The sequence below is a fragment of the Onychostruthus taczanowskii genome, unplaced genomic scaffold, assembly GCF_017590055.1.
Source record: "Onychostruthus taczanowskii isolate IOZ18803 unplaced genomic scaffold, ASM1759005v1 scaffold15, whole genome shotgun sequence".
Taxonomy (NCBI): Eukaryota; Metazoa; Chordata; class Aves; order Passeriformes; family Passeridae; genus Onychostruthus; species Onychostruthus taczanowskii.
This window is the reverse complement of record NW_024498685.1, coordinates 5,885,236-6,029,414: the sequence shown is the minus strand read 5'-3', so window position 1 is coordinate 6,029,414 and position 144,179 is coordinate 5,885,236. Positions and strand designations below refer to the sequence as shown.

At 37.3% G+C, this 144,179-nt stretch overlaps 1 protein-coding gene across 2 annotated transcripts; it reads left to right on the top strand.

Moving 5' to 3' along the window:
- Positions 1 to 25,215: 25,215 nt before the first annotated feature.
- On the top strand, positions 25,216 to 143,012 carry CCDC91 (coiled-coil domain containing 91). 2 transcript variants are annotated; one of them, XR_005952206.1, is made up of 14 exons: positions 25,224 to 25,306; positions 48,729 to 48,771; positions 48,877 to 48,955; positions 53,923 to 54,077; positions 57,020 to 57,187; positions 59,253 to 59,357; positions 78,745 to 78,822; positions 88,506 to 88,613; positions 101,635 to 101,727; positions 101,905 to 101,973; positions 103,728 to 103,904; positions 115,835 to 115,948; positions 130,316 to 130,488; positions 140,542 to 140,644. XR_005952206.1 is itself a non-coding variant. In XM_041398709.1 (13 exons), exons 2-13 carry the CDS (start codon positions 48,742 to 48,744, stop codon positions 140,659 to 140,661), a joined length of 1,296 nt encoding a protein of 431 aa, XP_041254643.1. In that variant the 5' UTR covers positions 25,216 to 25,306; positions 48,729 to 48,741; the 3' UTR covers positions 140,662 to 143,012. The 2 variants fall into 2 exon arrangements, 1 of the variants encoding a protein (XP_041254643.1); XM_041398709.1 differs by lacking the exon at positions 130,316 to 130,488 and having other exon boundaries at positions 25,216 to 25,306; positions 140,542 to 143,012.
- The last annotated feature ends 1,167 nt before the right edge of the window (positions 143,013 to 144,179 follow it).

Below are 144,179 nucleotides of genomic sequence, written 5' to 3'. Positions count from 1 at the left end.
AAGATTTTTTAATAACCTAAAATAAAACTAATTAAAATACATTACACATTTTAATGGTTTTCTTGGTGTTATTTTTATTATTACCTTGAAGAGAAGAATGGATGTAGCAGATTTAAATAAATAAATAAATAGTCCACCTCCACCAAAAAAAAAACCCCACCAAACCCAAAATGAAAATGCCCCAAAAAAACCCCAACAAAAAACCCAACCAGCAAATCAAAAAAACCCACCCCAAATCTCACTTGTGGAGATACATGCATTTGTATCATGGATACATGGATACACAGCTATGCAATGAAACACTTAAAACATTCACTGACCCCTTATTAATATCCTTGTCAAAACCCTACATTTTGTAATGTACCTATCTGGAATCAACTCTTCACTTTTTTGTTGTAGGCAGAGTATTAAAAAAACCCCTCACAAATTAGATATTTGATCCTGGAGACAAAAAAGCAGAGAAAGTAGTGTGTGTGCACATTACAATTATATTATCAAGGCTTTCTGTAATGTTATTATAGGCTGTTCCAAGTTACCATGTATGAAAACAAACCACACTGAGTCCAAGCCCCAAAATGAGAGAAGTTAGAGAAATATAATCAGTGCAGCTGTGGCAACAATACTATTGTTAAAGTACAGGGAGATTTTATAAACAGTGAGTAAGAAGTCAAGAAGGAAATAGTTGTAGACAAAATCATTGCTAGAAAACATGAAAGCAACTCTTTCTTTCCCATCCCATCCCATCCCCTCTCCACCCTGTGAAAAGATTATCCATGGAAGGGGAAAAAAGGGTGAGGTTGAGGGTGGTGTCCCACAGAAGGCCATAACACACAAAAAATATGTGTACTTTTTTTCTCTTGGAAGAAGATGAGGGGAAAAAAAAGAGCCTGGAATTTCTTTTGGAACACATACTGTACTTTCAGGTGCCATCTGTGGACTACGAAAAAAACTCTATGTTAAAACAAGAATAAAAGAGGTAAAGGACAATCCATCACAGCCATTGCCTGCAGCATGACAGGGATGTTCCCAAGCAGGTTTGGAAAAGCTCTGCTGGGAACACCAGTGGCACTTCAGCTTCTCTGCCAGTAATGTGTAAGACAGGGCAGCAAATATTTCAACAAACACTAATTTATCTTGCCCCTTATTGACAAAACTGCAGATGCCTTAGCAAAGAAAAACAAATGCCACTGAGTCAACAGCTGTGCTTTGCAGTGGTTTCCATCCACTTTGCTTTGGCACTGTGTGGGGAACCTCAGTGGCATTGCTCCTGCTTTACATCACTGCACAAGAACCACTCATAGCCTGATCCTTTGATAAATCACATTTCAAAAGAAATTGATGGTGCAACTCCCCTCAGCATGAGAGGCCAGGCTTCAACCCCCACATTTTAAACTGCTTCTATGAGGCTTCAGTGGTGTGATAGAAGAAACCAAAGAGATGAAACTCGAGTAGTGTATCATCTATATGCACATTACAAAAAAAGATAACCTTCTCTCTGTAGGAAATAGGAACTGAAAATATATGAAATGTTAGAGCAGTGTTAGCTGATATCACCAAAACTAAAGGTATAGAGAAGGACAGTCTAGACAATTTTCACCTTCCAGTTTTTAACAGTGTTTGGATCATATACTCAGTTTAAAGCAGTTCTAGATTGAAGCTGGGGAGTATGGCAGAGCTGCCTTTCTTCTCTGCCAAGATAAAATATTTTCATCATTTCTTTTGAAGTTTAGAGTCTATTAAGCAGCAATATAACATTCACATTTTAGAAAAATAGGGTTCTTGTGAACTGGCAGGAAGCATAACATGACTTCCTGGTAATTATTTCCATGATATTAAGCTATTCCCTTTTGAGGTTTGCTTTGAATATATGTATTTGGTGGAGCTAGGGAAGTTTATTGAGCAAATGTGCATACTGACGAGTGACAATGAAATTTTAAGAGAGCTGTGACTGTTTCTTCAGACCACTTTGATATGATGCAGACATTCCATGCCAGATCTTTGAGGGGAGATGTACAATGTCAATTCAACTCTGGAAATTGAAAGGCTCAGTAGAACTCAGTCCCACAGACAGTAGGAATTCTCCCTAAAGATTACTGTATCTCTTAGCAATAAAGATGATACCTATCTCACATCTTATCTTTTGCAGAGCCAGGTTACTTTTCCTTAGCCCCACCACCAGTTTAACAACTACTCAAAAATAATTTCAGCCCTTTTTGATTGCACTTTCTCTGTAGTACCTTCAGCATGTTCTCTGTCTTCTCCCTGCCAAAAACACTTCCTGTCCCTCAGACACAGAGCTGGCAGTGAGGAGTTGGGTCAGCTGTGAAAGGTTTCCATGGAAGCAATTCAGGCTTCCTGGCAGTGGGAAGGCAGACACTGTGGGATGTGATGGGACTCACTTCACACAGAGTTTTGACCTCATCCAGTCTCTGAAAGTGCTCCTTGACCTCCAGCCCAGCATCTCCACTGCTGCTACTGCCCAGAACACAGAGTTCCCAGACAGACCAGGTGTGCAGTGAGTTCTGTGCCTCCCTCTGGTACCGGAAATTGTTTGGGATTCAGCAGAATCCCAGAGCAACAATTAATGCTACTAATTTTTCTGACAGGAATCTAAATGGCTTAGAGCCAGTCATAGCATCAATAGAGTTGCTGCCAACTACTAAAAACAAGCAAGTCAACCATAATTTACTGGCATTCCTGATTCTTTTTCTGAATTAGATTAGTGCATTTTGAGAGTTTTCAGAGAACATTTGAAAGAATTCAGCTGGACGAGGCACAAGAATTGTTTCACTGACATAATTTATTGGGATTTGTAAAGCACTTTTGACAATATACCTCACAAGAGGCTAGTAAGGAAACTGAGAGGTTGTGAAGTGGGAATTGCAGTTGTGTGTTGATCACAAGCTAGCTGGAAGAGAACAGCATGGAATAAAAAGCTCAGTTTTCAATATGGCAGTGGTTAGCAGCAGAGCACTGACAGAACTTCACTGTATTCATGGCTGTCCTGGAAAAGGCCTTAATCAGCCTGGTGGCATGGTTTGCCATGGAACTGTATTTTAACAAGGAACAATTATTTAACTGAGCAGTTGTTTAAGTTAGTCAAGACAAACCTAGGCAATTAGGCAGCACAATGGCAGAGGAAGTTCATGATGGAAAATTCAAAATAAGGTGTGTTGGAAGGATATTACTAACACACATTGTTGAATTTTGAATTAACAGTAACCACCCAATAAAATGACCTGTGTGTCACCTTGGAGAGCTTAATAAAAACATCTGCTTCGTGTGGAAAGGCAATCAAGAGCAAATGAAATGTTACCACAAATAGAGAAAGGGGTGGGGTCCCAGTGAACCTGCTCTGGCCAAGCCTGCCCAGGATGTGGGGACATGTTCTCACTCTGCTGAGCAATTCCAGGATGAGCTGGCCGCTCCCCCAGAGGAGAGGAAAACCTTGAGTACCTTTGACATTCCTTCCCCTCCTCTGCCCCCAGCTCTCTCCAAAAGGCCTTCCTGTGGCTGCAGAGCAGCTGTTCCCAGGCTTTTTGCTGTTGGAAAGAAGATGAGTTCATAAAGCAAGCCCACCAAAATGCAGTAATTTAACAACATACAGGATTTCAAAACAGATGAATAACACCCCATCCACTTCAAAATAATAACAGAAAAATCAAGTAAGCAGAGTTTTCAATGCAGTTTTTTTGAAAATTGGTCCAAATGCAAGGGCTAATATTCCCAAATATAGAGACCAAAATTTCTTTTTTTTTTTTTTAATTCCATAACTCAGTAGTCTGTAGGCTCAAAAGCTGTGAATACTTACTATGTTGTCATGAAGAAAGATGGCCAATACAGGGCAGCAGGGCTCATGAACTCCTGAAAGCCTAAATTAAAAACATCAAGCACCCACAATACCCAATTAATCACCAGGTTTTGTCTGTGGGAGTTCTTTGCACCTCCTATAAGCATAATCCCATAATGTCAAGATACTCCATTGCCTCAAACTTACACACTATTATTCTGCCTGTAAAATCTCATTCTCTTTGCAGGGAAGGTGGGGACTAGAAGGACTGATAGAACCAGTCCTGCTCAAACTTACAGCATGAGGCAGAGATCAAACTTTGATTATAACTAGTTGAGAATGCATTTTTACTCCACTTCACAGCACACTAAGTGTCCTGTACATGTCTGAAAACAGATAAGCCAAAATAATGCTGAGTGGAGGTAAAACAAGAAAGCAGCTGATCAAAATGCACAGAGGTGAGGAAAAAAAACCCCAAGCAATACAAACCCCAAAATTATTTATTTACAGAAACAATGGGGAACAGGGGTGTACTGGAAGGAGAACCAGTGGCAACATTCATTTGCCAGGATTGCATTGTGCTTGCCATACAGGTCAGGTTTAGGTTTAGGAGGCACATTTCAAAATATTTTGTCCCTTTAGTAAGGAAAGGCAGGGAGAGGGAAGGAGGATGCTTGAATAGACGGTGAGGAGAAGAAGAGGATTTAAGTCATGGAAGACTGGAGGAGGGAATAATACTGAACTGGACTTTGACAGGAAGAAAGGTCATATCATGGGAGATATTGGTAAGGTCTGGGCACAGCAGAGGAAGGGATTGATAAGCAGTCATTCCCATCAGTCTGGAACTGAAACTGCCTGAAATTCCAACTAAAGGAAAGCTGGGCCTAGACATTCCCAGTGGGCTGGATGTACACAAGCATGAGTGAGAGGAGAAAGAGCTGTCCAGTGAATATCTGCTGGCCCTCTTGGTAGCTGTACAAAGAAAGTCAATCTGAATCAAAAAAAAGAATCCCGGGGGGAGCAAAGAGACTGGTCCTGGATGGAACCAGGATTTATCAGGGATCATGTTCTTACTTTGGTAGAAAAAAAAAGTATTATTTCTGTTTATGCTGGTTCACCTAGACAATGGTTAGTCATCCTGCAATCAATCACTTTGTCAGTTCATGTAGGGCAAAGCAGTACAGTGGATTTGGGTTCCAATCCTGCTGACATTTCCATGCTGCCAGAATACAGTACTTTTTTCCAATTCATTTCTTAAAAATTTAAGAAGAAATAAAACATTACATGGCAATTATGCACTACGGTCATAATGTCAACTGTTAACATTTATGAAAAGCCCAAACTAGAATTATTTATGCAACCTTCATTTGGCCACCATATGCAGGATTGCAATATCATATTTAATTACATAGTTGAAGAGTTATTATACAAAAGATCTGAAGTTTTTTTTCAGTATAATGAAGGAAACTTTAGCTACAGCAGAAGTCCAAGGCAAAGGGAGTCATAAGGCAGAGAACACAGTTTAAGAGAATGTCCTAATGACTATTAAACACCAGCTTAGAGAATTCTCTTCCAGACTGGTACTTCCCATGGAATATCAGACAGCTGACTTAAATTTGTCTTTCCCAGGTGATCTGCAAGTATGTTCTCCATTTTTTAGGTGTCTGCTTGGTTTATAGAAATGCCTGCAGCTCAGGATCCCATTGGGTATGTATGGGACTTGTGCCTTGAGCACATGAAGTGGTAGATAATTCTGAAAAGATCAATTTCTAGGCATGCAAGATCCAACTCAGAATCAGTGAAAACTTCTGACCTCGAGACCTTTGTGCTTCTCTACCCATAATACTGTGTTCCATGAGACTGTCTTGTGAAAATTATACCAGAAATATTTGTGAACCATTCATAAAGTGTAAGCATGAATATTAAGCAAAATAGGCCAGGGAGAAAGGAACAATTCCAGATTTACATCAGGGATCCAAGGGCTTGCAATAAACAGGGCACTAAATCATATGCTGAAGAAAACTCTGTATTAAAGATGCCAGTTCATTAACTGAAGTCTCTTTACCCTCTGTCCTCAACGAGACAGAGATTCCCTGGAGAAAATTAAAAATCAATATGGTCTTTAATCTCACAATCTCAATGGACATGCAAAAGGTGACAGAAAATTCTGACAGTCTAAGCACTTTATGATTTCATCATACTATAAAAAAGTTTAAGGCTTTTAACTCAATTTGACCTATGTGTGACGATATGCAAACTGCTCTTTTGTAACAAAGAAAGATGGACACAATGTTGAGTGACTTGATTAACTACCAACAATTATTTGCATCCTATTTTACATTAAAATCACATCAAAACCCATGGCAAAGAAAATTCCCAAGATCTCTCTATGTCAGAGCCCCATGATCCTCCTCAGTCCCTTTATTTGTGCAGCAATGGGACAGAAATTGCATTGGTTCCATCAGTCTGAGACTGAATTATGACTTCATGGCTATGGTAACACTGCAAGGCTTCTCTTCCACGTTTCACTAGATTTCATATTACACAACAGTGGTGAACATTGCTTTTGAATTGCTTATTTCTCCCCTAATTTGTTCTTCCCAGAGCATCTCATGCAAAATTAATTTCCTTCACTTGAAGGCTCTCTGAGTAGGGACTACACTGGAGATCTGCATTGTCATCTTTCCTGTCCAATGTGTATTTGAGAGTGTTGGCTGAGAGGGAAGTACCTAGGATCCAGGTATTGTTTCTAGGGTGTTATCACAATTTTATCACTCCTCCAACCACCAGAGCAGTAGTGCCTTGCCAAAAGTCTGGGCAAACTGCAGAAAGGTGAAATCTGCTGATGCACCCAGTGCAACAGGGATTAAATTGATGGCATGGTTGGGCATTGCAGCTGAATTTGTAAAACCCCTAAATCTTTCATTGTTTCACTATTTCTTACTTTTGCAAACCTGTGGTTTTGATGGATAGCAGCTGCTCTCTGATCATAGAGCAGAAGCTACCAAAATGCTGTATTGCCTATGCTTGAAACATTAACTCTGGAATTTCCTGTTAGGATCCTTGCTTTCATACTTCAGAACTGGACTACCTCAAAGTAAACTACACTGGGTGCAATCCAAAATCCCACAAAACACAGCACCAGAGGAAATCTGTGGCTGTTAGCAGATCAATATATGCCCCCAGTGCTCCCTGCTGTGGAATGATTCCTAGCTGGAATATAAGAACTTTTGGCTGCAAGGTGTTGGTTGTGAGTCCCGAGGACCTGGGTTCTCACGGCCTGAGTAGACACACTGTGTGTTTTTGGCCTAAGTCACCAAAGGCTGTCTCAGTGGAAATACCCTTGGAAAATCTCTCTTGACTTGAGGGACAGCAGGTTACCCATGGAGTGTCCTCTGCTGACACGCCTCAGCTTGGGAAGGACCCACTCTCCTCCTCTTCCTCACCCCACTGCATGACAGAAGTACTCAGCTGACTGCCACAGGAGTGTGATTTTGAGGGAGACTTGGGATGATATTCCTATGATATATGGCAGGGATAGCCAGAGGATTTACAGCCTTCCTCTTGTGCTTTCCCGTAAGTCTCATTAAACATAAATGTTGAAGATACCTGGGACGCAGAAGGTGCCTGGCATGCGTCAGGTGTCCTCGGGCAATGGGAGAAGCAAAACCAGTTTCAGATTGCAACCCCATGAATAAAAAAAAAAAAAAAAAAAAAAAAAAAAAAGTGAAAGAAATCCTTCTGTAGGCAGAGAACACCATCACAGAGATGTTTTTTATTTCTGTCATTCCTTTCTTTGGACCAATAAAACCCTGCGAACTTATGAGAATCTGCACTTGTTATTTCATCACTTATGAGCAATGTAGCAATTCCAAACTCATGTTTATAAAACTGTTACATCCTTTCAACATCTGTTTCCAATATATGTGAGAGCTGGGCTTATCTTTGTTGTCTGCTTCAGTCTGGCGGTTTTACTTGGGATTTAAAGCCCCTTTGAATGCACTGTTCTGTTGATCTGGAATTTTGGACCAATCCAAAAAAGCTCAAGTGGAAATGATAGATCCTTATGTTACATAAATGTCTTTCTGAACTTTTTAAAGTTCCTTACACTGATGGACCAGAATATTCAATTATTGTTCTTCCTATCACTTTTTTCTTCTAATGTTTTCCTCTATTATGATTATAGAGTCAGAATCCATGATATGATGGCTGAGTACGTTGTCTTGGCTATATTTCACACAACCCTATGAACCATCTAGATTAACCTTAAGTCTGTCACTTCCTAAGGAATTATTTCAAAATACATAATAATATGTGGTAAAAATTAATGCAGGGTAGATGATTTGAGGTAAATTGAACAGATTTGGTCATGTGAAATTTTATACTACTGGAAGTTAAAAGATAAAAGGCAATTTTTTCTGACCATTTTCATCATACTGATAGTTATTTTTTCCAAAAATGTTCAAAAATTGCATTAATTTTGGAACTAGTTTTCCCTACCTCAAGTAGATTTTTTATATAACATATTCATAAGGGTATATTCTCCTTTCCTATTCCCATCCTTTCTGTTTTTCCTTACTAGCCACACTGTTACTGTGTCTGCCAGATTGGCTGTGCTTATCACCTTTATGGGACAAATAAGGAGAAAGGAAATAGAGTTTGCTTCAACATGACTTGTGCCTGCCAGCACAAATATAGGCCTGAGATTGGAAAGACAATTTATTTCATTTTTTTAAATCAAAGACTGCCAACATATGAACTGATGGAAGTTGCATGAGAAGCTCCAAAAAGGGGATGATCAGAGACAAAAGAAATAAGATTGAATTTGATTTAAATTACTGTAATACACTGACACAACTACTTTTGTAACAACCTGGGATGAGTTCTGACAACTTTTCCTAGTTTTTATTCACTCATTATTCAGGCAAAACTCCCACTAACTTCTCTCCCACGGTCTGACTAATATTTATGTACATTATCTCTATGTCACCTTGTTATGGATCACACAGATCTTACTCATTTAGCTTCAGGAGACAAGTATTTCACACTCTGAGACAGGCAGAACTGTTACAGCCTAAACATGAAAAAGGATTAGAAACATCATAACACTCATTACTGCTTCTCTGTGCAGCTTTATGCTCCCTTATGTAAAAACCCTTCTTTCCAGATGCAGAACTGATTTCATTATACCATTCTGACAAATAAGTATGTAGCCATATGATGGCAGCAATATGCTTAAATATGTGGATTCCAACATTTAATATGTTTTACTTGTCCAAGAAAGGAAGATACAACTCAAACCAGTGTTCTGGAGAGCAAGACACAGCAGTCAAACATCACATTCAGGCTGAAGCTGTCTCAGTTTTTGACTACAAAATAAAGATTGGCTACAATTTTTGTTGCTGAGTACAATTCTAACAAATCCAGTCATTTGTTCCAAGGCCATTTTAACCTCTTTAAATGCAGAAGAAGCATTTGACAAAACAATTTGCCTTAGCACGGTACATTCAATGTACCTGGAATTACCGGTGCACTCATCACTCCACAGTAACCAAAGGAAGATTAAAAAGTGCCACAGTATCAAAACGAGGTCTAGAGGGAAGATCCTGGAAATTTAAACTTTCACTGGTTGATCTAAATTTCTCTGAAATAGATCTTTTAGCAGGTGATGAAATTGAATGAACACTAAATACAAGCCCAAATGGCTTCATAAAAATGTCATGCTTTTTTTAATTATTCAAATTATTTCCCAGAGAATTCTTAAATTCTCAAAAAGACGGTGTAAAAAGAGAGGTATGTAAAACCTGCATGGACATACAGTCATGCCTATAAGGCTTGGATAAATAATTACAGCATTGTCAAAGAACACCTTTCTTTGTCATTTCCTGGATTTTCTCATTTTGTGATCACCGGTTTCCTTAGGAGAGCATGCCATCTAGGCTGTACAAGAGAGCTCTTCTAAGACTAGAAGTACAAAAAAAAAGGAGGTAAGATCTGGAAGGATAAGGGGACACTGGAAATATATTCCCTTAACCCTCTGGTAGTAATTTACACTAATATTTTTCCCAGGACAGCTCCACTGAAAATTTATTGAACACATATTTCTAGCCAGTGAATTTGAACTCCTCTGATTCCAGGGGGAGAAATGCTTCATGGAAAGGAAGTGGCATGCCTACAGCCTGGCCAGTAAGAGACTCTTTAGATAAATACAGACAGATTCAAACAAAACTTGAGGTCCCTCTAGACTTCAGTTCAGAATAAAGGTCAGAGCAAATCAGAAACTGAGGGGTCAGTTCCCCTCTAGTACCTGCTCTGTAATTCCAAATGGACCTTAAGGGGCACAACAGTGTTTGAACAACTTGAAGGAAATTGGGTAACACAACTCTACACCTCTTCCTTCTTTATTTTAATTGCTCTCTCAGCCTTTTTACCCTAATCCTTTACTAGTTTGTGCTGCTATTAAACAAGGAAGATTATTCAGAAAAAAAAACAAAACAAAAGAAAACATATTTTCACTGATTTGATTTCTTGTTAGTGGAAAGAGGCATTTTTTAATGCAACAGATTAAGCATATTACAATAGCTTTTAATATTTTAAGAATGATAAAGCACAATCTCTCATCAAGGGATCCAAATAATTTCTGGAAACAACTTTGTGGTAGGAGATGATATATGGAGAAGATTAGGGTGTTTTAAAAAACAATAAATATCCATTTGGATTGTGTGTGTCTGTGAATTAAGAACACAGAAGACAATTCTTTCTTTTTAACAAATGGTTTCTTACAGATCATTTTGAGGGTCCTCTTGTATTGTCTACTTTCATGGCCATGAAAAGAAATGCAATTCATAATGAAATGGAGAACAGGAAGGTTTTGTACCTTAATAGAAATAATTAAAATCCAAAAAAATCCTGAAAACCACACGGTGCCTTGTTCTTGACAAATATACTTTTATGTATTTATCAGCAACTGAGCTCTGATATCTACTGAATGCTAAAGATTTCATGTCATTAATGGACAGGTTCCACCAAATGAAAAATACTAAAGTAATATGATTTTATTTTTTAAAAAGTAGCAACTTTTAGAGAATATAAATTATTTTCAATGAACCTTTCAAAATTTAAGTATTTGTACAGGTTTTAGAAATTAATGTTTACAGCCAACAGGAGTTCACACAAACAGAAAATCAGTTAAGTCCAGTAAAAAGTTCTTGTTCCATTAACCTCTCCCATATTAATATTATTTTACATAAGAAAGGGAGGTATGTCATGTTTTTTATCTCCCATTCTTGCACTATTTTCTGGTTTGATCCTGCAAGCTGCAGCTCCAAAGCTCAGATCTTTCTCAATGAGCTACACTTGTATAGAAAAAGTGTCTTGAAAGAAATGTGGCCTCATAGATTCATTCCCTAGTTATCCTTCAACCTCACCTATCACCATCCTCACCATGTTTTCAGGTTAAAAAAACAAACCAAAAAAAACCTGTAAACTGCATTTAGGGAATTTCTTGTAATTGTTACAATCCTGTTTCATTCATAATTCAGGCACGAGAAGTGTCTGATCAACAAGTGCTTTATCAGAGAAGACCTTGAACCAAAGCTGAAGAAGGCAAGGCTGGAGAACCAGCAGGGAACCCAGGTGTCTGTAGTCTATCCTGACAGCCAGTCATCCTTGGTCTACAAACAACACTCTCAGCTTCTCCAAATCTTCACCTTTGGCCATCAGAAATCACAGAAATGACCCGTGGACACTGCTGGCCTTTGGATCACATCTCAAATGTAAGGGAAATCTGTTTAAACAGGTGGCAGTAGTACCATGTGAACTGAAAAACACCTATATAACAAGGTGTAGCAATTTCACAGACACTTTACCAAATGTATACTTTCACATTTAACTATGACTTAATGGGTGCTTCCACTATATTCAAATTTTCCCTGTGTGTTTTGACCTTTTCTCCTCAGGATATTGCTTCTAATTTTCGGTCATTTGCCATATGAGATGAAGTCCGCACACAGTTCATAGAAGACTCAAACAGAGTTTCTGCTGCTTCTGTTTTCATTTTATTTAGGTTTATTTTTCTAAACCACATGTTACCTTATACCTTGCCAATGTAACTGGTTTGGAAATAACATATTAATTCAAACAATGTTTGTTTGGAGGAACTCTCTGATAGCTTTCAGCTGGCTAAACACACTTAGATAGCATCCTGTTGGTTTCTGAGACAGAAGTGAAAGGCTGATCTGCTTACCAAGCGACAGCTTTGATGCAATATCCTTACAATATATGAGTACTTACACTTCTGTGTTCCTGGTGGTAGCTTTTTCTCAGGAGTCCTTCAAGTGCCAAAGTTCATGCAGTTCATGTTTATATTCAATTAAAACCCCAACTAAAATATTTGCAGACAAATGCTGCATTCTCAAGCTCTACGGAAGCCATTCAGACACATCTTCTACACAGATAACAGCATGGGCTAAGTAGATAATTCCATGACAAATCACCTCTACTGCTGTTTATTTTGGTAGAAAGTAGTTGCTAAATTTGTTTTCATGCATCCAAAATGAAATGTAACTTGATAACACTTCTACTGAAAATACAAAATGGGTTCAGAAAAGGAAACTGCAATTCAGATTTTTTTTAAAACATTTCACAAACTGACTGATTATTTTGTTTTCCAGGGGAAACAAAAATCTAAATGTGCCATGTGCAAAACTGTATGAAATTCAATGTGTTTCTAGAGTGAACTTGAAATACTAGTACTTAAATATAATGATTCATAACCATGTTTTGATAGTGCTTTTCTCTTTTACTGCTCTCTGAAAGCCTTGTAGGAGCAATTAAGGAAAACAATTATAAACAAATAATGTTAAATGCAGTATGAATAACAGTATACCTCTTTTTAGCATAAGAATATTTCCGTTCCAACTGAAAAGAATTAAGCTATTTCCTTAGTGTTGTGGCAACATATTTTATTATCTACTGTAATTAAGCTCAAACCCCCTGAAATTTACTTAGAGAATGGTCCAACAATATAAAATACCTTTATTACGGCACACCCATAGCCACACATTAAATATTTCCTTTTCTAGTTGTCTATGAGAATGGCATTGACTTAAAAGTAATTTGTAAGAGAAAGACACAGTAAATAAATGTGTTGAACTTTAGGTAGATATAATCATTGTTATTACAGCACCATGTTATTTACTGCTAAACCACTAATGGTTCAGGTTGATCAGGGCAGCATAATCAGGTGATCAGTAATTAATCATAATTAATAATATCCAAGTTCAATGATGGTAAGACAAAGCAAGTACAGAAAAACAGCATCCACCACTTGCCTGTCTCACAAATGCCCTGCTCTATTTATTGTCTTTACATAGAAGAAGAGCATCTTTTGTGGGATTGTGGGCAGGATATTTGATTTTCTGTGAAGGAAAAGGTCTCTTTCAACTACCCAGCTTTAAAAAAACAAAAACAAAAATGAGAAAAAAAGAATTAAAGTGAAATATAAGTAAAAATACAGAATATTAATAACTCCAAGATTCTCCAGTTTACCCATTTCTGGAAGCCATAAGCACTTTCCCACTCAAACCCCTGCCTTTGAATCTTATTTGGAGAGGTCCATGGTATGATTATTGATAGTACCCTTCCTTTCAAATCCCTGATAAGAAGCCATGACTGCCACTGCCAGTCTGTCACAACCAGACATTGTCTACACATCATTCATGGGGGTTTTCTTCTCTCATTTCATATTTGCTGCACAAAAGAATCATAACTGGCACTGTTGATGTAAGTCTTAATATTTGTTTCAAAAGAATGTACTTAATGCGTGCTTTTTTAAAAAAAAAAAAAAAAAAAGTAAATTTTGACTTCAGTCAAACCTCAGGATATTTGCTGGAGTAAAGCCAAAACCAACCCACTCTAAACAAAATGGAATCCCTGAGAATGAATCCCTTCCCAAAACTAAGAACAGGTTTGGTCCTGCGTTCCCGAAGCTGGATAGATTCTATCAGTACCACATAATTACTCTCATAGCTTCTTACAATGCCTGCTAGAACAGAGCAGTAGACCTGAAATGTGTCAGTGGACATCAGAATGACAGCCGTCTCCTGAATAAAGGATGTTTTCTGTCAGCAGGCCCTGTACCAGCGCATAAAATTTCCTGGATTCCTTGGGATAGACCTACACTGCCGCTTGCGCACAATCTCAGGCTTAAAATGTAGTTTCTGCATCAGCTTTATTGTCTGTGTGTAAATGCACGTTCAGACTCAGCTTCAGCATATACCATGCTCACTGGCAGGAAACTGTGTGCTGGAGAAGGAACACGATCAGAGGATTGGGATCTGATTTATGATTCAGCTCTATTGTTACAGAAAGCAATGGGCATGGCTGAATTAATTTGTCCTGGCTCAAGTCCTCCAAAAACCATATCAGCTTGCCATGTCCTTCCACCATGACTCAATAGCCACATAATCTCAGAATTCTATTAAAAAATCTGTTAGGCATGAAACACACTTGTGCCTCCTGAGGGAGTCTTTATGGGATTACGTAGCTCTTACATGAAGCAGTTTAGTGAATTACAATATAGAAGAGAATTATGTGAGCCTAGGAGAAAAATAAAATTTTTGAAAATATTTAAAGGAAGAAAAACGTTTTCCTCTAACCGCCAAACAAAGGAGGCCACAGAGGGAATATGATTCTGATCTGGATGCAACAGGAGAATACAAGAGAAGATTAAAAACTGAAGAATTTAATATTTGCTCATACAGATCCTCAATATCAACCAGCCCTGCAGGGACACAGATGCCTGTTCCATGGAAAGCAGGGTGCATATAACCTACATGATTTAATTTTTGAGCCCTTGTAATTCAGTGGCAGGACCACAAGTGAAATAGGTAAGTTAGGCATATCCCCCATGATGTACTCGAAGTGTGAGACCACAGGGCATCAGGCCCTAACAGGGGGGATTTCGGAAATCCCTCTGCCACAGCTGTGGATCCTACACACGCCTCAATTGCAGACCATCACTGCAGGTCCTGTAGAGCAAACTCCACTGACTGCACAGGCATAATGCAGATGTTTGCAGTGGTGAGAGCAGGTGTGAGGTCTGTCATGAAAGGTGCAGCACATACGGAAAAACTGGGAAATTTAAAATTCTATTGTGAAAATTTTCTAAGTGTTTGATCCCAGGATGAGTAAACATAAGCTGTGGGGACAGTCTGTGCACAACTCCGGGGGCTGCACCTTTCAGATCTTTCATATCTCTGTAAAACACAAAAATATGGACATACTAGAAGGTCAAAGTACAAGAGAATAGGTATCATACTCTAGAAAACAGGTATTTGAACAATTATCTGGTGAAAATTCCTATCCTACATACATCTCCTACTTTCCTTGGCATGACTGAAAATGAATTCTCTACAAACCTAGTTAGAATAGTGTGATGAATTGAAAAACCATCACAAAGTAAACCTGAGCAAATAGAAAATGTACATTGCCTGGGATAGCACACCTTGCTTCACAAATAGGTATACAACCCATGTAGAAGAACATTACTAATGATGAACTTCAAAAAGTACAGTCACTTTTATGAGTGTGAGCTGGGTTTATCCCTGCAGTGTCTGTGAAATGTGAAGGGTTAGGTGGAGGCAAGCCCTACAGCCTGTGGGGTCAATCTCACATGAGACACACATGCAAGTGTCATTTATGTGCTACAGAGCTCGCCAACACTTGCTGACTTCAGAAAGTATGTGCACAAAACCGTGGGCAAGACTGAACAGCCACTTTTCAAACTGAAGTTTGTTCACAGAAATGCAAACACTTTTTGCAATCTGATTCTAATTAACAATAGAGTCATTCATTCATTCTCTAACAAATGAGCAGAAATCCCCTTCCTTTAGCAATACACAGACATTTGATAGTAACTGTGTATTTGAGGTGATTATGTGTTACAAGATCTGATTCTCTTGTATTTAAGACTCAAGTCTTGTTTCCATCTCAGCTATAGGCCACAAAATCCACTGTGCTGCATTATTTGCTTTGGGGCATTGGAAGAAGGAATCTTCTATACACAGCTGCAAAGAAAGCAGTGTTTTGACACAATGAAGAGAACTTGAGTTGTCCTAATACTTAGCTCACAATCCTCAGAACAGAATAGAAAAGTACCTGCTGAGTGTCAGCAGGAGCAGCTAGCACAGTTCTTTTTTATGGTCTGAGATCTCTCCCACATGAAGCATCCCAGCGATTCCATTGATCCCAACGAATAAAACTAGATCTGTGAGGAAGCATCCCTCAAGCTGCTGGCAAAGCCCAGTTGCTAGTAAGCACTTGATGGAGCTATCAAGCTATTGCCACTTAAAAAAAAAAAAAACAAAACAAAAAAACAACCAAACCAAAACCAAAGAAAAAACCCTGCTGACCAATAAGCAAGTGTTTTAATTACAAAAGAAGAGGCAAAATGTTTGCTACACTAGAAATTAAGATTCCTGCCACAAGAGCCTACTGTTGGCTTATGTTCAATTTGCTGTCCAACAGAACTCCCAGGTCTTTTCTAGCACAACTGCTTCTCCAAGAATCTTGTTTAAACCATAAAATCTTCAAGTTTGGAAGTACATTTTTGCTTTCTTCACTCATGCAAACAATATACTGGCGTGATATTCCATTATAATATGCTAATAAATAATGTTATTTCCAATGTACATAGTGTACTAAAATGTGGATCAATGGATTAAGGTCAAAATTCTCCTGAGTAATTTTGCAAGCATTCATCTAAATTTTTTTACCATGTGGACACATTTCTTAACACATATTTTCAAAAAGACATATGTTTCCATTACTTTTAAGGTTTAATAATCTTTTGTACAACTGAAAAATGCAAATTTTATTTTATATGCATAAGTTATCTTACAAACATCTTGCAAGTAAACTGAGAGATTGTAACATTTCAGGCCATGCCAGGTGTTCAATACTTTCTCAAAAATTGTTGATTGCCCAAAGTAATTCTATGCAATTAATACGGCCCATCCCATATTTGGAAATAAATGATTTTTAAGGTCCCTTCCAACCCAAACCATTCAATGATTCTGTGATATTAAAGGATACAAAACCACAAAACACTGGGACCCAACTTTCAGGGGCCATGAATTTATCTGCAGTGTTCCCAACAGGAATATTCCTTTGCTCATTGTGAAATGAAAATTTTGGTTCATGAAAACCACCAACAATAGTGGCCAGCACAATTTGCCCACTGAAATGTCTCACCAGAAAGCCAAGAATCCATTTTTTTAAATTGCTTTTTTTGGTAAAAATAATTGCCAAGCATTTCAAGTACCACTGGCAGATCATGAGTAGAAGTTAATTTCTAATGTTATAACGGCATCTTTTGAGGATTAGATGTAAGAATCTTAGTTTATAGCATAGCAAATATTTTACTTTTGCTTTTGTAATTAAAATACTTGCTAAACAGTCAACAGGGTTTTATGTTGGATGGTTTTTTTTTTTTTTTTTTTTTTTTTAAGTGGCAATATCTTGATAGCTGCATCAACAGAAGATTTTCCTTATAAAAACAGTACGAGTTGCTAGCACTTAGAACCTGCTTAGCAATTTCTGGGTTTTCCCAAATAACCATTTTTTAAAAATAATCATTAGGAGCACCTTTTTCACTCATTTTTCCTGTGTAACAATGTAATTTATGAGTATCAAAAGTCTACAGTGCTACTTGTAATTCTTTCCTTGACAGGAGTTTTCTCTGACACACTTGCACATTAGCAAACATTTACCTATTTTCAATAAAAATACCCAGTCAAACTATCTTTTTATGGTCTTAAACTTTCGCATAGAAGCTTAACTACTTGGAAGTGTTTCAAATAGAAAAGAAACTCTAGTACATGAATGAATAATCAGGATCAGAATACCAATCACCTATTTGCTTGGCAGTTATTACTATAATGTTATTCCCCCAAAAAGGACCACGTGGTTAATCATTCTCCCTAAAATTTACTGTGAAGAGGTGGCAAAACACGTCTTCATTCAGGAAAGAGAAGTGGAACAGGAGAATGTGTTCCTTTCAGCTCTGTAATTTCAAGCTCAGTCTTTGCCTATATGTAGACATGGGTATGACATTCCTGGCAGTGCAATGGCCCGGCACTGTTGGATTACTGCTGGAGAAAGGAATGGTCAGTCCCCTCTGACTGCCAGTGGAAGGAATGCCATTCCCTGGCTAAGAGCTGTCCAACAGTGATGGCTGCAGCCACCGCTGCTGACAAAGTCCAGGTCTCACAAAAAGGTGCACACTTTTCACGAGAACTAATTGAGGGCTTTTTTCTTCCAGAACCTTTCTGGCTGTTTGCCTGAGTCTGTCTCAAACATAACAAATTCATAGATGGCTATAAATAACTCCAGGATTGCGTTCAGACGCTCAGTCTGAAAATTTTTAGGTATTACCACAAACTATTTTTAACAGTGGATATTAAGACACTCATAAGGAACTACATGCTAATATGCTGAACAATCTGAGGCAGTACCTGGTTCCAGCAAGTTTGGTCAGAGAGGATTCCAGGACTGAATAATGTGGCACTGCATCTGGTTCAACAACTGCACTGGAGTCATGCTTTGCACAGTAGGACAGACAATTCCAAGCAGCTGTTCCAAAACAATAGTATTTGTCCTTCTTTGGGGCTCCAGCTTGTCCCCTGAGTAACTGGAATAGTTGCTCATGCAAATTCTCTGTAATATTTTACATCCACCTTTTTAGCTGTTGGATCATTTACCTGACATTTCTGAGACTCTAGAAATTCTGAGATTCAGCTCTGAGTTTCAATAGCTTGGAGGGAACTGTGCCAGTTCCTGCTTAAGGGAAGTTCAGGATGGACTGCATGACTTCCTAGATTACCTAATGTCTATTTCAAGTCCTTACTACTAACAGCAAACTCATTATAAATTTTCCCAGTAATCTTAGCAAAATAATAATAAACAGCCAAAATTCCTATGATAAAGCTCTATCCTTCAAATATATGTACAAATATATGTACAAATATATGTACTAAATGTAAAGAAGTGGCATGATTTAACACTTTTCTTGAGTTTGCCTCCACAAAACTGTGTCAATAGCATAAATACAGTAGTGCTGCAAAGCCTGTCATTTTCTTTTCAAGTATTTATTAAAAATTAAAATAAATGCAGAAGAACAACAAAGCAGCAAAAACTTAAAAAGAGGACCAAAAGCTTTAGGAAAACTTTTGGTCTGTTGAAATTCTCTGCTACTGGACATTAACTCACAACATCTGCTTAACTTCATGCATTTTGGCAACATTGTGGAGAAGATACTGATGATGTTATAAATAAAGTTGTGTTTCAACCCAATCCATAGAAGTCTTGAATACTGAAGCTCTAAAAAAACCAAGTGTGAAAATAGAATTGTTTTCAAGTGGCAATACTTTTGTCCTCTGAAAGGATTTCTTCTGGGAGTTCTTACCCTAGGTGTTGAGAGAATTTATGGACCTTGCTTGTCCACTCTTTCAAACACCCACAAAATATGTGTACATTAGCTGCCAGCTGAAGAATCCAGTCCTACTTGTTGGTGAGGTCTGGCTGATTCTAAGTGCCCCAAGTATGTTCATAATGGCTTTAAAAAGAGCTACTTGGACATTTCCCTCACAGCTAAACCATTCTCCCAGCACTTGTGCAGTTCTCTGTGGTTAACTAGGTGACCTCTTTGTGCCCTATTGTTTACTCTGGAATTTCTGTAAACTCAAATATTTATTTATTTTGACATTAAATAAGGGAAGCTAAAATACTGTAGGAAATTACTACCTGAACTAAGACCACTGTTCATAATTGCTCTTCCAGATGTAAGCAAAAGCTGATTTAAAAAGAACTGTGCTTGTGAACCAAAAATCTGTCTTAAACCTTTTAACTTTATTTCAAAAAGATGTCTCCAGTGTAGCATTGCTGCTTATACAAATGCACTTAACATATAAATCAATTAAACCAGGAAAAAAAGGTAGCTGAAAAATAGATCACTGATTGCAAATTCAAAAGTATTTCCATGGGATTTAAAAAACAGCAGGATCCAATATTTAAGACAAAAACACCCAACCCAGAAAAAGACCAAAAGACCAAGCCACCTAGTACCATGTTTATTTAGATGCACAAAAGCTGTGATAATTAAAGAAGGATAGTTAGGCAGATACTATTAACTGACTGCAAGGACAGGACTGCATGACTCGAGATGGCAGATACAGTACAACATGTTACCAGAATGATTCTTGGTGAAGCTGCAGAAACCTTGGCATTTCTGCTAATAAACAGATTGTATAAATGGTGAAAAAAAAAAAAAAAAACAACCAAAAAAACCCAAAACCCAACACTTTAGAATGCGGCATCTGGGTTCTGCTACTGTCATCTAAGAGAATAGATGGATTTTAATAGGTCGAGGAGAAACGTTACTCTATAGTGGTTTTTGTTTTACAGCAAGAGTTTTAACTGTCTACTTTTAGTAAATTTTCTTGAAAGGAAATGACTATGATTTCTATACTATGTTTTTTCCTATAAAACCCTAAAAGGCAAACAAGTACAGTATGCCTTGACTGTGGGTTTTTTAGTGGGTAGAAAAAGGTGGCAGAATTTTGCTAAGCTGGATTGTGGTCTAGCAACAAATACACTTTTGCTCTATTGCCAATTGTGAGGTCTGAAGTATGTGAGTGCCTCAGTAGGGTAAAAATCAGAGATTCAAGTTGAAACAAATTAAATTATCCTACACATGATGGCCACTTTCACAGTTAATACAGCATTTTCTTCTCCTGCCCTTTCAAACTGACTCGACATTGCTCCTAATAGTGACCACAAGAATGAGAGAGGATGTTGGTTCTTGTGGAAAGGGTAGTGTGGCAACAAGATGAACTTGGTCCATTCTTCCCTGCTGATCACCAGGGGATCATAAAGACTTTAGATTCCCTAAGGTTTGACTGTGTTTGAAAGAAAAAAAATAGTGGTTACCTTTCATATAAAGAATCTCACTGCCCCACGCCCCATTGTCTCTGTCTGCTTCAGGGTAAGAAAAGTAAATACTTCATTTTTTTGTGTCCTATCACCAACTTCCCTCAGTATGGAAGTCAGCCCTGTAGGTTAATGATGGCATTTAGTAGTGGTAAATCAATCCATATCTACTTTAAAAATCATGCTTGTTTAGCAGTTTTGCTTATTTCTCTACTAGGATTTTAAAAAAAAAGCCTCTGGTCCAACAGCATTACAAACATTGTTTCCTTTGGAAGACCCACAAATATGACTGGCTTCATACCACACAAAAATGCTCAAATGAAGGAGGGTAACATCCACCTATTTATAGCCAGCCAGTGTTACCATGTAAGGCTGAATGAATTTAAAAAAAAAAAGTTCCAGAACTGACAGGAATCTCTATAAACTTTGCTCTCTAGGAGACAAAACAATATCATTCAGCCCAAATAAAGATGTTTTTTGGTCTTAGATTGGTTCAAACTATTTTGGGTACAATTATACTGGACCTTCTGCTTTTCAGTATTATGAAAGGTCTTTTTCATATTTCATAAAGCTTTAGAGACAAACATAGTTTAAAGCTGAGTACAGCTAAAAAATATAAACAATCAACCTTTTGCTATTTACCACATGCAACCTTAAGCCAAAATACAAGCCTCCCATACAGCTTCTTCTTCCTGATTCCTTCTAAAAGCTGTAATCAGTGTATAATTTGCAATGTGTTTCCTCCTCTTGCTTTTTTCTCTACTTGCTCAATTTGCATTTAATAAATTGTCCACTTCATGGAATGAGTCTGAGGCTGAGGCAAATTTTCTGTTTTGCTTCTTTGCTCTTCAGTTTCCCAAAATACAGTGGCTGTCGAAAATCAATACTGCTATGGAAAAAAATGCCAACAATTTATACTGACAGTCTGTCGCCTTGATTTTGTAAGACTTTGTTAAGCCTTCTGATGTTTGCATTCTTTCAACAAACTTTCTCACACACAGTTCTGTAAATAACCTATGTTTTGCATTCTTTCATGGAGGTGGAGAGAATTGATGGACCCTTGGTCTGTCCAGTGGCATTGGAGAGGTGGCACTGTCCCCCTCCAATCCACTGTCACCTTTGGAAAACTATAAATGTTGGAGTCAGAAAATAAAGTTCTTCTTTCTTCTTCTTTTTGTTCCCCTCGAGAGCAGCAGTGTCTGTATCATCATTTCGTGTCTTATCACAACAACAGTCTGCCCAAACTGGGGTATTCAATGAAATGCAGTGCAGGACAGTAATAAAATTTTGGCTCTATTTCCTCAGGGTGTGCTACAAAAAGAAATACTGCTAAATTTTAAGGGGCATTATCCAGGGAGATTTTCAGAGTGAGCTTATGGATGCCTTGAGACAGGTCAGATGAAGTAAGGATTGAATTAGATTCCCCAAAAACAGCTTATTTCAATGACTACAGTGTGGCAAATCAGTAGGGAAGATAGGAAGACGATTATCAAAACAAAACCACATCAGACCACAAGGAAACCCCAATATTTCCAAAATGATAGCCTTAAAAAACCCAATAAACAAGTAAACAAAAAATCCCAACCAGAGATAGAGGCCTGTGTTACAAAGATCTAAATTGTGTGGAAGAGATGTTGAAATGGATTTTTGGACAAGCTAAATATAATCATACACAAAAAACCTTAATATTTGAATTCTTTTTTGGAACAGTTCTAGTATACTAGGCACACTTTCCTCTTGTGCTCCTGGTATATAAATTAAGAATAGAAGACACAAAATTAATGCAGCTGCTTCAGTGCAAAATCAAAACAAAAGTGCTTTCATTTTTCTCATCTACCAAATTCTGACATGAAAAAAAAAGTAAGAGAAATCTGATATTGGTCATAGAAAGATTAACTAAACTCAGGAATAATAATATTGAAATAATAATAATAATAATAATAATAATGATAGTAACAAAGAATACATTTACATCTACTAAATTTCAAAATTAAGAAAATAAGCTTATTAGAGGAGGCTTCATTTTGAGGGGACATTTTTCTTTAGATAAGAAGAAAAGTGTAAACTTATATGTACTAAATATTAATTTTCACAACCCAAAAGGCACAGCTGTGCTTTAAAGACAGAGTGAAATTGTAATTATCTAATTTAGCTTGGTAAGAGCTACTTTTTCTTGGCTTTTTGCCCAGAATACACTTATTCCTCCTGCAAAAAAAAACAATATACCAAATTCAAAACAGAAAAGAAACACACTACAGAGATGCAATACAAGAACACATTGATGATAAACATAACATACTTGTGGATTACTGCCTTCAGTAATCCAAATTTACATTAATCTGTACAAAGAAAATAATATCTTGAAAGCAAAAATTAGCAAAATCTTCAATTTATTGACAAAACAGGAGCAGGCACTCCCAGCCTCAGAGCAGGTTTGAACATCACCCTGGAAAGAACCTCCTGAAGTCCTGAGAATCTAAACATTCACTTTTAGCATTATAGAAATCAACCAAATAACTACTGACTAAGACTTTATAAAACCTATTGAATGTACCAACATTAATATAGAATATTGAGAAGCTGTTTTTAGGGAGATGTTTTTCCCCTCTACATCCAAGAAGAAATTCTACCATCTGACTGACTGATACAATGGTCTTTAGCTGGGATAACGCTGTGGTAGAAGATTAACTAATGCAGAAAACAAGCCCTTAATTGTTGTTTTTGCCTGCTGAGTATGAATGTTTCAGAAACTACAATCAAACTGTCGAATTTTATAGTGTCCAGCACACAGGCACAAGCTTTTTTTTTTTCATGGTGTATCTTAGAAGACTGATAAAGTAGCATGCTATTTACCCTTCCAAAAACTCATGCCCTATAACTACCTTCAGGAACACTGCGGTCAGGTATAACGGGACACAAAACCTACACCATAATGTCTCTTTATTTTTAATAATATTTTGGTGAGGCCCTGGCACAGGCTGCCCAGAGAAGCTGCGGCTGCCTCATCCCTGGAAATGTTCAAGGCCAGGTTGGACACGGCTTGGAGCAGTCTGGGGTAGTGGAAAGGTGCCCCTGCCCATGGAAGGGGTGGAAGATGATGAGCTTTAAGGTCCTTGCAAGCCAAACCAATCTGTAATTCTGTGATCTTATGTTTCTTCATGTAGTATGGAACAGCAAACTGCTGCAAGGTACTGCTGCAGTGGCACAATGTTATATCTTTTTCATTCTATGACTTTTAATGTACTGTTCATTAAGTATCTTTCTACTAGAAACTGACACAGTTCTGTTCACAAAAGAGGTTCAGTAGTGAAATTAACTGGCTTTTTCCTCCAGTTCATCACAATGTGTCGTTCACAGCTCAGCTGCTTGCCCTTCCTTTGGCCTCATTATGCCATGTCCTCTCACAGAACAGCACAAAGGCTTATCTCCTCCTGCCCAGCCCAGGGCTGGCACAATCCTCACTGTCCTGCCAGTTCCTGATTCATTTCCATGCTTCTCAGTACAAGAAAGACAAGGAGAAGGGTCACAAAGGTGATGAGCGTGGAGCAGGTCTCTGATGAGGAGAGACTGCAGGAGCTGGGGCTGTTTATTCTGGAGAAGAGAGGACTGAGAGGGGACCTCGTTAAAGCAGATAAATATCTCAAAGGAGTGCCAAGAGCAAGGACCAAACTCTTTCCAGTGGTACCCACTGAAAGTATGAGGAGCAAAGGCCATAAACTCAAACACGAGAAGTTTCATTTTAACATGAGGAAGAACTTCTTCCCATTGAGGGTGGCAGAGCACTGGAACAGCTGCCCAGCGAGGGTGTGGATACTCCCACTCTGGAGACATTCCAAACCCACCTGTGTCACCTGCTCTGCGTGACCCTGTCCTGGCAGAGAGGTTGGACTGGATGAACTCCAGAGGTCCCTTCCAACCCTCAGGATCCTGTGATTTTGGGACGACACTGAAGAGACACCGCTGCTGCTCTGCCACGCACCGAGCCTACGGCCGGGCTGGGTGAGCAAATACGGACCGGGAACCAAAGGGCAAGGGGCAGAGGCTCCATCGAGGGCCGGGGGTGATGCCAGCCGTGATCCCAGCCAGCATGCTTCCAGCCGTGATTCCAGCCGTGATTCCAGCCGTGCTTGCAGCAGCTGCTCGGCAGGATCATGAGCGGCGGGGGCGGCCCCGAGCCCGGCCAGGATGAGCAGCAGTGCCCGGCGCTGCGGGGGCTATTCCCGGCTTTAGGAGCTCCCTAAACACAAACAGAGCAGTCTAGAAAGTTTACAGAATAAATTCTGTTTATTCTCTAAAGGGCGCACAGTGAGGCTTTCCACAAACCACGCTCAGGTGGTAATGACTCGCAATCTTTTGTAAAGCAAAACTCACATGGACCCGCCTATCTAATCCACGCTCTCCGCCTACCTAATGCATATTTATCCGATGATGCAATCTTACGCAATGCTACAAACACAAGGTTGTTTCCTTCATTAAGCAACTCGTATTGTAGAAGTTATCTGACGCCATCAGTTGCGTTTACACAAGGTGAGACAACCCAGCCTGGGGACAGACAATTCAGCTCGGAGGCATCAAGGTGACCTCGGCCGCGGGGAGCGGGGGGGCGGCGGATCCACATCCGGGTGAGGCCGCGCCGGCGGCAGCGGGGACGGGCCGGGGCAGGCCGGCAGGAGCGGCGCTGATCCCGGCTGGGTCAGAGCCCTGCCAGTCCTGGATCACAGCCCTGCCAGTCCTGGATCACAGCCCTACCCGCCTAGGTCACAGCCAGGAGTCGCGCTGGCCGAGCGGGCGGCAGGGACGGGCCCTTCGAGGTCCGGCTCCACCTGCTGCCATTCTCCTGCCTCCAGCTGCTTGCAGCTTCACCTGCTTCCTCCTGCCTCCACCTGCTTCCACCTGCCTTCACTTGCCCTCACCTGTCTCCTCCTGCCAACACCTGCCCTCTACTGCCTTTTCCTGCCTTTTCCTACTTGCCCTTGCCTTCTCTTTCCTTCATGTGCCCCCTCAGCTGCCTGCCCTGTCCGAGCCGGCTGTGCCGCAGCACTGACCGCCGTGTGTGGCGCTGGTGATGCCCTTAATGATGGGGCATAAGGGTCACTACAAAAGGATATTCTAGAATTAGTTCAGAGGAGCAGCAGGGGCCTGCCTTCCTTCCCTGCGCTTTCCTTCTCTGCACCAGAAAATTGGTGTCCCTGTCAACGGGAGAACTCTTGGAGTAGTTCTCTAGCCCAGAGGTTTGGAAATCTTGGCTATGAGTTCTTTGCTCTTCTGCTTCCAAGGCCAAAGTGTACATGGCCAAGCTTTCAAACATTGTCCAGAATCTTTTAGTTGGAAATATCCTGCGTGATTTTTCAGAGGTGTGTGGGGACCTATATCTGTTACTGTAAATGGAGTTAGGTGTTGAAGTATTCCTGAAAATCTGTCCGAATCTTCAGGCATCTAAACCACTTTCTGTAAATCTGGTCTTTAAATATTTTAGGAGTTTTGAGGCTTCTGATCTGTGTAACAGGGTTGATTGTATCCTCTTGATACCTCAGTGCCCGAGCCCACCCTTCTGCTCTGGGGTATTGTCATGATGAGCTCTGCCTGCAGCTTTGGTTCTTCTCAGTAGACTCTAGTTTATTTCATCAGCAGTTTTTCTTTCCTGTCTTAGCAATTCTTTTTGCCTATCAGTTGCACACTGTGAGCGCATCTTTTGCCACCTTACTGCAGCATTTTAGTGGAACTTTGGGTAGTGTTTATCACAGTGCTTGAACACCTGTTTCAGTAGACCTGCTTAATAGTTTTGTTCTCAGCACTTCCTGGCTCTTTGCCTTTCTGTTCTTCAGATTTTGCTCTTCCACATATATTTTTTGAATATATGACCATGATCTGAGCGCCTCCACATCCATGGCTTGACTGTCTAAGGTAAATGTTGATGCAAGTGTTGTAATTACTTCCTTGTTTTTCCTTCAGGGGCTATCAGTTTCTCACTCCCTAATACTGGAAGCAGACTGCTGACCATCCTCAAACACAGACTGCAGGGCAGACATTGTCTGTTGAGTGCAGTAGTCCTCATGCTGGTAGGATCTGAAAGAAGAAAATCACAGTAGCGTTCAAACAGGTGATGCTTGGAAGCTCAATGAAGGGTAGATAATCCCAGAGCCCTTTTTCAGAGCCTCTTAAAGAGATTCTTAAGCATATTTTGAAAGGAAGATGATTAAATACAGGAGATAAGTTTATGTGCTCTGTGCCTCAATGTGTCTGTGTGACTTGTTCCACCAGTAACACCTTCTGCTCTTAGTCTGGGACACTGAAGCTGAGATGGTGTTTTACTGAGGGGGTGGATGGGTCATGTGCGCACCAGATCGAGACAATTGGCATTAAAATAGGGTCTGTTGCCTTTGGATTTGTTCTCATCCAGATCTTTCTCTGACCGTTGTTATAATTAAGTTTAAGACTTCCTACCAGCTTGATTCTACCTGGAATGGTTGAAAACTGAGCATACCAGATGAGACATTTGCTTCTGTTGTGTTCACACAGAAACCTCCAGGAGGATTTGGAGACACAGTGATCAGACCATGCCTCACTAGAACTCCCAGTGCAGTTTTAGTTCTTTTGCAAGTGATTAGGAACTTCTTGACTGTTTTCTGCATGTCTTTGGAAACAACCATGGGCTGTTGGGCCAGCTCCTTCACATTTCTTTCCAAGTGACACAGCTACTGCCAGAGGTTGGTGAAGCATATCTGCTGTCTAGGTACTGTTAGCTGCTTCTATGGTGTCAGGCTGATGACAACCACACAGATTTAGAGATGCCAAATGCCAAAATATGCTATGAAGCATATTTCTGCTCCAGAGGAACAATTGGATTGCAATCTTAAGGGCAATAACTCCCCAAATCTTTAAGGTACTGCTGAGACAGATACGTAAGCGTGGTGTCTCTCTGAGGGCTTGGCTGGATGGCATTGAAAACCCAGCTTCCAGGAAAGCTTGCAACACCAGGTGGGAAAAGGTTTGTGGTATGATGGAAACACTTTCTGTGAGTCCTTAAATGTAAAGTTCACAGTGTCTTCCTGCCCATGTTCAGGTGCTCAAGATGTGGTTTGTGTGTGCAGGGCACGATATCCTCATGTGTGCTGTAATCTGCTGCTGTCCATCTGTGCAGTGCTTCATGCTGAAGTGCCCTTACAGGGAAGTTCTTTCTGCTCAAAGAAAACTAATTTGGTTATAATAATGAAAGAGAAAAATTCTTGTTAAACCAGTCTTGATACTCAGAACTTTTACAGCTGGGTTTTTTTGTTTGTATGTTTGTTTGCTTGCTTTTTGTGTGGGGCTTTCCCCTCAGTACACTCCAAGTCTCAGGCTACAGACTAAATTTTAAGTCATGTGGATTAAATCTACCTTTAAGTGCAGTATAAGTGGCAGATCATCTTAAAAAGTTTTTCAAGGTGACTTTCAGGCGCTGTATTTTAACATTTGTTACGTTTCACTACTTTGTTACTTTGATATTTATGAATGTAAGAATACATCAGAAATTCAAAGTGCAGGACTTGTTTTTCTTTTTTCTACCTCATACTTCTAAAGACTTAAGATTTATGTGGAAATAACCCCTGCTGGTGTTAGTAAAAATAAATACCTTAAATTTGAAGGTTGGATTTATCTTTTCTGGTAAGGCCTCTTGCAACCCTAGTCTTCCCTCATCACTTTTCATCCTTGAAGCAAAGGTATCTGCTCTCCAGACCTTAGTCTTCAGAAGCAGTACTGTTTTTACATATGAAATTTAAGTGGCTTGTAAATTTCTTAATTTAGGAGTATATTATCTAAACTTTCTTGTAGGATTTGTATTACTTTGTCCTGAAAAGTTGGGATTGACCAATGTGAAGAATTTTGCTTTTCTGACATAGCAGGCTTTTTTTCCTTTTCATTGTTCAGTTGGCAGATTTATTTTAGGTGTGACTGAAATTAATTCTGGGGGTGCTGTCCACTCTTTCAATTAAACCATTAAAAATGTAAATTCCATTCTGGGGAGTGGTTGGAGAAACAGAATTATGTACCCATAAATTTCTTTCTAAGTAATCACAGAGGACTTTCTGAATTAAGAAAAAAGTGAATTAAGTTTTTTTACTTACACGTACAAGTAGCAGTGGATGTTCCTCAAGTGGTTTTCAGGGATGTAATTTTTATAGAGTTTTTCTGCAGTTTTCCATCAGATTTATGTGACATCTGTGTCTGCCTTAAGTTTGTTGGCATTCATGAGGCTAAAATTTCCTGTGATCACCTTGTTACAGACACTGTGTAGTAAACATTCCCATCCTTTGAATCACAGCTAGAGGAATGGATATAATATATATAAAATTATTTTGGATCCTCAGAAAGAGAAATAGTTATCATACCTATATTATGCCCATAAGAGAAAAGCAGGTTTTTGTATTTGTCATTGGAATGATAAAAATTCATTCATTTGAATGTCTTTCAGAGAAGAATTTGGAAATGGATTTAGCTTAAAAATATGTCTTGTGTTATAATCGCAAAAGTTCTAAGTTTCAGTTTTAAGAAAATCAAGTATGTCTAAACTATAGTGCTAGTTTAGTAAGGAAAAAAAAAAAAAAAAAAACCAAAACAAAACAAAAAAACCCCAAAACCACACCTAAAATCTCAGGCAGTTTGTAGAACTCTGAGGTCTTTAAAAACCTTCCACTCAGTGAAAATGACATAGGGCTAAATCCTGATTTTTAAGGCTCCCATGAACATCTGGGGTAAGTTTTAGAATGTAGAGTTTTCACCTATTCAGCATTTTCTTTGATTAAAGAACCAAATTTGAACTTTTTTTCTGATAACATATGGCATCATAATACTCAAATATTAAATAGCCAGGCAAGTCTTCACTTGTAGTGAAACATAAGTCAGGTTCAGACCCATTCAGACCCATTCTTCCATACACTCCAGGAATATTCCTCTCATTTTAGTGCAGTCCTGGAAAAGATGGCAAATTTTTGTGCGCATACATAAATTGATTTTAGGTGCCTGTGCAACAGTAATGGTTGGGGTTGTTTGTTTCCTTTCAGAAAAAGTAATTAAAATGCTGATAGCAGAGGTGGTTCCAAATGGAGACTTTTGCTTCTCTTCATCTTTCCTCTGGATGATAAGGCTGTAGCAGATCAATCAAAGCAATCTCTGCTGGGGGGTAGGTTGCTTACAGGAATACAGTTGGAATCTGGCACTAAGGGCTGACAGTATTTAAAACTTGGTATCTTTGGAAATGAAGGGTTTAGGGTGTGCAAGCACATTTTGAAGTGTAAATGATCCAAACTCAAATTATTCCAGTGTGAAAACTAGTAATTTCAAGGTTGTAGCCTTGGATCTGTTACTAGAGCTGTTGCTTTTCCTTCAACAAAGGACTTAAAAAGGGATTTAACGTGCTGTGTTATTTCTAGAAAAGCAGTTCACAGGGACATTGCTATCAGTGTTTGAGCGTGCTGGCTGTTTGGGTTTCGTTTTTGTACATACTGGAGAATTGCACTCTGGCTAGGAGCCATGGCATGGCATTCATGAGAGCTCTCAGCACAGCCACACCAAAGCACTGCATCTTTTGGTCTGAGTAGAAGATGAAAAATTCACAAATGGCAATCATCTCTTTCAAGTGACAACAAGCGTGTATGAAAATGGAGTGGAAATTCCATACTTCAGTACGGATATGATAGAAGAAGGCACGTGTGAGGAGCAGCCAAGGACTTTGGGTTTGTCCAATTTGGAGAGGGAGGCTGAGGGGCGCCCTCCATGAGGGTGGCTAGGCAGGGCAGAGGCGTCCAGGTCGGTGCCCCGGGCGTGTCCATGTCTTGGAGGCACTTGGACAATGCCCTTCCTAATGTGCTCTGACTTCTGGTGAGGGCTCAGGCTGTTGGACCAGATAATTGTTGTAGGTCTGTTGTAGCTGGAAGTAGTCTGTTCTGTGAACACTCTGGGGAGGGGATGCAGCTGTGGGAGAGGATATTGAATAAATACGAGCTGAAAGGGATGACAGATGCTTGCCCTAAGCTGTGGACATTTCAAGAAAATCACTGCTGTAGACATCCTTGCTGTTGCCCATGTGCTTTTGGACACATCAGCTGGAGGCAGAAGAAATCTGGAAGAAGGTGAACAGTTTTAGAGGTGCTTCATCAGTTAATAACCGTGCTCACAAAAAGAGAATATAATCTGCAGCAAAACAGGAGCTAACGTGTAACTCCTGGAAGTAGTTTAACATTGAAAACCCAGCTGAACAAACCCCCTTCGTCTGGGAAGCAGAAACTAACAATCCATTACATCAATTCATAAGCAATTTGATCTCAATATACAAGATTATGAAAGGATTCTTTGTAACAACCTTACTAGCCTTAATATTAGAAGGTCATAAGTAATTTTTTTGTCTCCTTCCCAGGTGTTTATATTCAAGTGAAATGATTCCACATAAAATTTAAATACTTGAAATACAAAACTTCCAAAGGTTTAGAAATTATTTTCTTATCTAAACTTCTGTTAGATTGTAAATAAATAAATGTCCTAAATATTATGAGTTCATTCTGTGTTTCCTTAATGTTTATTCTGTGTCTCCTTAAGGTTTCTGAATAAAGTGAATGCAGGTAAAGGCTATCCAATATTCTGTGTATTGTTGCAAAAACTTAGTATTGTTGTTCTTTATTTGTAAATTCCACTTTGGCAGAACCCACTGCTAGAATTTTTTTATCTCGAGGTGAGTTTACAGAAAGATGGAATTGCTTTACTTTGAATTTGTTTTAGTATCCATTTATATGAAATACCTATGTTTTCATATAAGTATCTTCTGTTTATTGCGGAACACAGTGATGTTTGGGATTTTTTAAACATTTCTGAGGAAGAGAGACCTACAGTCAAGTTCTTTGTGCTAGGCTTACTTTTTTCAAAATTTTAACAACACATTACTGTGTTACCGTTCTTGAGCTTAGTGTGTGTGTATAGAGAGAAATAAAGTGGAAATCCTGTCTCTGAGGATTGGAATTTAGTGTAGATTTAGATGGAAACCAAAATATTTTAGCATGCATTTGCCAGTTAAGCTTTTAAAAGGACTTTCCATGGGGTGCAGCTTCTGAAATAGTGCAGTAGTGAGTTTCTGAAGAGGTTTCCACATGATGCACATGCCATAGTCAGCTTGCTTTTAGTTCATAAGCTGCCACAGTGAAAAATCAGTATCTTGGCCTGATCAACATACACTGAAGAAAAGTTGTACTTAGTTTGAAATCATGGAATTGTTAAGGTTGGAAAAGACCTTCAAGATGGTCGGGTCGAACCATTAACCTCACACTGCCAAGTTCACCACTAACCCATGTCCCCAGGTGCCACATCCACATGTCTTTTAAATGCCTCCAGGGATGGCGGCTCCACCACTGCCCTGGGCAGCCTTTTCCAGTGCTTGACCGCCCTTTTGTGGAAGACTTTTTTTTTCTCCAATATTCCATCTAAGCATCTCCTGGCACAGCTCTTTCCCCTTTTCCCGTCTCTTGCTCCCTGGCAGCAGAGCCTGACCCCCATCTGGCTGCACTCTCCTGAGTTGTGGAGAGCCAGAAGGTCCCCCCTAAGCATCCTTTTCTCCAGACCAAACATTCACAGCTCCCTCAGCCACTCTATTCACTCTGTGCCTGTTCACCCAGCCACTTATTTTACCCAGCAAAGAGTGCACAAGTTCAAGCCAGCAGCAGCCAGTTTCTCTAGGTGAAGACGTTGGAAAAAGATAAGTTCTATTAAAGTCCAGGTAAAAAAAAATCCAAAGTCTTTCCCTTATCCAAAAAGCAGGTCACCTTGCCACAGGAGATCAGGTCAGATCCTCCTTCCCTCTCTCTTTGTAGGTGGGAGGAATACTTCTAATGTCCAGCCAACTGGGACCTGCCTAAATAGCCAGGACTGCTGGTACACGGATGGAAGTGGCTCTGTGGGTTCTCAGCAGCTTGCTCAGCACCCTCATGTGGATCCCAGCCAGCCCTGTAGATCTGTGTGAGTCTGAGAGGCACAGCAGCATCGTCTTCTGGAATGTGGGGGTTCATTCTGCTCCCTCTCGCTCTTTTCCAGCTCAGGGCTGGCTACTGTGGGGACACCTGGTTTTGCTACTGAAGACTGAGGCCGAGACAGCACTAAGTACCTCAGCCTTTTCCTCATTCTTTCTCACTATTATTTTCCACTGCATCCAATGAGGATGGAGATTTAGCCCTCCTTTTCTTGTTGTTGTATTTATAAAATCATTTTTTTATTGTCTTTGGTGGCGGTAAACAGGTTAAGTTTTAGTTGGGCTTGGGCCCCCCTGAATTCCTCCCTGCAGAACCTCATGCCCTCTTTGCAGTCCTGATTCCCTTCTGCTGGTTTGGATTTCTAGCAGACACAGAGTAAAAGGGCCAACAATCATGAGACTTTTCCAAGTCCTTCAGAGAATATTTCATCTGTCTCTATCCTGGTTGGGTGGGCTGTAACGTATTCCCACTGGGATATCTGCCTTGTTCACCTTTCCTCTGATTTTTACCCAAAACACTTTCTGCCCCCCCTCCCCCCTTTTTTTTTTTTTTTTTTTTTTTTTTTTTTTTTTCTGCTGGACAAGTTCCTGCACATTTGTTTAGCACTGATGGACAATAGCATTGTAAACTGACTCTGGAAGGGGTCTCAGAAACTGAGTTTAAAACCACTTTTGTTTAATCCACTTAAAAATATTCTTACAGAAATTCAGAGTTAATCACAGTGCAGCGAATGATAAAATGAGATACTGATACTCTGAGACCAGATTAAATTTATTATTAGGAGCTAAAAAATAGGTTCTGCTTTACAACTTCCATAAACACATTTGCTAATTAAAGAGTGCTCAAAAAGTGCTATACAGCTATTTAACTTCCATCAATATTGAATGTACCTGGGATTTAGTTGAATTATCCTTACAAATGCACTTATGAACTGCCTTTAATAAAGAGGCCTGACTTGCTCTCTTGTTGGGGTTGAAAGAACAATGTTGGTTTAAGAATCTTTAAGTGGAGAAGAGACAAGAACTAATATGCTTGAAAATTTCAAAAACTGAGTCAAATTATAATTATGTTTGGAAGCTATTTCATTTAAATTGACTATGTGCCCTGAAGACTTTGCTATACATAGATCCTTTTGTTTTACTATCTGAAAATAAGTGTGTTCTTTGTCTTTACATATATATATATATATGTATATATATGTATATATACACATATATATACACATATACACACCTATATCTAGGCACACACACCTGTGTTGCTCCAGTGCTATTTTCACAGTAGAGCAAAGTTAGTAGTTGTTTCTTTGGGTTTTTGTTTTGTGGTTTTTTTTTTGGTGTTTTTTTTTTTTTTTTTTTTTTTTTAATTATAGCAAGCTGAAATAATGTAGTATAAATCCCTAGTACTTTCACAGCATACCTTTAGAAGTTAGCTACCTTTGTCATTCATTTATGAGGGACCAAGGTAATAGTGTTAAAAAGTGAACTTATCAGTAAAAGGTTTCAAAATGTTTTTACAAGATACTGGCTTGCTAAATTGCCTTAATGTATTCCGGAGTGTGTTAAGGAAAGATGGAAGAGGTTAATTTATTGAGTTATTGTGATGTGAACTGTATAAAGACATGTTTTTAGTAAAACAGATGAATACTGAGTAGCAAGAGTACTCAAAAATAGTTACAAAAATGTAAATCACTTTTTACAAATTACGATCTAGATGTCGTATCTGTAAAACAGATATGAATTATGGGAATATGAATTACTTGGAAATGAAGTAATTCTCCTTCTAACATACTTAAATTTTTATTATTTTTTTTTGGAAAAAAAAGGAAAAAAGTTAACAAAGTTGTTGCAAAAACAGAATACATTTTGATTTTAAATGGTTGTCTTCCAGTAACATCTATGCTAAAATCTTTCCAATTTCCTCATAGTGTACAATTCACCATAATCTGATTAGAGTGTCTAGTTAATAAATAAGGGTTTTGTGGAGTTATTTTAAAAAGATATTTTTTTAATGTTAATTTTTATGTAATTCAATTTTCCATTGAATCCCATGGAATATTATTGTATTAAAAAAATTATGTGTATTTAACCTGGTTTAACTCTACATGACTGCAGAACATATGAAGCTGGTCAGGCTAACAAAGGATGGAACACTGACAGTGCTTTGGTACAGCGGGGGCTATTGATTAGTTTTTGCTTATTAATCCAGTCCAGGTTCCTCCATAAGGTTTGAATTACAAACCCACACACCAAATAAAAAAGTGAGGGAAGGCTGAAAGGAGACCAACAGTCTCAGAGCTGAGTTTAGTTCTAGTCTTAGGCAGACTAGAACAGGCAGGCTCCTGGTCAGAATTCTGGTGCCAGCCAGCCAGGCTCCCTCCTGAGCAGCTGCTCTCATGAAATGCACTGGGTCTGAATTTCTTAAAATTATTTTGGCATTTAAAAGGGTTTTTTCTTTGTTCTTATTTAGTGAAATGCTTTACAATATTAATTTTCTGTTTAAGTTGTGCAGTGTGCAATATTTGTCTTGGGGAAAGTTTGATTATAGGAATAACCTATTAATTATGAGTGAAGGAAGATAGTTATGAGTTTTTCAGTTGATTTTTTTTTAGAATCATATATTTTAGAAGATGGCTGGATTATCTTGAGGTTGGCCATTTACATACATTTCTTTGTCAAATCTTCTACAGAAGATTATAGTTATCACCTGAAACTGTAAATTGCTAAATGTGTTTTTTTTTTTTTTAATTACTATTGAGTAGTGTAAGTGTAGAGCATTAATGGTTATTGTTGTGATATTCAAGTTTTTTCTTGCTGACTTTAGTCAAGCAGAACTTGTTTTCATTGGGAATTTTGCTGACTGAAGACTATGTAATTGCCCAGTAATTAACATAGTTAAAAGATATCACTCTACGTGTAGTTTGCACTTTGGAACCCAAATGTTCTGTGGGTTTTTGCAGCATTGCCAGAAGGGATACTTTTGCATAGCAATTTGAATAAATTTCAGTAGTTCTCTTTAAACAGTTCTGGTTTCAAAACCCATTCGGCTCTGAGAATATATAAGGCCCTTGTTACCTTAAATAATTCCATGAATTCTCAAGTATATTATTTCTAATTTCACTGTGTGCTTCTATAAATAACTGTCCACTACAACTTGTTACTGTTTTGTTCTTGTGTGTGTGTTCTACATGCATGGGAGTTTTATACTTTGGGATGAGTATCTGTTAGGCATGCATTTACTTCCAGTTTAGCAAAGGTCTTAGAGGACTTACAGAATTCTGGTTAAAAATAAATTAAAGCTGGGAGAAGGAAAAATTGGTTTCTTTTAAACTGGGAAGATGTGGAGCATTTTGCTTTTGTCTGTTTGTTTGGGGCTGGGGGGAGTTTAACTCTTCTTGAATGAGAAATAATTTTTTGCTTAATTGTTAACTGATGTGTGATATTCTTGGTATGTGTCCTCCTCACTTACTTGGTCCTTAAATGTCCTGGTAACTTGCTGAGTACGGAACCTCTTAGGAAACGTCTCCCTCTTCCTGAGAAAGGCCTGGTAGTTCTGACAAATCTTTGTCAAAAGCTTTGGGCCTGGAGAAGAGCTGTATTCTAGAAATGCATAGTAGGCATAAAGAATCAACCTGAAGTGATAAATTATTTTAAAGTATTGTGATCTGATTAAAAGAAAAGCATTTAGGTGTTGAGCTCAAATCCTGTTTTCACTCTGGCCTAATCTGGAATCTCTGTTTGCAGCTCCCTAGGCATATTCCAAAGGCATTGATGGCAATCAGCCCTTTCTGTGACAAATAAATATTTTATATTTTTTGATTGCAACAGAGAACATACAATTATGATAATATCCATTTGGTCAAAGGTCATGTGGTGAAAAGTGTTGTGTTGCATGCTTAGGAGCAGACCAAAAATGAAGATGAAAAAAAAGAAAGATAATGTGCACAGACATTCTGGAAGCACTGTTTTCTGTTGGACAGTGTTGATCCATTTTCATTTTACTTGTTTTTGAGTTGGGAGTTGGACAATGTGAAACCTCTCTGGTTTGCTTCATAAGAGTCATATGAAAAGGAATTTTAAGTCATGTCGTGAGTTGCTTCTTCACAAACCGGACCATCTCTTTGGAGAGCATGGAAAATCAAGTTAATTTACTTAATATGTGAACAAAAAGTCATTAAGTCTTCTTTTGAGTATTAGTAAATGGAGCAAAAGGTGCAATGATGATACATTCTTCTTTCTGTGTGGGAGGGAGAGTATTATCTGGCTTTTTCTGCTTCTAACAGTATATTTAGAGCTTGCAAACAAAGGTTTAAAAGGGTTTTTAAATGATCAGTTGTTTGTACTTCAGTTTTTGCATTAAACTTCCATAAAATCTGAATTTCTAATAGGTGACTGGGGCAAAATGAATATTATTAGCGTTATTTAAGGTTTTCTTTTTCAAGACCAGCAACTGAGTCATATAAAATCAGAAGGAGTTGAAAATCTGAGGCATAATGTCATGTCAAAGGAATAGATTAGTGTCTTTTTTCGTGCCTGAAATGAGTACCTTTTCCTGTGAGAGGTGCTGTGCTTTCAGGGTTTGGAGGAAGCTGAGGGGAGTTGTTTTATTAATTGGAAAAGTGAGTCTTCAAGTCCATTAGGAGACATACAGGAATGATAAAAGAATGCTGTGTATTTTTATTTAGTGCAATCCTATCTTAAATAATGTATTTATTTAGTATAATCCTATCTTACTATGCTCTGCTGATTTTTGGGGTTTTTTTGGTTCTTTGGGTTTTTTTGGTTTTTTTTTAAAGTATCCATGGTCATGTGTCAGCTTTTCTAACACAGGATTAGAATGATAACCTGTACATGCTGACATTTCACAGTTTTTGTGAACTGTCTATATGTAATTTAAAGAGTATCTTTTTCATAATATTTAACTATGAGGTGTACTGTTTATCCTTTGTATTTAGACCTTTACTATCATATTTTACTTTTAATTAAGAGAAGAGGCCTCATTTTTAAGTGCATAACAAGATGATCTACAGAATTTTTAAAGGTTGGGCTTTTTTTTTTTTTTTCTTTTTTTTTTATTTAAAGATTCTTCTTCTTGTGAAAGAGTGTTGGTTTTTAGAATAAGTGATTCACTCAGCACCAGATTTTCCTAGGCAGTGCATCATGCCAAAACCTGGTATTACCCTGGGTTTGGTTTTGTTTAGTTGGGTTTTTTACTTTTTATTTTCCTGTAAAGTATATATTCCTTCTTAATGTAAAAGGTCTTGAGCACTCTTTTCATAACATTAATGACATTTATTAGTGCAAGTTACCACACATCCATATGAGCATGCATTCAAAGACTAGATTTTTGTTTGACATGTTGTTATATTAAATGGTGTTGCTGTGATGCTCTTACTGTTACTAAGATTGTGTCAAACCTTCTATTTTCACATACCTGTTCTGTGACAAAGTTCGCTTGAGGCAGAACTTGGTGCCTTTTACTCTTGGAAAGCTTCTCCATTGTGCAAACACCTCTTTTTAAGCTCTGTTAAAGCACATTACTGTGATTTGCTGGTAAAAATAATTGATTGCATTTGCTAATGCTGCTTATTAACAGTAACATGGGGAAGCAGGAGAATTTCAGTTGTCAGTCTGAGTTCTTGAAGCTCAATAATATTTTAAGTGGGAATGCATTTGAAACATGTGACCCTTTCTTTTTGCTTTTAAACTCTCCATTTCTTAAGTTTATCAGACATGAACTGTAGAAGAAAGGCCATGGTTTGTTCTGGCATTCCCAAACTCTTAACAGGAGGTGTTTCTGTACCTTCTATTTGCTTCTAGGTAAAAAGATTGTGTTCCTAAATCAGCGCTGTAGAAAGATCAAGCATATAGTTGGAGTGACTGGTTGCATGAAATTCTGGGAACTGATACCAGCTCTTCTCTTGAGAGGGAAGCCCTGAATTGCAAAGCACAGTATCTGTTCAAAGGCTGAGAGGAAGATGAAGGCTGAGACTACTGAAACTGGCTCAAAGAGCCACTGATTCATAATGAAGCGTTACACTTTTCTTGTTGAGAAAAAGAGTTATTTGTAATTGTCTTGCTTTGTTCATGATCAAATAGTACCATTTAATGATTCCTAGGAGTGGTTTTGAATAAAGTAATGAATTAACAAAGTAATTTATTACTTCCAAAGAAGAAGCATCCCCATGCAGTTCTGCTTTCTTGTCGGGATATTTTTTCCTTAATGCCAAAAGTTCACCTCAGCCTTTTTCAAGAAACATTTCTGTGGGGTACAAAGATTTATGTAAGACTTTTTTTTCTTTGAAATCATGATGAAAATATTTCTCAGAAACATAAAATCATAGAATAGTTTGGGTTGGAAGTGATGTCAAAGCTCATTCATTTCCAGCCCCTGCCATGGTCAGGGACACCTTCCACTATCCCAGGTTGCTCAGAGCCCCATCCATGCTAGCCTTGGACACTTCCAGGATGGGGCAGCCACAGCTTCTCTGGGCACCCTGTGCCAGGGCCTGACCACCCTCATAGGGAAGAATTTCTTCCTGATAACCAATCTAAGCATCCTCTCTGTCAGTGTGAAGCCATTCTGCCTTGTCCTGTCACTCCAGGCCCTTGTCAGTAGTCTGTCTCCATCTTTCCTGTGGGCTGCCTTCAGGTACATTTCATTAGGCTTTCAGTCCTTTTATTCCTCCTACAACAACGAAGATTCTAGAGCTACTCTTTCCCCTTCATGCTCCTCTCTTGAGGTTGGTTCTTCTGCCATCAGCAAACGCAGTCTGAAATGATCTTGGACAGATGTTGGTAGTTATGAGTACGGTTCAGCTGAAGAACAATGTCAAAAGTGTATTCACTTTTTCTTTTAATGATACTCTTGTGGATCAAACTGAATACATTGAAACACAGACCATCCATGGAAGGAGCATTTGGAATTTTCTAATCCAAACCACTGTGTAAAGCAGATCTGGTTAGAACAGGTGGGTCTTGGCCCTTTCCAGTCAAATTCTTTATGATTATCCTCAGGAATAAGTCTTTGTGGTAGGGTAATTCTTCAGGGTCATTCCTTGTGATTATCCTCAGGTCCAACATGTTTGTGGGCAGCCTGTTCCAATATCTGGTCACAATTTTCACTATTCCACCTTGTGTCCTAAGGGTTTTCTCCTATCCCAGTGCAGCTCTGAGAACAGCCTGGCTCTGTCTTTTAGAGGCCTGTGTGCAATTTAAGGATTCCAGTAAAATTAGAATACTTTATGTATGAGACTTTTTAGTATACCATGGTCACTTTTTCTCAAGCATTTGTGGGACTTCTGGTGTCTGATCTTTGTGACCTAATTAGCACATGACAAGTCAGGCTTTTATAACTTTTTTTTTTTTTTTTTTTTTTTTTTTTTTTTTTTTTTTTTTTTTAAATTTTGTTGTAGAATACAAGCTAAATTCCAGAATTATTCCAGAATTTCAGACCTTTTGATTATCATTAGACTGAATCAGGTTTCAGAGATTGTTGTTCTGGATTAGATGTTGATTAATTGTATGTTTTGCCTGCCTGTACTTAACACAAATGTTTAATTCCAGTTTAATTCAAGCTGCTTTCTGAGATTTTTTTTGGAGTGGGTGGGGAGAAGGATTGGTGAAAGGAAAGGGATTTCCTTCACAGCACAGTATGTTTGAATTGTATGCACTTTGCCAGAATTCTCACAGAAGTTTATGTGCATTTTGTAAAAATGTGTGGCTTTTGAAGTGAAAGGATACTTGTGATAGAGAAAGCTTAGAGAAGGCCAATAGAGAAATGTGAAGAATAGTTAACTGTGTGATTTCTTATTTTTATAAAGCAAAAACTAGCCTTTCTATGTTCTGGTCACAAGAAACCAATTATAGTGAAGACTGAAGCTCTAACCCTTGAGTTCCTGAAATTGTTAGAATTAAGTGTTGGGAAAGATAGTTTCTGCAGGTATTGAAATATGCTGAATAATACTGTATTTTAATATTTCTGCTGGAGTGGGTAATGTATTACTTGAGACTATCTTTGGATATCTAAGGAGAAGAAGCTGGCAGTTTTTAAGTAGATGATTGTCAAAGATGGGGGAATCTCATAGAACATGGGTTTCCCAGTTTTCTCTGTTAGTTTTTTCTAGGATATGGTTGAGGAATTGACAGTTTTTGAATATGTTTTCCACACAAGGCTGTGGTGCTGTGGGTTGTTTTTCCCCCCCCCTCCTATGTCATAAGTGAATTTGAAAACCAGTACTTGCCATCTCTGTAGGAGCTCTCAGAGCTCATTTTCCTCTTGTGGGTAAAAGTGGAACTCTTAATTTCTTTTTGTGTGGTTGTGTTTGAGCTATGGAATTGAAATGGACTTGAAATTTGTATTTCATTGCTTTGTCCTGCTTTGCTCACTGTTTAAAAAAGCCAAAAGCTATATGATGAAGAATAGTGCCCTCAAATTCTAAACTACCAATTTTTGTAGAATTGATTTTGTAGATTATCTTAATACCAGTTTTTTGTGGAGTTTCTGGCATTTTTTCTCATACAAATTCAGCACCTTGAAGATGAGAATATTATTTCTAATGATTATTCAAGTTTCTTTAATAAAGGCTATATGAAACTCAGGTGTTTATTTATACAGTGTGGTTCTTTTTCCTTCTAAAAAGGCTTTTAGCACTGGGAATGGCATTTATGGAAGTCCTACAAATCGTGTAAGATGGTCTTGCTACATGAAGCTGATACAAATGCTAGAGCTTTTTCTGTAACTGTTTTGTTACTTGCAGCATACTTCCCTTCCCTTCCCTTCCCTTCCCTTCCCTTCCCTTCCCTTCCTCTTTCTTTCTCTTAAATTCACTGAAGGAATTGTTAGAGGAATTTCAGGCATTGCCATTTGGTTTATAAATTCTATTTTGTGTAAATTCATCCTTGACTTTTATTGTCTCATTCATTAGTGTGCTGTTCTTATCTCTAAGCGCTGAACCCTTCTGGAAACTCTTCAGAATAAATGGATCAATGTGTAGACCTGAAAGGTGAACAGGAAAAGAAAATTCTCTGTGTGTTTTCTCCAGTGCTTGACTGCTGCTACTTCTTAGACCAAAGTCCCAGTCCTTGCAGATATTCTGAACTTGACTGTGTGTAGCTTTAGTCAGTGCCAGAGCTAGCCTTGCTTTCAGGTTGGGTTGCATGAGTTGTCCTCAGAGGCTTTGCAAACCAAATTGTGATTACTTTAATGTCAAGCTGCTTTATTTGGGCTGTGGAAGAAAATTCATTACAATGGGCTGGGCTTTATTTTTTTCTTAAAAGTACCATAGATTTGAGTGGAATCAATTGTAATGTAAGCAACTGCTACTGCAAAATAGATGGGTGTGCAACAGCTGTCATTTTTTGGGTTTTGTTTTTTTCTATTAGAAAAGTTTTGACATTACTTAATGTACTAAGTGTTTATTGAGTCAGTACTGGAAGTGAAATCAGAGAATAATTTAGGTTAGCAAAGACCTTTAGTATCATGGAGTCCAACCATTAACCGCCCACTGCCAAGTCCAGCCCTGAACCACATCCCCAAGTGCCACATCTACATGTCATTTAAATACCTCCAGGGACTGTGATTTAACCACAGCTCTGGGCAGCCTGTTCCAATGCTTGACAACATTTTTGATGAAGAAATTTTCCCTGATATCCAATCTAAACCTCCCCTGGCACAACTTGAGGCCATCTCCTCTTCTCCTGTCACTTTCTGCACCCTCCCGTAAGGGAGGGGTAAGGACTGATAATATTCCCCTGAGCCTCTTTTTCTACTACATGAACCAGCCTCAGTTCCCAGGAAATATTGCTGTGACACATTCTGTGTTCTTTTTCCCCATAACCTTGAAGTATCTTAATTGTCAGTGTGGGTGAGCAGGCTCCTGTCCCCTGTTAAAGTGAAGGTGCCAACAGCCCTGTCACTGTGCCTGTCACTCTGGGGGGTGACCAGCACTCTGCTTCCTGGCAGGGCAGGTTTCCCACATGTCCCTTTTTTATGATGGGGTCCACACCGGAACATGATGGAGAAAACTGAATTGACAAATTTGATAGAATTGAGGAATTTTGTATTTGGTCAAATTTTCAGAGTTGTTATCAGTTACATTTATAGTGAATTATTAATACATTTAGTGTTGCCTTGTTTTCACTGCCTTATGATAGGGCAGGACACACAACATGCAGAATTGCTAGGGTGATTTTTCTTCTGTAGGAAATTCTACAAATGCTCTAAATGTATTTTAGTTTCCATTATGCTTTGCATTCATATTCTGTTCTTTCTTGAGCTAGGTATCCTTTGGGATATGTGTATTCAGTAATTAAATTTTTCCAATTAATGTCTTAGTAGCTATTATAAGTTCTTAAGATACCAAATGCTTATCCTGCAGCTATAATTGGTAAGATCAGGATGAAAGCCTGTATCAGCCAGGTAAAAAGAAGGAAGTTTGTTCCTGAATTTTAAAATTTGTAAGTGGTACTTGGAGTTTTGGTGAAAGCCATGGGGAAAAGTGCATGTGAGCTAGTTAGACCTTGGTGATACAGAAATTTATTATCTGCCCTGCTCTTTATCACAAAGGTATTGCCACTGTACTTGCTTTCTAAATTACATCTTTTTAGTTTTCTTTTTCATATATATATATATATATATATATTACATCTCACATACTTATCCTGAGTTTTCACTGCCTTATGATAGGGCAGGACACACAACATGCAGAATTGCTAGGGTGATTTTTCTTCTGTAGGAAATTCTACAAATGCTCTAAATGTATTTTAGTTTCCATTATGCTTTGCATTCATATTCTGTTCTTTCTTGAGCTAGGTATCCTTTGGGATATGTGTATTCAGTAATTAAATTTTTCCAATTAATGTCTTAGTAGCTATTATAAGTTCTTAAGATACCAAATGCTTATCCTGCAGCTATAATTGGTAAGATCAGGATGAAAGCCTGTATCAGCCAGGTAAAAAGAAGGAAGTTTGTTCCTGAATTTTAAAATTTGTAAGTGGTACTTGGAGTTTTGGTGAAAGCCATGGGGAAAAGTGCATGTGAGCTAGTTAGACCTTGGTGATACAGAAATTTATTATCTGCCCTGCTCTTTATCACAAAGGTATTGCCACTGTACATGCTTTCTAAATTACGTCTTTTTAGTTTTGTTTTATTGGGGTTTTTTAGTTTTCTTTTTCTTATATATATTTTACATCTCACATACTTATCCTGAGTAGACTTTTTAGAACCTGCAGTATTGGCCAATAATTTCTTCTTCAAATGCTGTGGTCTGTGTTATGTCCAGTCAAGGGACAGCTAATGAGCCTGTCCTGGACTGAACACATTGGATGAGGCATTTAGGAAACATAAGAATGAAAGTAAAACTGACAGGTTGTCATAGATAGGGAGTTACCCTGGGGTTTGCCAGAAATACAAATGCAGCAGCCCCACCCTCAGGCAGCTCCACACGCACCATTCTGACAAAACAAAAAGCAGTATATTCTGCCAGTTTTTCCATTAAAATGTACAAAATCCGGCCTCAAACTCAAATTTATAGGCCAGGTTATACAGAAGTCACTTGATTGTACCTGGCAGAATCAGATCTCTATTACCTAGACAAATTTAGATTATCAAGACTTGATTAATTTGAATTCTCCCTAACCAGAGGGAGATGTGAATGAGGAATTCTTCCTAATTCACCATTTGGTCTTTCCACCACTTCTGCCTTTTGGATATGAAGAATACGAGGATCTCTGGTGGGATTACAACATTCTTTCTCCCCCTAACTGTTGGAATGGGAAGGAGGGGCTTTTTTTCCCCAGCTTACATTTTTCTGCCTTATTTCTTGGGAATGGCTCTTGATCTTCCTGTGTATAAAAACATGCTTTTGGTGGGTCTATTAGGTAAGTGCATTTCACAAAGTTGTCATGACCTGTTTTAGGCTGCTGGCCAGGCTTTGGGGACTGTATTTGGCACAGGAAAGCTTGTGAGCTTCTCAGGTATGAGAATAAATCTGAATAAATCCAACATGCAGCCTTACTAGCCATGCATGAGAAAGTCTTGAGCAACCTCATCTGAAATGCAGTGTTGACCCTGCTTTGAGCAGGAGCTGGGGTTGGATGACCTGCTGGTCTGAATTTTGGCAGAATTTACTGTTCCATTTGGTGGATTCAAACTTGTTGATAAAACCTTCTCAAAATACAGTGGCTTGCATACTCGTTGTCCATGGAAAGTTTCCTTCTTTTCACGGCATGTGACTGGAGAGCTTCTCAAGCCTTTTAGGACATGACTGTCTGAGAACTGCAGTGTTTTGGAAATGACCTGGGCTGGATGACCTACTGTGTCTTTTCCAACCATAATTTCTATGACTCTGTAATTTTGAGGTTGACTTCTTGTTGCCCAATTTTACAGTTACTTAATTCCAGTATCGGGCATATTTCAAGAGACCACATTTAGTCATGGTAAGACTGTGTGGGTTGTTTTGTCTTTTTCTGTTATTTTTCAAATCCTGAGGATTGTCAGCACTTAATGTATTCTTTCCTATTCCAGTGCCACAAATAATGTTCCTGCCCTGTGAGGAAAGAAAAGTCTGATTCCCCATTTTGGAATAGATGGTTGATTAAAAGAGCTTGCTCCCAGATTTATTGCAGCTCTAAGGAGAGGTGTTAGGCTACTTCTGTTATTCATTTGTACCAGAAATGCATTTCCATCTTGAGAATAAGGGATATAATTGAGAAATTTTGTGTTTGGTCAAATTTTCAGTATTGTTATCAGTTAAATTTATAATGAATTATTAATACATTTTTAGAGCTAAATGCACATGTACTTTGAGGACTGTGAATGTCTCCTATTTCTTTTTCTAAACATTTTCTATTACATTGATGTGTCCCTATTCCCTGCAGAAGGCTCCATTTTATGCAAGAAGAGATCATAGTTTGAGAAATGCATCGCCTAATAAGAGCTCTTGCACCAACACTCTCTGAAGAGAACCTCAGCCTCTGAGTTTTTGAAGTGCCTTTTTGAGTTTTTGAAGTGCCTTATATCAGCACCCCTCAGGATTTATTCCATGCTTTCTATCCTGATCTGGTGCCTGCATATTTATGACACATGTCAAGTTTCTGGTATTTTTTTTTTTTTTTGTCCACAGCAATCAAAGCATGGAAACAAATCAGGATTTCATTTTGAAACAGAGGTGCATATACATGTATGAATATATGTTATACACACCCAAAGAGCAAGCAGACCTAGAATTCTCTCACCTGGGAGAGAATCACTTGACCTGGAATTCCTGTGGGGTTTCTGAAGAACAGGAAATTGGAGGATTAGCATCTAGGTGTGAAAACACCATTGGTACTACAGAGACTTGTTTGGGGTTTGTTTGTCTTTTATTCTATTGGAGTGATATGTGGAATAATTCATAAATTAATCATGCTGTTACAGCCACAAAATATTTGTGTTTAAAATTTGTGGGGTAAAGGTAATCTTAGGTCAGAATAGTCCTGGGATTGTTACCAGCCTTAAAAAACTGTATATGAAATGCAGTAAAAAAGATGATGGATTCAATAACAGGTTGCTCTCCAGTTTTTCTTCTGCCCTACATTCTTTTTCTCTATGAAAAGTTCCGTTTTATTTATGCATAGTTTCTTATAAATGTTCTTGAAGGAGAAATGGAAATCCTCACATGTTTTCCTTACAGGGCCTTCTGTCTTTACTGCCTCAGGTCCGTGTTGTATTTGAAGAGAAATCAAAGTAGTTAATCACTTCTTAGAACATGATTTTACATATTTTCTATTTTTGTTTGCCTTTTATTTTTTTTTAGAGACTCTCCATTTTAGCATGCCTTTCCAAAATTGCTTTAATTCTTGTTGAACTCCTCTGAACTTGTTCCAGTGTGTGTTTTTTAAAATACAGTGCTGAATGTACTTTCCCTGGTTGAGATATAACCAGTTCTGAGATGATGGGAATAAGGTCTCATGCACTTTGTGGAGAAGATCTGCTTTGAAGGAACTTAGTGTAGAGCCTGTAAGACCTGTTGATGTGATACAGAATGTATCACAGATAGAACAGATAAAATACCTGTTTGCCTTTCTAAAGGCTCGCTTTCTCCAGCTGGCTGCTCTGCCTGGTGTCTGAACACTGGGTTGTGCAGTGATTGTGTCAATCACCAGTCTGGTTTGGGTGGTTTTTCCCAGAATGTGGCATGAGTACAGCGACATTCTCAATTGGTGCTGTCTCCATCTGCAGTCCTGTGCTGTCCACACAATCTCCATCCATCACTGGTGCACATACATGCTGCATTCTTGAGCTGTCTGTTAAAGCTCTGAATGTTGATAGACTGCATGAATGTTTAACCAATTGACCTTAACACTGGTTGGAAAAATACCCAGCTACCTTCTTTCTCTCTTGGAAGATGAACCAGCACAAAACCCAACCAACACAAACCCAACAAACACCTCATAGTCCCTAGAAAGATACTTAGTTCTTGTGCCACATGAGACTACTGTACAGTATTTCAATTTAGACAAATATTTCTAGTTACACTGTGATGATTTATCATTGAATCACAGAGAGGTTTGGGTTGGAAGGGATTTTAAAGTTCACCCAGTCCCATGACAGGGGCACCTTCCACTATCCCAGGTTGCTTCAAGCTCCATCCAACCTGGCCTTGGACACTTCCAGGGATGGGGCAGCCACAGCTTCTCTGGGCAACCAGTGCCAGGGCCTCCCCCCCCTCACATTAAAGAATTTCTTCCTGACATGCAATCTGAACCTACTCTCTTGTAAACAGTCCTTTTACATCTTTTCTGCAGTAGTGAAAGTTTATCCAGCCTATAGACTGTTTTAACTGAAGTCAGTTAGCTTTATAAACATTTTAACATCCTAAAAAGACCATATGGGTTTTTTGGATCATCCATCATTTACCTATCAGAATTACAGATATATATATTTTGTTAATACATAATACCTTTCTTTCAACAGCTTTGTGTATCTTGAGTTAGTTTCATTAGCTGAGTAACTTAGCCTGCTTTTTTTTTTTTTAAAGGAACTGCAATTTAACTATAAATATATCCAAATGCCACAGAATTCAGGGCTGCAAGTCAAAAATGCTGATCAGTTTGTAAAATCTTAATCAGTCCCTCCACGAAACCTAGGGACGGACCTCTGTGGTAGCAGAAAAATTTCCAGAAATTCACCACAGTCTTTTTCCAAGCTGCAGTTTGTTCTGATGTTGCCAGACAGCTAAGAAGATATGGGAAAAGCAGGAAATCTTTTTGGATTTAATCACAGTGCTGATTTGGAAAAGCAACTTAACAATGGAAAATATTTTTTATGCTTTAAATCATAAACACAAAACTATGCGAGGTCCATGGTAGATCATGACTGCATTAAGATAGATTTTTTTTCCTTATGAGTAAAGATAACCCTTCAATTTGGAATCTGGTGGTCAGAAATCCTATTTCCTAGACATATTTATGAATTTATTTGTTTAATTTTTTAATAGATATATCTATCCAGACTAGATTATCTGATGGTTGTAGTACCATTTGTTGAGGTACAGGGACCTGTTTGCTATACCTGAAATCTTTAGCTATAACTTTTAGGTAACATCTTCCTATTTTCCTCTATGAGGAAGCTTTTCCTGCATTTTTGCTTTCAAAAGATGTTGGACTATGTTGATGAGCAGTGCTTGTTTTCCCCTGAACTTATTCAAGTTCTGTTGTAAAACACCCAATGTTTAGTATTTTACTCGATCAATAAAAAAACGCTTCTTAAGCGAGATCTTGCAGTTCTTGGCCTTGCATCTTCTGTGTGAAAAAGTTCTTATTTAGGCCCCTTTATCTCTTTTAGGACTTAAAAATTATGGAGACTTCACGTGGACTGTGGAGATGAGACTGGAGGGAAGGACTGAATGCTCATTTCTGAGCAAGCAGGGGATGAGGTTATGAAAATGTTTTAAAATCAAGATTTCTTTTGTGTTCTAGTGCCTGCTGAAAGATGGATGATGATGACTTTGGAGGCTTTGAGGTATGCTGTTTGGATAACTTTGCTTTGAAATTTAACAATTTTCAACTATTTTATGGACATTTGTAGAGTTTTATAAAATATGTAACAGTTTCTTCTGGTTTTCAGGCAGCAGAGAGTTATGAGTTTGGAAATGGTGAAAAGCAGACCACATCTCCTGCTATTGCTTGGGCAGCATTTCCTACAGGTATTGACAGAATCACTGTGAAAAACCTTAATATTCTATTCCTGTCCTTATGTACTCACTGTAAAAATCAGGGCTTAGAAGGGTGTATACAATAAAATAATGCACAATAAAAGAGTAGCCAGCAGTCAAAACCTGGGCATAAGAATGTTCCTGAGCAATTATTTTGGGAAGCTGCACTTCTCAAAGTTAAACTTTAGAGAGGAATGAAAGAGAAATTCAGTTTATACAGTAGAAAAGGAATGGAACTTCTTCATTCAAAGGATAGTCTTTTCTACAGAGTGTGGAAGATCTGTTGCAAATTGTGGGAAAACAGAAAAAGTTAAAAATAGGATTGTGATGAAGTCTTCTACTTGCTTTGGGGAAGAGGGGAGTGATGAGAATGATCATTTTTACTTCAGCCATTTATATGGTTGACAAATATATTATATATTCTTTATCTCAAGCAGAAGCAGAAACATTAGGGAACTGATTTATTAATTTTTACACTGCCTGATGCCTGTCTGGATTTTAGGAAATTGATAAATGTATATTATCAGTAGAACTAAAATATTATGGAGGTGTTACCGATTTTGTTGTGGTCTAGATTTCAGTCTTTCCACAAAACAAAACAGCACTTTTGCTGCACCAGGGAAAAATGACCAACAACCCACATTGTGTTGTTATGAAGAATAAATTATGCAAAATAAGGCAGGGGTTTTTCTTAACATGAGCTCTCTATAAATCATGTTCTTAAAATGTTTTTATTAATCTATTTCTGGCTTTTATCTGTTACAGAATAATTAGTTTTATTTGTCATTGAAACAGAGGAAAACAAATACTAAGGAAACAATATTTTTCCAAATAACATTATTATTCATCTTGTCATTTTGACTGATATTCAAAATTACTGCTGAAATTCAGAAGCATGTTTTGTTGTGTTTAATAAATTAAGTCCAATATAGCTGGGCAGTGTCTGTCAGTGAAGTCCATTAAAATCCTGTAAGGTGTGTAGAATTAAAATTATTTGTATGTAACACAGAAGCTTTTTGTATGATTTTAAGTGACACAGAAGTCATAGGATAAGTTATACCAAGGTATTTTAAGCATTTCAAAATTAAAAGAAAACTCCTGTATTCTGGATATTTTGTTACTGTAAAATCTTTATGTGGCTTTTTCATGCAAATATTGCTGTGAATAAATTAGTTTATTGCAATAGGCAAAATTTTAATAGTATTGGCCAAGTGTTTCTTGGGCACTGACTTGTAGATGAATGTTTTTAGAATTAACTGAATTGTCTGCCCAATGTTATCTATATATAAAGATGTTCCTGTCTTACCCTAGAAATTTCTTAGTAAGGCCTTGCTGAAAAATTCAAATGTATTATGGTGCTATTGAGGTGATTTTTGATAAATTTGGGGGGTGATAACATTGTGTACACCCAAGATTTGATAAACTTTCCAGAGGAGGAGTTACTCATCTTGTGAATTTCCTATACGTCTGCTGTTTGAAGTTGTAAAGCAAAACACTGAAGCCTGTGGCTGTATTTTTCAGTGTGCAGGCAGAATTCAGAAATTATTTCTAAGGCCTCAGTGGTAACTTCATTACAGTTTTGCCCTTGAAATTGGTCTTGAGCTTGTTACTATATTTTTTTTTTTTTGGTAGTATGGACCACATGGCTGTAGATTTAAAATGTTAGAGTAGTAGATGCAATTACTTTTCTTCTAGAATAGTTTGGCTTTGGAGGAATAAAATGTGGGGAAGAGCTTTGTGCTGTGAGTTACCAGAAATCATCTTGAGGGTGCATCAGAGTGGTTTTTCCCACTGTGGTCTCAAACCAGTTTTAAACTCAAATTTTCTACCTGAGTGTTACTTATAATGAAAATGTTTAGGGATAGAATTTTCAGTGTATGCAGTATAACTGAAAGTGTCCTTGAATTGTATTATCAAGAAAGGGGAGTTGAGGAAGGAAATTTAATTTTGTTTCTGGTTTTTTTTTTTTTTTTTTTAATTATTATTTTTAACAGCTGAAACCTACATGTAGGGGAACTATGCTACAAGTAGTTTGCAACATTCTACAAAAATATGTCAAATAATTAATATATGGTCTTTTGCTCAGAGCCCTGCTGTCATATTACTTCTTAATTGCTAGATATGAGTAACATCCAATTAGTAAATATTACCCATGTGATACATTTGATATTTCACGTCTTCATTCTGAAACTCAGTACGAAGGATAAGACTCAATTGGAATGTTGATTTAACAGTTCATGTTCATCCATTTGGTTTTGTTTTCAGAATTTCTGATCCCCAGGGAATTTTAATAATTGTTTAAGCTGCATTGCCAGCATAAAGACACAGAATTTTCCTTGCATTAGCAAGCTTGCAGGCTGTCCCTGATCTCTGCTGCTATTAGCAAACTGCATGGTTCTGGCAGTTCTTACAAATTTATGACAGAATATTCTTAATACTGGGAAGCCTGGTCTTCAGAAATTACTAGATACTTTTAAAGTACAATTCTGGCAATATCTGCATCTTATTTCAGCCTTTTCAGGTGGTATGACTTTTGATATACCTTCAATTGAGTGAATGCTTCTTTTCTCTTTAGTGCTAGAGCTTTGATTATTGAACAATAAGTTTATTTGAAAATTCATCAGACTTAGCCTGCTGAAGTCAGGTCAGGTAGTTCCGACAAAGGCAAGGAAAGTTTCAGGGGTTGTGAAACTGTTCAATTATGGTAACTAAGGCATGGTAAGCAGGAATGATTTAGGGGTTCTCTTTATAAGCAGATTTTGAGCTGAATTAAATGCAATTTCACCAGTATATACACAAGAGGAATGAATTAAGAGAGCTTGAATTACAGATATAGCACATGTAGTTCTAGGAATGTCTAATTTATGAATCTTTAGCATTACTGAAAGGTAAAAAGAAGGTTTTGCAATAAAAGATGTTTGAATGATACCTTGGAAAGTTGCCACCTTTTCTTGTCTTCTGCAAGGTCATGTGTTTAGTCGAAAATTTTAAACCAAAATGTTCAGAAGTGCTCACCAGTGGTTGCTCCTCATTTCCTAGGTTTCATTTTGACGCGGCAATTTTGTTTCTGGTTTGTTTTTTTTCTCCCCTTCAAGATGCAAAGCATTCATTACTAAAATTAGAACTACCGAAAGCTCCACCTGATTGTAGAAGATTCCACATAAAACTCTAGTACCTGAAAAATGGAGTTTTATCTCTAGGATTGGACATCCCAAAATTTGTGAATACCTAAAGCTCTAATCTCAGCAAGTCTACATTCCTCATATGTGCCCAGTCTCCATTTCTGTTTTTACTTTTGTGATAAATTATTCATATGTGAACTATGCCTGTGCTATGGTAATCCTCACCAAAGGTTGAACACTCTCATCATAAGGATCATGGTCAGTTTTTCCATGTGAGCTGACAGTTTTAGTGAGAGAACCACTTGCCTGCTTGGTCAGAAATTGCCTGGTACATTATTTTATCTGTTTTTCCATCAGATGGATTTAAAATTGAGACTCAGGCCATTAAGTGATAGCATAAAGCTGAGACTTTAAGGTTTGTTTAGATACAAAAAGATCATCTTCTCTGTCGTTTCACTGCCATTTGAACTAACAGAGTAGGTAATTGTTACAGGAAGCTGCCTTTGAAAGGAGACATTTGGAGTGGGTGGGGACTTCTATCTTAAGGTACTTAAAAGAAAGCCAAAAAAGTCCCATTTCCAATTCTGGAGAAGAGATAACTATTAAAATGCAGTTACCTAAACCAGTTCCTGTTCTGTTTGCTGAAATACTCTCCTCTAGGCTTTTTAGCCAAGTTTCCATCTTGTGCTGAGCTCTGATTTTTTCTTTTTCCTATTTTTTTTTTATCACATCCAGATCTACTGTCATTGAAGTTACCCTACTGATACTTTTCTACCTCATGGTCTATTTTCTTTCTTCCTTTCATTCAGTGTGGTTTGCATGTTCCTCTGCGTTATACCTGAATGCTAGAACTGGCAGCTGAAGAAGATGGGACAGAGAGTGATTGGATTGAAGGAGTAGTGTGCCCTTTTGAATGCCTTGAGGCCACTTACACACTCTAGATTGTGCTGAGTACTTGTGCAGTATGAAACAGAGGCTGAGACTTGCTCCAGGCTAGTGGCATCTTTTACATCTTGCCAGAGTTGTAATAATAATGGGAGCTGCTTTTTCTGAAACAATTGGATGTGCTTTTTTGCCTATTGCAAAGACACACCTGGAGCTGACCGTGCCAAAGTTTGCAGGACTTTGCTGTTAGGTTAAAAATGTGTGCAAAGCTTTATCTTTTTCTTTCTTTGCCTTTAGTTTGTTTAGTTTATGTATTTTTTAAAACCAAGATTTTCTCTTGTGCTGGGTTGGTGATGCTGATCCACTGTTGAAGGTTTTTATGGCATAACTGTAATTTGGTACAGAAGAGCTCTCAGTACAGAGTTGATTCCACTTCAGTTTTATTAGCTAGAGTGTTATTTACTTTGTTCTCTTTTTATCTCTTAAAAAATATAAAGCTGTTTTATTGTGTGTCTTGGCAAGCTGTTTGTTTGTGGCTTCTAAGACTGTTGTGGATTTTTTTAGCTTAAAAATGTGTAAAACTTGGGAAATTATAAGTATAGTTTTCCTGTTTACTGAAACTGGTTAAAGATCATGCTGAAGCTGTAAGGCTGTGTGAATCAAAAGACAGAGTTAAAACTGATCCTTTTGAGAGCTGTTGTCTTGTAAAACCTCTGTGTAAATGAAAACTCTAAATTTATTTTGACTATGATTTTGATTGTCCTTAAATCGATACTGCTGAAAAACACAGGCACTTTGAGTGGAATTACTTTTCAGTGCAATTGAATTATAAGAGGTACATAAGCTTACACTGGTATGACTAGACTTGTGATGGGTTTTTCTAGGCATGGACTCCAGAAACAAATTAATTTTTGGGTGTTTCTTCATATTTTGTGTGTTTTCTGTTTCTAGTACCTGAAGTCCATAGATCTGATGGTCTCCTGGAGCACTCTGTGCCTTCTTCCTGCCTGCTTCCTTCTGACTCTTTCATTTTATCAAGTAATAATGTGGCAACAGTTATTCAAACAGGCAAGAACGTGATAAATCCAGCTGTTCCTGAAGAACAGGTAAATTTTTGATCTTCAGTGTGAGAATTCAGTGTAGTAAGTGTCAGTGTTGTATCTTTTCTGTGCACATTTAGGTTGAAATGCTTTTTAAGGGCAAAAGGTCCTTGGATTTCTGTGATACAGACTTTGAAGTAAGATAATTCTTAGGTTGTTTATGAAACCTGTAACTGTTAGAAACCATACTACTTTGATCTGAACTAGAAAAGAGGTAACTGTATTGGAGTTATTAAAAGTTGAAGGCATGCTGATGGTGCTGGGCATCCATGAAGGAAATATCAGCAGGAAGGTTCTCTCAAAAAAACTGGCTGTTGTTAAAGCTTGTCATACTTTTATGTTTTCTCAAGTGGTTTGAGGACTAGGTTTGTAGGATTTTCAGGATGGGGCTCTGAGCAGCCTGGTCTAGTGAAAGGCATCCCATCCCTGCCCATGCCAGGGCGTTGGAACAAGATGATCTTCAAGATCCCTTCCAATCCAAACCATTCTATGATTAAAGAATTAATGTTTAATCTTTACCTAATTATGATTAAATTAGTTTTACGGGGGGTCTAAATTTTACTTTGCATTACTTTGTTTTTTCCCCATTACTTCTAAAGTTGATTTTTTTGTTTGGTGGTCTAGTTGTGGGTTCTTAATCTCTCAGATGGCTGCAGTGCTGCTGAGAACTGAGCTATGTTTCTTTCTGGGATGTGAAAATGTTTAATTTTTAACTAAACAACTAGGTGAACAAGGAAGAAAAAAGCCTTTCTGCCTGGAGATTATCATAAGAATTCTAACAGAATCACAAGAACTGCTGCAGATGAGACTTAAATAGATTTATCCTTCTGAGTTTTTACTGCCATTAATTGCAGTGACCCCCATTTGAACACTTTAATTCCTTGTAAACTTCCTTGTTTCAGGATCTGGGGTAGTACATACTTCAATTAGAAAAGGCGCTTGCCTCACTGTGAAGCAATCAGTATTTTGGGCTATTTGTCAACCCTCCTGTTTTCAGCACTTCCTTGATTTTTTTTCTTCTTCAGGTAGACTTACCAAGTCTTAAGGCTGCTCCTGGTGAAAGTTGAATTTCATAATTAAGTCAGATTTTCATTTTCTGATCATTTAAATGCATTTCTTTAGAGCTTTTGAAACCAAATTCACAAAATACAAGTTTTGCTTTAGTTGAGCCTTATCTTTTTCCTTTGAGGGGCATCTGTATGTTCACACTTCCAGAAAGACTGTGGCACAAATTGTGAATTGATTAATCAATAAGTTACCATTTTGTGTTTGTACCCAGGCTAATGTTCTGTGGGAAACCTATACAAAGTGAAGAAGAGATGTGCCCAGATGCAAATGATACCAAAGAAATTTATAAATCCAAAAGTTACGGGGTTTTTTTTCTTGAGAGGGAGGAGTGTTTGTTTTCTTTTTTGACTGATGCCAGGCATGGTAATTTTCTGTGTTGAAGGCTCTTCATCTGGCTCTTTGACAAAGTTTTGATAAGCAAATTTCTTTTACTGGAAGCATGATCAAAAAGTGATTTTCTTCAGCCACCACAGATCCTGCCTTTTTAAATTTTGGCTAACAGTGAATAACCTTCAACCTTTCTTGTTTGAGCTAGGCCAGCAAATTTAGCTTTTGTGTTCTCTGGAAAGAGCACTTGGGTTATTCCAGAACACTAAGGCTTAGGGGTATTTTTTTAAACTATAAAGTCATTTAGTTAGGTAATCTTACAGAAAAATAAAAAATACACTTTGTTACTTCAGACTAAGTGTGTGTGCAAATTCTAGTTGTAGTCCATGTTTCAGTTTTTCTCATCTTGTTCTGTTCAGCTACCGAGAGACCCATCATTCTGTAAATTTTCTGTAATGCAGGATGTAGTACAAATTAAAAAACTTTATTAACAAGTCCTGCTGGAGGGGGTTGAGTGCAGGTCCTTTAACATTATTTTGAAATGGAAATGACTTTGCACTATGGAGTAAACCAAAGGAAAATGGTGGGCAGAAAACTAAAACAAAATACTCTTATACCTATTAGAGGGTATATTATATATATTAGAGGGTAGTAGAACTGTATTCTTTTATAATTCTGTCTCCAGAGCCTCTTGAGGTCTCAGGTAAAAAAATCCTTCCCTGTTACAAGTTCCATACTCACAGTTTTTGGTGGTGCCAAACTCTAATCTTGAGTACTACTCAGAAATGGAATTGGCACATATGGCTTCTCTTTGCTTCTGACAGGAGAATTCAGTGCACAAACTGCAGTTTTCTGTCTGTTTTGTCTGCTGTATCTTATATATTCATGTACAGTCAAGATCTCAGCTGGTTTTGTTTGTTACTTTATTTGAATAATTTGAGAGATATTTATGGGAAAGTCAATGCATTATCTAAATGTATGTTTGGAGTAAAAAGGTGCTAGGGGCTGGATTAGGTCAGATCAGTCAAACCTGTCTTTAATAAAGACACTGAGATGTTCCTTTCACCACCCAAATCTCAAGCATGCTTGGCTTTCAGATTGTTGAAAGAGTGGCAGCTGAATTAATGTACCAGTTTTTTCCTTGGAGTTCTTTTGTGGCAAAAAGAACAAGTTTTTGCCCCTTCCTTTATTTTTTTGAAGGGGAGAAATAAAGCTTTTAATTGTTTTATCTATACCACAAAATGTTTTAAACATCTTAACTTTATTTCTGAAAATGTGGGCTTACCATCAGCATTTCACCTGTTTTCTGTACTTCCACAGTTTACTGAAATAGCAGTCACTAAATGTTTAGAGATGTCTGGATTACTTTTATTCTGTTAGTCCAGCCTAGGGGTGAGATATTTATTTTAGCACAAACCCTTTGTATTCCCTCTCTGTGACCACTGATTGCAGTGTGCACTCGGTGAGAACATGGAATGACTAATCCAAGGAGAGTTTGTTTCCCTGAGGCATTGAGAGAGATGATTCAGTTCCACTTTTCTCCTGTGAACTAGGCGCAAGCAGATATTCCAGTTGCCTCTTCAAATGCAACTGAAGACAAGACTTCAGCTGATGTTGAGACAAAGAGAGCTAATGAACCCAAGAGCTGCCTTCAACAAGCTGTTGCAAACCTCGAAATCAAGCTCTGCAGTGCTGAAGAAGAAAAACTAAAAATCAAAAAGGTATGAATAGTCATTTTGAAGGAAAACATGTGGCATTTATATAGGAAGTAAATATAGGTGGAGCTGGCAGAGGTTTAAAACTAATTTGAAATTAATTTTTTTTCATAGAAATTAGCCAAATTCCAGAGAAACTGGCCCAATTTAGAATCATAGACTTCCAAGACTTCCAAGATTATCAAGTTCAGCCTGTGCCAGATCCTCACCTTGTCACCATCACAGAGCACTGAGTGCCACATCCAGGCATTCCCAGGACACTTCCAGGGATTGGGACTCCACCACCTCCCTGGGCACCCCCTGCCAGTACCTGACTGCCTTTTCTATGGAGAAATTCTTCTTGATGTCCAACCTGAACGTCCCTTGGCACAGCTTAAGGCCATTTCCTCTTGTTTTGTCCGTTTGTCCTGGGAGCAGAGCCAGATCCCCACCTGGCTACAAGGGATAAGGTCACCTTGAGTCTTTGTTTTTTCCAGGCTGAGCCCCCACTTCTCCCTCAGCCTCTTCTCCTCAGATTTGTGCTCCAAACCCTTCCCCATCTCCATTGTCCTTTTCTCTCTAGACACTGGCCAGAACTGGGCACACCACTCAATTTAGCTGAAATTTTAGCCTAACTGAGGTCTGGTGTCTATTTTAGGCTGAATTTTTGTAAACTGTTGGGAAAAAAAATACTTTTTTAGCCTAACTGATGAAAAAAAGGGACCAAAAAAAAAAAAAGAAAATATAAGCTTTCTCAGCATGAGCTTTGGTTTGATTTTTTTGGGGGTGGGAGTTCTAGTAGCTAAATTCTTCATATTCCTTCTGATCTGAATACAATATGAGCACCAAGCAGGGCTGTGCCTGCAGTTACTCATCTGAGTTAGCAAAAGGTCACTGAGGCATGGGAGATTGAATTTAACTTCTGTTATTCTTAATACTGTTTCTTGAGAGGCCTCAAGTTGTGCTGGGGAAGGAGAAAACAGCTTTTTGGAAATGAAAATGAGGGTGAATAACTCGAGCCAAGGATGAGGAGGTCTGCAATGGGCTGGTTTTGCTAAGTGTGTGGAGGAAAGTTTGAAGGGAAGCAGGAATACAGGCTGGAAGAGGAGACAGGTTGAGAGGGAGGCTTTGATTGGTGCTCCACAGTCTGTTTCTGTCTCACCAGTGAAGTCTCTCCTACTGTTTTGACGATTTTGTCCAAAAGCAGGGTTGAACTAAGACCTGCTCTTTCTGTCCTCCTCATGACCCTCTGGGTCCTGCCTTTGTTTGAATAGCTGTGCAGTGACCTGGCAGGTCCTTTGTTTCTACACTGGCTTCCTGCATGGCTTGGAGAAATAGATGCTCTTGAGCAACTGAAGGGGTGCCAGCAGCTTATGTACAATAGCAATGGCTGCATTAAGCAAAAATAAAAATCTTCAGCTCTTTGTGAAGCAAATAATTTTGAAGTTTATTGTCAGTGGTGTTATTCTCCTTCCTCTCTATAGGTTCATGTTGGGCAGGCTTCCAGAGTGGCTCTCTGCAAGATCCCAGAATATTTTAAGATTTTATTCATTTTGGAGATGTAGATAGAGATCATTGTGTGCATGCATAAATGCCATAGGATTCCTGCCTTTTCAGTGAAAACATTTGCTGACAGTACATTTAATATGCTGCTTTTCAAGTGCAGAAAGGCAGAGCAAGATACTAAAAATATGAAAATAATTGGAACAGAATAGAATAGCTCCAGTTGGAAGGGACCTGTAACAACAGGTCCAGCTGCCTGAACCCTTCAGGGTTCAGAAGTTAGAGGTTGTTATTAAGGGCACCTTGGCCACTTCACATAGGTCATTCCTTATACATGGGACATGCCTTGGGCTTTAAATACCTGACACTTGAAAGTACTGTGCCAATTTAAAGACTGCAGTCAGATTTTTCTTGCACAAGAAAAATCTCTTGTGCAAAAAAAATCTTCTCTTTTTATCTCTGTGATAATTAATGAAGCAAATATTACAGTTATCAGAAATCAAATTAGTTTGAATGGTTTAATGAGTCTGTATTTTCACAGTTCGCAAGTCTTTGTAATTTTGTGTGTTTTATTTTACGAACTTTATAGGAATTGGAATATTTGCTGGAAAAGCATAGTGTGCTAGAAATGGATTTCTTGAAGGAAAAAAAAGAAAAAGTGCTTCCATATCAAGATCATTACAAGACACTCCAGGTAATTTTTTTCTTGTAGTATCTTTGTTTTTCAGGAGGGTTTTTTATAGAGTATATTTATGCCCAACAAATATTCTATCAGCATCTATGCGCCTGCTCCAAAGCGTTTTGAATTTAAAGAATTTCTAAGGTTTTTAGATCAAAGCCTGATTTTTTACGTTAGCAGGAATGTAAGCTTAATATCCCACTTGCCTAATTACATTTTTGTAACCCAGAACACTCTTCCTTGTTAGGAGCTATTTCATAAAACAGGTGAAAAGGAAACCACTTTGCTCAGTAGTTGTCTTTAACAGCATGACTTAGCATGTTCTAGAGTGCCATGGCCAACTGTTTGTGCTGTTTTACCTAACTTCAATATGGAATAATTCATGCTGCATAATAAAAATCTGTTAAGTGTAATTAGATGATAGACAGTGGAATTAGATTTGTTCCCATTGTAAAGTTAACATCTTTCATTAAATACATGTGTAAAGTTTCACATTCCAGACAAAATTTTCCTTAAATTTTTCAGTCATCTTCCAGTGTTAGAGCAAAGCAAACTATGTTTCAGCATTGCAGAAGCTTGTGTCTGTAACTCAGCTTCACTTAATTTTTTTGCTGCTGTGGATGGTCTCTAACAGCTATTGCATTGTTTCCCATTTTTATTCAAAGGGTTGCTGTAGCAATTTATTTTGAATTCCTGATAGCAGTACATTCTGGAATTTACAGTAATATAATAATCTAATACTGTTTTTTTTTTTTCCTTTTTTGTGTGTAACGCTTTACTCAATGAAAGAAATGTTTGCTTAACCATGATGTAAAAGGAAGTTCAACTTAAAACTGTCAAGATTTATGGAGTACCACAGTGGTTAAAGTTATTGCTTGTCCTAAACAATAGAATGGGTGGAATGTTGTTAATACTTACTTGTGCTTGAAGACCACTGTGAATTTGAATAGTGGAAATGCTACTGAGGTTTGCAGCTATCAGCCTATATCATAACTCTTTGAGTCAGGTACTTCAGTTTTCAAAAATGCCAATAAAAGTGTCATAACCTTTAACTTTGTAGAAATGCTCATGTGCTTTCTCTTGATGTCTTCTGGGTACAGCCAGAATCAAACCAGAGGAGGCAAGTGAGTCGTGCTTCTAAGAGCTGCCTGTTAAAGTTGCTTTCATGAGACTTGAATTGTGGATGCCTTCTGTTACTACAACTTGTAGTTTCTTTTGTCTTCCTCCTCTGGCTCCTGCAGCATGAGGGCCACCACCTGTGGCCACACAGGAGCAGAGCTGGCAGCTCCCGAGGACAGATGTCTGCCCCTGGCTCTGCCTGTTCCACTGGTTATCAGTGCTGGTTATTAGTGCTGGTTATCAGTGCTGGTGACCTGAAAAGCTTTAAAGCAGACTGCAGTGGTGCCTCTGTCTTTGGGAACCCTCAGGATGAGATTTCCAATGGAGCTGATGCCAGCATCCAAAGCTGTAGGTGTGCATTGACTTAATTCCTTTTAAATGAAATTGCTCTGTTAATGTGTAAGTAAAAACTATAAAACCAATGCCTCAGGAGACTTTTCTAACTGCCTTTTACATGAATATGCCCTGTTTCATGCACCTTTATATTTACTGATTAACTGGCTTCTGGCACTTGTGGCAGGGAATTCTCAAAAGCTGCTCTGGATATAACAAAGCCAGTAAATCTGTTAAAACCTTGTTTTAACAAGGTGGTATTTAGATAAGATCCTTTTTTTTTGAAGAAGTTGCTGTGCTTAGTTCTGAGAGAAGATTTCAGTGATCTTTGTCAACTAAGTCACTAATCTATTTTTTAAAGTATCTTTTCCTATTGGTTTCTGCCTCAGTCAAGGGTGACAGTTATGTTACCCCAATTTTGTTCTCACAGTTTTGTTCTCACAAAATTGCATCAATTAAATATGTTTTAGGTTTTTTGATATAGAAAAAAATAACTTTGAAAGGCAAGGCGGGAACATAAAAATATTTTCTCTAAGCTGGGTTACCATTCTAATGAGGCAAGTTTTGTTCTGGACTAGTCAAAAACTTTCTTCATCGTAGGTGTGCAAAAAAGCGCCAAACTGAATTTGGTAGTTCTGAAAAATTGAAGAATTGAAGGCTAGTGATAATCACTATTCCTAAGCATGGGAGGCAGAATTCCAACTCTTTGGTATAGTGTTAACATTTAACCAATGGATGACAATGGAGTTATCATACCACATTTATAATTGCGTAAAACCAAAAAGTAAAAAGTTCTGTGTTTCATCTAAATAAAATCAGCTTTTAAAAAAATCAGGATTGAACAGACCATGTAGTATTTTCACATTCTTAACATTATTTCCATATGTAACTGCAACAACCAGAGACAGTAAAGGGGCAGCAGTGGATTCATAAACAGAATAAACAAATTGCTGTTAACTGGTATTATAGAGTTGTTTGGATAATTAATGCAATGGTCTCTGTGAGATCTTGAATTTGTATAAGCTAATAAAATTAGAGTTATGATTCCCACATTCCTGCTTCAGTGTTTGTACTATTTAAGAGGCAGAATAACATGGTATATTTCTAACTTCTTTACTTGCAAATTGGAACTGAGTTAAAATTGCTGTGGGAAGTGTAATTTTAGGGGTTTTGACTTGTGTGCAGTGTTGCAACCATAAAGTTGCAATCTTCACCTTATAATTGCTTATTTTAGGCAGCAGAGAAACAGGTGCAAATGCATGTCTGATTTTTATATTTTCTTGGTTGGTATGTCAGTTTTATATTTTTTTGATCAGAGTATATATATTCATCTCAACTTTTAACTTCAGCTCTTCCTTAGGTGTGAGTTGCTACATATTTTTAAGTCATTTGGGGCTAGTAAGTCATACAAGGTTTTGAAGATAATGCAGATTTAGTGGTCACTTAATACTATAAATCTAAAATTTTGTTGTAGCCACATTACAGTAAGTTGTAGAAATAAGCAAAGGCTGCATTTTAAAACTACCAAACTCCAATTTGTAATGCAGTGAAAACCATCAATAGCAAAATTAACATTCCTGTCATCAGTAGGTGATGTTGTCTTGTTCACAGATCACTGAAGGAACACTTGATTTGAGAAGGGAAAGTAGTGCCTGGTTTCCACTGCTCTGAACAGGAACTCAATTATTCAGACAGATTGTTTAGCTGATAAGGCTCCTGATGTTTGGTCTGTCTACAGACAACTGGTTTTGATGATTCACTGAGAACTGGATCATACTTTTCACTGCTATTTGTTTGATTTACCACACACTCACATTTGAAGAAGTGCTGCATTGCCACTGGAAAATTCTACTTGCGGTTGTACACATTTTTTCCCATCATCATCCCTTTCTGGAAGTTAAGCAGGCTGTTTTTTTAAAGAACAATACAGTTGCTGTGGTGTAACCTTTCTTTTTGAAATAAACTTCTTTTTTATCTTTGGACAACAGACTTCTACTTTTTCCAGCTTATCAAACCTGTAGTTGTTACGAAAACACCAACGGTTTTTTTTCTTTTGGAAACCATTGTTTCTGTTCCATCTTTCTTTAGGGAATATCTTAGAAAATTTTATTTAAAAGGGGACTTTAATATGCTCATTTTATATAACAGTATTACTGTTACTGCAAATAATTGTGATTGGAAATAAATTGGTTGTTAGTGTGACTTCACTTTATGTAACATTTTTGTGTGTAAGAAAGCAGTTCAGATAGGCTCCTTGTTTGAGTGGACTTGCAGAAGGGCAGGAGAGGAAGATTATCCTAAGGGAAACATTGACAGAACAGTACAGAATGATCCAAAAGAAGTTCACTAGGTCATGCAGTAACACCTAGCTGCGACTAAAGGTAGCAATAACCTAAGTTCAATCATTGCAGGTGTTAGGTGTTGTTTCATTTATGTAGTGGTGTGGTTGTTGATGTTTTGGGAGATTTTTGAGTACCTGTACAAATGTCACATTTAAATTATACAGCTTCAAATTTTGAGGAAAAGTCTCTAAATGCAGTTATATAAAGATAGAAAATGGTAAACCTGAGATTTTGGACCAGTTTGTTCCCTCTTAACTCTGAAGGATGACTTTATTTTGATTAACATCTCTTGTTGTTTTGGATGTTTTTTTTGTATTAGATCCATATATCATACAAATTCACATGAACCAGGATGCATATTTGGTAGTGTCTGTCTCCTTGTTTTTGAAGTTAGTGCTTCCACTTCCCTTTTATGTCAGAGTTTAGTGTTCATCCATGCACACTTCCTGCTGCCTGTGCTTGACTTCCAGCTTGTCCCTATGGACCATTCTAGGGTTTGGAGGAGATAATCCTTGAGCAGGAGGAGATAATCCTTGGAGGAGACAATCCCTGAGCAGGAACCAGATCCTTTGGAGCTTTCTCTTTAGGGTGCTGTCCCATGTCCCAGGCAGATCCCTAAGAGGTCAAAGCCTTCTTCCCTCAAGTCCAGTGTTATGATCCTTGGTTTTGTCCTTCTCCTCAACTCTCCATCTCATGGTCACTGCAGTCAGGGCAGATCTTCACACCCTCAGAGAGTCCTCCCATGTTTTTAAGGCTTGGGTCCAGCAGAGTGCCTCGTGGATTGTTCCTCAGCTGCCTGTGTTCCAGGGCTTGTTATCCACGTGCCCCAGGAGTCCCCTGGATCACTGTGCTGTCCCACTGGCAGGTTCCAGGGTTGTAAAAATGCAGGTGTTAGAATGGTGGGTGCTGCTGCCTATTTCTTGTCCCCAACAAACCCCTCCTGGTGAAAGGCAGGCTGAGTTAACATTCAGGCAACGCAATCAAACCCCCACACAACACTCACCGCAGCTGGCTCAGCGAGAGAGGCTGGAAAGGCTCTTTTTGCAAGGTTTTCTTCCAGCAGGGTCTCACGTAGCTGAAAGGGAACCCGTGGAGAAAGAGGAAGAGCCAGGTGGAGCAGGCAGCTTGAGAAGGGGAAGGGGTGGGCTGGGCAGAGGGGACTGGCCTCCAGGGGAAAGGGGAGGCCACCAGGGATGCTGAGCTAGTGAGGGCACAGGGGAAGGAGAAGCTAGGGGAAGTTGTGACATAGAAGTCCATGGGGGAGTCTGTTTTTCCCCCAGGAGGGATAACTCTGTGGACAGTAGTTACAGATGTTTCCAGGGCCGAGGGCTTGGGGATTGGCTGAGGCAGGAGAGTTCATGGGATGCTACTGGACACGTTCCTTGTGAGGAATCACGTGAGGCTCCCTCCTGTTGTCTGGAGAAGATCTCACCTGCCCTCATCCTTCTGGAGACCGTCTGGCACAGCAATTCCCATTTTGCTGGCCCGCCTGCTAATCCTGAGCCCCAAACCCTTCACTGATGCCCTACCCCAAGACAGAGCTCCACACATTCCAAGTGCTCCCTCACACACGAGGCGACGCCCTGTCATCGCCTTCCTGGCCTTTCCTTCCAGGAGAGTGCATTTATGATCCTGGAAAAGGTGTTCTGCAGGAGCTTGGAAACAGGTCTTGGAGGTAGGTGGTTTTTATGGCTGGAGTACTAGAAAATGTATGTTTTCTTACAAAACTAATATATGACTTACATCCTGTTAAACACTATCTTCTAAGAAAATATTTAGGTTGGTTTTAGGTGCAGACATAGAGGAGACAGAATGTTAATAACAAAAAAAAAAATAGGTGTGAAAAAAAAGTTTATGTACTGTACCTGCAAACAAATTTATAAATGAGATTCCAGGAAATTTCATGGGTCACAGCAGGGTTTAAAATGACAGAATATGGAAAAAGGGGGAATTTCAGAAAAGACACTTTAACAGATAGCAGTGCATCTTTTTGCTGAACTGCTAAAGGTATTTATGGATATGGCAACAATCCCTTGCCCACCTCTTTTTCAAGTGAGTGCCAGATACCTCACGTTTATTTATTCACCTTTAATTTTTTTTATGTTACTCTCTGTACTCTTCTTTCAGACACTCATTTTTATTCAAAGTCTTTATTTATTAATAATTTCAGAGCTGTTTACATTTTGGCCTGTTTCCCCCCTGCCCTCACTACCCCCCTCTCCCCTCCCCCCCCCAGTTTTGATGTCTTATTTCCTCTAAATTATTTTTCCATTCATGAGGAAAAATAACTTTACTTGTATTACAGAAAGATTCTGCTCTTTTGACTTATGTTTTCCTTTTAAACTTCAATTCTTTTATTAATGGTTTTGTTGTCTTGTTTCAGGATTATTAATTAGAAGAATGGATGTAAGACTAAGCATTCTAATTTTGTTTTAAAAATATACCTCTCTTGTGCTGTTCTACTGTTATTTAACAGCTTTGAGATGCCCAACTTGCCTTATAATCTGATATTCAGTTACAGTCATAGGGCATGACAAGCATTTTTTACACTTATGTGCCTCCTTTACCGCCCTGATTTTAAAAGTATTCAAAAAATTGTGCTTAAATAATGCTAATTTTCTTAGTGTGCAAGTAGGTTCTAGCAAAACAGTTTTTTTTTTAAACCAGGTTTTGTGTCCTGACTGTTTTGTATGTGTCCTGATCTATTTTTTGCCAATGCATCCTGGATTTGAGTGCATTTACTGATTTATGTTCAGTGTGTTAAGGTCAGTGACAGCTACTGCACATCTTCATTTGCACATTCACAGCGAGTGCATTCAGAGGGATTAATCTTTTACTTTTTCTCCTACTTGATATGGAAATTCTACTTAAGAAGGCTGTGAAATGCCCAGATATATTTAGCATTGGTTGGTTGGAGTTCTTTACCACCAGTCTTGTCTCATCAAGATTTTCACATCAAGATTTTTCCTTTGTAGGTAGGAGTAGTATCGTGTTGGGTTTTTGAGGGAATAATGAAAATGTGCAAAATGTATCAGTAAAGAAACCTGTGTAGAAAGGAACTTGGGTAAGTGTATTGCTAAGACAATACTTAAGGCCAGTTATTTGTTACATGAATAAAGTTTAAAGGTGTAGCAGGTTAATGAGCTGTAAAATTTTCAGCAGTCTGTAGCTGCTCATAGTTTATTAATGAACTGTGAGCCAGACAAGCTGATTTAGCAGTTAAAGGGAAATGTTGCAATGCTTGCAGGACAGTTACCTGTTACTTGGCATCCTTAAAAAAATGTGGGGAATGGTGCATGCAAAGCATCTCCATGTCTCTGGGTCCACTCCAGTCCTCTTTGTGTTCAGCGTCAGGCACCTGAGACAGGGTAATTATTGTGAGTACCTGAGCATTACTCACCCCCAAAATAATAAATCCTAGCCAATATTAGCCAAAATTAGTCAATACTTTTAAAAGAATTTGTACTTGCTGTTTATACACTTGGAGGCAGAAGATGCACAGTAAATATCAGGATGATGTTTTGGGGAGAAATTTGAAGGATTGTCCCTTCATTGTCCTTTACCTGTTAAATCATCTTATTTGGTTTATAATTCATTAATAAACTATGAATGACTGCAGAATTCAGCTTAATACATTACTGAAACTTTTATTGCTAAATTAACCTGCTACACCTTTACATTTACTTTTTCAGCCTGTATTAAATTTTGTTCATCTATAGTATACCCTTGGTGTTGAAACACAGTTTACTTGTGTTTCTAAACCCAGCTGAAATGTATAATTTGCCAAATATTAAGCAAATTTATTTGTATAAATGTATTCTAATACAACTAATTCACACACTGGAAGTTGTGGCCAACAAACTCATGTGATTTACATATCAAAGTTGAACTTATTCATCCCTTCTAAGTTCCCTTGGAAACTTCCTTATTAATTATGGCTATACATTTTTTTATTTGAGTGAACTGCCAAAAAGTTAATACGTAGGCAAAGTCTCAACAAATAGCTAATATTTTAAACTACTACTAAAGGTGTGTAACAGGTCACTTCTGTATAACTCCTGACATTGAGAAAGCAGTTCCAGAGGTAAAGTATTGGTTACTTTATTGTTGCTGCTCTTAAATAAATAAATAATGTTTTGCTGCTGAGACTTGTACAAGGTTTTTTCCTCACTAAAGACTTAAAAGGTCCAGAAGGGCCTGTGATATTTAAAAGAATCATGTACTTAAACTACTGAGAACTTTTTTACTATTCTTGGCAAAACTTTTATCACTGAAAGAAAGCTGATATTAATGAAAACCAGAACATCTGTTCTTAAACCTGGAGGATATTGAGATAAAACCGATTTTCCCAGTTCTATGCAATTCCTTAAAAATAAACCTACCTTAATTGAAGGTATTGATAAACACAATGCAATGTTTTGGTTTTGGATATGCATTACAAATTAAACCATTCTCAGGCAAACGATTGATTAGGATGATCAACATTAATTTCCAGAAGTGAGTACCATAATGATAAAATGAAATTATGAAAATGAAGGTCTGAATAATGCTTAAAAAATAATCTAAGGCATTGCGATAAAGGACTGAGAGAAATTCTGAATTTCTTCAGTTATTATAATTTTTAAAATATATTTTAAGAATAATTTCAGCCAGCAAGTGTGTGCTTAATGTGCTTCCTGTTTATGTAGGGAGAATGTAAAGTTTCTGTGCTAGTTTTCAAAGTGCTGAGTTTTTCTGGCTTTTGAGATAAGTAAGAAATCAGTGTGTCACTAAAAAGCAAATTTCCATCGACTTGCTAGGCAGAGAATTTGCAATAAGTCTTGATAAGTTCAGGGAAGCTCAGAAGAAAAACACCTACTGAGCTCATAAGCAACGAAAAATGTAAAATGTTCTCCCTTATGTTCAAACTTTATAACTGGAAAGGTACATTTTATACTTGAAGAGCCTTTTTGTTAGTGGTAAGCAGAAGAGGAGATCCATTTCCATCTTTTTGAGCTAAAACCTAATTCCAGACAGTGTGTGATGCCTGCTTTTACGAAAATACTTCGTGAAATACTTTTGTGAAATACTTTGCTTAAAAGAGTAAATAAAACAAAGAAAAAAAATCAGACTGAGAAGGGTCAGCAGAGGGAACAATTGTGGGGTTTCATATGGAGTGTGATCGTATCTGCCCCTTGGGAGTTCCCCTACCTGCACAGAACTCCCAGTGGGAAAACAGCTGTGTTCAGCTGGGCTGCTGGGGAGTTCCCCGAGTCCCTGGGACTTGGACTCACTGCTTATAAAGACACATTTCAACTCTGTGTCACTCTAACACGTTCTGTGGTGTTGTAAGATAGATTAGTCTTAGATATCCTCTGCTGTTGTTTTCTATAAATGTGGTGACAGTTCTCAACTGAGGAGAATTATTCAGGGCTTTATGGAATTCAGCCAGAAATGCAGTGGACTCATCTCCCATGCCAGAAGAAAGGGGATATTGTAGCTAAAAAAGACTACAGGAATAGTTTAAAAATATCTCATATTTCGCATAATATTTTTGTTGGAGAGTTCTCTCATGAATGGGGGTCTAGTGGCACTTGCCATCCTGTTTATATCAAATTTGTCTGTCTTTACTTTCACCTTTTTTTGAGAAATGATTATTTGTTAAATTAAAATAGCAGCTCTTTGAAGCGTGTTGCAACTCTTGTGACAATATTTTATCAGCTTTCAGCACAGTCCCATTCTATCACCACCAATTAAATTACCTTATCCTGTACCAATCACTGACAGAGCTGATGAATCTTCCATTGCACAACAGAAACACAGTAGTATTTTTTAAGGAAGAATAAAATTTTTATTCATTTTTATGATATTTTGTATTTTTAACTGGTGCTGCACTTCTTGACATTTTAAAATGTGGCCTCCAGTCCTTTAAATACCTTTACATATGTTTAATAAATCTGCATACATCCAGTTGAGAAGGCTATATTACAGCAGGATTTGCTTTCCCTTTTTGCAAACACTTTTAGCCAAGAGCCTTACTGTAAGCAATGTTTGTGCCCCTCTGAAGAGGGGAGCTGCTCAGAACAAGAACGTGTCTTAATCATGATTTTTCTCATCTGGGTAAGCCAATTTGTGGGAGGTCTGACGTAGTGTAAAATACCAAGAAGTTTCAAACCAAGCTGAAACACAGCTCAAGATTTCTATCAAATTCAGTCCTAATGCTACAGCCTTTTTAAAATGTATTTACTTTTTAATTTCTCACTAACAACAAAGAAGAGTGAGTTTCGTTTTGCCTCCTTGCCAGTTGGCTTGGAAAAGGGAACTGAGGGACTTCGAAAGGGGCAGCGTTTTTATGGTCTGGGTTTGTAGAGTTAGAGGAAACAATATTTGTGTCCAAATTAGAATCCCTCTGCTTCTCCCTCTCATTCTTTCAGCAACAACAGGGTTCTTACTGGGGAGGGAAAGTTTAGGCTGCTGTGGGATATTTGGTGGGGTTTTTTGGTTTTGGGTTTTTTTTAGGGGGGAAAGGGGGAGATTGCCTTTTTGTTCTTAACTGCAGCATATTGAATAGATTAAAGAGGGAACTGTGGAATTAATGTAATTCAAAATAAAAAATTCAAATATGAGAATCGTGGTTTTAACATCGTTGGCAGGAAAAACAGAGTGAGGGGTGAAAGAAAGTGAGGGGTCCTTTAGAAATGGGGAAAAGGCAACAAAAAAAAGATCTGGAGAGTGAATGACTGTTAGATACAGTAATGGCAAAGTCAGTCCCTGCCTCATGGCACCTATCAAAAAATATTTCTTTTAATTTTGTTTAAGTGTTAATGTCATCAAGATGAAGAAGTAAATGGAGTGTATAAAAACGTCAAGAATCTTGAGTTATATTACTCTTAGACTATATTTTGAAAAGCACAGGTATATGTCTATTTTTCTTATTTTCACTGTACCGTTAGAATTCTGAATATTTGTCTGTATGAATCCATTTGCTTGTTGTGGTCAATAGTAATACATATTAAAAACAGATTAGTTGACATAGCTTAATGATCTGTAATTTTTAAAATTTAATGGGTCTGTGTTTTTTAAATCACAGTTTAATTTAAAAAAGACCAAAACACCAAAAACCAATTAAAACCCAACATAGCTTTTAGTTACCTCTAAGAAACTTAATGTGGCATCAGTCATTGCTGACTCTTTCTGAATGTTCTGTCTGATGTTTTTTTTTGCTTAACTTAGAAAAAAAAATTGATTTTGACTTTGGTTTAGTGATTTTAGTGAGATTGCTTTGCTTTGAGGAAGAGATTAGGTTGAATTTATCTTTTTTTTTAAGAGAATGATTAGATTTACTACCTGCCCCATATCCTCAAACGTAACTTTTCTCCTCTGAAGTAACTAGTTTTGCGGTTAGTTCAGTACCATCAGTGTTTCACAGCAATTAAAATAGAGACATTAATAAATGTATGTTATAGTTTTCACCTGGGGTTGTTCTTTAGATGCCCAGGTTTATATCTAGCTCCAAATTATAAGGGGGTTTTGTGGGAGAGGTCGGGGTGTTTGTTTGTTTGTTTGTTACAAACAGACCCTGTAGAATTGGAACTTCATTGATGTCAGGCTATTTGATGATGTCAGGATGTTGTCATCATCTTTGCTAATCAAGCCCAAGTTCTTTAACACATTTTTGAGAATTAAATACTGTCATCTTGATTTGTCCAGCTTATGTGTTGCTTGTAAAAGAGCAAAGCAAGGCTTTCTTTCTCCTCCCACGTGTGAATTTGACATCTATTTGTAAGTGGGGGTTTAGTCACCCCAGAGGTGGGAGGTGGTGAAAGAAATAACCCAAAACAGGCTCTCATGCTTCAACCAGCACAACAATTGATTGGGTTCTAGGGGCCTATGCCACATGTACACATACAAATGCATGGTGTCTGGGAAGCAAGCAGGACCTGAGCTCACCATCTCAGCAAAAAGGAATGGGAGAGAAGAGGTTTCATTCATTTGTATCATTTGTGAAAACGAGCAGCTTCAGCCCACAGAGCTCAGGAGTGAAGAGAGAGTTGGCTGTCACCGTGAGAGAGTTCTGCATCCACTCAGAGACTGGGGGAAGCCCCTGGTTGTTGGAAAGAGACAGGAAGAATGCTGGATGGATGGATCCAGGCACACCAGCCTCTTGGTCTTTGGGAATATCATGGTGTAGGTATCTTGGCAGCGATTTCCGGGCACGTGAACAAGGTGATTGGAAACGGCCAACATGGATTTTCCAAAAGACAAATGATGCTTGACCAATGTGATTGCCTTCTGTGATGAAACTGCAAGATTTTGGATGAGAGGATTGAGGTGTACACTTACTCAGGCTGGAGAAAAGAAGCTTAGAGGAAACTTAGTAGCAGATGGTCAATACCTACAAAGTTGTCCGAAAAATGGAGCTAGGCACATTCTGCAGAGGTGTGTAGCAGGAAATTGTGATAGATTGAAGCATGAGAAGTTGCAACTTTTTATAAGGAAAAAAAGTATTTTATGATGAAGATAAGCATTAGGATGTCTTAGCCAGTGATGTTGTGAAATCTCCATCTTCAGAGTTTTTCAAGATCTCACTGGACAAGGATCTGAACAATCTGGTTTGAATTCAGTGTTGATCTTGCTTTCAGCAGGAGGTTAAGCTAAATGACCTCCAGAGGTTCCTTCCAACCTGAATGATTGTGTGATTTTGTGATTTAATACTTTGGTCACAAACGGAGAAAAATAAATAGCTTACTCCCAGTCACTGAAGTTATAAGTCCAGTCCAGGGGATATTCCCCAGGCTAAATTATTTGGAATATTTTACTCCAATCTGGCCTACTTCATTGCCAATTAAGGGCAGGGTCAGGAATGCCTGAACCAAAAATCTGATTAATGCAGTATTTGAAATGGTAAACTAGTAAAAATAACAGTTACTGTAAACTTAAATAATTGTTGTATGGAATATAACATTTTTGGTGGTTTTCAGTATATCTGCCATGTTAGAATAGGAGCTTGTACTATGAAACCTATCCATGTTCAGTGTGAGGTTTTACAGAAAGCAAAATAGAGTTGTTCAGCTGCATTACAAGTTCCCTAAGATATGCTGGAAGTGTAAAGGACTTCTTATAAAATCTGTGTATCTATGATTTGGATACTTTTTTCTAGACTGTGGGAGATGCTCCCATCCAGCTGGAATTTTTCTGAGGTTAGGCAAAAATCCCTTTCTTGCAGAATTCATAGCAGTATCTTAAAATAAGCGAGAAGTAGTTAGTTTTTCTCTTTTCTTTATGTACTTCTTTGTTTTCTCTGGTAAAGGTGTAACTTCTATCTCTTTGTATTTTTTTCCCCTCTTTCATGCTTAGACTACTTATGACTTTTTCAGGAAGAAAAAACAAATAACCAACAAGTTCATCTTGAAGTTTACAGCCTGATGTAAACTTTACAGCAGTTCTCTGATGGAGGAAAATTTTGGGAGTTCAGTTTCAGATTATGTTTGTGTTCTGGTTTGGACAATATGGTCTGACTGACAAGCATCTGAGCTAATCAAATCTGATTATTTCATATCCCTCTTTTCTCTGAAACAACACAGACAAGAGAAGCTTTTCATGCAGATCTTCAGCTAAGAAAGAATTTAAAAAGCTGTATTGTCAGGTTTGGTGCCTGTATTTCTTGGTATTTACTTTATCCAAACCTCCTTGATTTGATGCTCAATTTCCCAAGCTGATGGTTATTTTATTTTTTGATCCAAATTCTTCTCAATTTTCTTAGGAAAAAAATATAGCAAGTTGATGCAAAGATGGATACTTGTGTCTCTGGTTGTCCAGTGAATTCTCTGAGTTTTGTTCAACTTGCACATCATCACTTCTCTTCTGGAAACCAACAAAAAAAATTGTGTTTGCAGCCTGGAATGAGCACGGCAACAATTTGTGTTGAGGCTGCTTTGCTTGTACTTTGATGGGAAGATAGCTGTTGATCAGCTAGTTTACATATAGTATGTCTGCTTTGGAATGCTTTTACTGTTCTAAAATATATTTGCAAATCAGAAAAGGAGTTAAGATTGAAAGAAGAGATAAGTACATCACCGTTGTTTGCTCCCAGAGTTTTAATTAAAGAGGCAGACAAAGAAAATAGTTCACATACTGAAAATTAAAAGGAGATTCAAGTGTAAAGATGTAACTTACCTTTCTGTTGATTTTTGTGCTAAGTATGGTTGTTTGTGTTATAATGAAATTTATTTTCTGTACTTCAAAAACAAGGAAGAAAACAATTAAGTTTTTTATTACCTTGGAAAAAATTTCAAAGATATGGTAATCTTACATCTTGACATAAAGTTATTAGAGTATTTACGTATAATGATGCTATGAGTTCTTATTTTGTATCTTCTAGAAGTAAATCTTGGAAAGTTTTTATTCATGCTGAAGTGAAATTTATTCCTGCGTGCTTTTGAAGTTACTTGACTGAGTGTCAAGTTTCTTTGTAGTCGTCTTGGGTTTTTAAACATCCATGAAAAGACTGAAGGTATCCTCTAGGAATGTGCTGTGAACACCATTATGTGTTACCAATAGTACAACTCTATGAAAATTCAATATACATTCTTTCAATTAGTTATATTTCTAAAGCATATGTTAGTTACTTCTCAAAGGTTAACAGAGGTGCAGATGGAAATGTTACCAATTTTTGGTGCATAAGGTGTCTCTAGTTAAAGTTTTGTTGATATAAATTGTGGGTTTGATTACTATTAGTTTTGACATTTGACATTTCATGTGTTTGAAACTGGCAATAAAAGATTGTATCCAGAATAAATATTGGAAAACAGCGTGTGTAGTGTAGTGAGCTGTATGCAGTGGGTCCTTTGGAAGGGCTCACCTGTGATAAATATGCACTCCACTGTCGTTCGCTTTGTAAGATCTTTTTTAGTACTTTATGTGGAAACGTGAGAAAACCCAAGTAGCCTCAGAATTCATACCTAGTGTATTAGGACTTGGTGAAAGCAATTACAGAGTCAGCTAAGTTAGCAAAGACCTTGGAGGTGATCAAGTCCAGCCTATGACCTAACACCAGCTTATCAACTAAACTGAGTGCCACATCCAGTCTTCCTTCAACCACCTCCAGGGACAGTGATTCCACCACCTCCCTGGGCAGCCCATTCCAGAGCCTGACTGCTCTTTTTGTATCATCCCTTCAGGTATTTATATACATTGATAAGATCCCCCGAGCCTTCTCCAGACTTAACAGTCTTAACTCTCTCTGTCTGTCTTTATGTGGAGGATGATCCAGACCCATCATCATCTTTGTGTCCCTTTGCTGCTCTCTCTCCAGTAGTCCATGTGTGTTTTTTTCTACTGGGGAACCTAGAGCTGGACGCAGGAATGGCCCTAACAGTGCTGACTGGAGGGGTGGGATCACCTCTTGTGACCTGGGGGCAATGTTTAGCATCATGCAGTCCAGGATTGTTGTCCTCATGTTCAGCTCCTTGTCCCCTGGGACATTCTGCCACCTTTGGGGTGTGGCAGTTCAGCCAGTTTTCAATCCACCTCTCTTTCAGCTTCCTCTGACCATACTTAGGCAGCTTTTCCGTGAGGATTTCAGAGAAGCGTCAAAAGCCAGCAGTAACTAAAATACCCATGAGTTACGGATACTTCTTCCAGCACAAATCCAAAACATATAAGTGAAGAACTTCTACTGTGAAAAACCCTGCTGTGAAAAACTTCCCTCTGTGACAGGAAAAACTGGCACAATTACCTTCTCAGGTCCTGAGTTGGGACTGCCTAGCCTGTAGCTCCTTGTGGATTCTTGTCAGTTCTTGAAGGCAGGGATGACATTTCCTACCTCCAGTTCTCAGACACTTCTCCAGTCATTGTGATCAGCCCACAGGTATTGAGTGGAGCCTCACAATTACATCTGCCAGCTCCCTCAGCACTTGTGGGGTCATCCTGTCAGGCATCACGGACTTAATTATGTCCAACTTGCTTAAATATTTCCTAACATGATCCTCTTTCACTAAGCTACCCTTTTTTCCAGACCCTTGCAATGTGCAGGTCAGTCTCCTATCTACAGAAAGAAGGAAAACTCTCCTAGTGTAGTTTTTTCATATCTATCTATATGTATCATGAAGTGTATTACAGTAAATAATTACATAAATACTGATATATTTTTAAATACATTCACCATGTAAAGTTGTGTTGGGTGTTACAACTGGTTTCAGTATCAGTAGCCATTGATGGCAGCTGTCAACTCTTTCCAAATTAATATTTTGTTCTTTAGGGACAATGGTGGAATTTAATTTGATCTGAAGACTGATGCATTTGAGATAAGAGACATACAAATATCCTGTGAAGCTCAGAATTCCTTTTATGCTTACTGTGTTGTTTAATGGAAATGCTCTCTTCTTGTCAGATTCTCTGGCATTGTTCTCCTGTTCACTCCTCCTTCCTTGCTTCCTCTTGCTATCCTGTCTCACCATTTAGATTATGTGGGGAAGTAGGAAACTATCCAGGACATAAGTTGACCTGGCACATTTGTGGCTTCATCCCAAAGAATTATCTGTGTAATATTTTAAAAACCTCAAGGCAGCCAGGGAAGGCTTCCTGAGCCAAGTGTAGGTGCTGTTTCCCATATCATGCAGTTTTGGTAGTAAAATGTGCTTTCATACTAACAACAATTTAGCACTTCTTTTTATTGCTTAATGCCTTCTTCAGTGGAGGATCTCTGTATGCACATCCTGTAGGGAAGAAGAAAGAGCAGAGATAAACTATAATTGTTCTTCACAAAATATTAATGTCTTAAATGTGACAGGGTAGAGATCCTTGTTATACACCTCAAATACTCAGAGAGTGGGAACTGTAATTATATTTCAGTGTGGGGCATGTGCAGGCTCTTCCATACTATTTCCTTTGCATAGTTTTTCACATTTAATCAGTCATAGTATTCTCAGCAGGCTGCTCTGTTCACACTCACTCAACTCTGGCTCAACTCATTTCTAACTCAGCAGGAAATGTCCTCACCACCACGATGTTAGGCAGTTGTTTGTGAAAGTTCATTTGCTACCCCACTTCATTTTTCACCTCAGAGTCTTCCACTGTTATGCTTCAGGTACAAATTATGTTTACTCGTATGAAATAAATCATTGTCTCCTTGCTTCCTGTGGTGAGCTGAAGGTTGTGTATAATGTGGGGGTTTTGGTTATCCTGGGATATCTGAAATCTTTCTCTCCTCCCTGTATGTTTCCTTATCTTTAGGTTCTTAGCTGTATCTTTCACTAGGATGTTGATGATAGGACCAAAGTGAAAATACTTGCTTTGCTAGAGACCTGGAGATGCTCCCATGTCTTAGTTCTGTAGAGCTCACATTCTTACTTCACATGGACAGAAATAGTGAACAATCTCTATTTTATACACAATAGCACACTCTAGTGTGTATATTAATTTGCCATTATGGACTGATTCTCATCATGTTTACCTCAATTTCTCCTTTGCATTCAGTATTGCTATTATTTTTTCTCTGTACTTGGGTGATTTGAAGGAAATATTTATGGCTTCAAATAAGAACTTAGCGTTTCTTAACAGAATCGTTATGATGTTATTAGTAATTAATATGTGTTATTAGTAATTTTTTTTAAATGATGCTCATGAGGAAGAGTTGATTTTATGGAGACAAAAATTTCAGTGCAGTGGACTCCATTGTGAGGACTTCTAATAATGTGATTGTGTAAAGCAAAGCTGCGTAAGATGGATTTAAAATTTGTCTTCTACTTCAGCTACCTGCAGGGAGCTACAGTTTGCCTTCTTTCACGAGAACTGAAATGAAGAGGGAAGAGAGTGCATTACTTTCTGAGATACTGGCTCACACTGGGAACTACCTCTGAGGGTACCACAGTCTTACAGAACACAGGCAGTCAGCAGCAGCTCAGATACCTGCCTTGGAAATTTCCTGCAGGAATAGAAGAACATTTACAGGTGTTACAGGAATGCCTTGGTGTCGATGCTTCAAGTTGTGTTACCAGTTCACATTTAGGACATGACCTTGAACAAGTCATTGGTTCTAAAAACTTGAGGAATTGATTGTAAAGGGACAAATGACATTTTTTGCTCTGTGTTTTGCTTTGCCTGGTATTGAGAGTGAGAGGCACTGTGCTTTCTACCAGAATGGGATGTCTTACTTCCTCAGTCAAAACAATTGGGGTTTTTTAACCTGTATAGTGTTAGAGTTTGAATGATTTGTGTTGTCAGTGATACATTACTGCATCACAGTGGGATTAAAATGATGTAGCCACATGTTGTGTGTTGTTGTCTGATGTAGTATTTAATGTGCACAGCAAAATATTTCCATCTGTAATTCTTCTACTTAGCAGCTGTTCTTGCTGGGCTTCACAAAAGCCCACAGTTTTATTAAAGAAAATGCAAATGTGTCATTAGATTTTGGCTAGAGGTGAGAGGATCATGTAGCTGTAGTTTCCTAGTTTTTGCTAAGAATGACTCTTTCAGAAGAAAGGAATTGAGTGAGAGCAGAAATCTCTAGTTAAATACAGTTACAGTCTGATTAATTAATTTTTAATGGTCTTACATGCTTTGTTAGACAATAGGTTTTTCTTGTTCCAAACACACAGGTCTTAGGAAGCATAGAATTCTATTAATTAATTTCAACTTTATTATGACCCAAAAAGCAAAAAATTATATAGTGTAAGTTGTGTATGGTTTTGTCCTAAATTATGTTTACATGTATGAAATGTGTCCTATGATCACTGCAAAGTAACATTTGTGATTAATGTGTTTCTGCTTTCTGCACCAAGAAAATCCAATGATTTAAACCCAAGATGATTTAAAGCAACTACATCCTGCCATATGAGCTGATGCAAGAACAGACCCTGAAGCAAAGAACAAGGAGGGAGGGAATGTTTTTCATCTTCTTACTAATTGATGATTGGAAAAAGTGGTGCTGCTCATTGATAAGGGGGAAATGCTGGTGAAAATCCAATGAGGTCTTCACATTGCAGCCTTAGCAAACTATTAGATAAAGGAAAAAAATGCTAGAATGTTTCTCTCCAGGTTCCTTTTACTTAACTGTGCAGAAAATAAAAAGTGAACAATGCAGCTTTGTTTGAAAAATCTATATAGGATTTCTTTTGCAAGAAGACTTTCCTGGGAATCTTAACGAATAAAACAAATGATAAAAGAAGAGCCCCATAATAAGCAGGAGAAAATGTGCATTTCTGAGGAAAGCCAATTTGATACTATTTTATCTCAACATTTTTATTGGCAGAGGCAGTAAATTACCTTTACTAAGAAGGTAATTTGGAAGTCCTGTCATCCACAGGTATACCAAAAAATGAAAAAAAAAAAAAATTGGAGAACCATTTAGAACCATCTGGGGTCTATAAAGTAAAGTTAAGAAGTAAAAATAAGTTTAGTACTTGGACCTACTTGAATTTAGCATATAGATATATACACACATATATATTAATATGCATTATATATATATATATATATAATATCTAAAGGATCAAGCTGTGTGCATTTCTTCATGAAAGATACTAAAACAGGACAATAATTGACATTTATTTATTTCTTTATTTATTTATTCTCCTGAATTAAAATTGTTATATCATGTGCCTAATGTTTTCTGTATTTTTGTACAGGAAAAGCATAAACAGGAATTAGAAGACATGAGAAAAGCTGGACATGAAGCCTTAACTATTATTGTAGAAGAATTCAAGGTAAATGAGTTGCCAAGCTAACACAGTTTCCAAATGGTGTTGTTGTAGTTGTGAATAGGATGACTGCCTGCAGTGTGCAATTATTAGTATTGCTTGTGCTGATTGCTCGACCTCTCTCACTGTCTTTTCTGTTGCTTTCAATTTAGATTGTTTGGTCTGAAATTTTGCATGATATGTTTTCCCAGTCTGCACTTTGGAAAACTTCAGATAGAGTTGGTTAGCCATTTTCAGTAAGGAAACTTAAAACCAGAACAAACCAAACATTCTCAGTCAGTTGTGGTAAACTTTGGGTTGGATTGTTTATCACAAATCCACATTTTGGACCTCTTCTGTCTCCAGAGCTGCACTTGCAGGAAAGCAGCATCGCAGAGCAGTTCAGCAGGTTTTTATCCACACAGCACTAAGGGAAGGAGTTCTGGATAAAGTAAAGCTGAATCTGTAGTTCTTCTTTCATGCTGTTTTAGTTCCTGTCAGCTTGTAAAAGAAAATAACTGGATGTTACCATGGAGCATAAATCTGTGTCTTTCGTTCTGTTATGGAAACTATTGGGTAGGAAACTCACAAAGGACAAAAACTGAATCAAGTTAGGAGGAGAAGGTAAAGCTAAGAATTCTAATTAGACTTAAAACTGGTAATAGGAAATGGAAATTTAGGCTGGTTTTGAAAATGAAAAGGGAAACTTAAGACCTGGTAGGCAACTGTGAGCTGAGAACACAAATCTGACAATGGAGTTAGTGAAGGGTAATTTCAGATTTTAACTGTTTGGTAGCAGTAATTTGTAACCAAAGAATGATCTGGCATGGAGGGCAGGAAGATGTAGTGGTGGGCTTGGCAGTGCTGGGTTAGAGGTTGGACTTGATGATTTTAGCAATAATTTCCAATATTAATGATTTATTTCATGATAATAAAGCCTTTTAAAATCTTGCTAGTAACTGTTAATAGTGTTCTAACTAATATTGAAATTGGCTCTCTGTAGAAATATGTCTGTCTCCATCAATATGACTTATAGTAATTTCATTCTGAACCTATCCAGAAAAACATTTTAAAAGTTTCCATTCCTGAGAGATCTTAAACATGACCACTGGTGGTGTCCCACTTCTTCATGCCTCCCTCCTTTCACTTCTGGGGCAGAATTTTGCTCCGCTTCCCATAATTCTTTGAGGACTCCTTTGCCTTAGAAGTTCTCAAAAGGGAATTGTATTTGTAGTATGCACCTTTGGATGTGCCACTGAACATCTTCAATGGCAGCATTTTTAGTTTCTGTTTTGTTCTAGATACATGTAAAATGTGTCTGTTCCTGTGTTGGCTTACATTTGCAAAAGCTTGTGAGCTTTTGGTAATTGCTGCACTTACATTTCCTTCTTTTTAGTTCTGAAAATATAAGCAAATTGTGAAATCCAACGATTTTATAGTGTTGAATGAAAGTTTTAAATGTTTTTGAGGTGTAATTTTTCACTGTTTTAATTGATTTGTGTGAACTAAAGGAGAGCTCTGCATGGGTTATATTGGCCCTTTAAAGGAATAATTTCTTCCTGTGTAGTTGGGTAAAGGGATACATTTACATACCATAATAATTTCTGAAAGCTGTTTTACCAGTCAGCAGCAGCTGGGTATATCTGACATGCCTTCTGCAAAATAAGATTTATGTTTATCAGTTTCAGTGATTTGGCACAAAAGATTAGGGAGTTAATTGAACCCTATGTTTCTAAACAATGTTTATATTCAGTGTGTTATTTCTCATAGAATGTTTATATTCAAGTTACATAAAGTCACTCTTTAATACCATGGAACCATGATATGAATATACCTCATACAAGCCTTCTTGTGTCCTCATGTGGTTAGTTGAACACTCTGATGAGAAATACTATCAGATATGCCAAGCTCTGAGTAAACAACTGCAATCAGCCCTGTCTGCAAACATGAGGTGACTTATTCATTAGGGTTTTAAAAAAACCCAGGCATGTTTTGGCTGTTTGTTCAATACCTTTCTTGTAATCCTTTGCTATGTCCTTTAAATAAAAAAGTAATTCTGTATCATCAGTGGAGGCAAAATCTGTTCTGTAGTTCTGTTTGAGAAAATTATCTCATGGATTCTTTTAAAATTCTAATTCATTGTTAATATTTCAGTATGGAACAGGGCTAAGATTTATTTTTTCTTAAGTAAACGAGTCAAATGTGGCTTTGTAATTATAAAAGTAGTATCTTACATTCTTGGGGCTTTTTAACTGCTCAGATCCTTAGGAGTTTATTCTCTTTTTCAGATATGAAGGCAATTAGATAACCAGATAAGGGTTCCTAATGTAGCATTTGTTTAGGAATGTAAAGTAAATCTGATTAGTCCTTTTAGTGAAAGACAGAATCGTGAGATTCATTAACTCTTTTAAATTACTCATGATTAGCCAGACTTAATTTTGTGCTGAAATACGTCTTCTTTAGAGTCAGACTGTTTCACTCTAATACATACTGTTTATATGCAGAAGTAATTTCCATTTTCAGTAGTTTTTTTGTAAGTACTATCTAATTAATCCCCAAGTTACCTCGAGTGTGGAAATTCACCTAAATAAGTCTATGGGTCATTTAAAAAGGCATGGGAAGGAAAATCTTGTTTGCGATGAAAACAGGCTTATTTTGCATTCCTGGGGATTTAACGAAGTGAACTGATGAGGGTTATTCCAATCAGGGGATTGCTCAGGCACTAATTAGGTTGTGTTGCAGTCAGGAGTGTTGGAATTCTGACTAATCCTCCCTAAAACCAATCCATTATAATTCTGTGGTGCTGCTCCAAGCAGAGCCATAGCACAACTTATAATGCCCAAATTGGTTGTTTAAGGATAGTTTGTGAAAATATGAGCAGTTCACCCTTAGCGCCAGGAAATAATCCCCAGAATGCCTCAAACCCCAAGTCCTGTAACTTTTATTTAACTTTTATTGAAACCTTGAGTGGAACAACAGTGGAAGAAAGTGGACTGACTTGTCTTTTCTGTATTCCTGGCATAGGTAAGTGTTATTGTTGGTGGATTTGTGAACATGGTTTACTGAGGAACATTGGAAACAACATGGAAATTGGTTTACTGAGGTGGAGAGAGTTGCCGTTTTGTAGCTTCTGTGTCCAGTGCTGCCAAGCTGGTAACCAGAAAAACACAGTTTTCTTTCATTCAGAACTAAGTCCATTCCTTCCAGATGTCTGCTTCAGACCTCTCTTGTTGTTGATGTATCTTCCTGTACTTCCAAATGGCTTACACTTCCTTCTAGTCCCTTTCCTGCATTTTGGGGACTTATTTGTTGTAAAAGGGACAGTATTTCTCCACATGGATCTTCCATTAGTGTTGGTATCCCTGGGCAGACAGGTACTCAAGTTTGAGGACAAAACCCCTCAATTCCTACTCCTGACTGGTCCTTCTTAATATGGCAGCAGTGCTGAAAATGCAGCTTACACAAGAAGTCAAATATTGAACTACCTATTTTCAGGGACCTGGATATACCAAAGCCCTTAGAATTAAATTCAGTTGTCTTTGGCATGTTCACTCGTTGAATGTGTTTGGAAATCCATTAATAGAGACCATTAGATGCATTGTAGCACAAACCCTCAAAAGCCTTGGCCATTGTTAAGCACCTCACATTCTAATCTTCCTTACAACAAATAAACCATCCACAACACAGTCACAAAATTTGTATTAAAAACCACAGGAAAGCAAATTAAAAATTAACGCAGTGTTCTGTGTAGGCCAAGTTTCCCCTTCTCATGTTTACCTAATTTTATTTAATTTCTGTCTTTCATCTCATTGTTGTTTTAAACTTTTATCCCTGGTAATTAGCCACGGTAAAGAAAAGTAAATGTAGATCTTGGAAGTTTTGCTTGTGGGATCACATGACATCCTAAGATATTTACCACAAGCAACATAAGAATTTCTCCTGTGCTTGTTTAGTCAAGCTTTTATTCTGAAATTGTCACAGTTCTGTAAATAGATGAGTTAATAGTTTTAATCTGTTTTATTTCTCATCCTATGAAACATCCTCTAATGTAAGCTTTAAGGAATATGAGGTTACAGGCAGGTGTATTTATTTGATGGGTTTTATTTTCTTAGATTATTTTATGCAATTAATAGTGTTCAAAAAGACAACAAGCATGAATCAGATGTGTGTTCCCTTTATAGAAATGAACTCCAAGGTGCAAAGTTCTTCCCAGCCCTTGCTGCAGTAAGAGTTTTGTCCACCAGTTTTCAGTGTAAGGTGATGGGTTTTTTTCAGATTTTCAGAATGCAAGAACAGACAGATTTTCAAAGCATAGAATATGTGGGGGCCATCAGATTTTCTTTCAAAAATATTTGTGCCAATAATACACCTCTGAACTGAAAGGTTACCCTCTAATAAACAAAAGAAATTTTAAAGGATTTCATTACAAAAGAAGTTAATCTAGAATCAGGATATCTTTTTTTAGACATAGTTTATCCCTAGTGAGGGAAAGCTCTGAAATGTGGCCAGTTCTCAGCTCTTTTAAACATCAGCTTAGCTTATTAAGTTTCCAAGCTGACATCCTGGCTCAGAAAGGCCTGACACATGAATAAAAGGACAAATCCAAAATTGTTGCAACGGCTTATATTTCACTTCCAACTTCTGTTCTTGTTCATGTGCAAGTCAAACTAGAATTCAAGTGAGCCTAGAATATAAAACAACATTGTTTTTTCTCATGGAGAGCTGGTGGCTCTTCATGAAACGAGAGATTCCTTGGGATTTTACAGTATAAGAGTACTTCTATACAACATTGATGCTACCATGGAAGTCTCTCTACAGAATTTCAGTAACAACAAGGTGCAATCAAGTCTCATACTTTCAGAGATCTGGCTATCAAAAATATTTTATTATTAATTAAAAGGCCTTTACATTTTGAAAGCAATTATAAAAATTGCAAGGAATCTTTCCCTCCCCTTCTAGTAAGGATCAATTTTGTATGTTCTTCTGACTATAGAATAATAAATAGAGTGTTAAATATTATAAAAACTGGAAGGTTAATAGAAGATTAAGAGGGAGTTTGCAGTTTCTTTCTGGCAGGAGTCTGTGAGAACATTGTTTTGTGGAAAATAAATCTTTTGCCCTCACATACCAGTAAAACTGAGCTATCTAGATAAACCCAGCATAATATTCAAACTGTAAGCTGTTGGTCCTTACTGGTATGGATCAACACTGTTTCAACCACAAGCTGTTGAATATGTTTGTGGATATTCAACAAATATCCACAAATATTCAACAAATAAAAAAATCAGTTTTTTATATCACTGCAAAAAAAAAATACATTATCCCTTTTTTTTTTTTTTTTTTTAAATTTAACCTCCCTTATTCCATAGTACCTAAATGGACATGTTTAATTTTCATTAAAAAGGCAGGCTCACCTGGAAATTGCCCAGTCATGAAAATCTGCAATATTTTGGGCTGAAGTGAATAAGTTGAATTCTTTTGAAAAAGACATTTTCAGAAATCTTCTAAATAGTTTTATTTGCATCATTTCTGTCTTAGCTAATAGCTGAATTAAAACCCAGCTAGTCAAACACTGCATTTTATTTAGTTAATGCATCTTTTCCACGGGTCAGGAAAGAATTTGCATTGTGTCCTCTGCTCTGTTTTATCATTCAGCAATTGGTTAATTGCATTTCACCCTTAAATTAAATACTAGCAAGTTATTAAGTGGTGGAGACAGGATGCTGAATTAGATGAATCATTGTCTAATGCTATAAAGCATAAAAATTCCGAAGTACTATTGCTGTATTTAATGCGGTTCACATGTTTGAAGCAGTGTGGTAAGCAGTTCTCATTAGTAACTTTTATTTTTAAGAATGACTTGTTTTGGTCATCCTGACTCATCAGTTTTGAAGTAAAGAAGTGGTTTGATGTACTGGCTTCCATTTAGTTACTTAAACAAGCCAATGATGTTGATCAGGATATCTTTTGGATTGACTATGGCTTTTGATACAGTGCTTTTAAGAAACATTCTGAAACATAACCCAGCAACGTGTGTACCATGATTTGTATCTTTGTTTTTCCTGTTGCCTTTATTCTGTCTAGCTTTTCCCCATAGTAAAAAGAGGGAGTTGAAAGAAAGGGGTTTGGTAATTTGTTACTCTTGGGGAATTCAGGAGGAATTGGGATAATGGTCTTATTTTGGCTATTTCATTCAAGAGGGTTTCTCATAAATTCTAGCCTTACAATAAATTCTGTCTGGGCTGTGGTTTCTATTGCCAGTAGAATGAACACATTGTGCACTAGGGCTGTGCAAGTAGGTTTGTATTAAAAATAGGCTGGGATGTCCACTTTTGGCAAAACCGTAGATATTGCACTTTTGCCTTTTTAAGTATGAGGAGAAATTTTAGAGATAATGTGGTACTCAGTACATAACACGCTGTAGAAATGCAGGATGAAGTGTTGTGATCATTTGTGGTTTTAAACTTTTCATATTGGGCATAGTGCAGTTTTTCAGTCCCTGGTGTGTGTGCAGGAATGCCGTTCTCCAGGATTCCCACCACACAGGTAGTGTGCTGTCAGTTCCAGACCTAAATACTCTGACCAGTGCTAAGACATGGCATAGATGTGTCTTCCCATAAGAACCTCCCAGGGTGATCATGGATCTTATCATGATATTTGAATTTACTTTCAGCTCAAGGTCTTCTAAAATTATTTAAATGTATGAAACTTAAAGCTTAGTTCTTTATCTGAGCTCAAACAGGAGTTCAGACTAATTTACTCAATTTGCCTAATTTAATTTAAGAATGTTTTGTTCAGTCATTTAGATGTGTGAAGATTTTTTTATCATGGTTTGCGGAAATAACGGTTTTTTCTGTGATTTTTATAATGCATCACATATCAAACTAAAATGAAGACCCTATAGAGAACTTAAGGGGTTTCACTCTATTTGTTCTGTCAGAAGCCACCATGACGTTTTGGTTATTGAAGGAAAAGCAGCACCAATTCTCTGACAGTTTTTTTGGCTTAGTAGAGAGATCAGAAAGTGGGGAAGATGTCAAGGTTGGATGGGGCTCTGGGCCACTTGGTCTGGTGAAAGGTGTCCCTGCCTACAGCAGGGAATTGGGGCTACATGATCTTTAAAGTCCCTTCCAACCCTTAAAATCCTATGATCCTGTGATTCTATGATGATCCTTCTCAACCAGTGTTAAGGAAGTTCATTGCAAAATATATAGAAGGAAAAATTAATTAACAAGAGCACTTGTATTGAAATCCTACCCTTGACTTGATGCAACAGGTGCCATAGACTAGATTCTGCTGTAACCTTACTTGAAATTATTTCATTAAAAGGAGTCTGTTTCAAGAATGCCAGCTTGGTATTAGGTCATTGGCTGTAGGTTTATGGAATGTCAGCCAGTAGCACAATTAAAAACTCCTCCTTAAGTAATTAAGGAAGAAAGTGGTGTTTCAGCAGTGATAAGAGTATTTGCCCAGGATAGCAATTAATCAAAAGACTTCTAGTGTCATTGTCATTGTAACTATCTAATATATATCTAATCTATAATATATATCTAATCTGTAGATTAGAGATACTAATCATCAAGTAGCCAAATGTGTGTTTCAGTTTAGCAAATGAGCTAATTGGTAAATGATGGAGTTTTTTTAAAAAACTATTAAATTTGAGTAGTTGATTATCTTGAAATTTGCCAGATATTTGGATGGGTGTCACATATCTGTGCTGTATTTCCCACTGAGAAACCTGCAGTTCTGTGCTACAGGAGATTTTTCTCTCTTCCTCCTATCTTGGCCAACTAGTGGAACAGTCAAGTACAGCATCAACCCTGTGGTTCTATTTAAACTGCATTAATAGTGAGTATGACAGAAAAGGAAGGCTTTTGTTTCTGCATGTGGAATTTTATGTATTTTCCAAAGAAAAATAGTAATAGTAAGTTAATTTAAAAAATTTAACAGCCTCTACATGCAATCCAATGAATAATGATTATTTCATTGAAAACTGAAAGTTCTTTATACCATTTAATAGGATTTTTGCAGTTGCCAGTGAAGTCTGCACAGCAAAGTGCATAAAGTGACTCAACCCTTGGCATGAGCAATAAACTGAGAAGTGCCATGGCAGCCTAATAACCATTCTGTTACTGTGCTCCCTAAGAACAGAATTATTTTCTTTTCTTTTGTACTGGTTACATGAAACATTCCTTGCTACAATAATTTAGGCAAAAGAAAGAACCCAAACCCCAAGGTCCAGGCTGAATTTTTGCCAGTGATATGTTCTATGTTCTAATTTAGGCAGAGTATAAAGATTTATGTACAGAAGTTGCACTTCTTTGAGAGTTCAGTTTTTTTGAGTGCTCAAATTTCTATGAATGAAAGAATTTAATTTAGTTAGAGATAAATTGGCTTTTTTGAAAGTAAACTTACAGTTTGCTATATACCTTGCACCTACCAGTAAATGTATTCTTACACTTTGATTAAGCACAAATTTTAACCTTTTTAATCACTGAGCTTGTGCTGAGAACTGCTACCATGGTACAGCATTACTGAAGAGCAGTGATTTTGGCATAAGAGGATAGTTAGTGGAAAAATTTAGAAAGGTAATTGAAAAATTGTCAGAAGATTTTATCTTTTTTTATACATTCTTGTATTTTTTTAAAAGTATTCAAAATTTTATTTGATGTGTGTGTTATGTTCCATGAAGTAAATGTATCTCTAAAATAAAGACTGTTTGAACGATGGGGATTTTTTTCTTTGTCTGCATTTGGGCCAAAGGTCTGTTTTCTGTAAAAGTCATGTCTGTTTTAACTTACCCAGTCATTTTGACTACTTCAGTATATTGATTAATAGTTAAGAATACTTTGGTACACTGTGTATAAATAGCCCAATGGATATTTGGAAAAATGACTTTATACTATCAGGGAAAAAGGCTTAAGTCACATGAGCCAGATAAATGTTTAGCTACCATCATTGTTTAGAGAAGTCTGAGCATTATTCTCCAAATGATAATTTGGTTTCTTCATGTATCTTCAAGTTTTCTATTTCTATTTCTGCATTCAGATGCTGGAGGTTTTGCAGGGCTCAGCCAGGCGGGTGTGAGTTCAGGCGTGTGCACAAACACTTGCTCACACACTCAGCTCCTGCTCCCATCAGCTGTTTGTTACTGCCTTGGTGCTTTGACTTTCCACACTTCGACTTCCACTGCTTCACATTCAAGTGTGAACATCCTGGGGGGGCATTCTTTTATGTTTTATGTTACTCAGAATTTCCATCTGCTTTTACTTGACTTGTGGTTGTGAAGATCATGCTTGGCCCATGGGATCTTACACAGTGCCGAGAGGATGTGGAGTTTTGTCAGCCAGGGAAATATGTCTGGCTTTTTCTTCTTTTTTTTTTTTTTCTTCTCTTCAGCAGCTTTCATATGCTCCTCTTCTTGTGTGGTCCCACTAAACTGAGTGTATTTAACAGAAATACTCTCCCTCTCTATCTTCTGTGTGCTGCTGTCTTTTAGGCAGACTGTATGAGAAATCTGAGATACAAAAAATGTTAGTCATGACTGAAAACAAGGTAGTGTTACATAGAAAGGCACTTCAATCATTGCACATTTCAAATTTATAACAGCATTCCACATTCTGGTTGTAGATGAGTCTTGTTGGATCTGCAGTTACCAATAAACATCCCAGTTATATCTTTGTTGAGTATTTTGTGCCTTCTTTTTGCAGGCACTGCTACAATCTACAGTTCAGCAGCAAGAAGCAGCTATTGAAAAGCAGTATATATTAACCATTGAAAAGCATTCTCACAAATGTCAAGAGCTCCTTGATGCTCAGGTATGGATGTGCACATGCAAGAATTTCCATGATTTTCTCTTAGTGTCAACTCTTTCCTGTTTGAAAAAAATATTAACACGTATGATCCCCAAAGAAAATGATCCATCTCTCACCTTGTTTCCTCAGCATGCCACTAAACACAAGTATTTAAAAATGCTAAATAAATAAGGACTCCTCATCTGTTGGGATCAAAAACATTCTATAACACTGGAGCCTACTTGGAACAGATTCAAGGAGAGTGTAGCACTGAGAAAATGTCTCAGAGCAACTTAATACTTACTTCTTAACAGCTGCCATTTTCTGTGGTCTTGGAGAAACCATTCCATTGTTTTTCTTTTATGTAGTTAACTGCAGGATTTAATTGTGTGGGATTTGCATGAATTTTTGGTCCAAATTTTGAGATTGTTCTTAGATGATAGACGAAAACATGTGTTGTCCACACCTATTTTTATTTCATACAAATCTTACCTAAAAATAAAAAGCTATGAGGAGTTATATCCAGGAATACATATGTGCATTAATGGCCTAAATTGGCTCATTTAGCGTGACTTGAGTAAAAGCACACTGCACAGCAAGTATTTGAGATCAGAGCAGTTAGAGATGAGTCTCTGAACAGTGTCAGCCTGGTTTTTTATCAGTAAGATCTTGGTTTGACTGAAGTGCAGCTCTTGAATCTAATAATAATGACCACGAGCATGGAAATTTAAAACCATTAAAAAGAAGTTAATTTGTTAAGAGCCCCCTTTTGTCACTTATATTGCAACTAAGTCACCTTTTAAGTACTGTTAGCAAGGATTCTGCAAAAAATACCAAGGATAATTTTTTAAAATTTTCTTGGAGTATCTTTGTCCTTAAATACATCAAAAGTCCCCTTGAAGGACTCCACTATTTCCAGAAGTGTTTTATGACCATTTGAGTGTTCTAACCATATCAATTAACACCTAGTGCAAATGTGTATTAAATACATAAGCATCTGTGTAAACAGTATGAAGGAAAGGTGTCATAATGTGGAGAAACTGATTGTTTCATGAGTGAGATTATTGCACAGAATTGCAGTTATTTAATGTTTGCTATAAACTCTGTCAAAGAGCAAGTAAAAATGAATTTTTATAAAGAATGTTTTGTGTTTTTGAAATGAACACATTGTTTGCTAACTTCATATCACTTTCTGAATGTTAAAAAGAAATGAACCTCATGAAATACAGCAATTTCACAGGAAGATTTTTTGGGATAGTTCTTACAGACTGAGCAATAACTTGCGCCTGTGATCAGTCAGATTTGCATCAAAACCCCAAAAATGGGACAGAAGTGTGGAGACATGTTGAAGAGGTTCAGTTTTACCTGGGGAGAACCCAACAATGTAAAAAACTGTTCTTGGTCACAGGACAGGGAGTGGTTACGACAAAACACAGTGCCCAGTTCACATCATGTCTGCATTTAACACCCCTTTGGATCCCAGAAAAAGTGTAAATTTTGTTCACTAACTTCCAAGTCATTTCTCATTCAATACAATTGAGGTTTTTCACCTCTGATTGTAATGTAACACTGCGATTTTGAAGCCTAATCAAATAGACAAGTGTGGGTGCTTGTGGTTGAGCTATCAGGTTTAATTATATATGATTTATATTGGCAGATTTTATTCACTCATAAAGCTTTATTGAAAGATCTGAGAAATGGGTGGTATATTTTTTATTCTTTTTGAACACACCTATTTTTAAATGTATTTTTGTGTGTTTATTTTCACACTTCTTTTTCTTCAAATGATTTTGTTATATGCTAACAGTTGAGTTTGATGAAATTACTGCTGATATTTATACACAGATTTCATTGCTGTTTTCTGTTATGGGATGTACATGCATAGCCACCTTTACATGGAGATCTGTGAGTGTTTGTATCACTGTAAAGAATTTTTTTGGTGCAGCAGTAATCTCAAAGTGCAAGTATAGACTCAACACAAAAATTGCTTCCTTTTTTGTTCCCTTCAAATATTTGTGCCTTACAAGCAGTATTTTGCCTTCAAAATTTTAAACCTGTGTAAAACTGTCAAACCACATAGGTTTTTTTGTGCTCATTTGCCATTCCTTTTAAATGTTCTGCTGTTTTATTTCTAGTTCCAGACAAACAAGATTATCTCATAACTCCTTTGTCATGCCTTCTGTTTACTCTCGTTTTCCCCCTGAATTCCCATGTCCCTCCATCACAAAAGTGTCTTTGAGATAGAGGAAAAGCTGTTTTTTTCTGTTTGTCTTTAACCTTTTGTTAGAGTTTATTGAAGTTTGTGATTTTGAAGCTTAATTATATCAGGTGGAGGTGCAAGTTAAAATCCTGTCCAGAGAGGTGCTATCCTGCTGACAATGTTCAGTGTGCGAGGTTGTGTTTTCCAGGATGGGGAAAGAAGTGAAAGACCTCATTGCATGGTCTTATCCCAGTTTCCAGCTGGAAAAATACCTGCAGTTGCTATTTGATCATTATGTGTCAGGCTTGTCAGCAAACCAGCTCTCTGTAGGCAGCATCCTGGATGATGATCACTGGAATGATTCCTTCCCAGGTGACGGCCTCTAGGGCTGCTGGTTTTCCCAAGGAGATACACTCCCATATCCGAAGTGGTGTAGGGAGCAGGGGAAGGGGGATTCTGCTCCTTTGCCTCTCTGCTCTGCTGAGCCCACCCTTCAGGGCTGCCTCCAGTTCTGGGATCCCAGCACAGGAAGGACAGGAAGCTGCTGGAGCCAGGCCAGAGCAGGGACACCAAGGGGATCAGAGGGATGGAGCAGCTCTGCTGGGAGGAAAGGCTGAGGGAATTGGGATTGTTCAGTCTGGAGAAGAGAAGGCTTTGGGGTGACCTCATTGGTGCCTTCCAACACCTGAAGGGAGCCCACAGGAAAGATGGAGAGAGACTCTTGACACAGGATGTAGTGCAGGACATGGCTTCACACTGACAGAGAGGAGGTTTAGACTGGATATCAGGAAGAAATTATTTCCTTTTAGGGTGGGCAGGCCCTGGCACAGGGTGCCCAGAGAAGCTGTGGCTGCCCCGTCCCTGGCAGTGCCCAAGGCCAGGCTGGATGGGGATCTGAGCAGCCTGGGATAGTGGAAGGTGTCCCTGACCATGGCATGGAACCTGATGACCTCCAAGGTCCCTTCCAACCCAGGCCATTCTGTGATTTCATGATGTCAACACTTCACAAAGCAAACAGGCACATTCTTGTGGCACATTTAGGGACACCAGTGTCGGGTGTCCTCCATCAATGAACAGGACAAAGAGTGCTCTTTTTCTCTGTGCCAGAAATCAGTCGTGTCATATACTGAATATTTAGGAAAGCTGTGCTTGTCAGTTTTACTTTTCCAGAGTTTTAACAATATCAGAAAATGCCAGTAGAAAACATCACAATTTTGGAAAATCACAAATTTCATCCTCATCTTTTTCTGAGACACAAACCTTTGATGCCTTCTGAAAATGAACATCAGCTGTGATCTTGTGGTTTTACTCATGTGCTTTGTGAAAATACATGGTGAAAAACATAATCAAAAAATTTTTGAATAGATTTTTTTAATACTCAGAAATTTGTCATACAATTAAATCAAAGCAGTTGGTGTCAAAATGTGTCTATAGCAAAGTACTTTTTTTTTGTTCTTCTTAAAACAGGCAATGATCTGTGTATCAGAATAAAATCTTAAAAACCTACAGCAGTTATTTTTCATGATGATTTTATGTGTCTGAAGCATGCCTCACATTTGTAGATGCAGCAGCATTTAAGACAACTAGAGTTACCCCCATGTTTTAATGCTTTTTCCAATGCTTTATCATGATGTTGGCTGTAATTTGTATCATAAATAGTAGTTTAAAATCTCTTGAATGAAATCTTTTGTCTCTTTGAGACTCGCTCAGAGTGGTTGGTTTATCTTTAATATGAAAACAACTGCTGAAAGGCCAGTCGGAATAAAAATTCCACTGGCTGGAGCTCATCTTTTAAAGTTTATGATGCTTTCAAGAACAGCCTGTGGACAAGCAGGAAGCTGGTGTGACAATAGTCATGAGCTGCTGGAATGTGATAGGTATCTTCTCTAGTATTTAGATGATTCATTTTGATGTGTTTTGCATAACCTTTTGTGAAAAGTACCAGTATGTCTCCCAACAACTCCTAAAATGCAGGATGTAGGAAGTACTATTCTTCTACAGCAATTGTTTGTATGCCAGGGAAAATGTTTGCTTCCATTGGAAACTTAGTTTCACAGGAGATATAATTCTCTTTGATTCCAAATAATTGCATTTATAACTACTCAAAATGTGCCTCATGTTTCTCTAATAATGCTTATTTTATGAACTTTGATTGTGTTTTTCTTCTCTTGAAAGAGGCTCTGTGTTTTTCCCATCTGATGGTAGTGATTGTAAAATTTTTTTAATGCCTGATCTTGAAGGGGCCATATGCAAACTAGATTCTGAGAGTCTTGTGAATATTTGCATTTTTAGGAGACATTGGCCAAATTTTTGCAGTGAGAGTCGTAATGCTAAAGACTTGCAGACTGAAAATACTAACACTGCGGTGAACATAACCTTTCTAGTTCAATAATTCCAACTATGATAGGTTTGGAAATTATTTAGAGTACTTACTATGTCCCCTTCTTTGAGCATTTCCTCTCAATTCCCAGAAATCTTGTCGTTTGCTGCTGTAGAAATATTTGTTTATTCATTCCCTTCAAAACCAAGTACTTCCAATCAGTCCTTCCTGTTTCATTTTCTTGTAAGTCACCTTCACATAATTCATCTAGTTGTGTGTTTTCAGGTCTGATGCTCTTTTGCAAAGAAGTTACACTTTCTCAGAACTTAAATGAGCAAAAAACAAGCGTTGATTAAAATCCTGTGGCAAACTTGAGAAATGAATTCCTGAATTCCTGATACCTCCTTGATTTCCATGTATATAGAGAGAATCAAAATGAAAAGAGCAAGAATCAGCTTTTCCTCTGCTGGGATGGCTTTTTGTTTGTTTGCTTGCTTGTTTTTTCCAAATTCTGAATTTTTTCAGGATTTATCCTGCTTGAGCAGGGAAGTGGGACCAGGTGACCCATTGTGATCCTTCCAGCTTTACCCATTCCGCGATTCTGTCGTTCCATGAAAAAACCTGGTAACAGGCAGAACTGTTTGGTAGCTTTTCTTAAAATATAAACCCTTACCAGAGTTTACGGACCCAATTTCAATATACCCACTCTCACATGCTAGTTGGAGGATGCTTTTGCAGTCCCTTTGCACTGTTAATTCAGCCAGGATACTTTTAGCGTTTCCACCAAAAATCTTATTGGGAAATGACATTTGCTTCCTTGAATTTATCAAGTGGCATTTGAAAGTAGCTCTTTAGAGTGATTTTTTTTTTCTTTCTCTCTTTTGCTTATATAACTTATCTTCAAACAATCACTGCTTGTTAGGAATTTATGCCCTCAACTCTCGTCGATACTCTGAACAGCTAAGCAACACAGAAAGATTTTTCTCCTCAGTTATTTTTCTGTCAGCTGTAGTTAAAAAAAAAATTGGGTTTGTTCTGTTTTGCTGTCTTCTATTATTGAATATTTTGCTGTTTACATTGGTCATATTTTAGGAGTTCATTTCCTTTATTTCTTCCTGATAAATGGAGCAATTTGTGGAGAGCTCACATGGGAAATGAATTAGATCACAAAATAGAAGTAATTGATACTTTTTTATTAGTGTCAATTTTTATGAAGTTGCTTATCTCTGTATCCCCAGGAGCTTGAAGTGTGTTGTGTTTTTAATGATCTCTATTACTATGTATGCTTTCCAAGAAAAGTATTTTCATTATTGGATGTCTTTATATATCTTCCTACGTTATTTTTAAAAACAATGAAGTACTTATGCAGCAAAATGTTTTAAACCTAATTTCACCCTCTGATGTGGCTCAAATGATACAGTTTGTGCACCCACTGTATGCTGCTGAGTGGAACCCTGAGTACAAGCCTATCCTTAGTTATTTTATTACCACTATTACACTTTTTCTTTATATTTACATTGTTTTAGCTTTTCTCACGTAATAATGTTTTGCTGTTCCCTGAGCTGCCTCTTGGAAAAGCTCTGCTGCTGCTTCGTTAGACACTTGGACCTCAAACTGGCAGAAAGACACAGTTCAACCATGCAGTAATAAGTTATAATTTGAGGAAGTGGAAATATGTACCAGATGTTGGAATTCTCAGGACAGATTTTCCACCTTGCACTGCCAAACACTCGAGATGCCACAGATAGTGAGGACAGTGTAAGAAACCAGTTCCAATTACCAGTCCTTGTCATTTGACTTAGGCAGAGCTTAGCAGTGCTGAAGAAAAGGTGCAGTATAGAAGAAAATGCTGTTAAATGTAGACAGCCTTGTTTAAAGGAGCAGAAAAATGTTACTGGTATTTTAATAAGGTTGACTTTTTCCTCAGGATAATATTTTGAATAGGGTGTAGAAATGGGAATATTTTGATAACATTACAAAATCATGATGTATTTTTGTTACATCACCTTCCTCTCACATAGATAATAATGTTTCCCATGACCTCTGTTATTTCTTCCTACTGTTAGATCCCTTCATGAGAGGCAGAAATAAAAGTAGAACTTAGTGAGTTAAGGTTTCTTTTAAAATAGGTGAACAGATTTGAAGTGTTGAATTCTTAAAAAGCCTCATCCAGTGTTTTATTTTCTGTGCTGGTGAATGAAGTGGTGAAACATTTACTAAATATTCCTGAAGATAATTTTCCCCAAGTCTTGAGGGAGGAGGATGGTTCTGTGTCCATATATTATGAAAGTACAAAAAAGCCCCAGTATTGCAGATGACATTATTTAGTGTTTCTCTATTAAACAATTAACTAAAACGCAGTTTCATTAGATTAAAAAATTCAGTAGATACTTGTTAAAAGGAAAACTGGTCTTTCACTGAGGGCGAATTAGACATATGAATGTCTCAATATGGTGGTTTTGGTAATGGTGGCATTAAAAGAAATTTCCAAATATCATTTCTTTAGTGTATTACAATTGTTTCCTCAGATGAAAGATCTGTGGAAGAAGGAAACACCCTCTTCTTGTTGTAGTAATACACCAGTTAATGCAAGGTCTCTTTTTCCTGTTGTTTTAGGATAGTTATATTGACTTTGGTTGTTCTGTGATGTTCTTTGCTGTTTTATTTTTGGATTATTATCTAACTGACTACTTTTACATAAGCTATGAATAGCAGCTGACAAAATTAATTGATCCTGCCAAATTTGGTGATCCTTGCATGATGATTTACTCAATATTGAGAAGGAACCAATCTGCAGAATCATAAATTGGATGTCCATTACTATAGCAAAAAAAAAAAAAAAAAAAAAAATTTATGGATGAATTCCTGGACACATTTAATTTTAAATGAAACAGTACAGGACTCAGAAAGAAACTACTAAAAAAAAATTCCAGTCCATGCAAGACACCCAATTTTTTTTACTTCAAATTTGGAGTTTAGGATCAATAGGAATATGCAAGGAATTATAACTGCACTAAGTTAGGATTAGTTATTGATAGCTTTAATGCATCATTTTAGCTGTGAAGGAACTCATCTCATGCATTATTTCATTCACCCCATAAGCTAGTGTAATATCTTCTATGTAATCCTTCAAATTATGCTTACCTGAAAGAAAAAATTCATGATTCTTCAGAAAAAAATTTAATATATAAAAATAACAAAAAAAGACTGACTAGTTACTATTGTGATTAAATCTGTTTACAATGTCTTCTCTGACTCACATTCCAGGAAAAAAAAGAAAGATTTTTTTGATTTCTTTTTTACAGGAATCAAGAAAAACCACAGGACCTCTGTATTTATATTTGAATCTACATCAAACGATTTTCATTTGGAACCATTGCCTAGAGAACTTCTTGCAGGGAGGAAAACATTATAACCTATTTTTGAATGCCTTTTGTTTTAAGCTGATTTTCACAAGACTCTTCTTGACCCTATCATGCTACTTTCCAGAGGGTAGGGTAGAAATACTAGTATTTCTCTCCACTGTTGAATACCACGTCTTAGAATAGTTTGGGGGTTTTCTTCTTTTTTTTTTTTTTTTTTTTTTTTTTGAAATCTCTTTCTTATGTTTTACTGGACCATCATGTCATGAGACAATTTGCTCTTCAGAATTTTTACAACTCAGAATTTTGCATTCTTAACCCTATACTCCCTGTCTAAGGAATAAAAGAAGGTGAATTATAGCTTTGTTGGAAAGAAGTGAGAGTTCTGGGCTATGGAAACCAGGTAAAGTGATGTATTGAAGAGCTGTAGTATTTGTTGTACTTAAGCTAAAGGATTTTTAGATCTCTCTCTAGATATCTCTACGTAGTGTTCAACTCTCTGCTGTGCCTCGTAGATAACACACAGAGAGTGTGAATGTGCAGCCTAGGAACCTTAGGGTGAAAACTGGGTGAAATCTGGTGCTCCCAAGTGCAGCTTTCACTGACGTTTATTTTTGTCCCTCACTGATTCATGCACCGTATTTCCAGTTCTGTAGCCATCACTTTGTATCACTTTCCATCTTCATTCCAGAAACTCAGTAAGGTATATTTGTTTATTAACAGTTGGATAATTGGATTCAAGGTTCCAACATATTTAGATTGTTTTTTTACCTTTTTTCTGCTTCTTAGGTTGTTTAATAAAGGAAACCATCACCTCAACTTCTGTTTAAAAACTTCAGGGACCTTTGCAGGGGTTAATTGCTTTTTTCCAAATTTAAGGCTTCCTATGTAATTCAACGTCCTAACTTTCAAAATTTAAGGCTTCCTATGTAATTCAACGTCCTAACTTTCACAGGAAACCTGGAAGACACTTGGTTACTTTTCACAGGACTACCAGGTCTGATGAACTCATTATCCTACTTACAGGAGACAGATCACTCTGCCTTAAAAGCTTTTATTAGGTTTCCTGTTTGAAGCATGGGCAGTGTGCCCTTGACAGGTGCAATTACCAGGAGAAAGTGGCCTCTCCATTGCTTGGGAATTAGAGTTCAGGGTATATGTAGCTCAGAGTGGTTCCTGAAGTCTCAGAGCTCTTCCATTATTCCTTTAATACTGTCTGAGGGGGAGAGGAACATGTTGATAATTCTTACCTGTGGAAACTGCAAATGCTGAATGAGATTCATTCAACTCCCACCCTTTGTCTGGCTTTAATTGCTGGTGAAAAAGGGAGGGCTTGTGAGATGAAGCTGCTTAGCTGTAGCCATTTAACTTGAGAGATAAGATCTTTAATTCTGCAGTGGGCTATTGTTCAGATGCCTTTACTGTAGCAGAACAAAAATCTACAAGCCAAGTAAATGAACCTAAAACTTCTTGTAATCTCCTGTTGGCTAAAAACACAAGGACCTTTGAAAGCTCTCAAACGTGGAAGTGCTGAAGTGAAACTCTCACCTGTTTATTTTTAACCTTCAACTCTCTTTGATAAAGTTTGTCTGGAAGACCAACTGAGGAAGCACTGATTGTATGTAAAGTTCACTGTGAGCATTTAGTACCAGACTCTGAAGTCATCCTGCATGTCTAGAAATTCAGTGTATCAAATGCTTCTCTATAATAAGTTCTACTTAAAAGGGTGTATGGGTTGTTTTAAAATCTGAAATACAAACCTAGCTGCCCAAACTAAATAATAGTTCCGAAAGGCTTAGAATAGCTTGTGCTGCAGATCCATTAAAACTAACAGCTTGGAATTCTATTGATACAATTGTTAATAACTTTCTTTGAATTACTGCTTTTTTAAATTTTTTTATTTTTTGGCCAAAGTCTGTCTGAATGCTGTCATTATACACAAAGAGCTAAAACTTCTTTGTTGAGAGAAACCTTTACTATCCATAACTTCCAAGATTTCCTGCTCAAGTAATATGCACATCCAAGACCCCTGGATATGCCTTTGAAAGATCTGTGCTTCTGAAATAAGGAATTCAGATGCATTCGGGTGCATTCTGTTCTAGAAAATGGATTACTAATACCACCAAGATCGCTCTATTATTTTAATGAGCACAGCTTTCTGGGACATTATGTGCCTCTACAGGAGGGCTAACACTGCTGTGGGGCATAGTACTGTGGAGAAAACCACGACATTCTTGATTAGTAATTAAATTGCATATTAATTACATGCAGAATGAAAGCTTTCATGTTGTATCCATACTAATTATCTCATATGGGTTTTCTGGATTTAAGAACTGTTTGAGGGAGAAGCAGTTCACACAATATTTTATTCTGTTTTTTCCACTTCCATTTACTTTTTTTTTTTCATATAATTTATGTAATGCAATAGCTTAAGGTATTTTTCTCTCTGAAAAACAAGAGTCACCAAATATAGATTCTGAAGCCAAATAACCAGTTCTCCAAGGTATTTCTCTGGAACTAATACAAGAGAATTTGCTTTACTGGATTGTATGGACAGCTGTTGCTACATTTGTGATGATAAATGATCTTTTGGAAGTTCAGATATGAAGGTAATCATCTATAGGGGGATTATTCCACATGAATAAGCATTTATATTACAAGGAAAGGACGTACCAAGCTATTCACAAGAGACTTACAGTATTGAAATGATAAATTGTGTACTTCCAGGAGAAGTAGTGATACTATTTAGTGTAAAATAAGTTGTATTGAATTATGACAGAAGTTACTAGCTTTTATTTTGAAAGCTAATAGGGTTTGTATTTAGGGTTATTTGTAAGGACATTTAGAAGGCATTCTAAATGCCCTTACAAATACTTGCCTCTGGTATCTTGAAAAATATGAACTAACATGTTTTTGTGCTGCATTTCTGTGAATTCCGTAAAACTCCAAATGCAATACCATGTAGATCTTCTAGTCTACCAAGGAAATAGGAGAGCCCAGCTTAATCAAAGTAATCACACTTCAGTCACAGCAGTCTTCAGGTTTTTGGAATTGTTTACTTACTAGGCAACTTCTTTGTAGTTAGAGTTTTGGTTGTGATATCTGTATTTTTCAGGATTTCAGGTTCCTGACAGGTTAATGAGACATTAACTCTGATGAAGGTTTAGATTATGTGAAGCACTGTGGTCATCAAACTGTTTCATCATTGGGGGGACTGACACTGATTTCCTCCACTGGCCATGTGTACATGGTCTGTGTTGTATTAATACAAATATCTGCATTCCTGGACTTTATTTTCCATGTGTGTATAAAAAGGCATTGAATGCCTTTTCATACTTACATGGAAAATAAAATTTTAAAACTCTTCTGGAGTTTAAAAGCTGAAAATTTTGGTCCCATTGAGAATGGTGTGAAATACGTCTGGTAGCTGGCCTGTTGTGGCAACCTGAAATGTGGATACAGGTCACCCAGAAATCTGATGGACAGTCTTCATATAAAACCTGGAAATCAGATGGTCAGAGTCAAGCTGGAATTCACTGCCTGCCAGGTGTAAACTAGAAAGTCTCATCTCACTGAACAAACTGACTTCTATTTTCTTGCAGGTGTTTTCAAGATAGAGGTGATTTTCTCTAAGGAACTCTCCTTAGAATCTCCTGTGCCAATTCTCAGCAAGCAAAATAAAGATTCAGTATTTTGCTTGGCATGATTAGTGAGCTTGGATTTGTGGCACATGTCTGCGAAAATATTTGCATGTTTTTGTTTTATATTGTGTCATTGTGAAATAACATATTTGTAACCTGTGCAGTTAGTCAAATGAAGAGTCATGGAGAGAATTTAAGTAATAAAATCCATTTATTGTTTCATCTTTGCATTACTGGGAAAATGTAATTTCTGTAAGTGCCATGATAGTTAAAAGCTAATGTCTGAAAACACAAGAAAAGAGAGTTACACATCATTAAGTATAAACACGATGTGAATTTTGCTACTCCTTCCACAGGTGTTTTCCATTAGAATATGTCTGCCACATTCAGACCTATTTTAAGTAAATTCAGAAGGAAATGCCTCTTTACATGTTTATCCTGGAAGGGCAGATAGGCGTTTTACTTTATGAAGCAATCTAAAAGTTTTCTATTCTTCAAATGAAAAAATATTTTTCAGAACATAGTATTTCAGTTTGGTAGTGTATTTCTAGCTGCCATTAGAGACACTTGAAATTAAAACACAATAAAATTTGTGAAACAGAAATTACTGTTTCTTAGATGTGCTGGTGAAAGGGGGATTTGCCTGCTTAACTGTATGTGTAAAATATTTATGTTTGTTATATACGCTTATACTAATATAGAACTCTACTGTAACTTTCCTCTTGGTGAGCTTGTACAATGTTATTGCATTGATACTGTACTTTCAGGTTATAGTAGATAATTTCTTAAATAACTTGTAAAAAAATGTAATGACTAGCAGTTATATCATGACAAATACGTAGCATCAATAATTTCCAGCAATAATTTTTGGGTTTGGGAAACAGCTTATCTCTTAGAGACAAAACCCACATCCTGCAAATTCTTTACTTGATACAGAGAAAAAAAATTGATGTGATTATGAGCAGTTCTATGTCTGCATATAGAATACATGGTCACTTCAGAGTTCATTTTCTCCCTGAAAAAATGTTTAGGATGATGAGAAATTGACAAAAAAGCAGAATTCTCATTTGTTCACGTTTCCTGGCTCTCTCGGGTCACGATATCACAAATGGTTGAGAGAAATATATTTACCTTCTACTCTCTGTATACGCAACTGAGGTAGTGCTAGACTAATTTAAATTCTGCAACTGTTTAAATGAAATAAAGTGTGGTGTTGCTTAGACCATCTGTATCAATTGTGTAAGTGTTGCTTTACATAGTGATTCATTTTTCAACTTCTTTCACAATACTTTTTAGACTGAACGGAAATATTAATTATTCAGGAAACTAAATATTTTTTATTATTGAAATTTTTCCATGACATGAAATCACTTAAAGGAGTGCTGTGAATGTAATTTAACTGAATCTACATTTGAAGTAATTTTATGAGTAACTGACAAGTCTAAGTGTCTTGGATTAATTCTTTTTGTCTGTTTTACTCACTGGACATGGTTAGCAAAATATTAATGTTTTCTCCCAATAGCATCAGCGACTTCTTGACATTTTGGAAGCAGAAAAGGAAGTGTTGTCAGAAAAGATAGAAGAAGCTATGATGCAGCAGTCGCAAAAGCACAAGGTACTGCTTTTGTTTACCAAAAAAATAAGAGACCAGCATCATGGAGTTTTTTGGGAATGATCCTGTCTCAGTTACTGACAGAAAGAGGAAGCTTTCTTAAGCACTTTGACTGTTTGAAATTGTTTTTAGCCATTCCTTTATTGTCTATTGCAGTTTAATTTTTCATAACATTTGCAGGAACTGCTGGATAAGTGTTTGGATGAAGAAAGACAGAGAAGCAAGGAGGCTTTGGCAGCTGCTGCAAAGGTATCTCTCATTAATTACTGGACATGCCATGTGGATTACATGTGTGTCATTAGAAATGCCAAGCTCAGACACTCACTTTTGTTTCATACCTGTATTTATCAATATCTTTGTTCTCATGTGTGCTTAGAAGAAGCTGGTTCTACTGAAGATGAACATATCTGTTATATCCCATGTCTTGATGCAGAGATGGAACTTCCTTCTCTTGGACAATAGCCTCTGAATTGTTCATAACAAGAAGTCACAGAATTGCAATTCAGTTGTTGCTGTTACCTAAATATTTGTTTTTGTGGTCCTTTGACATCAGTGCATCTTGATTTGAAGAGCTAGGTAGCAGGGTCAACTGATGATCTTAATCATGTCTTATTTAACTTTCATTGAATATGGTAATCTTCAATGAGGAGAGAACTATTATTAAAGTCATATACAAACAGGGACAGTTTAGCAGCTTTTGAATTATTTTATATAAGCTGATGTTTGGCTAAAAGTGACTATTCAGGTTTTGAATATCATTTCTCCTGTCTATTTCATTATTAAGTGCATTGGTGTTAGGACAATAATTTTGTAAATTTTAAGCTGGAATTAATTTCTAATACTGGTGTAGAATCCAGTACAAAAGTTCAGTTGCATGTAATGATCTGGGGAAGCTAGTGGTGTGTATTACCTGGAACAGTGCATCAGGCTATATTGTAATTTTCTGTATGTCTTTCTTGTGTAGTATATGAACACTGGCTGAGCGCCTCACTGAATAGCATTCAGTAGTACCACAAATATTTCTTACATGGTTGATATCTACAGGAAAATGTGTTTATAATAAAACATCCTAATTTAATTATTGTATTTTTAATATATAAGTAGAAAACCAAGTCCCAGTGAATTGGAAGAAACAGCTTTAGTTGGAAGTGTAGGTATCTGATGAATACAGTATTTTTAATCTGAGGGATTTGTGATTAAGTTTTGTTAACTCATGTTTGCTTATTTTGAACTTCAGTTTGCCATTTTTTATTTGTAGATATTATGCAGTGGTTGTCTTGCTGATAAATAGTGTAGCTATGCATGTGTGGAGCTGTTGGCTTTAAATTCTCAGTGATTTCAGATAATGGTTGAATATAATGACTGGGGAGCAAATAAAACAGTACTTCTTGTAGCATGGCTAAGGAGCTTTGGGAGGGAAGACACATTTATTTTAACAAATGGATAGCGGTTGATTTTTTACAGAAAATGCTTGAATAGTTTTTGCACTTCAGATATTTGTAGATAAGAGCAGGAATATCTCTTACTTCCACTTCTTTTTTTTGGTTTCCACTTCCATTTACTGGTTTTTTTTGTTTGTTTGTTTGTTTTGTGGTTTTTTTTTTTGTTTGTTTGTTTTGGTTTTTTTTGGTTTTTTTTTTTTTTTTTTTGTTTTGGGTTTTTTTGGTTTGTTTTTTTTTTTTTTGTTTTGTTTTTTGGGTTTTTTTTGTTTGTTTTTTGTTTTGTTTTTTTTTTGTTTTTTTTTTTCATTAAGCAAATTAGTTATGAATGCCTGTGTTTTCAGTAGGTGGAGTTTAAGAGCCTTCCTGTAACTTCCTTTTGCCTTCTGTAACTACACAAGTCATTGCCCAGAGGTAATACCTGCTTGGTAGCACTGTAAGATAAATTGAACCTCATAGTTCAGAAGTGAAAATATTCACATCCCATATCTTGTGAAGGTGATAAATATGAGTCATTCAGGTTGGGTGTGTTGCTCATCTCATTGTACCTGGTCTGTTTCAAAGGCTGAAAAAGAAGTAGTGCAGGAAGCTGTTCTGAAAGCAGTAGAGGAGGAGAGGAAAAATATGGAGAAGATTCATGCAGAAGAAAGAAAACTGTGGGAAGCAGAACGTGATAGTCATAGAGAAAAGATTGCCCAGGCTGTTTCAGAAGCCATGCAAGAGCAAAGAAAGCAGAATCAGGTTAGTATGTTTTACCCTTCCATGCACCTGCTCTGTGTTTTTTTGGTTTTACTTTTGTATGTCTTCTGTTGTGGTAGATTTTCCTGTGGCATCTGTCACTTAGTTGATATTTGCAATGCACAGCAAGCAGTTTATCTTCACCTAGACTGTGTGTATGGAGAGAGGCTGGCACATACAGAACACAATTCCTATGACCTTTAAAGCTACATGTATTGAAATGATATAAATCATGCCTGGTTTTGTCCCCTGACTTCAAAAGGAGCCCAGGATGAGCTGCTCAGAGAGTGGCATTTATGCTGTAAACAGTTCAGATGACTTCCATACCTGTAGGAGACTACAGATGTTACATTTGTTCCTTACAGAACAGGTACAAAATAAAGAGAGAGTTATAAAAACAGGAAACGTAAACCACTAATGAACCAGAAATGTTTCTAGTCACTGGAGAGGTGCTTCTATAACAATAAATGTTCGTCACTTAACACAAATTGGGAGGGATGTTGCCAACAGTGCTTTTAGCATTTCTACAAATTGAAAATGAAATATATTAAAACTGAAAGTAAATTACTGTTCCATAAGTTGCATTTTGTGGTCTGTGATGCTGGATTTTGAGGGGCAGCCTGTGAATTCACTGATGTCTTGGTGGCATATTTGAATGTTATAGTCATAGTCTTCAGATATTTAAGGAGTATATATTTCATTGGTGTGTTGTAATTTGATATTGCTGTATTTCTTTATGTGCTGCATAAGAAAAAAACCCGAAACTTAAGAATTTTGAAGTAAAATAAAAGTACTCTTTGGAAACAGACACCATTTCCCTTTCCATTGTTAAACAAAATTAATAACCTCATATACCTAATCAGCTACAAAAAAAAAAAGTTTTGATGCTATGCCATTATCATACTCTGTATTGCCTAAATTCCTAATGTAAATAGAATGATTTTTTTTTAATATATCTTCTTTACTTCTTTCAAATGTCAAGTATCAAATGGTGAAATGTCAATTTTTAAGACTTTCAGCAAGCCTTCAGGCAGTCAAACTCTTCTTCAGAACAAAAGGGTAAACAGCTGAGCTCAAAGCTGAATTCAAGCTGAGAACAATTGCTTGGGCTTTAGTTAGATACAAATCATCCAGACTGTCCAGAGAGAGAACTGGTGCCAGGGTGGTAGAGACTCTCTGGAAGGGAGAGCGGTAAAGTGTTCATTTACTGGAGTAAAGACAGCAATCCTGTTGCTTGTGGAGCATGAAGAGATTGCGAGGAGGAGGAGGAGGAGGACTGTGGTAATGAAGTTTGAGAAGGTTTTTGATGGATGCTGAGGATTTTGGGTGGAGGAGTCCCGTGGTGGGTGCTGGAGTTCAGCCAGGGTTCTGTTGCTGGGTTTGGGGGCGCGGGGTGTCCTGGGTGTGGGAGAAGTGTGGGCAAAGCTGGGCCAGCGACTTGAGACAGGTTTGCCTTCACTCTGCAGCCTGCTGCAGACTCTCTCATGGTTGATGTTGCCTTTGAAGTTGTCACAAGACAGGATGACATTAGAAGTAGTTTAATTTGGATGGATCTATTCTTTGATAAAGGACTATAGTCCTTTGATAAAGTCCTAAATCCGCTGCCATGTCTGTGTTTCCCTGAGGAAGCGATTCCGGCCTCTCCAAGGGACAGGTCTTTCCACTCAAGCTTCTTTTAGATCAAATAGTTCCTAGTGTGGAAGTACCTGGTGATGTACTTGTGATGGTGAGCAGCTCTGAGGTGTTGGAGACCTTTGAGATTAATTCTGTTTTAAATATCTTGCACTTTATGTACTCCTTTAGTAGTGTCATTAGTTAATTCCATTTCTTTTAATACCAAACAGCTCTGACAACTTTTATTGTAACAGGAATAATTTATCTTATTTGATTATAACATGATTAATTCACCTTCATGTCTGGTTCATTTTTCAAATACCTGATCTATTTTTACTTAAGGAAAAATGCAGATTTTTCTTGAGATTTCCAAATTCTATCACATATATCTGTGGTATATATGTAGTTACACTCTTTATTCTCTAATTAATGAGTACAAATTCCCTGGGGAGGAAGGACTTTCATGGAGAAATTGGTTTCTTGGAGAAATTTTCCCTTCTTCCTCTGCCAAGAACTTGCATGTCTCCTTTAGGCCGTTGCAATTATAAGCATACACAAAGTACAAAAATTTTCTGTCAACAAAGTCCTGCAGAGCTGATGTGCCAAATGATAACTTATATGTGGTGTCAGATACAGCTTTGGTTTAACAATGAGAAACACTTGGGCCTACAAGGCACTTTGTGTGTGGGCAGTAATTTTCTCTGTGTAGAGCCTTCCACACAGAGTTGTTTCTTATTTATGTTTTGTTTTCTGTAAGATTTGTCTTACAAAAGCTATAACTGCAGTCTTGACTCTCTTGTAGTTATTGTTTAGGCAATATATTAAGTCAGCTCTGTAAAGGCCAAAATGCAAACAAGAGTCTAACATTTTAGACAATGAAATGTAAAAAGGCCTAGAATAAAATTTTATTTTGCTGTAAATTATTTCAAAGCTATTTGCTTTATTGATTTGAACCAAAAAAGAAATTAAGCATAGTATTAAAGGGAAGGAGTTTTCCTTCACTGATGCAGTAAACCTGTGAAATGGGAAGATCACAAAGGGTCAGTCTGGTCTTCTGCAAATAGGTGAGGCCGAATGGCTTGCAGTCAAAATGCCACAATTAACTCTAGGAATAATTAATGGAAAAATTCAAAAACATTGAAAATTTTATTATTATCTTCGAGATGGAAACCCATAGAGAAAAAGGCATTTTCATCTGCATGGTGCAATAGTTTATAAAGGACATATTTTAAAAACTGTAGCACCACTGTGTATCTGTAAAACATTTAGGTTATGAATGTGAGGGAAAATAAATTTCCATGTAAAAGTGAAATGAATTTGTTGGCTTCTTCTTTACCCTCTGGACCAGAGAAACATGATTAGGAGTTTTCATTTGTTGGTTTAAAAGAGTAACTTGCCATCCATTAATTTTCTTTATTAAAATAAAAGATATGGGTTTTTTCCACTGGTTTTTAAATACATGCACTAGAAGTTATATGACTATGTAAGAGAAAGCAAATGGGAAAAAACATTAAAGTATGGGTTGTTTACATTTCATTGGTTAGGCAGTTTTAGCCTAACAATAGAAGGTTTGAAGAAGAAGAACAATAAAGGTTTGAAGATCACACTTGTGCTGAATTACGTGGTAAAATTTTCCTTCATCACCTAAATAATTTGTTTAAAAGAAGAAAAGATGAGTGTTTCCTTTGCAGGGATGATCCAGGTATTATTTTAGACTTTTTTGGTGCTGTTGCTGCAGAGTGGCCAGGAAGGAGACCCAGAGGGGATCCAAATCTGGAAGGTTTATGCAGATGCCTTCTGCTTGTGAGAAATTCATGCTTGACAAAACTTTGTCCTAAAAACAAATGTTTGTCCTCAGTCAAATTGTTGTCCAGTCTGCAGATACGGAAATACTACTTCCATTTAAAATTTATTATACTAATTTAACATTGCCAGAGAAAAACTGGGAGATTTAGAGACAGTTTAATAAATAAATAATATTTAATATGAAATATTTTGTTGCCAAATATGAAACAGCCAAGTAAAGATAAACTTACAGTGAAAGTAGGAACTAACACATACTGAGTTAATATTTCAACTTGACGGAGCAACCTTGACATACCACCTTCTTTGCTTTTTCTTTAAGAAATTAAAGGATTACAGTAACATGAACATTGTTTTGGGGTTTTTTTAATGAAAGCTTTTCATGAAAGCTTTGACTGTTCCAGTGACTTGGGGTCTTTACTTAGAGATATGGTATTTGTACTTAAAGGTATTATTTTTTGAAGCCTTATAACTCTAAAGGGATAAATGAGATATTTTACCTCATCAGGGGAATGGAAAAATGTTTTTTAGAGCATGTTTTTGAGGTTGTGAAGTAGTAAAAATCCAGATGACTTCCATTTTGGTTGAGACTGGCAGCATCTTCAGATTTTATAATTGTGTTTTTCAGGTGCTTGATGCTTTTATAAGAGTTTTGGTTGTTTGTTATTTTTTTTAATTTAGAAGAGCATTCTCAGTTTGGGGAAGAGCAGGCTTGCATTTTAAATCAGGAAGAATGAGCTCTCCTTGAAAAGAACTAGTAGTCTTTTGATTAAAGATAATGTTCATTTGCACAGGAACCTCGTGATCCTCTTTCAACACATTGAAAAGTCATCATAGATTAGGAACTCATCTATTTAACAGACTAGATGTAGCTTGGCATGTCTCCAGTATTTTCTTTTCTGTTTTTTTCTGGTGTTTTTTACAGTGGCATCTTCCCTGCAAGGAGAGTTTAATGTCTGGTAGTTGTCAGTGTTGAGAGTGGTGAAATTCCTCCACTAGAATTTTTTCTAGAACACCTATTTAAATAAAAAGTGGGTATCCTCTAGATGAGGAGAAAGTATAAGAGGTAACTTGTCTGAGGCTGAAGTTTTTACTCCAGAATCAAAAATTGCAGTGAAGCTCTTGTGGTACAACTCTAAACTGAAAAAACAATGGACAATTCCCTCTATCCTTCTTTACATATATTTTTACTCATTGAAAAAACAGAAGTCCAAAAATTCTTTGGGGATATATGATGGTGATGTCCATACAATTCTGAATAAAGGCTGCTGTATTAAGTTAATAATTGGTGGGGAATGAAGACTAGCTCCCATAGCTATAATGCACAGAGCTCTCTGCATAGCAGTTGTTATCATTTTGCAGAGCCAAATACTCAGCTACACAAAGGAGGTAAAATCTGTGGTGGTGTGGAAGAGAATTAGCAAAAGAAACTGAAGAAGAGTTTATGCACCACTATTTTTGTTTTAAAATAAATTCATTAAAAGTAAAAGGAAAGCTGACAGCTGCAGGGTGAGCCCTGGAAATTTAAGTCCATCTCATAGCTTGAAATAAATAATTCTGCTAAGGCATTTGAAGCAAAGAATCACCTTTGTCATTTCCTGAAGGCTTAAATTTAAAATACTGTATATAATCTAGTGTAGTTTACCCTAATTCTCCAGGGAAAAAGAGCCTGAGTTCATCTCTGCCATAATCCACATAGCAGATCCATTAGAGACTCAAGTGCTCAAGTTTTCTGAAAGCTGAAAATATTGAGGAAAGAAAAGAAAAAAAAAACCTTTAATTTATTAAAAGAACTAACATAAACTCTGCTTCCTCTTGGACATGAGGAAAAGCAGTAAGGCAAAATTATCTTACCAATGGGAAAGTGTTTCAGGAAAACTGAGGCTGTGGTGTCTCATTCAGCCAAGCCACAACTGAGATATACTGAGATATACAAAGAAAAAATATTTTTGCAAGAGAAGCTAACTGAAAAGCTTATGGAAAAAAAAAAATTAAAAAAAGGAACTTTTCAGTGGTCTTTGATGAGTAAATCTTTAAAAATTTAAGATGATTGAGTATGTTCACATTTCTGAAGGTTCATGTTGTAGTGTTCTTTGCAGAGCAATAAATTTGTAATCTATGGTCTTAGAAAGCATTAATACAATTTTACTGGCAAACATCTAGATAGGTGAAAAATAATTTATTATTTAAATGGTGTTTAATGAATTTCCATGCATTTATGAATATCAGCATATGCCATTGCTTAGATAAAAATGTATAGAACACCTAAATCCTAAAATTAAAATGTATAGATCACCTAAATCCTAAAGAATGAGTGGCTCCTTACCTGCTACATTATCAAAACTTTTTTGGTTCTCATCTGAGGATGAGAACCCTCATACTTGAGGGAGTGCTTTTGCTGGTAGCTTGGCAAACCTGAAGGAATTTGGTATTGGAATTCTCAAGGATTTCCATACCCAGTGATGTGTAAGGGAATAAATGATATGTAAATAAAAGCATGAAGCTGTTGCCTTTGTTCCTAAGGATCTGGTTTTTGTTTCTTTTCTACAAGTGCTAAAATTAGCTGTTAAATTCTTGTTGAAAATTACTTTTTGTCTAAATATTTTCCCAATTGCCCTGAATTTGAGAAGGTTGTAAGGACTAAAAGGAAAAAAGGTTTTCTAAAAAGTTATTTTGCACTCTAGCTTTCAGTCAGATTTATTAGCTATTAATTGGCCCTTTCTTAGCCCTGTAATTTGTAAAAAATGCATTCACTTTTTCTCATGCATCAAATGAGTAGATATTGAAGGAATTTTTTGGTAGACATTATGAGGGGAAAAGAGGAAATATATGGGGATTATACATCTGTCTTGTCTTGTCATCTTGCCCCTTTGTGAGCTGTTTCTGTACACCATGAAAACCCTGATAAATCTCTGTGATGTCTCTTTATAAATGCACCACTATCACTCAAAGGTTTCTTTGTCTTTCTTTTTTCCTTTCCCACTTCCCAAATACTTTTTGCACCCTCAAGAACAATTGTGTTGCTTGTTGCTCTGAACTGTATCACGGTTTTGTTTCAGATCTAGTTGCAAATATAATTTTTTGTTTACAGCATGCATTTGGCATCATATCTGTAGGAAATAAAATATCATATCTAAAGAGAAAGGTGCAATCTTTAAACAAGGTTCAATCTTCAAAGCTCCCACTTTTCCTTTATTTTTAATGCATTTTTTTTCTCTCCTTTGTAAATACTGCTATAATTACTGTTGCAACTTTCCAGCCCTTTACTCCATGACACTTTCTCTGTTAAATAGGCTATAAACTGCTTTTTGCCTCTGTTTCAAGGTTTGGTGTTGTCTCTTTTTCCTCATTAATCACTCTGTTTATAGTATTTGTTACCTGAAGATCAACTTTTACCTATATTGACATTGCTTGCCCTTCCTCTACGGTTTTTGTTTTTCTAGGGAGAATTTTAACATATTAATAATAATAATTTAACTTCCTTGAAATTTAATTTCTTTATCCTCAAAGCTCTTTGTATTTATGATATACAGAGCTTTGAGGGCATTGTCAGTTAAGGGAATACAAACTATTATATTTATCAATCTCTCTTTGTCCACTTGTTATTTTTTTCATCTTTTACAAGGATTGCGGAGTCCTGTGGAGGAGTCAGAATTTGAAATATTCCCTCTATTCTCTTTCTGAAGTACTTAGCAAAGTGGCATATTTTTTAATGTATTTTCAGAAATAACTTTTTCCAACCCCATAGGATTTTGATTGGGTGTGTCAGTGCTAATCTTTGGAAGACAAAATGGTTTTTCAGTAACAGGCTTGGACTGTTGTAACATTGCTCTTTATGTTCAGTATTTTGTGAACTCGTACAGGAAGTTGTTGGGGTTTTTTCCTCTAAATCCCAATACCTAACTAAATGTCTGTTGATAACATGGTATCACACAACGTGCTGGAGAAGAACTTGCTCCTCAAAGGAAATCTTCTCCTCTTCCTCTTGCCTTTATTGCTCAGCTTCCAGTGGGAGTGTGTGCTTACATTTCTCTCAAGAAGGTAGCAAATCATCATTTTCAGTTTTACTTCTTGTTTTTCAACCATCTAGCAGAAACATTAGTGTGGCCAGTGTTTGTGGAGACACACTGAAAGAAAATTCTGTGTAATCTTGAATGTGTGAGGAAGGACACAACTCAGCAGGGCTGAGTGGAAAGAGATCCCTGCCATTAGATGAGTTTATTTTTAATATGCTTGCAAAGTCTGGAAAAGGAATAGTTCACAGCACACAGACCTTAACCATGTCTGAGTTCAGAAGTAGATTGTAGTAGTTTGTAACCACAGACATTATAATTTGAGGGTTACTATTTTCTGAAAAACCACTAACATTGCAGTCTGTGGTTGCATTTCCTAGATAAAGTTTAGTACTGCCACCTGATCCTTGTGTGGAAACAAAAGAATTTTCCTATAAAATTGCAAAGCAACATATGGCTTGTTTTATTTTTTAAATACTGTCTGGAGTTCTCTGGTGTATCGAGCACACTGCTTTTTCTTTCTGTTTTTGTACACATTTATATGTTGTGATTGTGTGGTTGTCATTTCTAATACATGGTTGACTGTGATTTGTCAATTGAGTATTTGAATATCTGTATTTTATTTTTGATTAGGTATTCTTAATCTTCTAACTGGTGTCATGTCAAGCACATGTATAGAGAGTCACGTAACGAAGCCAACTTTTTGACTATAATTTGGTACTCCAGCCACTGATCAAATATGTAAAAAAAATAAGGGGAGGAGAGAGAGGAATTGCACTTCAAGTGCCACTTTGTGGAGTGTTCTTCCTTACCTTCTTACAGGAAACTGGGTTTTTCCATTTTCTTGAGTCCATTAAAATAGCACTAAGAGGCTCAAATAATGCTCTACCCTTTCTCGTTAAAAATGAAATAAAGGCCAATTTTTACCTTTACAACCAAAATCTAAGTTAGGATAGTGTCTGAAGGTAGATATAGCATTAGAGGAAAGAGCAAAGAGATGAAGGAAAAGTAGACACATGAGAGAATGTACCTGCAGCTAAGGCTTTGCTCAACAGTAATAGGTGATATCTGAACTTAAATACCATTATATTAGTTGATAATTTGCTCTAATGGCAGAAATAGAGCAAAGACAGACAGTAACTGAGTACCTAGAGGAGAGCACTTAGTGGAAGGTTGTATAAAAGAAGTGAGGATTCTTGTCACAGAAGGAAAAACTATTATCAATGATTAAGATCAAAAGGCTATGACTGAGTTGACTAGGGAGCTATTGTCCAGTGTTTGCTCTTTGAAGACTTATGAACTGAGTGCAAGGGATAAAAGAGTTTTCTTTCCATTTATTGATATCACAGCAAAGCTGTCTTTTGACAGTCTCGAGTGTCGTCGTTTCACAGGACTCTCTGTTTGCCCATTTTGAACTGCAGGTACGGGACATGCAAACCAGGAGCGTTGTCAGAGGTTGTAGGGGCTGGTTTTTAATGCATGACCTCTGAAGAAAGCTGTGTGTTTTATGGCACTGTTTCATTTCTCCTGAAACCAGTCAGCAGGGTAACATTTCAGCTCAGATGAGAAACAGATATTGGGATCTCAGAGAAACGGATCTGTATGATTCATCCTGTGAATAATCACAGAAAAACCCCAACAAATGAAAAGTGTTGTGGACAGCTGCCAGCAGTCTGGTAAATCCAAACGCTGGGATGAAGCCCACTAAAGCAGGAGTCTTTTTGTGCAGTCACATGAGATTGTCCTGTCTGGTGGCTACAGGATCTGTCTGGTGACAGTAAGTGTTGAGATGATTCTCAGGTGGTAACAGGAGGTGATCAGTGTCTGAAACAGAGAATTGTTTATAAATTGGGAAGATGCATCAGCACTTAATGTGGTAGATGAATCACAGTCACTTAGGTTGGAAAAGACACTTAAGATCATTGAGTCCTTCTGTTAACCTCACACTGCCGAGGCCACCATCAACTCATGTCCCCAAGTGCCACACCTACACATTTTTTAAATACTTGCAGGGATGGTGATTTAACCACAGCCCTAGAGACTTGTGCCAGTACCAGCAGAAATGAAAAATAATTCTTTCCAATTTTACTTTTTCTGTTTTAATGTCAGTGTAATGAACCAGTGTTGTACCATAAGGGTGTTGCTACTGGTTTCTGTTTTCTTCCATTTTATTAATAGACTTGTAGAATTTAATTATGTTTTTATTTGTACTTTATAGCCCAAATACTTATTTGGACTATGTAGTGTTTCAAGTATCTTATCAAGGATACTTAACATACTTCAATTGATTGTAAGTGTTTTATGGGTGTAAAATTTTCTAGACATTAAGATATAGCAGTTTATCAGTTCTGTAATTTGCTTTGAAGAGATTAATACAATAAGTTTTGGAATTTTTTTTTCCATTCTAACACGAGACAGTATTTTGGGACCTTTTGACAAATTAAACTGGCATGAGAATATAATTATAAGAACAGCATATTTCTGTAATATGTAATTTTCTGCTACCTTTTCTTTTAGTCTTGCCAGAGTTCTGTAGTGAAAGAAACCTTTTTCTCAGGATTTTTGTTTAGTAAACTGAATTAAAACAGAAAAAAATCATAATCACTTTTCACAACTGATTTTCATGTGTACTGCATTCCAGAACAGTGGGGACTACATAGTTACACGTTTTAAATTTGGGATTTTAGACTTTTTCTGCTATAAAAATAGCAGAAGTGTAGTTTTGCAGAAACTATTCCATTTTGGCTGAAATAGAGCAAACAACTAAAGGTAAGAAATAGAGCTTTCTTTTTCAGTTGAATAACTTCCACTGAAGGGACTTAAAAAAAAAAAAAGTTTGATCCAATTTGGTGGATTATTCATTTTGTACACTAATAGCATATTGTAAAATGCCACTCTTAAATATACAGATGAATTATTCAACTTCATAAATATCTTCTATTTCCAAAACCTTAGAACTCCACCTGTCCTCCAGCCAGCCTTCCCCATTCCCCCAAATCCAAGTTGTAAATAAGTATTATAAAAAGTCTGTATTGCTCTGCAGTCAAGCAAACCTGCAAACAAATCTGTGGGTAATGCAGTGTTATGTTTAACCAGTGAAGAGTAATAAGGAATCCATTTATATTTACCTTTGATTTTCTAAAAGTTTTGATTTAAAAATTTTAAAAAATCATAAGTCATGTATGTGAATAAATACACTAGAAGTCATGTCGTGTTCCTGTTTGAACCACTGAGGTTTTTTTCCATTTCCTGCTTAATTCTTCAGGTACACCACTAGAGTTTCTGTTTCTTCGAATTTGGAATGTCTAGAACAAAGGCATAGGAATTGCCAATTTCTCTCTAATTTCTGAGGCACTCTCCATCTTCCTCTTGATCTCCCTGAAAAATCATTTAAGATCATGTGATTACTTTTTCTGGGTGCTTTTTTTGCTTTCTGAGAATGTTGCATTTTCAGGATTTATAGGAATCCGAGTCTTGTCATTTTGTTCTCCTGAAGCTTGGAAACAGAACACTTGGATTAATTAACTCGTGTTAGAATGGAAAAAAAATTCCAAAACTTATTGTATTAATCTCTTCAAAGCAAATTACAGAACTGATAAACTGCTGTATCTTTACTTTTTCCATGAGTGGCTTTGGGAAGCTGGGACTTCAGGTTTGGGACAGTGACTTTAGCCCAGTAATTTGCTTCCTTAACCAAATACTGCAGGTGATAGGGATGTTTTAGGAAGTGGTTCCTGGCATTCTCTACTGCAATGCATTTGATGGAGGGTAATGCTAATTTAGGGGAGTGGGTGGGCATCTTTTGCTGCTTTTTACTGCTGTGTACAGAATGTCCCTGGAAATTCCCAAAGTTTGGAAGCAAATTAACAATTTTGACAAGTTTTTGTATAAGTTTACATGAAGCTTTGATAACTTGTATCACAGGTTAGAAACCGACTTTGGTTTGAAACTGCATCAGGGGAGGTTCAGACTGGACGCTGTGAAACTCTTCTTTAGGAGAGGGTGGTCAGACACTGGGAGAGGCTTCCAGAGAAAGCTGCTCATGCCCTAAGACTGTCAGTGTTTCAGAGGCTTTTGGAGAATCCCTTAACAATTTAATTCTTGGGCCTGAAGGGCTCAGGCAGCTGGAGCAGATGATCTTGTAGGTCTCTTCCAATTGAAGTTGTCTGGTCTGATAACAGCACCTGGTAAATCCCTGCCATCCCTACTCCTGATGGAAGGTAAAACCTGAATTGCTTTATTATTTTCAGCTCTCAGGGAACATTGTATTTCTATTAATATAGCTTTAAATTGATTATTTATCTCTTTTTTTCTCTCTCTCTTATTTACTCTTTAATACTGAATTTATCAATTTTTATAAAGATACTGCATACATTTAGGATAACTATAACTGGGAAAATAGTATAGTGGCAATAAAAGTTTAGCAGGAAGAAAAGGGATGACCTTTTATCACATTTGTGATTTTTTTTTTCATATACACTTACATGCTTTTCTTTTGGAAAGGAAATTGTCAAGGAAGCATTAATGGAGGAGCAGAAACGAAGTGAAAAGGCAATCGAAGAAGCAGTAAAAAGGACAACAGAGGAACTGATGGAGTATATTAAAGAGCAGAAGAGGGTGAGTTACCAGTGGATAATGGGTTTCATCATGAACTGAGAAATTGATAAAGTTTGCTAAACCTCAGACTTCTCTTAAAATTCACAGGAAAACAGAATCAGGAGTTAGGACTTCAGATCTTTCACTCATTTTTTTCAAAAAGTTTGCTATTATACCTTTCTTCATGTATATTTGTAGACTTTTAAGTCCATCACAAGTTGAAAAGCAGACATTAATGGTTCAGTTAAAATTTATAGCATTTCTTATTACATAAACTAACATAAAGATGGGGCATAAATGCTGTCTATCAGATTTAAATTGTGATCTGAGCTCAGATCATAGAAAATATTTAAGTACAAATAACAGATGCTATTTTATGTTCACAAATGAACTTTATTGTGCAGTTTTTATGCAGACAAAGGCCATTAATTTTTTCCTCTCAACCCGTATTATCTGAGAACCTGAAAATGTACTGGTATTCTATTAAGTGTGATTTATAGTCACTGCATTGGTCTTGTTATGAAATGTTGCAATGTTCTGAAAGTTGTTTTCAGATGTTCTATTCATGCTATATCCTGGCAGTTTAATGCTTGTGTATAAACAGTAAAATGTAGCTCAAGGCACTTTGATTTGCTTTCAGTAGGAGGAGAAAAAAATAACACACTTCTCTCCTTTGAAGCACTTTATAAAAACATAAGCAAAAAATAATTTTTAAAAACCTCTTTCATATGGCAGTAGCAGCCTGAGATCAAATTTCAGTATTCTCAATAAACAAAATCACTCAGCTTGAATCTAATGGGGAATGTTGTCCTGAGAAGGAAGTAGAAATAATGAGTTTGGCCTCTGCTTCTATATTCCCTGCTTTTATAGGTTAAATAATACTGTGGGAAATAGGATTTACCTTCAGAAGTTTCACTCTGCTACTAGTTAAGATTGCAGTTGGGTGAGTTCCTTCCATTGTGCTGTGTGCGGAGATATTTCCTTTTAGCAGGATTTGTTTGATTTGGAAAGACAGTTTAAACAGAACCCAGTGCAAAACATGATCCATAAGGATGTTTGAGCATATCTGAAGTCAGTTGTTTACGAAGGATAAGCTGTGGGGAAGGTGAAAGTAAGTCTACTATTAAAATGACTTAACTTATCATAAGTGTCATAAATGAATGAGTCAATAAGGCCTGCAGTGCAGATATATATGAAAATATCACCTTCAAAGAAACAAAATCTTTGGTTTATCTGGTAGGAGCATAAATTCCTTTCATTTCATAGAGCATATTCAAATATTTCAGCCAACCTTTTTCTCTTTTTGATCAGTTGACACATATCCATTAATTTTTTTAAAAATCATACATAAGGGGAGAACTAGACTTTTCTGGCATAAGTTTTATAAAGACTGCCTGTATTCAGGTTGGAAGTGAAAGACTTGTTTAACTCCAAATCATGAAGCATAATAGCTTTTATATAATTACATAAGAGACAGAGGAAATGGTCAAAACTCATACACCTGTAAGAGTATAAATATACTTTATGGACTGTGCTAAGTAGCAGCTTATGTAAGGAATTCCTAGAAAGCACTCAGGGAAAATGCCTTGTCTAGCATTTGAAGAGGTTTTTTGTGTTATTTTGATTGACAGAGGCATCCCAGATACAAACTGGCAAAGCTGGTGGGCACTGTGTGTCATGATTGTTTTGAAAATCTGTTTGTAGAACCCTTCAAACCATGGGCACAGCAGTATTTGTACTTGGTTAGCAGGGGATTATTTGAATTAATAGAAAGTTGCTTAGCAAAAAGCAACAATATCATCATGCTAAAATGCTGACAAGAATAAATGTAACTTCTGTATTGCAGCCAAAAAAGTCACCAAAACCAGGGGAGGATTTGTTGGCATGTCTTTCCACCTTCAAAAAAAGAACACTAAAGCTAAAAACAAGAGGGAAAAAAACCCAAAAGAAAAAAAATCCCTGTGACTGGAACAGGTATTTTCATACAATAAATAAAGATGTGGCATACATTGAATTATGCCATATGAACCCAGGTTTTTACAGATATATAGCACTATGTTGATAGCAGTTCTAATTATATCCTGCAGTCTTTGTTTTATTTTCTCTGTTCTATCATTGAGATTTTTATAGTAGAAAAATGGGGATTTTTTAATGTTGCCACAGCTAACACCTTAAGAATGTGGATATCTAAGATGTGAAGTAAATTTCAGTCAGGAATTTAACTTTTTGTGATGTCATGATTATCTCATAACCACCACCATTCCAAAGCAGGTGTCAAAATTGAACTGGAGCCAGGCTGTCCTGTCTGTTCAAAGATATTTTCCACAGCTACCAAACTTGTAGAGATTTATTTCAACATTTGTATCACCTTGAAGAATCTGTCTGAGTCAAATTCAAATGCACATGTTAGCCAGAATTGTTTTCCCCAGAAAAGGTCCATCCACATTATGTCCAGAAAGTTGTCTTTTTTAATTGCTTGAAGGTATATTTGACTGTGCAGTCTTGCTTTGCCTTCATCTGCAATAAATATCAGGAAGGCAAAACAATGCTTCAGGTTATTGCTGGTGGTGTGGACAATGAGGTGAAGGGCAGCACACAGATAAAAAGGCACTTATCTTGGTTTGGAAAGACAGGTGCCTGCTAAGGAAGGCAGGAGCCTCCCCTGAAATGGAGAATGCAAACCCCCTCCCTCTGAATTGTTAGAAATTTGAAATTAAGGGGCCCTCAGGCAAAAATATAGGAGCAGGAATAACAGTTCTTTATTAGGGAAGAAAATAAAAAGATAAAATAAACAATGCAGTAAACTGAAACAACACTGACAGAGTCAGAACACAACCTGGCACCCTGTTGGTCAGGATGCTGGTAGCAGTCCATTTGGAATTGTGGCTGCAGTTTTCCTGGAGCATCAGGTGTGGTTCTGTTGGAGCAGGGATTCTGTAGAAGGGTGTAGTCTTTCTCTGAAGATCCAGTGGAAGAGGCAGCTGTTCCTTCGGGAAATCCAGTGGAGAAGCTGTCTCAGGATCTCAGATTTTATCCAGTTGGGAATGCTTGGCTCCTCCCTCTGGGCGGAGCATCTCACAATGGGTTGCTGTAATTCTTATCAGTCATGCAGTGACATTCAGTGGCCCCTTATCAGCAGATGTGTCCCTGGAGGGAGGAGTGGTTGTGGAAGAGATAAGGAAAAACTGTGCAATTAACAGAAGACAACTGCTGTACAGATGACAAAGAGAATACAATTTGCTTGGCGATCCAGGACAGCACTGAAGTAGGGCTAAATGGCAAGCCACTGCTTTCACTTGTCATCCAAATAAACATTATTTTTGGTTTGGATTCAATGCATATCATGTGCCATGGAGCTCTATCTGAGACGCAGATGTAGAGGGAAGCAAAATCTTTCAGTTTGGTTAGAACTGAGTAAAGAAGCACTTGTCCTTGAGTACCCAAAGTCCATCTGGTAGCTACATCTAAGTAGCTGGTAGTCCATCTAAGTCAGCTTACATCAAAACAGATGTAAGCTCAAGAGTCACAGACCTATCTATCAGTATTGTCTTTTGTTGCCTGATGTTCACCGTGCTGTAACCTCTGGCCCTGCGTTGTGGTTTCTGGTCACCTGAGTGCTCTGGAAGCGCCCAGCTGTGAGGAGCCCCAGCACGCTGATTGCCCCAAGATGCACTAATTGGCACATTCCAGCCCCTCAGGCTGCGCCTGCCTCAGTGAGTGCAGGAAGTGCTTGCCAGCTTTTTGCATTAATTGTTTAAAAATTCTAGTGTTTGTTTTTATACTGAATGCTTGTGGAGGTACCTTATATGAGGTAGTACAGCTCGGGGGGGGTTTTAAGGATGAATAGTTTTATTTTGTTCAAATGTCTTGCTGATATGGTGGAATATATGTACATGTCTATACATAGGCTCTCACGTGTAGGTGTATGCATCCACATTTCTGTTTGTTGCCTGGACATCAGAGCAAGGAGTAGAGCCTAATATCCTGTAAACTCTGGTTTAGGATTAGAGCTCCCAAACCCTGATCCCTGGGCTACACAACAGAAGCATGGCAGTGCCCTTCCCTGACCTGTACAACTGCATTGCTTTTGCAATATTTTTGGTTAAAATCCGATAAATGGGTACCTGCTGCTCTGTTAGGAGTAAAAAGACAGGCTGGGCCTACCCCTGCTCCACTTTTTATGGGCTTCACATGGGGCTTTGGCCCATTTACTGAACAGTTTGCTTCAGCTGGCTGCACTTTCCCAAAGTGCAGCTTGTAAGAGCTCCAAGGAGCTTTCCCATGTGTTGTTTGCTCCTGAATGTGATGCAGTTCCAAGCTTGACTGCAATTTTGGAGGTGTGTTGTAAGCATTCTAGCCATGTGAGCAAAGGAGAAGTGCGATAATTCCCTGGTAAAGTGGGGTCCAGATCACAGCTTTTCCCTCATCCTTTGCTTGCCCGTTGTCTCCTCTCACTGGGCCAGGATGTGAAGGAGGTGCTGCCTGCACCTGATGGTCCAGGGAGCTGAAGAGGGAAAGGCAAGAATTGCTTTAAGGTAGTAAGGCGAATTTTCAGAATCCACTGGTCTGAGAGAAGCCAAGCCAGCTGACTTATGAGAGCAATGCTTCATCTCTGAACTGAAAATAGGCTTGAAAATAAATAGTAAAATAGCAGATAAGCTATATCTGAATAGAATAATATTAGTGTTGCAGTATATGAATCTCCTTGCTTCTTAATCTTATTTTGAGGCTGTGTGTTGGCCTTTTCTTTGCATTCATACTGTGAACCTACAGATGTTGTGCAGTTTTCTGTAACTCCTGCTGTTCTATGGAGACAATTCCTGAAATATATTTACATTTTATATGACTGGCTGAGATTTTTTAAAATTAATTTGCACATAGGAAGTAAAAGACACAAACAAACTTTATACTTTTTTTTTTTTTAATAACTGAATGAAAATACTGAAAGCTATGTAATACTGACTTAGAGCAAGTATGGCTGTTTGTCAGGGGATATCCATACAGAGCAGAATGTCACCCGAGAATTCCGGTGGAGCTTTGTATTTCCAGGTGTCTCAGAAAAATTCTGATGATCAAGGCAATTGATTGATCACTGCCGTACTTCAAACTAAGATTTGTATCCAATTATTTGTTCTTAGAAAGGTCAGGAAATTCTTTTCTCTGCTTCTTATTTTTTCATACTTGGAAAGTATTCTGGCTCCTTGAACATAATCTGCAAGTGTTAAAAAATTTCAACAAAGTTAAAAACTAAGTCTTGTTAATTCTAAAATCACACAAATGTTAGGAAGTTTTGTAGAATGGAAGTTTACAAAAGTATTCTGTTATAATATTCAGGTTTTGCCTGTGCTGCAGGTTGCAAGTTGTTTATAAATGTCATAGTTCAGTAATTTACTGCCTATTCACTTCAATTGAATGCTTAAAAATATTAATTAAATATGTTTAATTTATTTATTATATATTTATAGCAGACAAAAAAGTGATCTAGTATTATTGTGCCTAATTGATTTTTGTGACCATTAGCTGTACTGAGATAAAAAATAATTCTTGAAGTTGGTATACAAAGGAGAAAGTAAGTTACAAGAGGAAAAGTTTTCTACCAAATAAATCTTGTGCTGAATAGGTTATTTAAAGAACTCCTCCAAATCACAAAGATTCACTTCATGAGGTGAGTAGCTAGCCAATAAGCAAATTTTAATTTTTCCTATTTACATTGACATTCATCTCCCCTCGGGAAAATCTGCTGCTTGTTTTCTGACAGCAAAGCTGAGGACATTAATCAGTCACCTTTTGTCTGCTAATTGTACACAGTTCTTGTTGGCTTTAAAGGACATATTTCGGCCTGTCAGGAAAAAACTACGTGTTAGGGCTTGAGTAATCACTGGAATGACAGATCTGTTTTTAATGCAGCCCCTGTTTCCCTGAAGGTCAGACACTTGCCATAAATGCACTCCCATCCTGATTTAAGGGTCAGACTCTGAGAGCAGAGATGTCACCATTATAACAAAACTCTCTGTACTACTGTGTGTTCCCATATGATTTGTGCAGCTGTGCCTCATAACCTTTAGAAGAAAACAGAACTAAACATTTCTCTGACTAATGTTTACCAAAATACTGCAGAATTGAGAATAGCCAAAGAGAAACTTTTGGGGGTTTTGTGTTTAATAGATAATTTTTTCTGATACTACAGAAAACAAGGGCCTATTTCAACCACAGTATTTATATTTAAGAATCACTGGCAAGCTGATAAAAGCAATGTTTGTCTCACAGGAAAGCAAAAAAACCCCAACAAGTTTCTCTTCTAATTTTTCGTAGTGGAATTACCCCTTTAGTTTGGTAATAATGGAGGTGCTTTTGGAAAACAGAATTCCAGGCTCATCCTAGGGATGTGTGGGATGTGCCAGGACAGGCAGCTTGGCTCTTTGCCACATAACCAGAGGAACCAGAGTTATTTTTGCTCTTTTCTGAAAAAGACTTGGAATATTTGGAAAATACTGTTTTATTCTGATAAAACACATTTACAGAAGGTCAGATTAATCCAGGCAAGAGCAAGTCATACCTTTTCCCACTTTCAGTGGGATTATTCCGCAGTGCAACAAGCATTTACCACTTGAAAGGGGAACTGTGCATTTCATTCTGTGCACAGATGCAGTGCAGTCACAATGCTTTTGAAGGGAAGAAATACAGTGACCAAGTTATATCCGAGACAGCAGGACATATCTGACACAATCTGACAGTAAATCAGATTAAAACTGCACATTTCCTCCATGGTTATCCTTGTTTTTCAGGGTTATTTCCAATAGCATAATGTGTTTATGGAGTGTATTTTGTATGCTTATTTTGTCTGAAGGAAGCAAGTAGACCTTTGTTTCCACCTTTTGAGTAGGCATCTAACTGATACACTGACCTTTGGGGTTTGTTATGGTAGAAAATCCCATTTTAGGGGTTTTTTAAGTGGCATGTGCTATGTTTCATAATTAAATATATTCATACAGATCTGATTTATCATGAATGCACTTTTAGAACTTCTTGGGGGTTTTATGTTTGATTTTGTTATTTAGCAGCAAAGCCTATATAAATCTATTGTGAAAGCACCTTTACCAATACAGATTGTGGAAGGTGATCTGTTTTACAATTGCTATAATCCCTGTTATATGTGTAGATTTTTTTCCTTAAAATGTGAAGTATTTTCTGTGCAATTTCCTCATCCTTTGATATTTAAGAGAAGATTTTATGATGAAAACTAATGTCTTACATTTAGTTATTTAAAGTAAAGACTGAAAAAGAATACATGAAGCTCAAGTTTAATTAGATTTATCCACCTTGTGGAGGAGAGGCTGCTGCAAATTCATTTGGGTTTTCAAATTGTCTGAGGAATTGTCTGTAATTCACTCTGGAAATCTGACCTTATGAGAAGATATGTGCACCTCTACATAGTTACTCTGTTATTCATCCATCAGTACTGTCACAGAAAATGGTCAATTTTCTTAAGTTTTTCTTAAACAAACCTTACTAAAAGGTCTGCCTTTACATTTCAAGTGATGCAGTTGAAATAACATTTTAGTTCTTTACAATATTGGCATAAATGCCTTAGTTATCATATAGGTCATATAGTCATTATAAAGACCTTGTGATTTATAACCCTTTTTGTAGTAAGAATTAGATCAAACTAATTTGGAAGGTCAGTACAGCAGAAGAGAAATAAGATGTCTGTCTAGTGGCTGAAACTGGCTATGATTGTAAAAAAGGATTTGAAAACAATATTACTACCAGAAAACACCTTCAAACATCAGTTTAATTGGAAATAACTGTGGCTTATTGGCCCCTCTTATCAGACAGAAAAAACCCACCATGTTTTTTCTTGCTATTATTTTCTAATTTCCTACTTTCAAAGGTGACTTTATTGTTGTAGAAAAATCTCTGTATGTAATTGGTGTTTCTGCCACTGAGGAAGTGTCAGGAGGCTGGACTCATTTCATTTTACCCATGCACCAATCTTCATGCTTGTTGTCCTAACTGCAATCAAAGCAAATTTTTAAAAATAAAAAGTGGTTTAAAAAGCAGCTTGGCTTTCCGTCCAACTAAGAATTGACATAGAGTTCAACTACTGGTTATCTGTATTTTGTCTTTCCTGAAATTATTGAATTGGATGCTTTCTAGACTTCCATTATATGGGTAACATCTCTGTTTAGATGAGCAGTCCTTGACCTTCTGTTGTTGACTGCACCTTTGTTTCCTCTTTGTGCTTCCATGCATCATGATAACTCCTTTTATGATACATCTACTGACAGTAACCATTGCAACTCCACAAAATCTCCTCTTGAAATGTGAATCCTAATGTAGCTTTAAACCCATGAGCTCAGATTCTTCGGGTGCTAATCTCATTTGGATTAGAAATTACTGCTTTTGCTTTATTTAAATTGCCTATTTTTTTTTCAACTGTGCACATCCAGTATTTATTTTCTTTTAAGTAAATTTGCTCAATTATTTTATTTCTAATAAAGTAGATAGTTACACAGCTGACATGATGATGAATGGAAATAAAATAAGAAATCCCTATACCTGCCTTTCAGAAAAGTACTTCATGTGAATGTGAAACTATTGCTTTGAAAGGCTTCTAAATTACCTACAAATGTCTTGAACAGAAAAGAGCTGTTCCCATATAGTACTACATTAACTTCAGTAACTAGACTGGTATTGTAGTTACTGCAGGTTATTACATCTAATAGTCAGTTTTTTAAATTTTATGGTTGACTTTATGGTTCCAGCAGGAGTGCTGATGTGATTCCAGTTGAGGACTGATGTGCTTGCATGGTTAAAATGTGTCTGCTGCAACCATTTTTGGCTCTTGCTTAGAACAGTAATAAGGATCCAGCACTCTGCCCTCTTTCTAATTCCTTACTCCAGGAGAGGCACGAAGAGCACACAAATCTGCTGCTTTCAGACCTGAATCACAGAATCACAATGGTTTGGTTTGGAAGGGACCTGGGAGGTCATGTTGGGTTCCAACCCCCTCACCATGGGCAGGGACCCCTCCCACTGGATGACCCAGGGCACCACCCAACCCTGCCGTGAACACTTCCAGGCATGGAGCATCCACAGGTTCTCTGGGCAACCTGCTCCAGTGTCTCACCACCCTCTGATTAAAGAAATCCATTCAGTCTGCAAATAAGAGTGCTGTTGGTTAGGCCATGAATTGCCACCTGCTTGGTCTCACTTTGTTATTCACATTGAGGGGCTGATTTTAAAGATTAAGCTTGGAATTCACTCCATTTATTGGGTAGCAGGCTAGAGTATGTTGTGTCTTATATTATTCAAGTTATCATTGTGTGTTAGTGGTGGAACAAGTCCTTGTACCAATTCCTGGTGCACTCTTTCCTCTGTCTCCTTGGTAAATTGGCTGCTTCTTCAAATTCCTTACCCATGACAGGTAAGTTATTGTTGGTCCCTGGTCTGAGTCATGGGTGCAGTCTCTCTGAGTCAGATCAACCCAGATTCCCAACCCAGATTCCCATCAGGGATTGAGTGTCCTGGAGCAGTGTTTATATTAGAAGCTCCATCCATCCTGTGTTGATCCAGACTGCAATTTTTCCCGTGTAGGGGATAGTTCCTATGCATCATGAGACATCACAGAAGCTGAGATTACGATAGGCAAGGCTGACTATTCCCTTCTCTGGCAAGAGATCCCAATCCCTTACCTGGAACAGAGGCTGTATCTTACATTGCATCCCTTACTCTAGATCCATCTGTGTGGAGAGATTACAGAAGGCTAGAGATTTGGGAGAGAGAGAAGGAAAAACTAATAGCTGGAGCAACACACTCTCACCTTGAATGCAGTGTTTAGGAAAAGAATGTGGGAATACAAGAGATAACTTAAAGAGATGCTGGTAGGAGGTGTTCCAGTAACAGAGGTCTGATATTAGTATGTCATATCTCTGTGAATAGGAAGGGTCCCACCTGAGATGGGAAATTTGTAACTTACGTTACAAATGAGTGACATCCATTTATTGATCCATTTGTGTTAAGTCACTTGCAAAATCCTGTATCAAAACCAGGGAATTTGGTTTAGAACTTGTGTAGGTAAAGCTTATGCCCTTAGGCAGTTATTATCAGAACTTTGATATGTGTTACTGTTTTCCAAGTGTGCTTGATTTCAAGAGTCAAGCACAGCTTTCTTCTGAATGTTTATTATTTGAAGACAAGTGCAAGTGAGAGAGGTTACAAAAATCTGTTTCTTTTATGTTATTAATCTCAAATGAGTGATTTTTTGCCTTTTTTTTATAATACTATATTTTAATGTGCCTTAGAACAAAATAGGGTGTCATTACCATTCTTGTTGCTGAATGTTTGGTTTGGCATTTGATGCAAGGCCTCAATTGCAGGCTGACGTGCCAGCAGCTGAAGCTGAAAACAAGACTGCGGTGGGCAAACTCAAGATTTAATTTCAGAAAGAGTGTTTATATTTTCCCTGGGGCCCCATTAATGGGAGTCCAAACCCTAAACGTTACCACCAACACATTTTAACAGACCAGTTTCCCAGTTTTTAAAGTGTGGTGTCACCTTGAGTATTTTTCTTTCAACTTTTTCCCCCTTTCTTCTGACTTTTAAAGAAAAGCAATGAAGTTGTATCATTTTTGGCTGAATTCAGTGTCATGTTTGGGGAACATAAATTTCTGTGTAATGCAACAAAGTGGTATTCAAAAAATATTTAGTCCTATCTTCTGTTTCTGCATCAGCTATTTTAATAACTCGGCTGCTGCAAGTTACCAGTGCAAAACTTGGTGTTACTGCAGAGCTCACCACCATCCAGTGTGTCTGAGGGGTCCCCGCGGTGATGTCCTGAATCCACCTGATGTCAGGACATCTGTGCCATGCCCAGGATGAGCTTGTGACCAACAGGTCTAGTGATGGGGTCACTGAGAGTTCCTTAGCTCAGTTTCCTGCTCCTTCAGCTGGGCCTGTTTTGTGGCTTTAACAGGATTAGAGAAACATTTACATTGACGCTTTAGGAGCATTTTCACACTGCTCCTTTACCCAACTCAAAGAGCGGTATAAATCCAAAGGATTAAGCCAGGGATTTATGGGAAGTTGTAGTGTAAGATGAGTTTGGTGCACCTGGCTCTCCTTTTCTCCTCTGTGGATAAGGATCCTGAAGCAGTGTGATGGATCTGCAGGGAATACAGAATATCTGCCTGGCATTTCTTCCTGAACTTTTAGGTCTCTATAAGCTTAGAAATTATTGCTTCCAAATATTAAAAGGAAATTATAGTCTCCTGTGGAGGAATGTAGTATTTCTATCAATTGATCCTATCAGGCATTTTTCTTCAGAGAACATTTTGGCATTTTTCTGCCACTCTTCAATAGCAAAACATCATGCATTCAAGAAATTTTTTATTTTCCTGGAAATTATAGCTCTGTTTTTAACAAATGGAAAGGCGGGTGGGAAATACAATTCCCTGCCACTTAGTTTCATTGAAATACAAAGAAAATTGTTAAATAACCAAAATTATAATTTCCAAACTCTGAGTGATCATTTATGCTGATGAAAGCGATTTAGTTGAAACTACATACATTGCCTGTTGTAGGGTTTTCTGCAATTACTTCAGCGTAAAATTGCCAGAGTTTGAAATTCTTTACTTAAGTAAAAACTGTTTCATATATCCTTTTGTGCCATAGTGTATTAATCTACAAAGACTGAGATTATGCCTGTACTCTTTAGTCAGGCGAGATTCCAGCTGAAACTGAAATCAAGTGGTATTATTACTGAGAAAATATTGTGCTATCAAAGCCAAAGGGGGAAAAAAATAACAGGATGAATTATAATGTTCGGCAACGATATGACTGGATACTCCACTATTTCAAAGCTACTCTTGTGATTGAGATGTATTGTGTTTTTAATCCAATGAGTATCATCTTAATTACTGTAAGAGTAACTTTGGATTTGCTCTGCAAACACATAATTATTCAGCTGGCTCTGTGGATGTAGAGTATTCACAGGGATAAAGACTTGCAGTGTGCGCTGTACTAATGTCACCCAGATCTGTCTGTCAGTGGAGAGCGGTGTGGTTTTCTCATCATCAGGTGATTAGGCACCACCTGAGGTCCAGGGAAAGGCAAGATCTGCCATCCAGGGTCCCTCTATTCTGCAAGTATTTGATAAGGAGGCAGAGGAGGCTCCCAAATGTCTCTGTTGTCCATTAGGAAGGCTGTGTGTGACAGGAGGAAGCGAGGCATCCTTACACACCTCTGGCCCCCTGCAAGTCTCCTGTGTTACTCCTGATTCATCCCTCAGTGTTAGAATTTCATGGTGGACTTCTGGAAATGTGAGAATTGTAACCAGATCATCTGTTTGAAGATTGGTTGTTTTGTGTTGTGTATGACTTTCTCAAAATATGTTTTGCTGTTGAGTAGAGAAAAAGTTTCAAAGTTCTTGATTAGGTGTGTGGGCTTAACCATTTTTAGTGCAACCTGCGACTCTTGTCCATGGGCGTTTTCAACAGACCTTTTGATTAACCAAGAGTAGGTAGTTTAAAGAAAAAAAAAGAACAAGAACAACAAACCCCAGAAAAATCTATGCATCCATGTGTGCAAATGAACATGAATACCCTTATCTTGCCATCATAGTGAGAAAGTTAGGTCAGCTGAATTGCGAAGCTTAAGCATTTAATATTCTATTAGAATGAGTAAGTGAATGTTTTGAGGAGGAGGAGGAGGACTTTGGGGATTTTTTTGTCATTCCTATTAAAATAAAACCTTAATTATTTGCTTTCTTTGTCTTTCAAATTCATCTATATGCTTGTAATGGTATTTGTTTTTCGCTGTCATTTCTTGATTCAGAATTTATGAGAATGTACAACTAGGTATTTTTGTAACATAACAGCAGTTATAAATTTGATCTTTAAGTTGCTGTAATCCACATTGCTTTGTACTAGCTGGAAAGTTTAATCATTTCAATATGATCACTTGGATTAATTAAAGCTAAGAATATCATCTGCAGTTTTATTTTCTTAGTCATAGGTCAACTTCTTGGCTTTTTCCAAGTCCCTGCTGTACCATTCTTTTAGCACCAAGGGGATCCTAAAGAGTCTTAGAAAGTTAATGATGGCCTTGCTCAGCAAAGGCATTTTGGCATGCACCTGCAGGGCTGTCACACTGCAAAAGAGAAGAGCCAATTGTTCCACTCTGATTGATTTTATTATGAGTTCCCGGTGCAGAGATCAGAAGTTGGGTCACCGTCTCTTCCATCCCTAGATTTTTGTGATACCATTTTAATAACACTGGAATTGAGGCCCAAGGAGACAAAGACAGAACACAGAAGCCCCTTTTCTCCATTGTTTCCATGACATGCAGGGACGGTTTTGTGGTCACTGTGTTTGTGTTGCAAAGATCCAGAAATCACAGTCATTTTAACGAGGTGCTCTGTAGAATTTCTCTGTCCATGTACCAGGATGAGATAAGCCCAGAGTCCTTGCAGAACCACCACAAAGTCACATTACTTGGTGGATTGTCTTGGCTGTAGAGTTTTGAGGGCAAATATTTTTTTTCTCTTTTTCATGGCACAAGTGAAATGAGTAGATAACTTTGTCGATAAGGATGGTTATTCTGTTCTGAACTGTGTTTTCCTACAGCTGAGGAATATTCATAGTTCAGGGTTTGTTTGGGGTTTTTGTGCTGCTTCTCATTTACCCAAGTCCTTTTATGTGGAGATGCTTGAACCTCAATAGTTTATCTGCTTACTCCTTTAGCTAGGGAATTATTTGAAACTTTTTGTAGTTGGTTATATGCAGGAAAATTCAGAGTATTTTTACCTCAAATCTTGTAGCTTCTTTGCTCTTTTTTTTTCCTCAGGTATGTCTTTTGGTGTTTTCATCCTTCTGCTGAACTCAGATTTTTAAAAAGTAAATGGGAAAGTTGGCCTTACCATATGTGTTTTGATGAATCTTTCCTATAATTATTTCCTGCAATTGGATTCCTGCAGCAAAGCCAGTGGGATCAAAATTTGAGACTTAATCAAGTTGTCTATGAAGCTAAAGAAACGTGTAAAGAAATAAATTTTCTTACCAACACCAATAGCAAGATTAGATAGATGAAGCAAAGGGATGTGGTTTCCTGTTTACTTTTTGCATTCAAATATTTATCTGTGTGTTAGAGATTCAGCAAGATGCTTCAATGGCTTATAGTTAATAAGTATATATGTTATTTTTCTGCTTTGGCTTCAGGCTACTGACTCATGTAATTTGGTCAAGTATATTTTTCCCTCCCTTGCCCTTTACCCCCACCCCACCCTGCTATGCAACAGTTTCTTCTAGTTTAGTTTTTTTTTTTAGTAATATGAAACAAGATATTGCCGATGTGAAAAACTGCTGTTCTCTTTGTGGTTGTATGTGAAAGAGGTTTTACAGCAACTTCTGTGAGCCAGAGAGAAGTTTGATAAGAGGATCCATGTTTATCCCTGAAAGAATTTTCTACCAAGGTTGTTGACATAGAAACCAAGAAAGAAAGAAGGATAAGTAAAAGAAAACTGCAACTGTCTATTCCAAGAAGCACTTTGTCTTTCCTGACCAGTGAGTAAACTGTAAACTTAGGAGTTTTGTAGGAATGTATAAAGGGCATGCATGCTGTGATCAAATGGGTTTGGAAGCCGTCTGAAAATGGAGTGTTGCCTTGTGTTGTGACCATCTCAACTATGACAATTGTATGTTCTGGGTGTAATTTCTCAGCAAAGCCTTGACACAAAAATTTGCATCTGGAAAAGCAGCAGAATAGCCAGGCAAGTGCCCAAAGGCAACTGCTTTGGGGAATGCACTCTATCCCTGCTCTTGAGGAGTCTCCTCTGGCTAGCAGTTGCAGGAAGGGTTTGGAGTAGCGTGGAGCAGAAAACCTGCAGATTATTGTGTCCTGCTGGTTGTTTCTCCCTCCTCCTTCAGAATCTTCCTGCCTGTGGTGTTGTAAGTGATGACGTGCAGAGAGCCGTGGGCACTCAGTCTGTGTGTGTTTTGAAATAAGAAGGTCTTGCCTTTGATGACAGTGTTGCAGCTGCAGCTTTATGAACTGCTTTGCCAGCAGCTGCCCTGAATTTTGCTGCAGTAGCTTGGCTTCAAACTTCAAACTGAGTTTTCCAGTAAAATGTTACTGTCATAAAAAACCTTCTGTTCAATCTTCTCAATACTGAAGAAGTCCAGTAGTAAATGTGGGCTCAAAAATTTTTGTCTGAATAGTAGGACATTAATTTTGTGTTCCCTGAACCTTAATGTATAATTGCTTATCCTAATGCATGTATATTGCCATAGATTTAATGCTAAATTTATCACAGATTTGCTGCAGGCTGTTTTTCCTCATTTAATTTCTTCATTTGAATCCATCAACTGTAACTTATAATGTAACCATTACAGTGGTAATTTTAGAAAGATACCTGTATTTCATGTGATATCACCTTTGCCCATGACTGTTTCATGAATGTCCTGTTTCATCCTGTCACATCTTCAAGTTTCATTAAAATGAAAACCTGGCTGTTAAATGAAGTGTTCCTCAAAACCAAGAGGTGGGATTTTTCTCCTGCTGCTTCTATTTACCAAACTCCAGTGTGTCGTTAAGGGACACTTTGCTTTAGAGGTTGTGGCAGATAGTGTCAAAGTTTCCCAGGAACCTTCAGATAATCATGACGCAACTGCAGTCTCCTTGGTATCTAGGTACATTAATTACAGCCTGACTCATGTTATTTGTAGATTCAGCTTTCCACATAACACAGTTTTTTCACCTCCCAGCCTAAAGCAGTGAATCTCTGCCATGTGTGTTATCAGCCGCCTGTTACCCTTCTTAGAGGCAAGGAAGCTGTGCTCCTGCTGAGCCTTCTGTTCATGAGGGATCACATTAGACAGAGATGTTTAGAAAGCACCCATGGAAATGGAGTAGCAGTTCTACAACTGTGGTTTCACAGTCATGCACATCATTAGGGTATTCTTTTCCAGTTTGTATACACTGCAAACACGATGCAATGATTATTTCTACTTTACATACTTATTCACAGATAATGCAAAATACAAATTCACAGTAACAAAAAATATTGTTCTGATTAATACCTGCATTTGCTGTTTGCTTTTCAGTTAGGCTTAATTAATCCAGTTCTGTAGATATCATCTGGGTACTGTAAGGGAATTCTGTGAGCATGACTCAACATGAGCCCATCAGATAACATTTTTTTATTTGGCTGGATAACAATAGCAATTTTTATGTGTAGGAAGATTGTTGCTGCTTTTAAACAAGCGTGGTTACTGTGGATTAATTTGGAACATGTTTCCATACTGACAAATGAAACAGATCTTTGATACCAGATCTATCACCCAGCCCTGCACTCAGGCTTTTCAGGAAGCATAGTCTGATAGTCTTCAGGCATTTTCCTGGAAAGGTGGCAATTTGGGTTTATGGAGCTCCACAGAAGCCCTATGTAATCTCTGCCAAGTCATTTGTAGCTGTATTAAATCAGGATGTGATAGTGCCCAAGACTGACTTGGTTACTTAAAACAGTTGGAGATTAGGAGAAAACTATTAAGGACTTCTACACTCTGTGAGCATTCAGGCTCTGACAAGCCTGGATAGAAATCTGTCTGAGTCACTTATAAATCCTTTATTTAAGTGCTGTTGTAAAGTTCTAGTTCTTTTTTTTTCATATCAGGGGAAGTGATCTGATAAATTTGGCCACATTGTGGTTAGTCTTCTGCTTGTGCCTGCCTTGTGGAGACTGCAATCCATTGTGTTTTAGAAGCTGTGTAGGCATTTGCCAGGGCCAAATATTAACTATTTGTCAGTCAGAGGTTTTGAAGACGCTGTTTGCATATGTTTCTGTATGTTTGTTTTAAGAATCCTGAATCTGTGACTTAAAACCACAACAATCAGATTACAGGACCAATCAGCAATTAACTATAATTGCTGATTATGATAACTGCTATTTTTAGTGTATAGCAATAGTCTATAAATAATTTTTAGAAAAAAAGAAAACCTATGTTTGTAAACTGTTAAGTAGGTAGGTCACTGCAGATATTTCTCATGTGCTAATGCACATAAATATTCATTATTATTTTTGTGGGCTTAGACAATGCCTATTTTTCACCTTCTCCAGTAGTCTGAGCAGATGCTGCAACAGTTTTTAGTTCTTTTTGCACTTGATCTAATTTCCTTGATTGAAAGCAAATTTCTTTCTCATATTTATATGAAGAAAAGTTAGTATTTTCTTACATGCCTGGGTCCAGCTGGGAGACAGTGGAGATTCTGAGAGATTTGACAGGCTGTTTTCCTACCACCTTCAGCAAAGTAGGCAAATCTGTTTTAAAGATGTGTCCAACATGTGGTATTATTTTAATGATCAAATTCTGAGCATAAAATCCTTCAGGTTTAGAAGTTGCAGCATTATTTATTTAAAGGGGAAAAAAAACCCCAAACATTTTCACATGGCAATATAATTTATTAAACACCACTCTTTCCTAGAGGTTGTCTTGAACACTGATGACTTTCTAATGTGTAGGAGATACTGTATAAATTACAGCCATGAAGAACCTTGTTTTTATATACTTAGTATTATCAATAGTAGAAATTCACAGGTGGACAGACAAAAATGTCCTGTCCTGGGATTAACTCTAACATAAGCTCTGCTGCACATATGTACCATATGGATCTGTTTTCCTTCTCATCCATTAAAGAAATGAGAGGAAGTAGTTCATTGTTTCCTCATCCAACTCTCAGATTTGCAGGTTCCTCAAGGTAATAATTTTTCTATATGGTCTATTTAATGTGCTAGGGAATTTTTTTAAAGCCTTCTGTTGAATCTGTGGGGAGAAGTTCATGTTAGTGCAGTAAGAAAGAGTTCTGAACTCATAGTTTTACTAGAAAATATTAGCATGTGGCTGAATTTCTGCAGCTACAGAACCTTACAGAACCAGAAAAACCCAAACAAAACCTGTCTATATATCATAAAAATTGTACAAAGCAAAGCCCCTGTCTTTGAATTTTCCTCAGAGAGGAGCACTGACCAATCAAGCAGTGAAAAGACACTGATGAGTGTTTAATTACACTGCAAGGGTCTGTTGGACCGTGTTTGTTGGCCAACATCCAGTACAGTGGAATCTTAGCACTAAGGTGCAATAATGCTTTTCACCATCAGTTGGGCCACCAGGAGCCTGCAAAAGTTAAGCTTTTGATCACACATGAAAAGCCATTATTTTTCCAAAATACTTTGTCTCTAAAAATATTTATAAAGTATCACATATTTAAAATGCAACCAGTTATTCACTTAATAATTCACTTCAGACCATTGTTCAGAAAGACCATAACTGTAATTTATAGCTCAGACTGATGCCAAAATTATTTCAAAATAATTACCTATTGTTAGGTAATTATTGTTAGGTACAGATGTACAGGTGATTAGGAGTAACAGAAATACCTAAAGGCAAATTCAGTTGCAACATCAATGGTTGACTCTATGCAAGAAGTTATGTTACATCTGGATTCCCTGCTCCAGGAGCAACCCAGTGTGGTTTTAACACGTTGTCATTGTCAGGCAAGTCCCTGCACAGAGAAGGAAGTGCCACTGACAAAATTGTTTAGTAAATTATTTATATACATGAACAAATCAAGCATCATTATAATTTCTGCCTTATACTTAAGTAATGTATATTCCTGATTCCACTGATTTCAAAGGGACTTAAATTTGTTCCTCTTGTCCTTAATAAGTGAGTATAGAAGTATTTAGAAAAGCAATCTGTCATTATCAGCACATTTACTGGTGTTCTGCTCTCCGTGGACTCGTCCATCTAAGTGTTGATCAAACAGTGCTAAGTCAGAACTATGGAATGAAATGAAAATTATTCCAAAGTCTTTTCAAGTAAAAATAGGAATTGTTAGTTTAGTCTAATATTAATTTTCTTCTGAAAAGATGTTTAACTAAATTATAAAAAACATGGTCTGAAGTATGCCTGTCCTCATTCTTCAATTTCTATTTTCTTTCTTTTATAGAATTTTTTTTAATTAGTAAATTTATATCTTACAAAAGCATACAGACTAATAGCAAATGGAAATAAGTTTGTTTGCAAACAGCAAACAGGCAAAGCTTTAGTATATTTATCAGCAATAAAATACACAGAGAAATTAAGACTAAATTAACTAGGATAAACTACTTTACCAATTATTAAAACAAAGCTTCAATTGTTTTATCTCTGGTACCACAATGTCCCCTTTCTATTGAACATTCATCAGAGAGGGGACAGGAAATATTTAAGAATGCTTTTACTGCAAGTCCTTTGGAAAATATGAAATTATGCCAGACTGATGTCTATGAATAATTACCTGTGGCTAATAAGTATTTAACTTCACAGAAATGCCTTGGTGATGAATCCTGTTCAACAGCCAAGCAGCAGCTACTTGTAAACACTAGATAAATGGAAATCCTTATTATCAGTCCCTTAAATCCACCTCCAGAAGCCATTCTCTTCACACATCCATCTCTGTATTTTCAGTTCTCCAAAACATTCATTTTGCATTTGAAATATTCCTGTCTTTGCATGCACATGATTTTCTTTGAGTAACAAGGATACTTTTGAGATTTTAGGTCTTCCCCCACTTCCCCCTTCCTCCTGTATGGATGAACATAAGTGTAAATATCACTGCTGGAATATTTTCTTGATGGACTTTGTTGCATTTTTCCTGGAAAAATAACAGGAGTCAAAAACTTATTTTTGATTTTATGACCTTAGGGAAACTGCTCTGCTTCATTACAATATAATGGCATTATTTTTTATTTATTTTATGTGTGATCAACTACAAAAACACCAGTAATAAAAGTACAATTAAAAGTTTTCTTCTTCAACATCTTTTCTCTTTCTTAATCTCTGGTCATTGTATTTGTTGAATTTCATGGTAAAAAGAAAATTGCAGTTTTTACTCATGTTAGTATCACAGAGCCAGTGTAGTGAGCTGAACTGCTACCGAATACATTAATCCTCTAATTATCATTTGAAGCACAGGTAAATTTTTCAATATGTGTTTGAATAAATGTAGCTACTATTCCTACAGCTGAAAATACCTTTGGTATTGGGAAGTTGTGTTATCTGAGAGATAATTTTGAAAAATGCACTTTTAAACAGTCATATTTGTACAGACAGGAAAACTGAAGAGCCATATTTAACATTAATTTTGTTTTCTTCACTTTTCTGCGTGAACTTCAGGCCATAGTGAGATTAATAAGAAAATATACCTTTACTGTGGTGAGATCAGGATTTCATCTCATATCTTTCAGTGCCTAACCTAAAATGATATTTTCCATGTGCTATTTTGTTAGTTACTAGAAAGGGAGAGTACAATTCTGACATACAGCAATTATTTATAGAGTTCTGACTGGGTTTCTCCTCTAGTAATTTGAAGTATTTGAAGAAGTTGGTGAGTATTTAATAGAGGAAGATAAGTATGAATGCCACAAAAACAAACCTATTTCCAAGTAGATATTGTAAGGGGAAGATATGAAGGATGTGCATGCTCAGTTGTTTGTGTGAGAAACTGATTTCTACTTTAGGCATCCCTCATGTAGATTTCCTTTCCATTTCAAAGAAAATTTGAAAAGTAAGATAAATCGAGGAAAATGTAGAGCTAAGAATGGTGGTTAACTTTGGTTTGGTTTCAGCTGTGGGTGGCTGAAGTGATGTAGGGGAACTTAAAGTGGTGGATTGACTTAAAGTGAAATAGAGCAGGCTAGGGTAGAAGCATTCTCCTGGTGGTAATACAGTGCCTTTTTTTCCTCTTTTTTTTCCATTTCCCAAGTCCAGTTTTTGCATCTGCTCAGGAGTTCTGCTGGGGCTTTTGCCTTCAGGTCATGCCTTGCATGGCCCCAAGGCACATCATCCTGGGTGGCCTATGGATATGACTGAGGTGAGACTCCTTGTCTGAGGGTGTCTCATCCAGGCATCTTTGGCTAGAAGCAGTGTGGAAATGCACTTGGATCTAAAGCCTTGAACTGAGGCTTTAAAGAGAGGGGAACAAACAGCACTGAGTGTGTTGGATGGTCCTGCAGAGCTGGTCATTTTTGGTAAATGAAATGTATCAAGGATAGTGGAAATTTAAGGAGTGGAATTCAAGAAGTGGTTTTTTTTCCAAATCTCATATATCCAGTTTCTAAGCAGGATCCATACAAGTGCCTAGAGAGACAACCTCTGGTTCTTAAGGTAAAAAAAAAGAAAACAAAAAAAAACAAAAAAAAACCCAAAAAACCATACAGAGTTAAAAGATATTTTAGGTTGGGTAACCTAAAATAATGAAGTTCTGGAACATTAAAGCTTTGAGAAAATTAAAGCTCCACCAAGTGGACACAGTCTAAAGAATTTGAGAACTTTGAAATAATAGATTTCATAGAGTAAAAGAGAAATATTGACTAGCAATGACAACAGTGACAGTATGGTGTCGGAAAATGCCCTTTCTTGGCTGATCTGAACCAACTTGATGCATTTTTCAGCATCTACAGAATCAGAACAGTTGGGTTGGTTTGGTTGTGTGAATGCTCCAGCCCAAATATGTTATTCATACCGATTACATTTGCATATAAGTTATATTTGCCTTTTCGAGATGTCCGTCTATGTTTGTTTAAATCATGAGGTCATGAAATGAACAGGACCTAAAAATATAGAGAGAAGACTGTTTGGAAAAGTGAGATTTAAAATATCTTATAAATTTTCCTATTTTGTGGTATATTATGCAAGCAGGAGCACAGCAGTGTGGAGGCACTCTTCAAGAAAGCTGTGTCCATTGCTAACAGTTCATTAAACAATATATTGTATAACAAAGCTTCATTTGTTTCTATTTCCCAGCCAAGCCAATTTTCCCACTAACTAGCATGTTCTCCTTCTGAATACATTCAAATGTACCATTTTCAAAGACAGCATCATTGCTTCTTTTTTTGTGTTATGTGAAGATCCCAAGTCTTTCTGGATTGTTTTGTCATTTACTCTAGCATTGAAGATTTTTAGAATGCCCTGCTCAAAGCAATGCATATTCATAAAATGAGCCAACAAGGAGGAACTGAATTCTCAAGTTTTATGTTATTGCATTTACATAAATGTTTAACAAGCAATAAACTTTTCTTATGCACAAATGGAGACTACCAACTAGCCACTTGAGTTCAACAAAGGTTCTTCAAATGTGTACTTAATTCATTTGAGACTTTTAAAATCTTGCTTAAGCCTGAAGAAATTCTGGTTTGTTCATGCTGCAGCCAATCACTACATACATTATACATTTGCTTCAGTGCTTGGTGAAATGAATTTAATCCTATACAATTTGAGATTGCAGCCTTGGTAAAGAAATTGAGCAGCAGCATATCAGAACACACATCTGGTGAGCTACTCTGGCCCCTTTAAAGCAGAATTTGCAAGGAAAGGCTGCATGAAAAGAAAATGGAAAGTTTAGCCAAAGCTCATGGTCAAAGCTCAATAAAGAATTGTCTAGGAGTATAATGATATAACATGCAATAAAAGGAAACCACCAAAATTCAGTTTCATGCTGAGCTTCTCCTGTTGATATACCTACCAGAAGCAGGAGAATCTAATGGCATCATGTGAGAATTGTATTAATTAGAGAAAGAGATATCTCATGTTCTTTCTTAACACGGAACAGATGATATGTGAACTGTGCTGTATCTGTCCATTCATTCCCCAGAGAAATACGGATCACAAGCACAAAAATATATCTGCAAGCTTCCCCAAGCAAAATATTTTGGTCCGCAAGATACAAAGGAGGCAAGATACTTTTCAAATCAGAGAAAATGCACCAGAACAACGGAGTGGGGTTTTTTTGTTCCATTGTTCCACAATCTTTCAGATACAGCTTCTTTAGAGATTAGCTGGCTGTTTCTTCCATTTTCTTGTCAGTAGCAGCTGTTACTTGAATATATCAAGAACAGACTTTTCTGACATTTATTTGAACTAGATCTACTTTAAAATCTGTTGTAAATCAGTGGGCTAAGTTCTCATCAGGCTGTGTATGGAGCCCTAATGCCTGCTTTTGCAGAGAGATGCAAAGTTTTGAACAGCAGAAGTAGAAACACAGGCAGACTGGGTGGGATGGGGCTCTGAGCAGCCTGGTCCAGTGGGAGGTGCCCCTGCCCATGGCAGGGGGTTTGAACTGGGTGATCTTTAAAGTCCCTTCCAACCCAAACCACCCAGTGATTCTATGCTTCTCCTACTGAAGGAGAGTTTTATGATTGTGTGGCATTTAGAAAATACGTGTGTTTTCTGCTGGTGGCAAGATTTGGTACATTCATCTCTGTTGAAACAAATTGTCGAAATATTCTAACTACCCAGTTTTGCATAAATTAGAGGAACTTACGGAGCAGAAAAGGACAGGGTCATAAAAATGTTTCCCTTTGTGTATTAAATCACAGCACTGCCACTTTTTCCTGACTGCATTTTCAAAGTGAAGTGGGAAGCTGTCACTATCTTGCCTTGCATTCTGTGTTGATATTTTTAAAAAAAGGCTATCTGTTATAAAACAAAATTGGCATTCAAGTGACTGTTAGAGCAATTAACTGGGCTGCTGATTGATAAACAGATCAGTTTTTGTTGAAAGCTGTAATTAAAGCTGTGAGTGCGAAATATATGAGTCAGGATACATTTTTTGAAAAATCATCCATTTTCCATTGCATATGAAGTTGTGCACAATAATCTGACATAAATGCTGACTTTTCAAAATTCCATTATTTCCTTTCCCTTGACTGGCATAATTTTTATGCCATATTAGCCTTGTACCACTACTTTTCAGTCTCACCCTCTGTCACAGTTATATGGATAGTTAGTTGAATTTGGGCTGATTAAAGGATAGCCAGATTGAAAACATCTCTCATTTGTGATAATATTTTTTTGACGTCTGAACTTCAACATTCAAATGGAAGGAATTTTGCAGTGCATTTTATTTATTAATTAATGTTTAAAAATTCAAATGCTTTTCAGTAAACCATATTTTTGTCATTTATATGATAAACCCTGCCAAATCTTACTGTGGTGTTCTTACCTTTTTTGGTGGGGAAGATTGTCTATACACCAATGATATTTATATATATATATATATATATATATATATATATATATATGTATTTCACATTGTTTGGCATTAGGGGACAAAATGTAGGAAGAAGCAAAATAAATAGCAATATGTTGACTTTTTCCTCTGGGAACTACTTAAACATGCTGCCATTTAAATTGCTAGTAGACTTCGAAATTTTGAATATGCAGTCATATGTAGTGATGAGTTTAAACTCGAAGTTTAAAGTTTTGTTTTTATAAAAGCAAAGCTGTAATATCTGTGGGGATTTACCTAGCATGGCAGTTAGGCTGTTTAGCATTCTCAAATAGATTGTGTAGAATTTTACAGCTTTAAAGATACTTATAGCCTTGTTTTCATTTTATTTTGGAGAAACTCAAATAGTCCATTGAAAATTTGTTATGAAATTATACACATTGAAATTACTTAGGTTCTTTAGTTGTTGAATTTTTGTTGTATAATATTGTTGGATTTTTGCTGACAAACTCTGGCATTTGTTTTCAGGTTTTCTTGAAGTTGATTGATCTTTCTTTCTTTTATTTCAACAGCTTGATGAAGTTGTCCGTCAGAGAAATCTGCATAGTTTGGAACTTTTCCTTTCATGTGCACAGAAACAGTTAAATGTTTTATTAAAGGAAGAGCCAACCTCAGCAGAAAACAGAGACTGACATTCTCAGTGCTGATGATACAGTGTGATTTGTGAAGCTGCAAATCTCCATCTAGCAAATGATGAATATATTCCAATAGTTTTGGATTGTATCATTGAGTCAAGATTGATCTGAAATTCTTGATAGAAATGTTTGTGGATGATGTTCTTCTATTTATTTATTTATTTTACTACTATTATCAGATAGCAAATAGGAGAGGGAAAAAAATCCTTGGGAAAAAAATTGGCTTATTTAGTATTTGTTTTATTTAGGATTTTGCTTTCGTTAGATTTTCTAATAGCCCGTGTCAAAAGTTTCCGTGTTATGTCTGAAATTATGACATTTCCCTGTTATGTCTGTTTTAAATTTGGCACCATGTGTTAATGTGATTCACCATTATTTTTGATATTTTAAAAAATGGAGACAAACATTTAGTTGATTATAGGTACAAATCCATGTCTATTTCCAAAGTATCTACCCAAGTCCATTGCCTCAGGTGAACCTGAGTAGCTTATTATTTCTTACTGCTTTTCTGATGTAGAAAGGAGAATCAGTACTGAAACATAATAGTGTTGTCAGGCATTTCTTAAATAGTTTATAAACAAATCCAGTTCTAGGAACAGAAAAAATTTAAAAACTAAACAGTACATCTGTTTAGGGTAGTGTAAAACATTGCCATGACCAATGTATAGTATGTATTTTATTTCTGTTTTACAGAGCTAGTTCAATTCCAAAAGTCATTTTCTCATGAAGTTACGATTAATGTGACTGACCTCAGTTTCAGGAAGAAGATGTATGTAATTATGTGGAGACTGATACTCACTGCCTCAGTGGAATTTCTGACAGAATAAGGAATGCAGATTGCTGACCTCACATGCCCTTTCGAAGTGCATCCAAGGAAGCAGAAAAACTCCGCACTGACATTATTGGACTTTGGATCACTCATAGGTCTTTCTAGTCTTGCTGACAGCAGATGGAGTGGAATTTCTGTGCCTACACGCTATTGATTGTAGAACTGGGGCCTTTGTTGTAGAAGATGTCTGAATGAAATAAGGGAAAATAAGTGTTCATGCTTAGGTACGCAAATAAACTAAGAATGATCTCTCTTACAGTGAGCTTATGGACATTTTTTAAGTGTGGTTCTTCTTATTTGGAGGGGTTTTGGGTTTTTTTGTTAAGCTGATGTTTTTTCATCAGCACTTTCCATAAATTGCTTTCTTATAGTAATAAGGAACACCAAATGGTTGCACATGTATTGGCAGTATGAAATATGTATTGCACAAAGTTAAGGTTTTTATTTAAATCTTTTCCTGTGCTTCATTTTTGTAGTCAAACCCAAAGGTTTTGTCTTTTGTATACACAAAGGTTTACTGAAGAAGTAAACAGTGCTGGTTTTACTAGATGATGACCTTACTCTGCAAATGGATTAAAATCCAGTCTTCTATTTGATACTTGATTAACTGATCAGTTTCCATTTTTTCTGGCTGACAGGAAAATCCTGTAGTGTTAATGAGTTGTCTACTCATTTTTGTTCCTAAACCACTGAAATTTTTGTCTCTGTAACTGCACCAAAGATGACATAGATGTCCCTGTGGGATTTTTTTAATGTCAAGGTACTGTAAAAGGAAATTGATTAACTAGTGCTTTCTCCCAATGTGTGTTTAATTGTGGAAATGTGGTATAAGCAGATTCCTAAATTAACTTCCTGATTTTATTCTAGGCCTGAATACATGAAACAATATTCCTTTTTTACTAAAGACATCCAAGTGTTCCCCTTCAAAGCCAGAGCCTGTTTATCAGCCTTTTCCTAATTAGGAGAGATTTGTATTCTGACTTGCAACACTATGTAAAAGCACTTTTTGAAGAAGCTTATGATTGGAATCAGTAAAATTTCACTGGCAACTGTGGTGTATCTTTCCCATTAGATCATGTGTTATTTAATTTCAGCTCTTGAATATTGTGATGGTCACACAGAACTGTACGTATTTTTTTCTTACTTCTGACAGTTGTAGTCCTTTTATCTTCCTCTCTGTCCTGCAAGCAAAATTACAGACTAGACCACAGACATGCAAGACCAGACTGGGAGCTGCGGTTACATTCAAACTCTAAGTCTCAGAGAGGAAATTTACTTATACCACAAAACCAGACCTATTCAGTAGGTGAGCTTTGCAGCATACAATAACTTCCACCTTCTCCATATTGCATCCAATGCTTTAAAGCTTAGGGATATTTTTCATTATTTCTGTCTAACCATAAGAGAGTGCAGTTTGTGGAAATTTGGGAGAAGGGAATCAGAATCACAGAATGGCCTGGATTGGAAGAGGCTTAAAGATCATTGAGTTCCAACCCCCTGCTATAGGCAGGGACACCTTCCACTATCCCAGATTGCTCCAAGCCCCATCCAACCTGGCCTTGGACACTTCCAGGGCTGGGGCAGCCACAGCTTCTCTGGGCGCCCTGTGCCAGGGCCTGACCACCCTCAGAGAAAGAAATACTTTCCTAATATCCAATTTGAACCTGCTCTCTTTCAGTTTAAAGCCAGGGACAAGTTTGCAAAATCCACTCTTTTTCTTTAAATAATTTTTTTATTCCTACAAACAGACTGGAGAATGACATAAAAGAGAAAATACCATGTTGTATGTTTGTGGGATAGAACTTTATCTGCCTCTGAGGCCTGGCTGGTAGTATTAAATATTGTCAAGACTGTACTGGGAGGAAGAAGAAACCCTGGTACTAATCCTCAGAATCAAAATGCAAGAACTAGAACATCAACAAAGCTCATATAATAAACATTTTATCTCTATGCTCATATGCTTCATATTAGAATTAAACCATAAATTTTGTTATATATATACGTGGGTTGGACGGCGTGTATTAGAAGTGACTTAAAAAGCAGGGCAACAGTAGATCCAGTGTTTAGAATGCTTCTTTTTACTTGGTGTTAGTCAGGGTCACTCTATTTTATCACTTTTACTCCATGGTCTAGAACTGAGCAGTTCTAGACCTTGTGATTTGTGTGATTTGTAGCCAACAGTTTACACAGAGTTCATGCTGAATATTGTGACATCCTAAAGTCCGACACATTCGTGTTATATTTCTGTAGATTTCTCTTAGCTCCTTATCTGCTTCCACTACAGGATTCTAGATTGACTCTGAGACCACGTGTGCAAGTCATGCACAAAAGGGAATAATGGGCAACGTTTTTTGTATACTGTCAATATGGGAATATTTGAATTTTTGCCTTGCTGTAAGAGTCTCATTGATAAATTACCCTTGGATTCCTTGAAGCATTGAATCCCTTCACTTCCATCATTAGGTGGCAGAACAAAGAAGAAGCAGTAGTCATTCCAGAGGCTGAGATCACATTAGTATTTTGAATTTTTTATGCATCTTTACATTGGCTTCTGATCAGAAGTGTGTCATGTCCTGCCAGCTCAGTAAATGGTGAGGTTAATTCCCGACTGTCTGGAATCATCCAGGCAGACATGACCTTAGAGAGCCTAATTCCTTTTCACACCAAAACTCCCTTACAACACTCG

Excerpts from the sequence above, each read along its gene's own strand:
- CCDC91 (XM_041398709.1), top strand. The coding sequence starts at position 48,742 with ATGGATGATGATGACTTTGGAGGCTTTGAG. Across the intron at positions 59,358-78,744 it reads ATCATTACAAGACACTCCAG|GAAAAGCATAAACAGGAATT; the intron begins GTAATTTTTTTC and ends ATTTTTGTACAG. Across the intron at positions 101,974-103,727 it reads CTTTGGCAGCTGCTGCAAAG|GCTGAAAAAGAAGTAGTGCA; the intron begins GTATCTCTCATT and ends TCTGTTTCAAAG.